This window comes from Nesoenas mayeri, assembly GCF_963082525.1.
Source record: "Nesoenas mayeri genome assembly, chromosome: 1".
Taxonomy (NCBI): Eukaryota; Metazoa; Chordata; class Aves; order Columbiformes; family Columbidae; genus Nesoenas; species Nesoenas mayeri.
The window spans coordinates 118,461,272-118,598,203 of record NC_137541.1 but is presented as its reverse complement, the minus strand read 5'-3'; the positions used below and the strand labels follow the sequence as shown (position 1 = coordinate 118,598,203).

Sequence of the window (136,932 nt, the reverse complement as noted above, 5' to 3'; positions counted from 1 at the left end):
TCCCCTAATACAAAAAGAAATCTAACTTACGGATTTATATAAAATTTCTTCAAATCTGAAGGTTACTACTAGAATATGCAGCAGGCTTTATTAGAGTAGAAAATCCTTGTGTGTCATTTAAAAACTAAGAGCTAGTGATGAAAATGTGCTTTTTTTGTGGTAACAGTTCATTTCTTTTTTTCCTAAAGTTTGGAGTCTATGTCTGTCTATCCATGAACACTTACTTTTGGAACTCTGTATTTCCCGCTGTTAAGTACAAATAACGGACTCCAAGAGTCTCGAGGTTTGATCAACATCCTCTTCTCCCCCTGTCCATTTGTCACAGTGTCGGGTTAGATCAAAGCCAGAACTTCCTCCTCATTTAGACCGTATCTAGTCATGTTTCTAACGTGACAAGGAAAAAGGTGTTAGCTTTTAGAATCCTTAGACATTGTATTTGAACAAAGCCCTTTGACAGATGCAAGTATTTAATGGAATACTTCATTTCTGCTTCGCAAAACACTCAGGCATGTGCTTAGGTCCTGTGGATTTCAGTAAGATTAACACATGTACTTTTTGACATGCTTAAATGATTGGACACTTGTCTTTAAAGATTGTCTTCCAAGGCAAGTATAAGGTGGTGTGAAGAGAAACTTCAGGAAGAAATCTCAGTAGCGTTGGCACACATACATGGAGAATAATACTAGTTTTCAGTTACTAGTAGCCATTTTGAAAAATTGGCGTTGCGTTTTACTCAACACGGGCAATGTTTCTGCTGTGGCTTTCACTTACTCTTGGCTGAGGATCTTGCTGCTTAGTTGCAATACTCTAATGATCTCTTCTGCTGGAGTGGTAATTTCTAAAGAATTTGTTTCCTTCTAACTTTTCTGCTTTGCCACTAATGTGTCATGTTTGTTAAAGACCACAGTAAATGAATAATGAAAGATTTTATTAGTAAGGCCTTGACGTGGTGTAACTATATCAAAGGCTATTGTCAAATCCAGTTAGAACCAAAAACTTTTAAAAAGACCGATATCATGTATAAATCATGCTCCTTTGGAAACATTCAACCTACTGCTCCTACAAAGGATACCTGAGATGACTAGAACAGAGAGACAGAGTCTGTCTTTTTCTTTGTAGTTGTTTTCAGTTTAACGCCATAAATGTTTTGTCACCCCCACAGTTTCTGTTACATAGCAGGTTATATTTGTCATTTTGTTTGGGGTTTTTATTCAGCTACCCTTACTCATACTTAATCCTTATACCTCTAATGCTTAGGCAGATGGAGACACTGAGTATGTACAGGCCTATGGACAAATATGGGCTTTTCCAAATCAGCCTTTGTTGGAGGAACAGGTTGTTTCTCACCATTTCCTTTCACTCTCTGACCAGGCGTTGCTGCCTCAGATCTACCAGCAGAGCTTTCCACAGCCCCCTTGGAGGTAGCTGGGGAAGCAGCTCAGCCGGCAGAGCTGTTGGGGTAGGTAGCAAGGAGCCGGCAGTGAAGGGAAGGGTAAATCAAAATAGGCAAAACTTCTATGGTTTGAAGATAATGTGGAAATGGCCATTTTCCCACACTTCAAAAACCAGGAGAACTGAGATATTAAAAAGAGGGTATTAAAACTCTGTAATATCTATACAGCTGGCTGGAAGGAGGTTCATTCAGGAACATGTAGTTTATGTGCCACTTGGAACTCAGTTGGAAACAACCAGGTGTCAGGGTTTGCAAGCTTCTGAAAGTTTATTTTTCAGAAAGAAACCATTATCTGGTTAGCTTTTTTATTCCCTGTACCTTATATGCACCAGAAGTTTTATTCTTCTGAAATATTTGTGACCTTGTCTTCAGCTCGTTTATCAATACTTGGAAAATGAAGCTGACAGAATATACTGTGAAGAGGGGAATGGTGGAATAGTTTTACTGTCAAATTAGAAACATAAAAACATAGGGACATGAATTCCTAAAACTGAAAAGGCTTTACCAATGTAATCAAAGCTATTGCTTAATATATGGAACTCAAACTGTCTTTTAATTCAGTGAGAATTCTGTAGTGGGTATGAACTGCACAGAAGTGCTTGTTCTTCTCACATTTTGGGGTTTTTTTGTGGTTTGTTTTTGGGGTTTTTTTTATTTGTTTGGTTGGTTGGTTTGTTTTTAAAAAAGAAATAATGTTCTTCCTATTTTGCTGTATAAGAAGGATTTCTGGTTTAAGCAAAACATGACTATTCAGGAAAGGTACGTGTTTACTTTTGTTTAAAAGCTCTTTACAGGGGACCTAACTTTAAACTCGTGTATAATTCACTCCTACTGCCAATCGAAGTCATATTCATATACAATAGAACTAATTTGTTTTTAAAATCAGCGTAATTCTTCTGCAGTTATGATTATTGAAACTTCTAATATTTTTTTCAACATAATCTAGCTCATTAACCCCAAACAGGGTTCTCAGTCCAATTTTTCCAAAATTTCTATAACAGGCAAGGCAATTTCCGGTTGTTTTTTACTAAAATGCAATGTTTCTAAAGTTAAATCAATTCCAAATTGATCAGGATATATTTTTAAATAACTGTTCTAAAGAAATAGTCATATTGGTGAACATGTAGAGCCAACAGGCTCTGGCTCTGCAGAGTTTCCTCGGTCTGGATATTGGGTCAAAGTGGAGCCTGCTGACCTCCTGGCACCTCTGTAAGGCTGCATGTCAGGCAGCGTTTACCTGCAAGAGAATCGGTTCCTTCTTCTGGTCCCTGATCACTATTAGGAACATTTTGCAAAGCCCCGCACCTTTACCTTGCCTGCATATCTAGATTTTCTTCTGGTGGAAAACCAGGCTATGGTTGAATGGCTTAGAAAGGCAGGAATTCTTGTTCTGGTGAGCACCACATCTCATTTTGATGTTCAAAACATGGCCAGAACGCAGACCTACACTGAGGAATTAGAGTTCCCGGTTCTTGTGCTTTAAAAGTAACATCAGGTTTATGGATAGTCTAGTGGAGTAAGGGCCACAAAGACTTAGTGCATGAACAACATCTATTTGTTTCTCTAATCACATGGAAAAACAAGGTAGTTCAGCTTCTTGACTGTATGAACTTGACAACCCAAATGAAGATACAAAGCCTTTCCAAGGGATGGTACGTTCATAAAACCATTAGACTTGTGGCACTTCAACATACAAACAAATAACACACCAAAACACCCTGGTAGTTTGAAAAACTGGAAGACATGCATTTAATTGTAATGAAAGTTGATTCAAGATTTATTTTCTGACGCTGAGTTGACTTGGGAGAAAAAAATGAATAAGCATTTGTCTATGCAAGACATAAGTGTCAAAAATGTGTGAATTACCCATTTTTAGGTGCTGTATTATTATTATCTGATTCCTGTTACATTGGTTAGTCTTTTAAACCTTACAGCCTTATATTCAGCTTAGTTTTTAGAGTTGAATAGGTAAAATGTAGTTTTGAAGTCCTGTTGGAAGTGTAACTAACATTCATTCCCTCATGAAAATCTTGCATGTTAAACAATGAAATGTTTCAGTTTCCTAATAATATATTGAAACTCTCACCACCTCCTAAAACCAGAGCATATCCATGAAAATGCTGATTTAATTGTAGTGTGCAAAGGATCAAATCATCAGCTTTGTGCTGAATACACTTTGCTCTTTACTGTTCATTGTAGCTGAATAGTAAAAGCAGATTGGTTTTGCCGAACTCAGTGTGGGTTCCTCCCCCATCCCACCCCTGACCTTTAAGTCCTGAATGAACTTGATCATCCAGTGTAAAGTGTAGTGAAATTGGCACTAATGTGCTTTTAAGTGGTTGCCCAGATCATGTTATTTGTTCATTCCTGTCACCTGGAAATAGAAAAATCTGTTCCTCTTCTGTGACTTCAGCTCTCTAGGACCTGCTGAGTGGTCACAGGTGTTTTTGCCAGAGGAAAGCAAGGTGTGAGAAAGCAGTGGAATGCCTCACCAGCCTTGGAGACTGACAGAAGTCGCCCATAAATGTTTCCATTAATTAGCAACGTTTGACTATACAGTTGACAATCTTTAAAATGTGAACCCTGTAACTTTTTTTTTCCTTGATTGTTAAGGGATTTTGAAGGAACTGATCTATCAAGGGATAAACTTAAAAATGAGAATATGCTTCATGGATGATTTATTTTTACACTACTGTTCTCTGTGAACTGAAAAAGCACATTTTTAAAGCAAAGCATTTGCGTTACTTTAACATTAAAAGTATTGTTTGGCTGAAAGAAAAATTTGTTTTCAACATGTCATGAGCACAGTTTCAAATGAGTTAAGCAGTTCTTGGCCAGGAACAATCCTTGGCCTTTTTGTTTGTTTGGGTTTTCTTATTTATGCAAATGAAGAAAAATGTTTACTAGTTCTTACCCGTATGGGGATTTTTATTACGCTTTTGTAATGCAGGAGCAGCTTCGATAAAAGAATTAGCAGGTAAATAGTCCATAATGTGTATGACTTTGGGGTTCTTTTTGTTGTTGTTTCGAAATTGTTAATTAAAATGGCATGGACATCAAACTTTCAATAATGGTTCCAAGCATACATGGTAGCAACTTATTTGAAAATACTTCCCCTTGTGCAAATCCCATGTATTAACTTGTTTAGTCAGATAGACAGTAATGCATTTCTAAGATTTCCATGTTCGGCCAGGTCAGAAACCTTCGGGAAATGAGCAGCCTTTTTATTACAAGATAGCGATTCCTCTCTAGCAAGAAACTCAAACTTGTTTCACCCAGCATGCATGAGTCTTACTCAGCAAAGATGAAGCTGGACACGGGTGCTCTGAAGATACGACGCACTTCTGCCCAGCACTGAAGCATCATTTATTCCTACTCCTGCTTCCTCGGGATCTGGCATGGTGACATCCAGGTGGGATCCCCAAAAAGTCCATCCCTGAGCCCCATACCCTCACCTGGAGGGGCTGTGTGAGACCCCACTGGCTGGGGCTGGTACAGCCTCCCGGTGCCGTGCCAAAGTTCAACAGCTTTTTACTTCCTCCAGAGCATGTCCCCAAGGGGTCTGACTCATATTTTGTTTTTAAAGAGTTAATCTGTGATTAACTGAGCAGTATGTGTTCTAGACACAGGAGTATTTGATTGTTTCTTTGCGCAACATTAAATGAGTGCCTGAGAATAACTCCTGGTGATAACGCTGGAAATAGGCTGGTGCTGCCGAGGAGCAAAGTTTTCCTTAATTTGAAGAGAATAAAAAAAACAATCAAAAATAAAAACTGCAAAGCAGATTGTTTCACCTGAGGTATGTCCAGTATAGTGTATTCCTAGACTTTTGTTTTGAAGTTCCCCTGAATGATAAATCCCCTTCTTTAAGAAGTTACAGGAACTGGAAGCATAGTCCTAAGTAAAAACCAAGCCTATTTGCTTCTGTGGAGCACCTGTTTACAAAACAGTAATCCTTTGGTATGCAACTTAAGGCTGTTTCTAAATAGCCTTCTTTGTAGAAAACCAGAGATGAAACAAAGGGAAATAAACTCTACATGCAGTGTAAAATGAGGATTCTGAAAAAAAATCACAGATAAGGCTGGAACACGTACTAGGTACTGTATTATGTATTTTAAATCTGTATTTAAATTCATGGCAGTTCAGAGTGTGCAAGGTATACTGGATTAAGGCTGTGGTATAAAATATATATATATATATATACACAAGCCACCATTGACGTACTGTGACTTTCACAGGTCAGGTTTGGTTTGTCCCCCTGATGCAACTAAGATGTGATCTGGAGTTTATGGAGTAATCAGGGAAAATCTCCTATGGATACTTATCATCTCTGGTCTTTGGATTTTTATGTCACAGCTGGTACAGAAGAAGATCAGGCCCATGGACCCACTCCTGGCTGTTCTTCACAGCATGCTTTTTTTAACATTGGTCACGGAATCCTAAATATTGACTGGTGAACTGTAATAAACTGTAATAAAATTTAATTTTGAGGCAGTTTTTAAGATCCAAGCATTTTAAAACTTAGTTTTTTAGTAGTTGTGAAAAATATGCAGATCATACTTAAGAAATTAGTGATTCACTTATGCCATTTTTGCTGTGCCTGCTCCCCTGCAGCCTTTCACTATGAGCTACAGAATGTAAAGACTCCTGAACGTCTACACATTTATCAAATTATATTTACTATGCATTTCTGCATAGCTCAGTTTATCACCTTGTTTGGTCTTTAAGATTTAGACCACTTACTTTCAGCAGAGGGTAGCACACAGAAAAGGCAAGGAGAGTTAATTATATGTGCAAATACATAAGCAAAATCAATTACTGCACAGGTGCTGGTTTTTCTAAGATACTTGGGAGTATATATGGCTCCATGGGTGACATCCAGATTAAGGCCAGGAAGGGAAAAGAGAAAGAGTATTTCTGCTACTGATGGCTTACTGTATTGTTATACTGGAACAAGAGGGTGATTTTTTATATATATATATATATATATATATACACACACACACAAAAGGACTACATTGCACGGCTGATTCTGACTAACTTTCTTAATTTAGTACTATGGCTGGATTAAGATCTGAAAGCTCTTGAAAAAATTCAAGGAGCATCGTCAAATGAAACACAGAATTGCAAAACCAGAGATTTTGAGGAACTGGGTTGGCGTTTGTTAGGTAATACCTGTGCTGCATTTTCAACTTTTCAAACGCTGGGGAAACGCTACTCCTGGCTCACTTGTAAATGCAATGACACTTTAAGCAGCTACAGAAATAATCATTTTCCTCCAAGATCTTTCATAGAACAATTTTTTTGTTGTTTCCCCTCCTTTCCCTTCTTTGAAAGCTGGTAACAATCCCTGATTATATACGCTACAATCTTTCTGTCTCTTGAGCTTTTCAACTCCGAGTAGTTGCTGAAGAGTGACTCTGCAGATGACTCCAAGACTCAAAGCCAGCTCTGCTGGAAAAAGCCCAACAGCTTTACAGAGCTGACTTGTGGATGCTGCTGTGAATGCAGCATTGGAATGATAACTAAAAATAAGCTGTTCCTTAGCATAGATGCACAACATTAAAAATAAATCGCTTTAGCTCTAAAACAATTTGTATGTTATTTTCCCACATGAATGTGTGCCATTTTTGTTACACAGATGCTTTTTTTTATGCTTGTGTTGCCCCAGTAAAAGGTCTTAGGCATAGAAATATGCATATTTTAGTACTCTGCAGCACAAAATATGCACTTGTTAGGGAAACATGGACAAAAAAAACCCTCCCTACAAAATAATGCAAATCCTTAAAGAAATTACACTTAATAAATGGTCAGAAAAACCCATTTCAGTTTCAAATTTCAGACATAAAATATACACTGCATCAAGTGTGCATATATTGAGTTTGCCCTGAAAATCATTACCAGCAAATCTCTCCTCTCACGCAGCCCCTTGCTCGCTGTTCTGTAATTTTGATTAAGATAACGCGAGTCTCGGCTCCTCTGCTCTTCCCAGAGGCTTCTGTTTTAAATGCCAGATCTGCATTTTTGGTCCCCCCTGCCCACCCACACAGAGGAAGGAAAGGCTGTTACTCTATAACACAGAGAACATCTGATCATTGGGACTTCTCTTAATACCGAGCAATATTGTTCGCAGTTTCTTTTCTAAAATGCCTCCATGATTTTTCACTGTGATACTGAACCAAAGGGATATGAGTTGACGTTGCATTTAAAAAAACAAAAAACAACTCTGTTTCAGCTCAATGTCCTGGTGTAGGTCAACTTTTATTTCATACTATTTTTATGTTGACCCAATCACATTTGTGTGTGTGAGTTTAGTTCTTGTCCCTGTGCTACTTTTACGTTAGTACGTTGCATCATTACCCCACCAGCAGACATGTCAGGGCAACCCTACACACTTAAAATTTCCTATAAGGAACAGATTCAAAAGATGGTGTCAAATTTTAAATAAAATTAATTTCTAAAGGGATGAAGTCAGCCCATTACCAACACTGGGTGGGTTCACTTTAGTTAAATTAGGGGATCCTCTAGGAAACTTCTGTCAAATTTGTCTCATCCTGACCAGAAATCACAAGTTCATAACCTACTTCAGGATCACAATTTCTGGTCATTTAAGAGCAGAATCACTAGACAAAATGTCAGGCAGCCATCCCCCTAAAGCTGGGCTTTACAGACGCAGGCTGGCAATGGGAGCAGCAGGGATTCTGGAGCTGTTTGGTGAAGCCCCCAGAAGGAATTCCCTTCTCCTGGCAGGGTATCAGGGAAGGTAGAAGGACTTGGGTGAACACACTGACTTCCTGGCGCTGGGTAGAGTTGTGCTGAAAGGACACCTCCTAATAGGCTTTCGTTAATTTTTTACCCTGCTATTTTACAGCCTCATGAGGCAGGAACCAAGAGGACGTGTTAAAAGGATAAATACCGAAAACATGGTTGTATTTAAATCAATGATTAAATTATTAATATAATGAAGAAAGGGCCCGTGAGTACCACAAATAACTAAGCAACAGGAATGATCTTTCACAAAGTTACGGGACAGCAAAGAACACAAACAACCCCACCCATCTTGATTATGCTACATGTAAAATGAGTTCTCTTTAGGACCTGCAAATTTCAGCTTTTGCTTCAATTTTAAGGGCTTTTTAGGGAGGCACAAGAGTTTGTATGCTGCTTTGCACTTAAGAAACATGTATGGCTCCTTACTTGCAAATGTGCCTGGCTGTGATGCAAAGTTACAGCAACCATGCGAACAAGTAGCCACAAAACTATGTTGATGTCCAGGCCATGGGGAAAATCTGAGCTGCAAGAATATAAAAAACAATACCAGCAATACTGTGTCCAAAAAGTAGACAAGCACACGGGTGATTAATATTGGAGAATCCAGGATAACACCCATTCAAATAAGGCATGCTAAAAACCAAGACATTAAACTTAAGTGAATAAATTCTAACAAACGGATGGTGCATTGTCTTTGAACGGTTTGTTTTGTTTTGTTTTTCTCGCTATGCTGGTACAGCTGTTCATAGAAAGAAGTAACATACCGTGGCTATTTATTTAAACATCGTGAAATGTGGACAGAGATCCTGTGAGACTTGTAGGCAGAAGCTAGAGATGCAAGCTTGTCCTCCAAGGTGGTGGAAGAGCAAAGAAACTGTTCACCACCTCAAAGGAGCTGGTGGGGACGCTTGAGCACAGATGTTTGAAAAATAACTCCTTGTTGTTCCCGTGCTGACCCTGTATAAAGAGCATTCACACAAACCCAATATTGTTCAGGGATTGCAGTCTGTCAGTCATTCTCTCGTGTTCAAAGGTTATCAGTCATACAAGGAGGGGGAAGCCGCTTGACAGATAAGGTGGGTGACAAAGAATAAACAGCCTCAGCAGACCACCACCCCCCCAGGCGACCAGGACTCTGCCCAAATCACTCGTGACTCCCCCACAACAATCACTTGCAAACCCAATCACTGCACTTGCAAATCCATCCTGATTTCCTTAAGTGCTTGGAAAACACAAATGAGAGATAAACCCAGGGACTAAAACACCCGCCCCTTGCAAGCTTGTATAGAACATGAAATCGTTCAGCTATCTGTAAATACCTGGATGACATTTAATTAAAGCCTGTAATGGGAGGAATTTCTAGTGCTGTGGGCTTCCGTGGCAGCACGGGATGTCTGGTGTCTGGTCTGTGAGGTGACAGTGAGCTTTAACCTTACTAAGATATTTTTTCATCCACATGGAGAAGAGCGGTGGGGGAAGAGTCACTAGGAACAGGGAGTGACGTACAGGAGCCCAGGGGCTCCTCTTGTGCCAGAGCTGGGGAGCTCTGACAGGCAGCTGCACCTGGAGCACACAGGGGCACAAGCACCCTCAGTGCTCAGGGATGGTGATTTCTGACCCCTACTCCACAGCTCAGCTGCAATAAAATCTGTGGTGGAAGAGATGTTGCTGCACATTCAATGCCTGCTTAGATCTGCAGTCACCACTACCTTCTCTAATAACCTTGTTGTCGCAAGCAATGAGTTTCTCAACTCTGAACTGCAAAGCAAGCGCTGCAGAAACTGCTGGGTGCCCGAAAATGACTCAACTTGGTGCCTCCTGTGGCTTTCCACACTGAGCAGGAGCACATGGTGACTTTTGGGGGGCTGTGCCACGCTTGGGTTTGCAGTGAGCACTTTTCCTCACCCAGATCAACCCTCAGGTTCACTGTGATTTTCTGTAAATCACACAAGCAGGAGGTGAAACTGCCAAGCACTTTGGTTCTGCAGGGGGGATGATGGCCACAAGAGTTCTCCTGCCAGCAGGGGTGGGACAGGGAGCTTGAGAAGTGCAGAGAAGGTACCTGGTGGTGGGGGGGGACATTTTGTTTTCCCTGTTAAAGGCATCCTCCTCCTCTTTTCCTGCTCCCTTGCTGCCCCGTCCTCGCAGCAGCCAGTCAGGACCAAGGCAAGGCGTAGCCTGGCTGCCCCAGCTCCACACCAAACACATCCACTTATGTCCCCAGCACATCCCCTTTAGGTGCTATTAAACTGCCTAGTGCAAGGCCCCAAACCAGTAAGGCCCAGTTAGTCCCTGAGAGCCCTCTACAGCCTCAGGGAAAGTCCATACCGGGGGTCCCAGCCCACAACGAGCCCAAGGCTGTCGGTGGGGCGGCCATGCGGAGATGAACAGTGAGGCCACCCGGGTGCCCTTATTCCCCAAGCCCAGCTTTGAGCTGCAGTGGTTTTCCAGATATGCTGAGTTGCCAGGTCTCTGGCCAAGGCTCACCAAAGCCCAGGGCAGGGTCAGCCCCTGATAGCCCAAATTGACAAGAGACCCTTGTTTCATCTTGAAAAGCAAATTTGCCTCTTTCTTCCAACTTTTCTCTAACCTGTAACCTGAATCTCATCCGCTCAATCTTCTTTTGCAGCCAACCAGCATCAGACAGAGCACTAGAGAGGAATATGCAAAGGAGCCAGGGGCACGTTTAATGTTTCCAGGTATAGCTGGGGCCAAAGGAGCTGAAGAGAGGCTCGTCTGGCTCAAGTAACACCAGCTAACACACGAGGAAAGTATATGTGTGCTTGTCAGTAAAGTTTTCCAAAGTTTATTGGTAAAATTGATTCTATGCAATGCCTTGAAGGATCACAATTAACACTTCTTAACTTCTCAGCCTGATGAAGCTGTGTTTTTTATTACAGTCTTCCTGTACATATATATGTGTATGTATTTATATATGCCAAAGCATTCAGAAGATGCAGTTCTGCCATATGCTATATCTCCAGCAGCAGTAAGAGGAGGGCGTCAGTGGGGAGGACACAGTTAGTGACACACAATTTGGGGTACTCCTGCTGAACTGGGACAGACAATGGGGCAGCCCTGGATATCTGCTTCATCGAGGTGGCTGTGAAGGATCGACCCTGGACTGCCAACATCTTTTATGCGCGTCTTCAAGGCTCTGCTCAGGAGGAGGGAGGCATGAGAGGGGTTTGCCTCCTCCTAAGAACACAGCCATGTGTTAACACACGTACTCCCCCAAGCTCAAAAAAGCCTGGAAATGGGAATGTCGGTCAGCCTTCTGATTTTGGTCCCACCACTTTGAATTTGATGGAATTACAGGAAGCGAAAACCTGGATCCTAGGAGGAAGTTTATCCAACAAGTTGACTTAAGGCTGTGCTGTCTATACACTCTATAAACATAAACACATAGAAAAGCACAAATCATCTTACAAATAAATAAATAACTGTGTTTGTTCCAGTTAGGTGCTAGCAACAAACAATCGAAGCTCTCATAGCCCACACCATGGAGCAAATTTTACAACAGAGAAAGCTCACCCCCTATAGACACTTTGCCCTGGCGTATAAATGACATACAATGCAGCACCTCTCCAGTGCTCTGTGGCATGGCCATGTTCATTGCCGGGTCCTCTGGGACAGTGTGAAGCATTTAACACTTCTCAGTAAGGATGCCCCAAGGTGCAGAAAGCCTTCTGCTGCCAGCAGGGCTCCCCTGTCCCCCTGCCCTCAGCCGGCAGAGGGGAGAGGTTCACTCCTGGCTCTCTCTGCACTGCAGCTGGCCCCCCTCAGGGGGACAGGTGCAAATCTGGGTGCCCCGGGTGGTGACGGTGCCAGCAGGCACCGCCATCTCCTCCTCATCATAGCAGACGCAGCGGGGGCAGCCGTCGGCCACAGGGCTGCCCACAGCCTGGCAGGTGGGGGGTACAGGGGAGCACTGAGGGGCACAGCTGATGTCCCCACTGGGGCCGCAGGTGCAGAGCTTGCGGGCAAAGTCGATGTAGAAGGAGCGGCCGGCGGGAACGCGGCCGCTGGTGAAGCCTTGAATCTCGCAGTCACTCTCCAGGTAGGGGGGACACGTGCAGGGCGGGGAGCAAGGGGGGCAGCAGCCTCCAGCAGCTGCAGTGGTCGGCCCCTCCAGGTCCTTCTCAGGGCATGGGGTGCAGGCGCTGGGGTTGCACGTGGGTTTTGGGGCAGCGCTGCAGAGCAGGAGGCAGGCGAGCGACAGGCGAAATGCACCAACGAGAGCCATGCTTCTGGGGAGAGAAAGGGAAGATACGTGCAGGTGTCGTGCCAGGAGTGGGTGTGCTGAGCCCCCAAGGTCTGAACCCCCCAGGTTTAAAGTGAGCAAGACACAGCTGCCTCTACCCAGTGTGCCCATTAGCCATAGTTTTGATCGTCGGCAGCTTGCTGGAACCGGGGTGGTTCACCTTAAAACACAAAGTCCCGTGCCCAGAAGTTCGTCCTGGCTCAACCAAGGACTCCTCCACCCATCAGCTCTTCAAGCCACTGCGGTGTGGGGTAGCAAAGTGCCACCTTATGGCATGCACCAAGCATTGGCACAGCTGCCCCAGCCAGAGGGTGACACTTGCTTGTCTCCATATTGATGGTGATAATTTACATTTAAGTGACTAATTGTTCCTGGGAGGCATTCAGGCTTGGACACATGAAGAGGTCAAAGAAGCACTTTGGGTGCCACTGCTGCAATCGGGACCCTGCTTCCCCAGGGAGGGAGTCTGGGTGTCAGCTCCCTCACGCCGTGCCACCTGCCACCTGGCAGCTCCCTGCCTGCCTTCTCCCTCCCTCCTTCCCTCACCGAGTCACCCAGTCCTTGTTTCAACTCATGAAGCCTCCACTCCATAGGGAGATGTTTCAGATGTCAGGCAATCATGTCTGACTCTGCTTTTTGCCTTTGACAGTTTTTTGACCAGTCTATTTTCAACCAGAGCGCTGATCCCCTCCCCGTGCCTGCTCCCTCCTCCCGGACTTGCACCTCCTAGGATGCACAGCACTGCCTGGCAACACTGCTGTCTCCCTTCTTTATTTTAATGCTGAGGATTTATTATTTTTTTTGGACTTGCAGCTTTTCAGGACACTGCATTTATTTAAGTGTGGCTTTCAGATCCCTCCCCACTACCTGAGTGACCTTATGTCCTGCTGTATTAAATACGTTTGCTTCCCTCCCGCACTAGGTCCTTCCAGGCTGAGTCCCTTCTCCAGCTGCCCAAATACCACCTTTGATTACAATTATAATTTCCTTTGTGATGCGTATTTGATGGCACAAATTTCCTACTTTTGCAAACATGCAACCACTTGCAAAAACAAAAAAAAATAATCCAAATTGCATAACTATGGAAAAAATTTGAAAGCATGAACTCTTGTCCAACTTGAAAAAAAAGAGAGATCACACCAAATAATCACCTTTAAAGTCTTCCTGTTTTTAGAGCAAACTCTTGCTTGTTTAACTTATTGGTAACTGTCCTTCATCCTTGCGATAAGTTACTGTCTGGCCCTTCATTTCATTCACACATTTTAAACTACCGGTTACTTTATCATTGTTGCCAGAAGAGTGATGACTGTACCAAGCAGCACAGACCCCAGACCCGCTCCCCATGGAAAGGCTGCTGCCCGGCAAGGATCAGCCTCCCCAGCCCCACGCCTCGGGCTGCGCCCACCCAGCTTCAGCCACCCGGTTCCCCCGGGCTTCACTCACGCACAGCGCAGGACACCATTCTCAGATACCATTAAGTCAAAGGCTCTGCACACCCTGCAGTCTCAGTTACCTCTGAAAACTCCCACCCCACCTAGCAATGAAATCGGGCTTCTGCAACACAGCCGATTTCCAACAAAACCACAACACTGAATTTATCATTGAGCAGCTGCAGAGGGAACAGCCTCCTGCTCCAGCCAGGCCACTTTTCCTGGTGAAAATGTTCATCCTCCCCCTAAGTTTTGGAACACCAGGCTGAGGCTGGTCAAGGTGCTCCCCTCCCAACCATGGCCACGGTGCTGGTTACCTGCAGGGTGTCCGGGACAGGTGCTGGAGTGCGCTGCAGGACCCTGAGCGACGCCTCTGGTCTTGGCCCTGTAGCCTGCCCGGGACCTCTATTTATGTGCCACTGGCGGTGGCTCCATGATGAAACACTGGTGGGGGAGGAGAAGAGGCCTCCGTAACACAAAAGGTGGCTGGGCAGGGCCAGCAAGATGCTTATCTTGCTTGTGATGTTGGTTTAGTCTGACTGCAGACTAATCCTGCGTCTCCCAGCCATCCGCAGGTCTTCCGCAGGTCTGTCCTCTCTCCCCACGCCTCTCTTTGCAGACTGCAGCCAGGCTTTCTGAAGCGTCAGCATTCCCCTGTGTTTCGCACGCTACCAGAGGCACAGATGCTGATGTCTAGAGGTAAAGCAAAACGATTTTAAAGCTTGAGACAACACTGGTGGAGGGCAGCCAGCTACAGGGTGATGCACCACACGATGCTCCTCCACAGGCACCTGAGATGGGCATGGATCTTCTTGGGGCACCCATTTTATCTCTGTCTCTACACACCTTAAGCCCTGCACAGCTGTTTTCCTCTGGATAAAGCTGTGAGAAGCCAAGACCATTCATCCAGTAGAGGAGGTTTGCATGGTTTTCATGTATGGGCATGACCCACATGCCCTGACTGGCCAGGCAGCCCAAGCTACCCTGGGGCCATTTGTTCCTTCTGATGTTTCCCAGAGAGGTGGCAGATGCCCCATCCCCGGAAACATTCAAGGCCAGGCTGGACGGGGCTCTGAGCAACCTGATCTCCCACCTCTCTGGGCAACCTGTGCCAGTATTTCACCAGCCTCATTGTAGAAAGTTTCTTCCTCAAATCTAGACTGAATCTATCCTCCTATAGTTTAAAACCATTGCGCCTTGTCTTATAGTAACAGGCCCTGCTAAAAAGTCTGTCCCCATCCTTCTTATAGGCCCCTTTTGAGTACTGAAAGGCCACAATAAGGTGTCCCTGCAGCTTTCTCTTCTCCAGGCTGAACAGCCCCAACTCTTTCAGCCTGTCCTCACAGCAGAGCTGTTCCAGCCCTCTGATCATATTGTGGCCTCCTCTGGCCCCTCTGCAACAGTCTTTGTGTACTGAGGGCCCCAGAGCTGGACACAATTCTCCAGGTGGGGTCTCACCAGAGCAGAGCAGAGGGGCAGAATGTGAGGCTGGCTCCAGCCCAGGTGGAGCAATCCTGAAACTCCTGGAGCTTGTGCCCAACTTTATTAACTCCCACAACTCACAGTTAACATACAGAAGCCGTTGTAAATATCCTTGGTTACTATTCAGCAGCCACCTCACCTTCACTGAAGTGGAGCTCCCTGTCCCATAGCCTGCCCACAGCTGACAGCCGCTGCCCCATGGCACTGCTGCTGCTGCTGCTGGGAGCACTGGGGTTCAGGCTAAACCACAGGGGACATGAGGACTGCAAAGAGGTCCAGGGTGGCAGAAGTCTGGGCCATTGTTCCATGTCATTAGATTGTCCTCTGGGTCTTCAGCTGGTTGTTGTTTCAAAACTGCCTCGTTTTGCAGGCCCAGGTGAGCACACAGCCCCACACTCTGCATGCTCAATGTGCCAGGCAGCAGCTGGCTCTGCAAGCAAACATCCAGTTCAAACGCGTCAAATATTTTATTTGTTTCTGTTCAAACTCACAGTAATTGTACGTCTTTTACGTAAACATGCAACTTCTGAGAGGACAGCCCATTAGCATGGATTGTCCCCTACAGCCTTGGTACTGCTAGACCAAAAGGAGAGCTGTCATAAGCCCTTGTTTGTACACACATGTATGCAGCAGCAGCCTGGAGCTCTCATTCCTGCTGCAAAGCTCTTGGGTGCAACCCAGGGACCCTAGAGATTCCCTGAACCCCCAGGAGAGACCTGCCCAGCATGCAGGGACTTGTTTCCGTGTGCACTTAGCGGGGTTTGTTTTGGGACAGGGTGTCAGCAGTCTCCAGGCACAGACAGGTCACTCCCTTGAAGGGGCCTGTGTCTCTGGAGCAGCCCAAGGAGTGGTCTCACACCTGCCCTCCGAACCCATGAGCTGCCTTTGGGTCAAGAACCGTTCCATTGGGGTGCTTGCAGAAGCGGTGGGGGAGCTGGGGCTTGGAGGGGAGGGTCCCAATCCCCAGTGAAGAGGAGGCTCCTGCAAAGAGAGGTGTGTCCCTTGCTGTGGGGTAGAGGCAAATCTCCCCTCCTCTTACAGCCAGGTCTACCACAGAGTAGAGCATGGATATTAGGAAAAACTTCTTCATGGAAAGGGTTGTCAGGTATTGGGACAGGCTGCCCAGGGAGGTGGTTGAGTCACCATCCCTGGGGGTGTTTAAAAGACACACAGATGAGATTCAGGCACATGGTTTAATGACAGTGTTAACATTGGACTTGATTATCTTGAAGGTCTTTTCCAATCTAAATGATTCTATATTACAGTTAGGGGCACCAGGAAGGGTCTGGCATGTCCCAGGCTTCAAAGTGGTCCAGATTCAGACTTAGTTCTGGGCTTCATGGCATTATGGGGCACTTAAAGACTTATTCATGTGAGTTTGGAATACGTTCATGGACAAATACCCTTCAGCTTGCGTCAGAGTTGCTAAAATAAATACAATACAATGAGGTCAAACTAATTAGTCTCTACTTTTTCTGGACAAATACGTTTGTTACTCAAGTGAAAACTCGCAGAAGATCTGCTATAGTTTGTGTCACTCAGGAAACAGAAGACAGTGGAGACACTCTTCCTAAATATAAATACTTCAGGATTCTATTATTTAATAGAAGTCTCAAACAAACTAGATTAGATTGAAAGTATGGACTAGGCACTTAGCAGCAACCCAAGATCAGAATTGGTTGTTGTCCCTTAGGGCAGTTCCCGAGACATATGGAAAGGCTGCAAACTTCTTAGTGTCTTTTGAGAGCAATTCCCCCAAACCAGTTTTCATTGGTGCTTAGTTTGGTATCACAGCCCTCCTTTCGTATTTGCTTTCATTTGTGCTTTTTTTTCACCCATGGCAAATGGCTCTTCTGATCTTCATTATCAGTTCTTGGAACACAACACTCAGACAGCAACCTTAAGATCAGCCTCTCCTTTGCCTCTGCCCCTTGATAACAAGCTCTCAGGATGCATGTTCGTGAGATAAGTGTTACAGGACACAGGGATGCAGCCATATCCCCTCTCTCAGATACTGTAGCATGAGAATGAGTCATCTTGAATGGGCTCTGTTCACTGCCACGTCCTGTGGGACAGTGCCCGAGACAACCGGTGCCACCAGCTCCCCCAGATGTGAGGAAAGAGCTTTCCAAAGGCCAGTTGCTGCTACAGGAGTGACCATTCCCTACCCGCCCAGCACCTCATCCCCCCTGCCTCTCACAGCCCTTGACTGTCCCTTCTCATCCCTCCTGTCCAGTTCCTCACCTTTCACATACTGAGGTGTCACATCCCACTGGTTCCCCCCTCCTCATCACTCCTCTGGGGCCCTCCATGGCCCGCAAACAGAACTGTGGGGGAGAGGAGAAGGAGGGTCTCCCAGGGGTGCCTGCAGCCCTCCTCATGGGGGTTGGAGAGGGGCAGAAGAGTGCAGCCATGATGTGGCTTGCCCCAGCCCTGGTTCTCTGGTGGTGGAGATGGGGTCCAGCCCCAGTGGGACCAGGGTGATTTGCAGCAGCTGCAACACTAACAGTGCACCGGTACCTACTGCTGGAAAACACACCAAAACCCCCCACCTGCTAAAATCTGGGTGATAACAACCATAGAATCATGGAGTGGTTTGGGTTGGAAGGGACCTTCAAAGCTCATCTAGTCCATCCCCCATGCCATGAGCAGGAACATCTTCAACTAGATCAGGTTGCTCAGAGCCCCGTCCAGCCTGGCCTGGAATGTCTCCGGGGATGGGGCATCTACCACCTCTCTGGGCAACCTGGGCCAGTGTTTCACCACCCTCATTGTATAAAATTTCTTCCCCATGTCTGGCCTGAATCTCCCTTCCTTCAGTTTAAAATGATTCCCCTTGTCCTCTCGCAACAGGCCCTGCTAAAAAGTCTGTCCCCATCTTTCTTATAAGTCCCTTTTAAGTAAAGTTCAATCATCCCTTTCCCATCCCCACCCTCCCCCTGTGTTACCTCTCCTGCACTGGGACGTTCCATGCAACAACACATGGCAATTTCTTTAGTTATCTTCTCTTTAGTGACATTTTGGGTGGCATTTAGCAGACAAATAGTTATTACATTACAATTTTCACCTAGTCATTTTGAGAAACAATCAGCTGCATGAGACCAGCAAGCACCCTCAGCCGGGTGTCTCAGGCTTGGGGCGGCATGCCTGGCCCTGCCAGAGGAGCAGAGTGGGGTGCAGCCAAGATGCTCTGCTACTTCTCGTTTCGGCTGATGAAGGTGAGGAGGTCTAACGCTGTGACCACACCAAACACCATCTGCTTCGTGAAGGAACTGCCATTTCCATTGACTGTGAGCACAGAAAATAGCAGTTTAGTGAAACAAAAACAAATAAAAAACAACCACCAAACAACCAAAAACAAACAAAAAACCCAAAACCAAACCAAAACCAAAATGAAACAAAAAGCCATATCAAAACAAGCAAACAAGCGCCCTCCTCACCCCCAGCTTTGCAGAGGCTGCTATTCATTTATTAAAATAAAACATTAATGGATACAGCAGCTGTCTCTGCTCTGCCTCAACAGAAATGACTGATGCAGCCTCAGCCTGGGATCACGTCAGGCAGGTTTTCGCTGCAAATAATGAACCCTTTACCAGAGCAGGAAACTTAATTTCCCAGTTGTTATTACTAAACTTCTGTTCCAGTCCTGTTTCTATCACCACAAAACTTTTCAAGTCAAGCTAATGACACTCCTTAAGAGCAGCAGGGACACACTTTCGTCTCTGTTCTCATAATGTCTTACACTTCCATTAATAAAACAGCACTGCAGCAATTGCTTTAACTATCTGATAAATGTTTTCTTAAATAAAAACTAAACTAGCCACCAGAGTCCAAACACAAGATAAAATGCATGCTCTGAAGGCCTGGGAAGAAAGTAATAAATAAAGGGTTAACCATGACAGCATTAAAACAGCAGCTCTGGAAAAGAAAACAGGTGTTGTTTGAAAACCAGAGCAAGAGGCACTGCATACAGCTGGCCGATATTTTTTGGTGAGTATCATTTAATTTGCAGATACCACTTAATTTATATAAAAAATGTGATACTAATTAGATTTCTGTTATCATATGTCAGCATAGCTGAGAGAGGAAATTCTGCCTGGCATTATTTTTGGTGGGGGAATTTGAAATTTGCATCAAAGGCAGTTTTGAATTACTGACTTTTGTTTGCAACATTTTGTGGGAACATGGCTGGACTTGCAAGCCAGCGTTAGAATCGATGGGGCTATGTGGCGGCTGACCACGGAGGTACAAGCAGAGGGGTTGGGATGTTTGCGCACAGTCGGTTTCGAGGTCCTGAGTTCAGCAAACAGCCCTTTGCTGGGAGTCGATACAGTGCAGTATCACATGCTGAGCACCATAGGAATGCTTTGCATGTTCAGTGTGTGTGTAATCCCATCAAATCACACCCTTTGGCTCTAATTTAGAAGACCTAAACATGGGTCATCTGACTGCTTTTTGATGTTGCTAACACTTTAAACAACGCAACTCCCTCAAGATAAGGCCAAATTTGTACTTGTAGAAGTTTTATGTTATAATTGTACTGCAAAGTTGCATTAGGTCAGATTTGCAGAACAGCATCTGTTACCACACCTGTTTCGGTCAGAGGAGCAACAAGGTGTGACCCCTGCTGCTATGGATGTGTCAGCAACCTAATGTGGTCCTACAGCACATGACTCTAGTGAGTCAATTTGCTTCACCAAGGAGAGGGTGGCTGTACAGTGTTTTGAGAATAAACCAAAGTTCCTGGTACAGCTGCTTTATAGGACTAGTCTAATGGTGCTTCTGAATTGGCAGAGCACCACTATGCCCAGCCGTGATCCAGGTATGGCTTATACACAGATGTCCCAGGCCACACACGAGTGTGTACTGTGGCTCCTGACTCACGTGCCCCACCACAGGGCTTGCCCACAGTCCCACACAGTTATCTTCAGCTTTCTTGACTCACCCTGGACCTCCAGGGTAGGTATCTGATAGCACCCAGCATGCAAGGCCCCTTAGCATATCAATTTACCAAGAACCCCTGGGGCACGCAGGCATGAGGACATCTCTTGGCTGCATCTCCAAGGGTAGCAAGAACAGTGGTGCTGAGAGAAGATGGCACAGCCTCTGGTCATGGACAGCATGAGGTCTTTAAGCAGTAGGATGCAGGCTGTGTAGTTTTTGCCTTTACACCTACATGTCTGAATTCCATCTAAGATTTATCTAACGTACCAGAGAGCTCTTTTCGACCTTGCCGTTGGGATACTGAATCTGTGGAGATCCCTCATGTCCCCCATGTTTCCTCTCTTGCCCACAACCAGCAAGGTCAAAAGACTAAACAAATACTAGAGTCCAGAACCTACATCTGTACAGTAAAGGCACTGTGCTCCAAGCTGCTGCCTGCAGTCCACTGCAGCTGTCAGAGGAGGGGACTAAATGAGATCCAATAATAAATACTTTTGCAACCTCAAAAGTGGGTTTCCATGGAAAGCTGTGAGATGAGAAGAGGGTATGGAGCTGTTGGGTGCTTCAGCATCACCCCTGCATGGGGGGACAATGTAGGTCCCATGGCCAGGATCTGGGAAGTGCTCCTGCAGGACACACATCCCGCAGTGTGCTGGTCCCAGGCTCCTGTGGTTAAGATTGCACCCTCTCAACCCTACGGTGTCAGGAAAGGAAATGGGCAAATAGTTGGCAGTTCCAGGGCTTTGCAGAGCCACAGGGCAGAAATCCTTCCTGCAGAGGCTCAGGGGCTGCACATGTGGAGGAGCTGTGCAAGCTCAGCTTGAGAATTTCCCTCTCCCCTCTCAAACATTTGTGCAAAGTCTGTACAGTGCTCCTGCAGATACCTACACTGGATTTGCTCATATACAACAATAGCAAAATGGTCATTTTCCAGGATGCAGGAAAGCTTCCCAAGGTTGTCCTCCAGGCCAATCTAAAAAGGACAAAAAAAAAAAAAAGCCATTCTACATTTCACTTCACATTGAAAGGACAGCATCAGGGATGCTGTCTCTGTCTGTAGCCCTGAATTCGCAGGGTGGCAGCCAGCTGGACCAGGATCAGACACACCTCACCCACCCACACTGTTCTGGAGAGATGGGAGGGGATGCAGGCAACCTGCAAACCTGCCTTTGCTGTAGCTGAATTACAGCGCTGTTTCCTCCCAGACCAAAGGGCCTCCATGGACCAGCATGGGGTAATGGCTCCCACTCCCCTAAAACACCATCCATTTACCTCACTCCATCTCTGGACGGCTGATGGCCATCCGACCAGCCATCACTCCCCTGCACACCCACAGGACCTGCCCTGTGTCCCATCAGAGCCCGGGCCTCTTGCCCCAGCCCTGCCGAGCCCTGGGAATGTCTGGGCTGTGCTTTCCGAGGGGGACGATCCCTGGCTGGATGAAATCCTCTGGCAATGTCAGAAAGGGGGTGGACATTCACACGCTTTGCCCCTGATGTGAAAGCTTCCACGTCTGAACCCCACAGGCCTGGCAGCATTTTTGCAGGTGCCTATACTTACTCTCATCTCCATGACATCCCCATTGCCTTCCCCATCTCTCTCTACCTTCACCTTTCTGTCTTTTCTCCTAGCTCCTCTCACACCTCAGGGTCATGGTGCAACTTTCCCCCTTCTCTGTCCCCAAAAAGCAGTTGACACCAGTTACAGCCTTAGTGGTACCTTTGAGAACTGGTCATAGATGACCTTCGTAACAGGGTCTGAGAACTGTGCGTTTCCACTCAGCACCGAGGTGAGGGTGTTGCTCAGGGTCACCATTCCCAAAATAAGTCTGCAAGGGAACAGGGAGTTTTCCAAAAGGTCAGACCTGAGGTAAGGCACACATTTAATGTAGGGGCTGAACTGCTCCCCTTGAAGTCAGTGACTAAATTGCTGCTGCCATCAGATTTTTGCTCATCTGAGCAGAACAAGATCCTTGTCCTCACCAAGCTGTTGGTTTAACAGCAGTTAAAGTCTTCTATTGCAGTCCAAGACCCAGCAGCTGCAAAAAGTATATCTTGTGGCCTCTCCAGCTGCTTATCTGAGTGGGTTTCCCACCCAGCCCTTATCTCTCCTCTGGCCTCCCTTTGCTTGTGCACTGAATCAACATCTGCTGAATCCAGTAGGTACTGGATTTGGCATTGACCTTAACTAGCTCACTTATAGGGAGCTTTCTTGATGAATCTTCACAAGGAGGCAGATGATAATATTTAAAAAATATGCATCACAAAATCTAACACAAGAGCCCCGTCACTGGATAAGTAAATGCAGCTTTCTCTTTAGCTTCATCGTGGCTGTTCTTCCCGTGGGAATGGCCATCTCAGTAATGAGTAAAAATAGTTACCCTGATTCAGCAACAACAGGAGCTTGGTCATATTCCTTCTCCTGGAGGATCTCAATTGCCTTTTGACAGCTGACTTCTGGGAGGAGAATGAGAGGGGCTGAGAGATTCAGTTTCTGCACCTTGATGTTCCACCACCTGTTGGAAGACAAATGGCAGTACCAAGCTGTTACCCTCTGCTGTGCAGCTGTGAGCCTTGTTCAGGGAGGCAAGGCTAGTAGAGGTGAGACCACCCACACAGAGATATTCTGTCTGCCTGCAAAGCTCACCCCATTCCTGTCCCCAAAAGCAGTAACACTACAGTTCCACCATGACCAGGTCTTGTTGAAGCCAAGCTTTCCCCACACCCAGTGTTCATACAACTTCAGAGTCAGAGGCACGGCTGAGGCGAGCAGTCAGCAAGTTGCTGAGCTGTCCTGAATCCAAGGAAGCTACTGAGGCATTCACTTCAAACTCATGAGTGGAGGAGGCCTGTCAGTTTCATTTCTTTAGTTTGCATCCTTGGTCCTCAAAAGGCAGCATTTGCAGCTTCTCCGGGAGAGAGCCTGGCAGAGATGTTCATGTGACTTATGAGGGACAAGCCATGCTTCTTTGCTGGGGACCACAAGCAGCTCCCAACTCAGCTCAGACATTTGTCTTTACAGAAAAGGCCAGGCAATGATAGAGGCCGGAAGGGCCAATAGCAATTCTAATTAGGCATGAGAGGCCTTGGAAATGTATTAAGTTTTTAAGAAATATTTTTCAATAATCTTTGGTTATAGTAACCCAAAGGAGCAGGTGACATCAATAAGGCCTGCTCTTTAACGTGGGACTAGATGCTTTCTAAACAACCAGCTTTTGCCCAGCCACATATCAACTGGCACCAGCAGTTTGTCTGTGATTCCATGACTTGAGGGGACTCTTTCCCCATGGTGTGCTGAGTTGGTAATCTTTTCTGTCCCACAGCTCTGGAAAATGAAAATGGATTGTTCCCTGCCTGAAAAAACCTCGAGAGCCGTTTGAAAGAGTGCTTGCTACAGGAGGGACCCATCTTCCCTCTGGCCCAATGTTCCTTTGAACATCAGTTGTAGAGTAAAGAGAGAAGGTTTTGAATGGGGCTAGATGTCCACCACAGCTGTTCTGCTCGGCAGGGTTTAGGTGGCCTGGACAATGATTGCCACATGGGAGTAGTTCAGCAACTTCAGGACAGAAGTGGCTCCTTTACAGACTTTGACTGGAGAACTTGGATATCTGACTACTCAAAAGAAGGGAGCTGACATTACAGCCTCCCCAGAGGCATCAGGACTTCAGTGCATTTTTTCTAAATACTAAAAGATTACATTTTCCTTTGAAGATAATTTACAGACTCAGAAAGCTGATTCCCTTATCACAGCTTATACCAAAGAAGTTGTCTTACCAAGGCTTGTGTTCCTGGACCTCATTTAGGAAACCGTTTTTTGTCATCCAATTATCATTCAAAAATTTGGACCTAGAAATCACCAACAAAGAGCAAGTCTGAGCCTTCCAGAAGAAGTCGTGCTTTGTTTCATGCACTAGACTGCAACACTGCCCCGGGGCTCCCATGATTTTTGCAGCTGGCTGCTCTTAGCGCCTTTTAAGGTCAACAGGAGCTGTAGGTGCTCAGTAACTCTTAGAAGCACGTCAGCTATTTATCTTCCTAACTTTAGGCATGCAAGTTCAAAAACTATAGCTTGACTGATTCCTGCTCCGTGCAGTAAGTCAGTGACAAGAGGAAATAAAACCAAAGTCCCCCAACACCCAGTTCCTGGTGCTTGCCATGGAGTAGTATGCTATTTCTCCCTGTTGTGCATTTTATTGTGGGTTGGTTTGTTTGTTTGTTTCCTGTGAGCTGCTCCGGGGAGATTCCCAGCTCTGGGCTCACTCCAAGTGCCATGCTATCAGAGCTAGAATCATAGAATCATAGATTCATAGAATAGTTTGGGTTAGAAGGGACCTTCAAAGCTCATCTGGTCCAACCCCCTCCCATAAGCAGGGACATCTTCAACTAGATCAGGTTGGTCAGAGCCCTGTCCAGCCTGGCCTGGAATGTCTCCAGGGATGGGGCATCTGCCACCTCTCTGGGCAACCTGGGCCAGGGTTTCACCACCCTTATTGTAAACAATTTCTTCCTCATGTCTGGCCTGAATTATTGGGGTGGTTCTCCAGCAGCCCACACCACCCGGGCTCAGCAGTGCTAAGCTCATGTCACTGAGGGGTCCCACGGCCCCAGCCCAGGCCATATGCAGAAAGTGTGGGAGGCAGCTGTGGGAGCTCCCACCCCAATGCTGGAAAGCAGGGGAGGAAGCCAGAAACTCACATGTAGTTCCTGACAGAGTCGGGCAGGATGACGACGCAGCGCTGACCTTCCTTCAGGTCCTTGGCAGCCCGCACAGCGACGGACATGGCACTACCCGAGCTGCCGCCTGGATGGGTACCGAGAAGAGAGAGATAAGAGCTGGAGCTGCCCAGGGAGCAGGGCCACAGTCCCAGTGTGGGGGGCACGGTACTGTCCCAGCTAATAGCGCGGTGGCACCCAGGCAAAGCAGTAGCAGAGGTGGCACCTTGTACACCAGGGCAGCTCAAGATGCTAGGAGTGGGAGGACAATCGGCCCCACAGCCTTGTAGGGTTTAGGGTTGGGAAGAGGCAAGGGACAGAAGGGATGTGGATATGGTGGCTCTTGGCCATGGGTTTTTGAGGCAGCATAAGAGTCACCTCAGGAACTTCACGAACCACTTCTTGTGATGATTCTGTGGGCAGTCCAAGGGCTGAAAGATTCAATATGGGGACATTCATACCACTGCTGCCCATGCCATAACCTTCATTTAGGTGAGGAGAAGACCATGCCAAATCTAGAGCTTCTTCCTGACATATTTGGCAATCAAAAATTTGCTTTAAATGCATTGTAAAGACTGAAAAAACCATAAACATTACATTCATGCTTGGAATACCAGGCCAACGTGATGAGAAGACTTAAACACTCCCTGTGTCTGTGTGCACGCATGTGGTTTGCAGCACGTAGGGAAAGCAGGTCCCTGCTTTACGGAGGCAATTCTTCCACTGGTAGTTTGAGTACTGGAAGTCAAACACATTCCACTGTGTGCCAATTACACACTGCATTCAAGGCAGCACGTATTTTACAGCAGGCTAATTAGCACTGGGTCACATTTTTCAAACAAATGAGGAACAGCCCTGAAAAATGCAGTTCAGAGAACATGAAGCTATTCACAAATTATAGTTAAGTTCAGCAAGTGGTTTCTGTTGAAACACAATGACTCTGTGCCTGCTAGGTTAAATCAACATTCATGTGTTTCATTACCAATGGCCTGAAGTTTTTCAAAACTCCCTGGATGTGAGCAGGCAGGACTTTTATCAGCTGTAACTACAAGCCTGCAAATTGTCTGGTCCTGGAGACAAATATATAGCTACCTGCTCAGTGGCAGGAAAAGCTGAAAAAAGGCTGATGCTGCGTTCAGGCTCTTAGGGTACAGGCAGGGTCTCTCTGAGGGCACCTGTTCATTTTGGAAAGCCAGTGGGATCACTTACAGCTTGTTGGCACAGGAAGAAATACTCAGTAAGAACATCTTACACTTTCTTTATTTTCAAACTTTCCTGGTCCAAACCTGGCACCTCTAGTGTGGCAACTGTTCAATGACAGAGTGCAGCCTTACAGAGCTGTTAGTGGAGTGACAGTTTTAGCCCACCTGTCCTGCCCCAAGTCCCATTAATCCTCTCTTCAGCGTGGGTAACACTACACCACACAGAGATGGGCCTGAAGATCCAGTTCCATGCGCAACAGTGCTTCAGTAAGAGGAGAGTTATTGCTTCTATAATTACTGCGGCCCATGAGTCAGATCCCAGACCATGGACTCACTGCCACACGTCTGAAGTCTACAGCAACCTAGCTCAGGGTCCGGCCACTCAGACCTTTAACCTACAGCAGATACAAAATGCAGAGAGCACCTACCCCAAAGCTGTTTGGTGTCAAAAGGATGGTGTTCATGAAGTTTGTTAAAAGAATCAATTGTTGTCATTGATGCTTACCACACAATAATCCCTCATCTCTGATCAGCCTGCGAGACATGAGGAACGAGTCTCTGTCGTTGCATTTATACCACTGATCAACCACCTGAAGAGAAAGCAAGAAGGTTGGGTCTTGGCAGTGTTATTTCAGGCTGTGCCAACCCTCTGAGGCATGCTATGCTATTGACACCTACAACATCTGGCAGCTTTGAGTTGCTTTCCACACTTGTTGAAAGCAAGTGCATTTGTCAAGGCATCCTTGGTTCAGAGGGCGTGACGTTGCTTGCGGGCACCCCTGCCAGCCTTTCCAGCCAGCACCCTTTCCTTGAAGAGCTGGGAATGTCTGACAGGCCCAAAGTTAGGACGCAGAAGAGGGAGTGGTGTGCATGATGTCCTGGGCTAGGCTACACTAATGGTCCAGATTTTACCAGGCAAAATCAGATCCAACTACAAAAACAGTGTTGGGTCATTACATGTCACAGCTCTAAAGCCATGCACCAATAGCAGAGATGTTGTTTACACAACATCAGAAAATAGAAAGAATCTGGGGTCTGTGGTTGTGGGGGACCTTTCTAAGAATGAGGCCAGGGAAGCACAGGCAGCTTGAGTCAGGGCTTTATATCCCTGTGCCTGGTGGCAACTGATAGAATGAAAAGAAGCTTGACAAGAAGCTGTACAACATTCACAATCTATTGTCTTACATGGCTTAGATCTTGTCTTCCAGCCCATAAATGGTGCAGGGTTTCTGCTGTGTGCATGTGGTGCTTACAACAGCAAAGGCTCAGGAAGCACTAACGTGATGAAGAGCAGCCTCAGACTGACCTCTTCTATGTGATCATAACACAAGAGGCATGCACTGAATATTGGTTAGGCTGAGCTGAAGTGGCTGATACAGTGGCATATTCCTCGTTTGCCACTGTGATTGACCTTTCCTCGTAGGTCAGTTATAGTCAGATTTACTCAGAGAGATGCTTTAGGGCTGAGGCCTCAGTTCGCACACAACATCTTGTTCTGCACTGGGAAGGCACACAAGTAGCCTTAGGGATGAGCCACGGCCAGGGGCCAGAGCTGGCTACCTCTGGACTTGGGATCAGCTTGGATGCAAAGCCAGAGATCAAATGGGGGCCTCTTATCACACAGCCACTTACTGATCTGTCAAGGACAGTAGGGATAAAGTCGTGCCCAATGCCCTCCACCTCGATGTTTGTCGTGTTCGTCCTGTTCAACTCACTGGGCAGAGCAACGATGGAGCCATCAGGATCTACACCAACGATCTTCGAGTGAAGGAAGAGGACACAAGGAATTCAGAAACTGTCAACCACACAGCTCAAAGGAAGACATTACTCATGCCCTTAACCACAATGTTTTCCTTCCCATTATATTCATATTCCTATCCACTGGCAGCATGGAGATCTTCCAGGACAGAAGGGTCTTGTTCCCCACTGGCTTTTTAAGAACATCCTAGGTAGAGTTCAGCTGCTGCAGAAGTGACTGGCAGCTTAAAATATTATCACTCTCAAGGTGTTTCTTTTAACCCCTTTGGCAGAGCCTGCTGCTTCCAAAGCTCAACTCTTAGGATAGTGTGAGTGCTCCTTAATCTGCCCCAGTGCAAAGCCAGCCAGCTAGCCCAGACCTGGGGAAACCCATGGCCACAAACATCCATTCTGCATATAGGTGTACTGGCTGATAGTGGCACCTCCCTGGCTGCTTATAGCTCAGTGTGTAGGCTGAGGTTGCCTCCCTCAGCATTCAGCTTGCGAAGGGATGGTGACACTGGTCCACATGCAGCTTCAAGCAGTCAGTGAGGTTATCTCCTGCCCAGGCTCCCCTGTGGCTGGGTCTACACCACGTCAATTTGCTTCTAGTGGACCAGGGATTGCGCACAAGCCTCCCATCTGCCTTGAAGCACAGATTCTGCAGAATGAGCACCTATGACTGATGTCAACCAGACAGCACAGAGTCTTTTGCAGGGGCAGATGAGAAGCACATGCACAGTCTGTGCCTCTCACAGAGGTGCCAGAGCAGGAACTTTCAGCAGCCAGGTTAACCATGAGCAGAAGCAGTATTGCTGTCAGCTGGGCCAGCCACTTCTGCAGGGGATATCTGACTGTCCTGCAAAGGGCAGGGTGAGATTAGTAATGGGGCCATGGAGCCTGTGACTTCTAAGGCACTCGGGTGGATCTAATTCAAGCAGCGCACAACATCAAATTGCTTCCACCAAAAACCAGGCTCGCTGTGAAAAAAACAAATAAGTGGAGACAACAAGTGCCAGTTCAGGTGAGCCATGGGGTTAGGCTTGATCAAAAGCACAGGCAGGAAAACCCAAGTGGGGCAGGACTCCCAGCGCGCAGCCCTGCCTCCCAGCTTACCTTGCATTCCGGGCACTTCTCCTTCAGCTTCCTGGCAACACCAGTGATGGTGCCTCCTGTGCCAGACCCCATCACCACCATGTGGACCTTGCCTGTCAGTTAGGGAAGAGAGAGGCGTGCAGGGACTCAGCATGGCCTCCAGCACAGTCTCCCCTTTATTTAGGGCCCTGCGCAGAGACAGACACTGTGCCCTGCAGCTGCTACAACCCTGTGTAGTTGTAAGTCATGCTAGTGGCCAAAGTGTTGTCCTGTTGAGAAGCTTAGATAAGCTTGCAGGATCTGAGCACAGCTAATATTGCCTCAGCACAGGGAGCTGAAGGTGACATCCAGATCTCCCACTGGTGTCCATGATTCCTGCATCTTTGGCATCTAGTGGCTTAAGCGGGAGGGAGGATCTCAGCACTTTCAAACCAAACCATGATGAAGCAAAGCATGCACGTGAGTAGCAGCACATGTCAATGACAGGCACAAGTTTTCAGCTAGCGTTAGCATCCACAGCGGAGAGATGGCAGAGCTCTGCCGTGGCACCAGTGTCGGTTAGATACAGCACCACTGGCATCAGTCATACTATCCTGAATTAGGACTGGTAGGAGCAGAATCAGAGTCAGTCCTTGAGAGAGATGTTGGGAAAGTTTGAGAGAGCTACATTGGGAAAAGGAAACTTGCAATTCACTGCTGGCAGCCAGTAGGAACAAATCCAAGTATTGTAGTGGAGGGAAGGCTGGGGCTTTCTTGTTCCTGTTGCTACCAAGCTGCTTTACTGTTATGATAACTTCTCTCCAGCTACAGCCCTTGAGTCCCGTTTACGTTTCGCAGTCCTCCCAGTACTGTCAATAAATTTCACTTCTATCTGCACAGACATGGACTGGGATAGTCCTTTAAACTCCCCTAGCTGCCACATCAAATGTCATTAGTCTGTGAAGTTTCAGTCTATTTTGATTTGCAAATGAGTGTGCTAGATCAGATGCAGCCTGTCATGCCCTGATGGACTTATATTCCTCAGTGAGGCCTCTTGGGCATTTTGTGTTCTCAGCTAACAGGTCACAGAGATGTTGTAGCCTCTGAGAAATGAGTTCTTCTTCCTTGGGTATAGCCCGAATTTGTTAAGCCTCTGGTCTCCTCCTTCAGGCTTTTGAAATGGGAGGCTGTAGCAGGGAAGTCTTGCAGGCTCAGGTGGATCTGGAGTGGATTATGTGAAGCTGCCACAGTCTGCGTATCAGTATTATCAAGGGTGCCTTCAACTACAGAGAATCTTTTGGCCATTTCTAGACATTTAGAACAATCAATGACGTAAACCAAGTCTCTCAGAGAGGGCTATAGCCCTCTGCACATCCTCAGCACATAGAAACAGCAGCGCAGACCGTACCTTCACACTGCTCCAGGATCTCCTCAGCTGTGGTGTCGTAATGAGCCAGGGGGTTGCTTGGATTTCGGTACTGTTTATTACAACAGAGAACAGCGTGAGTTACTGTCTGAAGCACAGGTCAGATACCAAACCAGCAATAGCTCCTGATGAGCTTTACCCAAAGCATGCAAAGGCTCCCCTCCCTCCCCCTCCTTGGCAAGAGGTAGACTGCAACCTGGCCAGGCCAGGTCACAAGTATTCCTCCCGGTTGTCACTTTGGGACAGGTTTCTAAGGATTTGTCCACATTGGAAGACGAAGTGTGCCCAAAACCACTCACTCTTTGGCAGTCGGTGACTATTAGTTAGGGAGTGGTGGGGCTGTCCCATACGCCACATCGCCAGGCTTTGTGAGATCTGGTGGTTTTGTTAAAGCGCTAGCTGCTGGAAGCAAGAGAGCTCCTGAGTGTTTTATCTGTTGCTTAAGTAGAAGCATTTTTAGCTTTTTCTGTTGCCCTGAAAAAACTGAAAACACAGTTCCACGATACTCCTAAAAGCTCGGGAAAAAAAAAAAATCCCTCCTAAAAAAAAATTAGAAAACTTCTTTCAAGTATTATTTATATATATATATATATATATACACGCACAATTTTGAGAACTGTTTTGTCATTTAGGGGCATTTGTGGCTGGCAGTGCAGCAAGTTAGGTGGCTGGGAACTGTGGGCCAGAGTAGTTGCCCTGCGTGTACCGAGGGATTTACTACAAGTGGGACACAAGTACAGCACTGAAATATGTGCGCCCCATGTTCACACCCGTAGAGCAGGCTGCTTCTGAAAAACATATTCAGATACTGAGCTCCCTTTTTCTTTAAAGGAGTGGACTTCCCTGACTTTTCTGCACTGTGGGGGCTCCCTACTCATTATAGGGATGCTCCTGCAGCAGGGTCAGACTGGAGGGAGAAGTGCCCTCCTGTATAGTCCCAGTGCTGCAGGAACTGCTGGTGTGAATCACTGGTGCTTGCCCTCTAGAGCATGAGGCTCATTTTTTAAGCAGAACAGAGACTGCTAGCCAGGCATAAAAAGTAGGGTTTTTTTTTTTTTTAGGTCAAAGTTAAATCTGAAGCAGTTTGAGGAGCCTTTGAAGTGTGCAAGAAAACCCAGCCTCGCCCACATCCAGGCTTTGGCAGAAGTATTACAAGTTTGGAAGTGTCCCTTATTGTGTTTCTGTCACACCGTGCTTTACAGAGGAGCGATTCAATTTCAAATACCATAAAACACTGATGAAATCTGCCTCTGTTGCTGGTTCAAATCAAGTCCCCAAACACAAGCACACTTGGAGCACACACTATAAACTGTGTTTTGAAAGAGAGTCAGGGAAGGAATGGTTTTTACCTGGTCCAGGATGTGAGAGTTTGGGATTTCACTTTTCAACTTCCAGGCAACACGAATGTTAGACTCTGGGGCATCAAAGCGCGCACATGGGGTCCTCACAATCTGAACACCCAGAGCCTTCAGAATATCGATCTTTGGGAGGGAAGAGAGTAGATGTTAACGCAAGTGATTCCACATACCGCTGGTAATCCGAACCTGCAGACTCATGGCAGCCTCAGATGCCAGAAGAGCTTTGCACATGGGAGACATTTAGCATTTGGAGACACAATGTCCGATTCTCAGTTATGCTATCTCTGACATCCTCCTGGCACCCAGGAACTTCTGCCTGAAACTGGCACAGGTATTCAAGCCTGGCCTTGTGCCCTGTCCTACTTGGGGGGCAGGAGGGGGGCACAGCAGAGGTAGGTAACACTGTGGTGCTCCTTGGTGCCTGGGGAAAGGGGCAGAGGGAACCAGGTAAGGGAGCAGCATCTCCTGGGTGGTGTGGTCTGAGCCCCTGCATGCAAAGAGGTCTTAAAGCTGTCTTTGCCCCAGCTCTCTTTGTCCCTTCTCTTCCCTCACAAAGAATGGGGAAAGAGCAACTACAAATCAGCCCAAGGGTATTAATTCACAGAGACATGTGGCTGTCGGGAGAAGAGGTAATCAAAAGAGAAGGGTGGGTGAGTGTCAGGGCACCTGGAGGTGAAGCCTATGGCAGCTGGAGGTGCCACCTGATCCAGACTGAGCTTAAGTGAGATTTAGGTTGAAATGAGGGTAGTGACTTGGAGAAGGGCTCAGCTTTTAGCCAAGTCAGGGTCCGGGTCTGCCTTCACTGGCATGCATTCAGCTGAGCAGTTGCCAGACTTTTGGCTCCCCGATGCAAAGGTTTCTGCCATCTCCAGGGCAGCAGTTTCACCCGATCATCAGCTCTCATGCAAATAATTTAACTGCCACACAAGAAAGCAGGCTCAGATAACCATAAGTGTCTCCAGGTTAAAGAAAACGGTAGAGACACAGAGAGACCAAGTGACACATCAGACATCAGAGGGGGAGTTAGCAGGACTGACAGCCGAGTCCCAGCGCCCTGCCTCCCTCTCCTCTGCTCCATCCAGCCCTTGCCCTTGCAGACAGCAAATATTGCTGTATTTCTCTGCAGCCACACACCATGTTTAGCTAATGTGTGACCCCAACTGCACTGCTGACACTAGATGATCAGCCAGGCCATCACAGCATGGGTTTTTTTTTCATCTAGATGAAATCTTAATAACTACAAAGCTATGTCAGTGTGTGCACCAAGGCTTGTTACCCTTTAAAAGAGAGGGCATTCTATCTCTAGAAAGGGTGAAGCAGAGAGAGACAGGGAAGGAGATGTTCCCCAGCTGCAGGGTAATACCATACAGAGCTCTGACCTTTTCCATGCTGATTTTCTCCGGCAAGACAGTGATGCAGCGGTAACCTTTCACTGCAGCCACCAGTGCCAGCCCGATTCCTGGTTGGTGGGGAGGAAAGGCAACTGGTCGACAACAGCATTTAACAAAGCTGACTGATGTATATTGCTTCCTATAGTACTCTTTCCAATGGTGAGCATAACCTATAAATGTTCACGAACGACCCACAGGTGAGGGCATCCTCTGTGAGCCTCTTGGCATGTGCCAGGAGTGCCAGGGAGAACAGAAGGATGTGCTATCAGACGAGCCGAGCTGTAGCATCCCTCGTGCTTGCAAGAGTCTATTAGCATGACACAGAGCAAACAGCAAGGCTGGGCACCACTTTCCTTCCCTCACCGAGGCTCAGGCCTCCTCCTTCGTTTTTCAAAACACAAGAAAGAGATTTTGCCTTCAGGAGTGCCTTCCCCTCCCCCTCAAATGCTCTCAGTTGGGAGGGGACACATGGAGCTGCACATGTCACCCTGTGGGCAACGGGGACCTCTGCTCCAGTTTCACTGTGGGTGATGGATGGAGCCAGCTGCTCCCCAGCCAGAGGGGGAAGGCAAGGTAGGAGCAGTGTGTTCCTGCAAGAGGGCACTGGGGGTTGCTGCAGGGAGCATGGTGACCCCCCGGAGAGCAGAAAGGCAGTGCAGTCCCCCAGGGGAACAATACCAGGGTCATACAGGTCCCCTCAGCCCCATGTCTCGGGAAAGAGCAGCTGACTCTGGGGTGCCTGTAGCAAACAGGCAGGTACAGAGCAAAATTCCTGGATATGAGCCCCATTTTCCATGGCTAGTGAGGGGGAGGCGGGGAGCACAGTGAGAGACATAGCCTCAGCTCTGTCTCGACAGCCTCCACCTTGCCTTCTCTCAGGAAAGCACACTGTGCACACGCACATCCCGACATGGTGGGGACACTGTTGCATGGACCAGCAAGGAGTTGTGGAAACTTGCACCAATGGTCCTGTGCAGGCTGCAAAAGAAAGGGGACGCTCTTCTGTTGTGCCCCCTCGTCTTGTACCCCATCATCATCTAGTGCCTGAACATGATGACAGTGACCAGGAATAAAAACAGATTATTTATGTTCCAGCCTGTCAGGGAAGCCCTCTCTGGAAACCTCTGAATATCCAAGAGCTTCCCAGCCTGAAAACGCCTGGGGTTGCCCCAGCTTCTCCAGCTCCCGAGGCTGTTTACCTTGCTGCAAGGTAACCTGGCACAGGCACAGGACCTTCACAGGCCCTCAGGAATTTCAGCCGTGAGGCATCTCAGAACCCCGGGCCACCTGCAGCCACCGGGAGGGAAGCCAAGGGGAGGATGGAAACAGAGCCATGGAGCCTCAAGCTGACCTTGTAATTGGCAGTGCAAGAGCTCCTGAGATCCCTAGCCCTCTTGCAGCGCATCAGAGATACCACCCTGCCCGGTACCCCAGTGAAGGGAGCATCCCTGCCCTTCCCACCTGTGTTTCCTGAAGTGGCTTCAATCAGTGTGTCTCCCGGTTTTATAATCCCGGCTCTCTCCGCATCTTCCACCATCCTCAGGCTCATGCGGTCCTTCACACTGCCCCCTGCATTGAAGTACTCGCATTTTGCCACTGGAAATGAAAGGTGAGGCTCTGTCATTGACCAGCTGCAGCTGGGAACATCAGCTCCCTGCTCCCCCAGCCCTCACTGTGGTCTTTGAGGACACCCATTCCTCCCCTGTGGGAGGGTCTTTTGCTGGAGGGAAGCACATCCACTGTCTGCTTACAGAGTGCCACAGCTTGTCATGGGATTACCCACAAGTGTACCTGCCCATAGTCCATCTTTCCCCCATGTTTCATCTACCTGAAGCACCCTGAAGGCAGCGGGCAGGCCTGTTAAGTCCAAGTTGTGTTTAAAATCAACGGGACATACAGTGGTTGCTAGGGGGAAGGTCCCACACCAGTACGATGTACCTTGCTGCCATGCCTTGAGGACTTTTCTCTGAGCAAGGTACTGTCAGAGTTGACAGCATAGTCTTATGGTCTTTCCTGGGCCATAACTGTTATCAACAGGTATCTAAAAAGGCACCCTTCTGTAGGGATGATCTGTAGTCCTGAATGTGGTGCCGTAAAGAAAAGCAAACAATAGAAAGGTCACTTTCAAGTGTCAGCCAAAATTATGCTTTCTTAGCTGAGCTACCAAGATCCAAGTAACAGAGACTTTTCAAGGCTCGCTCAAACTGTTACTAATCAGGCCCCCCCCACAGCTAGTGCTTGGGGGAGGACTCTTCATATCAAGGTTTTGATGAGCATATACATCTTAACTGATGGTACAAAGCTCTGTTTTAGGAGCAACAGGGAGAAATGGGTACTGTGGGCGTGTCACTCACTTCATCCCAGCAGAGACAGCTACTTCAGGCTGACAATCAACTCGATGATACCTGAGCAGCCAGAGCAACGGGGAAGAAAATCTTGTGCTCATCATTACATTCTACAATGCAAAACTACCAGCTACTCAGAGATCCCTGGTGGTAGAAAGATTACAAGGTTATTGTGTCCAACCACAACTGCTTCCTTGACACAGAACTGCTGCCGGCATTCCTGTGTTTGCTTGGTAAGAGGCTCTGTGCTGACCTGCAGCTCAGAGAGCACCGTGCAGCTGCTCTGCCTGTCCTGCTCTCCTTTCCCTCCTGCACCAGGGGAGGGAGACATCATCCCAGCAAAGTCTCCCTGGCTTCCTCACTGCTGTTTGCACCAAGTCCTCTCACTCCCGTTAGGTGCTTTCCACAGCAAGACGTTCTCCAAGGAATAGACTCCTTCAGAGGTGGACCAGACATTGCAGTCCTGCCCTCCCGCCTCTGTCACCTCTGCTCCACGGTCCCCTACCATTCCCTGAGGCCTCATTCTGCAAAGCAAGAGGTGGTGCAACACTGAGGCTGCAGGGTTAGCGGCCTGAGGATCCCAGATCCTGAGAAGGGATCTGATCAGAGGGCACAACATGTTCTGTGTGGCTGTTTGGCCGGGGCGCGCTGGCTGCCAGGTGGAATCCCTGCTGCCACACAGGATCGCAAGGTCCTGCTGTGCCCTTCTGCTGGGTGTGAGCGCTCACCAGGTCTCCTTCCTACACAGCTACATGACACTCATCAGTCTTACTGCCTGAATCTTACTGTCCTTCTGCCCAGTTTGGCTGACATTAATTAAATAGGGTTGAAAGTTAGAATGGTAGAATAATTTTGGTTGGGAGAAGCCCTCAAGATGATCAAGTCCAGCTGTTAACCTAACTCTGGCACCAAACCATGTCCCTAAGCACCACATCTATAAGTCTTTTAAACACGTCCAGGGATGGTGACTCCACCACTTCCCTGGGCAGCCTGTTCCAATGCTTGATAACCCTTTCAGGGAAGAAATTTTTCCACATATCCAGTCTAAACCCCCCCTGGTACAACTTGAGGCCTTTTCCTCTTGTCCTATCACTTGCTACTCAGGAGAAGAGACCAACACCTTCCATGCTACAACTTTCTTTTAGGTAGTTGTAGACAGTGAGAAGCTCTCCCCTCAGCCTCCTTTTCTCCATGCTGGACAGCCCCAGTTCCCTCAGCTGCTCCTCATCAGACTTGTGCTCCAGGCTCCTCACCAGCTTCATTGTCCTTTTCTGAACTCTCTTCAGCACTTCAATGTCTTTCCTGTAGTAAGGGGTCCAAAACTGAACACAGGATCCAAGGTGTGGCCTCACCAGTACTGAGTACTGGAGGACAACCAAAGTTACAGCAAAGGAGAATGAAAAGCCCATATATGCAGAGACAGCCTAATCACATCATCCTTATTTCCATAGGGGAGCAGGCTAAAAACAACCTTTACTTGAGACAGCACCAGCACTACACTAACATCCCCTCAGGGGGTTTGGGTTCTGCAGGAAAACCTGTCCCTGCAGCTAGCACCTTGGCCTGGCTTTTAGCACCAGAACCTAGTACCTGTGTGGCTGATAAACCCAGCTCTCTGCAGCTCCTTCTGCCTGGGCAGGCTGTGGGAAGGGTCCCACTGTGCCCCTCACCCTGTCCCAGCCACCACGTTTTGGGAAGGCTCAGCCAGTCTCTCCTGTCCACACCATGTGCTACCAGGCGTACTGCAGCATCCCTGCCCCTTGCCGTGTTGTCATCCACTCATTCCCAAATTCAGCCCAGCTCCACTCTGAGCTTGTGCTGCATTTATCTAGGGGTAGAGGTGCCTCCACTACCATTAGCTTCCTGCTCATTGCAGCTTGAAAGCACCCTGTTTCTTCTGATAAATTACTTGTAGTGTAACCCAATAAGCTTACCCAACACGTGCTGCATCTGGCCCTCCCCATCTCTGCTTGGTCTCCACAGAGCCTCTTCTGAAGCCCCCCTCCAACACTGCCCCTCACCCTCACCTCGTGGCATGGAAAAAAATGGTGGAAAGGGGACACTCACAGAGTTCACACTTGAGCCCATAGGATTTCCCAATCTTGTTGACTCGGACCATTGGGGTGCAGCCAATTTTCTTCAGGATGTTGGGCAGGATCTTTGTTTCTTCTGGCCTGAAATAATGCAGGAGTGAGGTTTCAGCAACTTTAGCAAGACCACTGAGATACACCACAACTCCAAGAGAAAAGGTCGTCATCAACAATTAATGGCAACAGGAGTTAGTTATAGTTTTCCATCACTCTAACAACGTTATTAATTCTTTTGCATAAAAAACAAACTAAGTAGTTTTCAGTGCTGTTCTGAAATGTCTCATTCTGCAAGACCCTCAGCCAGGCTTATAACTACTGAGGTGAGAAGAGCTGATAAGCCTTGGGATTTTATGTAGAGGGTGAGAAAGCCAGAAGGCCATGCACGGTACATGGGTCTTCCTCTTTCCTCCATCCTACCCAGCACCACCTCTGCATTTCATATTTTCAGCTCTCCTTGGGCCAACTACTGTTTGTCTGGCCAGGACTTCCAGACTTGCAAGGATGGCTCCAAGCCATCAGAAAGGCCCAGGCCACAGGAGACTCTGGAGGGTTTTTTGCAAATAATTAAACTGAGCTCTTGGATCAGTGTGATCCACCCTCCCTGTCTCAGCCAGGCTCTAGCAGAAGCCAAGAACCACGTCACAGCAATTGCAACCAGAATGGAAAAGACTTGTTTGCCCAGCATGCAACCAAATGCATCTTGCCACGCAGCCAGGAAAATTGTGTCCTTGAACTATTAAAAAGACATAGGGAAAAGATTGATGAAGGCTGAGTTTATTGGGGCCACAAACATAACGACCCTGGTTGAGCGCCAGCACGTCTCTCTGAGTGGGGTGACAAGGACCCACTCCCTCACTGCTCAGCTCTCCTTTGCACAGCTCTCGCCTACTATCATCCTTTGAACCTTGAACCCAAGTGATCCTTGTCTGCTATCACAGCCAGGCAGATGGCTGTCTGCTCACAGAAAGTCCATACGGAGCAGAGATGACATGCTGATTCATTTAAAGACACACACACACACACACACACACACACCTCCCTCCAGGTTTTGCAAGTGTGATATAAACACTTCTTGTTTTGCAGGAGTACAGGGTTAGTAGTTTTTTACTACTAGAAGGAGGCAGCCTCCTTCCATCTCAAGCCCAGAAATTATGGAGTATTACACATACAGTGTTGCTTCTGTCTCCATGGAAAGTGTCACTGCGCACACACTGCAACCTCTATTGAATACTGGTAAATGTAAGGCAATAACTCAATAAATGAGCTTCCCCACAGCTGCAGCATTTTTCCATCTGCTCTAAAATCCACCAAAATGCTCAGGGATTTCAGTGGGGCTGAGCCATGGCACCAGGAGGCTCCAGCTCCTTCAAGCAGTGTGCAACTAGAGCCTAACTTTCAAGAGAGTGACCTGTCTATTACATTACACATCTAGATTGCAGGAATTCAGCTCAAGAGAAGCAAGCAAAACCAGTTATTTACCATCAGCCAGTAATTGTGCCAAACAAGAGGATACCATGCCCTCTGAACGCCAGCAAGGTGTGATGTGGCGCAGAAACATGCTGTGCAGCTCCATGGTGTGCTGTACTGGAGCCTGGCAAGGGAACGGGGAAGGGGAAGGGGAACACGAGAAGAAGGGGAAGGGGAACAAGAGAAGAAGGGAAGAGGGGGAAGGGGAAGGGAAACGAGAGGGGAAGGGAATGGGAAAGGGGAAGGGGAACAAGAGACGAAGGGGAAGGGGAATAAGAGAAGAAGGGAAGAGGGGGAAGGGGAAGGGAAACAAGAGGGGAAGGGAATGGGAAAGGGGAAGGGGAACAAGAGACGAAGGGGAAGGGGAATAAGAGAAGAAGGGAAGAGGGGGAAGGGGAAGGGAAACAAGAGGGGAAGGGAATGGGAAAGGGGAAGGGGAACAAGAGACGAAGGGGAAGGGGAACAAGAGAAGAAGGGAAGAGGGGGAAGGAGAAGGGAAACAAGAGGAGAAGGGAATGGGAAAGGGGAAGAGGAACAAGAGAAGAAGGGGAAGGGAAAGGGGAAGGGGAAAGGGAAATGGAAGGGGAAGGAGAAGAGGAAATGGATAGGGAAGGAGAAAGGGAAAGGGAAAGGGAAAGGGAAAGGGAAAGGGAAAGGGAAAGGGAAAGGGAAGGGGAAGGGGAAAGAGAAAGCAACCTGTGCTGCCTTGCATGCCAAGGGGAGCCATGCGGGGAAGGAGAGGGTGGTAACCAGAAACAGGACTGCTTTTTTGCATTGCCACCAGCCATAGCGACTGTCCCTCTATAAAAATAGGCCTGGCAAACTAAGTGATTCTTGTTGATATTATAGTGGGTCAGAACTGCCTCAAGGACTATCAGAACCAATCCACCTCTGTATCTTTGGGAAGACAGAAATAATTAATGTTCTTAATTAAAATAGCATCTTGTCTTCTTGCCAGACCCCATCCTCTGTTTCTACCCCAAAACTCCTGGCTGGGTGTGGGAAGGACCTGGCACCTTCCCCGCCTTGCTGCCTGTGATGCTAAATTGCTAAAACCCAAGAACGTTATCCTGCTCAGCATGGTGACTGACCAAAACAAAATAAAACCCCCAAACTGAAAAGAGCTGATCCTGCCCTCAGATACTAGCTGCAGGGATCACAGTGGGTGAGTGCCTGGGTGCAGGTTTGCTGGATCAGCTCTGAGGCTGTGGAGCCCACTTGTCCTTCATGGGCCAGACCCATGGGCTGTTTGAGGCCTCGCACATGGTGATGGCTGCGATCTGGCTGTGTCCTGCCTGGTTTGTCATATGAAGCCCCCACAGCCAGCTCCCAGCTAGCAGGTGTCCACCAGGAGCAGTGCCGCACCTCCCACAGGCTCCAGTTCCTCACATGGTGGAGCTGAATTCATGTTTTACATCTTTGGCACAGCAGGGACATGTCTGCAGTTCTCCTGACATTTATAGGACAGCCTTATCTTTAATAGCTTGTCTGGGCCTGGTTCATCGGGCCATTAAAGCACCTTTCATCCAGTCTAGACTGGGCACTTTGACAGACTTACCTTGCCCTGGGAGGAAACCTACTACTGTGAGGGAAGAACTGCTCATAGCAAACACTTCACCTTGAACTGCGCTCTTGAGTCATTTACACACAGTGGCCAACCTCTGCATGGGCCATTTTCTGCTTATTTAAAAGTCCAGGCCCTGGTAATCCGTTTTCATGAAGGTCTCTTAGCCATCACTGAGGATTGCTAGTACTTAGAAACCTTCTTACACACAGCCTTGGACTGTTTGAATGAACAAGGGCAGCTGAGCTGCATGGCTGGTGACTGCATGGCTGCTACTGACTGTGCTGTACAACAGGATGGGTGCAAGAGCTTTGGGGTGTACACATGCATTACACTACAGCTGGGAGATCCATTACTGCAGATCCTCCAGTGCTCAGCAGCTGGGAGTGCCTCCACTTCTGCTGTATGGCACCAGATCCCACAGAGTCCACTTTGCACAAGTGTACAAGTCCCTGGTTAAAATCCACCTCTACAATATGTTCATCTTGACTCTAAAATGAGATGCCCCAGACTAGCAGACACTTTCATATATGTGCTGAAAAACACAGAGCTGAGTCTCGAGTCAGCCACATCTTTCTGCAGGATTAAAGGGAGTGAGAAAGTTCTTTCTGGACAAGAGGTACTAGGTGGGTTTTGCCTTCTGGAAAATAAACGATTATTAATGCAACACATTGTCAAGCTACTGACTTCTGGTCATGACCAGCCTGGTGTAACAGTTGTACTTCACCTTCAGAAAAAGACACTGAGCTGTCTGCACTCTTAAAAAAAAGAATGAAAGGAATACTTACAGGGGTATACAGGAGTGTGGAGACTTGGCGGCAGGCATTGAAGCTGTCCATGTGCACTTACTGGGCAAGTTGGGAAGAGTCCACGTGCTGTCAGCTTTGCTTTCCTGACTCCCCACACATCCACCGTTCATGAGCGGGCACACCTTGGTCGTCTCCTGTGTTGCGGAAATAGAGGCCCACAGTCACCCAGGAGGAAAAGAGGGCAGGCAGGCAAGTGGGCAATAATTTTTGAAAGCAAGAAATTACATTTGGGTGTGAAGACTGTAGCCAGGCTTCATGGGGCATCCCTGCTATGCCATTTCAGAAACCCAATTCTACAGATGCGTAAAGTCGCTCTTTTGGAGTGGCATACTAGATCATATACATGTTAAACCATATTCTGGCCACCATCTCCTATAAATCTTCCCCTGCTCTCATGTATATTGAAGCATCCCCTCCACTAAAAAAATTGGTGCTATGTATCTAATTATTTGGTCAAGAGCAGTATTTTTCAGTGTAGCAGTGAAGAAACTGCAGATAAGTCTACCCAGCAATAACTGAGAATACTTGTACAGTGGTAGTGGGCTCTCTACTCTGGCATCTGAGTGTTTTAAGAGTGAAAAAAAGATAACTGATAGAAACAAAACGTCAGGGAAGGGCAACACAGATGCTCAAGGTTACAGAGTAAAACTGCTGAAATAGCAGAGGATTCATCAAACTGGAAATGAGAACAGGCTGTAAATCCTGGAAGATCTGGAGAAGGTGACTGAAAAAACACTTTTTTGTTTCACAGCATCAAATAATAAGGCAAAATCAAATTATCAGGAACAACTACAGGAGCAGAGCAGCTAAAAGTGGAACAAGAAAAGAGCTAAACAAGTTTGAAAAGGTCTGGTTCATTAGTGGCTTTTAAAGACAGGGGCCCTAATGGTACCTGCACTGTGTGAACATGGTAATTTGCTGTGCTCATTTCTCTGTGTTGCTGATGCAGATATAGAGATAAGGAGGAATCTGGTTTTATAGTTTATTCTCAGCATCTGCTACTGACCAATAGTAGAAGCAAGGGTTACATGGAGCTTTGGTGTGACCCACTCTGCAATTCATCAGCCACCCTTTGTGCTAAGGAAACCAGCTGCATGGAGAAAAGACACAGGATTTTGGTACTTGGAAGTTTCTTTTCTGGCTTGTTAACAAAATGAATTTGCCTTGATTCAGCTTCTGTTGAATAAAGGGATCTTACAGCTCAGTAGGATCATGGTTGGAGACTTGTGTCTCAGCTGGATTGATGACGAAAGTTGATGTTAACCTGCTTGTTGCAGTAAAGCCTGCCCTATCTTCCTACACTACTGTGGTGGTACATTTTGCAATTAGAGCAAGTGTAATGCTCTCATTAGCTGTATCACAGCAGAAATTCTCAAGGGCATGATGTTGGACCTGCCTTCCACATTTTGCTTCAGATTGAGAGCAAAAATGTAATTTTGGGAATTTGATAGAACCAACCCAGCCCTCCAATGACAGAAAGAAGAAATACCCTATTTCCAAATGCCAAGGACTGCCTGTAGAAGGACCAGACCTGCCATCTGAAGGTGAAGGGATGCAGGAAATCCACAGTAACTACTGCCTGTCCTCCAGGAAGATAATTCAGGCTTCTGACAGGAGGACGCTGGAGCCAACACGAGCAGCATAGATAGCGGAAGACAAGGGGTGTGTGGAGTATCATCTTCAGCCCAGGCCATAAAGCCACTGCTCTGCCCCTCCTGGACACCGGGTCTGCCTGCAGTGCCTGCAAAGCCCAGCTGACTCACAAAGGCTGGGCAAGCAGCCAATACGCTGTTATGGCTGGGTCCTGATTATCTAATCAATTTGTGGCTTGACATGTGAGCTCACGGCCAGCCTTAATTACCATTTCTGCCATACTCCTGCTGTCTTGTTTGCTTCACTGAATTGGCAGTAGGTTCTTTGCAGCAGCTCGGCAGGACTGAGGTTCGTGCTGTGTTCTCCTGGTGTTTTCCCCGCTGGATGGGAGGATGGGGCTATGGGTTGCTCCCTGTGTGTTGGGCTGTCCCTGAAACACAGAAATACACCTCACTGTTATTCCAGCCATAGCAGAGGGCTGAAATGGCTTTTAGGGTGAGGCTGAGCTTTCTTCTCAGCCAGAGGTGTTAGGGCATCTCGAAGATGGAGGTCAGCAACCCAGCAAGCCTGGCCTCACAACTGAAGCTTGGAGAAGGGCAGTAGGCAGAGGACACTGGGCCACCTCCACACCAAGTGATGAGCCACCTTTCCTTCTCCAGAGACACCAGTTCCAACCTCTCAAAGCAGCGAGAGATTGCAGAGCAATCATGCCAAAACAATCTGGACCCCGCAGCCAGTCTGACAAAATCTCTCCCACCGAACTTTGCCTCCCAGTACTCCTCCCCATCACTGCCAAACCTGTTGCTTTTTAGGAGGGATTAAAGGCAAGAAAAAGAATGTTCATTTTCTCATAAGCCAAGATTTGTGTTGGCCTTGAGTGTATGTCCCCAGGCAAATCCTTATTTACCTAATGAATTAACTGGGAAGGAGCAAAAGTCACTTGTGTGTAAAGAAGAGATAAGTCACAGCATATCAGAGGTAGTTAACACGCTTTCACAACTGAGGTCAGTAGTTACCAACTAAAATATTAGCAAACAAGATTTTACAAGTTTTGGGGATTTTTTGGTTGTTTTTTTGGGGTTGTTTTTTTGTTTTTTTGGTTTTTTTTATAATGCCCATCTCTACCATTTTGTGGTGGGGTGGAAAGACAGGAGAGGCAGGAGGCTGAAATTATTAGGGCTGCTTTTGTGGGTCTTTTCCCTCTTTGCTACTATGCAGCTACCTACCCTGATGAGTGCTGGCCCCCCGGGAAGGCCAGCATCAGCTGTGGGACCCCACACAAGCACACTCTCCCCTCCAGCCCTGGCTGTGTGGATGCACCACACCTTTCTCCATGGACATCTGCGGGAGCGACATCAAGCTGTGAGGATAGCTGCAGAAGGCCTGGTGCCACCAGCCCCCCTCCAGGCAGGAGTTTGCACCCCCACTTCAGGGCAACAGCCCCAGAGCCACTTCACATTTCAGCTGAGCCAACACCATGTGTCCAGATGTGGGGACAGCGTCCTGCCAGGCCCCGCATCATAGAATCATAGAATAGTTTGGGTCGGAAAGGACCTTTGAAGCTCATCTAGTTCAACCCCCCTGCCATGATCAGGGACATCTTCAACTAGATCAGGTTGCTCAGAGCCCCGTCCAGCCTGGTCTTGAATGTGGGCAACCTCCCTGGAGACTAAGGAGCACCCAGAGCCCCTCGGGCACCAGTCTAGGAATGGCAGCATCTGAGTAGCTACCCCACCACTGCCAAGAAGGGCCACAGTCCCCAGTATCACCCCTGCCAGGAGCAGCCAAGCCAGCCCTAAAGCCAACTGTTGGAGGCAGCATGCTGTGCTGCTGCATGGAGACAAGACCACTACTGGCTTTCCACCTTCTAAAATAAAGTTGTATTCTACTTATTGTGTTCAGTTCCCTTAACATCTGATATCAGAAAACGGCAACAGTGGGGGTTTTCTTTTGTTTGCTCATCCAAAGTGGGTAAAGACACATTTTCTAGAGGCCCAGAGAACAAAGAAACAATACTTGCCCCTTGACTAGGTTAAAACCTACATTCCTCTCTGCTGGAGCATTTCTCAGGTATTTCCTCAAAGGCTGGTTAATTCCTGGTAGGGTGCTGCAGGTCTGCATAGATGTCAGTGTCCAGACATATGGATCCATCTCTGCAGAGCTGTGCCATAGGTTTGGATTCATATTTAAGTAATGTCAAAAACCCCTGGGGTTCTGAAGGTAACCTTAAACACTGGCTGAAGTGTAGGAACCCCAACAATACCTATGCAATATGGCCAACAACCTGAAATGGTACCAAAGGATGAGAAGAGTCTGACCTTCCCATCTTTTGGAGGCCTTGACACGACACCAGCGAGGCACTCCCCTGCTGATGGGTCAGCAGTCAAACCCCGTGACAATGCAGGCTGTGTGGAAAGTAAAGGTAGAAAGGGGCATGGCACCACTGTGGACAGTCTGACTGCAGCCAAGGATGGCTGAGAGAAGCAATGTGCAGTGCAAACATCTCCTCATGCTGCCTCCCAGTGCAGTTTCAAGTCACCTTAAAACACAAAGCAAAGATATGTCCTCTCTTGGTTACTGAAGATCTTACTGTTGTCCCAATACTGCTCTTAATCCCTGCCTGAGGCTTCAGCTATCATCTGCTCAGCCATCAAATACATCTGGCCTGTTGTAGGTGTCCTGTACTGGCCCCGTTACTCTCTTCTAAACAGAGAAGAATCTTGAGATAGTACAAGATGGGACAAAGGATAAATGGAAATATCCACTGGAGCTGGGATGCAAGCCAAGAAATGAGATGTGATAACACACAATTCTGCAGCTGCTGCCGCTTACTGCAAACACATGACGAAAAGCACAGGCTAATGTTTATAGAGTACTTTGCTGAAAGGTGATTGCAATTATTAGGTTATCAGGCTGCACTGATAACTTCAAAAGGATAAAATCAAGACGCTTATTAAGTAGACTGAAGGAAAATAAGATGAACTCAGCAAGGTCAAGAAAGTTACCTACGAGCTTGCCCCATTCAAAGTAAAATGCTATTTTCTTCCTTTATTGTAAAGAAGTGGTATTGCTGTTACCGAGCAAGACAAATGCAACATCGATTTAACAGAAACATGGAGTGACCCAGGCTGGAAGGGGCCTAAGGATGCCCCTAGTTCAGCCACCTGCTCAAAGCTGGGTCAGTGCTAAGTTCAGACCAGGTTGTTCAGGGCTTTGTCCTCTTGGTCCTGAAAACCTCCAAGGATGGAGACTGCACAAGCTCTCCAGGCAACCTGCTCCACCACCCAACCGACCTTGCATGTAAAGCCAGGACCTCCCCAGTTTTCACATTTATTCAGATCTTGCTGAAAGTGCAGACACTCCCCGGATCAGAGTCAACCTTTGAACAGGCTGAGAAGCAGCAGCTACCAGATTCCTCCTCTTTTTAAGCATCTCCACGACAGCAAAGTTACCTGGTTAGCAGGCACGGCTCCCATGCAGTCTGCCCAATAGAAAAAAGCTGTGTGTTTGGTGACAGATAAGCCATACTTACCACCTTCAGCGTATCAGCGGAGTGCCTTTGCCGTGCTCCAGCCCAGGGCTTATACGTGCCGGGTGGCTGGGGACACCAATGAGCAGCGGTGAGCGCTCTGTGCAGGGACGCTGATTGGGTCCTGCCCCACGCCTTATTATGCCCAGCACCTGATTGCTCTCTGAGCATAAATGATTGGGATATAAAGATATATATATATATAAAGTGATTTAGTGTCCATTTTAATTCACATTTATCTTCGGAAGTGCTCTCCACCCATCGCCCAGCAATTTTGTGATGGTTTTAGAATGGGGCTTCTGAGCTGATTTTGTGTTTCATACTGAACCTGCTGCTTCCACCTGTCTCGTCTGTGTCAGCATGTGCTTTGCTGAATCAGGCATAAGCAATGACAGAAATGGCATATTACATTAGGTGCTGTCTGATATGGACTCTCTGTGTCTTCTGGGAACATAGGGTTGGTCTCCACTCTGCCTCCAGCCCTAAACCTCTCTTTTCTTAAGCTCCTCATGCTACTGCTTTACTAGTAAATCAGCTGAGCACAGCGATCAGCTTGTGCACTGCGGTGATTCCCAAACGCCAGCAGGGCAATTAGGAAAATATCTGAATGCAGATTTACTGGAAGAGGAAGAGTCCATGGGAATTTCAGTCCCTTCTTTTTCCACTCCCTCCCAGCCACCAGGCCCAGGCTGGGGCCATGCTCCCCCAAAACACAGTCATGAAGGAAACTTCACCACTACTTAGATGATCAGGCGAAAATAAGGCTTATTGGAATGCTTATTTTGGAATTAAACCTTTCAAAGACACGACTGTTGTAGGTATTAGCACAGGAATGCCATTACCTTTGGTCTTTTTGCAATAAATGAACTCTCTGGAAAACATTGCCAGAGGTAATCCATTGTCAAAAAATCTTGTGGGCTATCTGATGTGACACAGAGCATGCAAGTCTCTCATAAAGAGGCCGCAAATAACCCTAACCCTAGCAAGAATTGTGCTTTCTGGGTATTGCAGTTACAGGATAACCCAGCCACCCCTTCCTGGCTACCTCCTGAAGCAGCGCCTGCTCCAAGTGAAGACACAGTGAAAAATAAGACCAAACGGCAAGAAACTGAGATCTTTTCACCTTAAAATGAAACAGAGATATGGATGGATGGGCATCTGGAGAGGCAGGAGATCATTTTGAAGTAAAACACTTGTTTTAATGAATTTTATGTTCGTGAATAATTTTCTTCAGAAAATATTTCGATGACAAGTTTGGGGACTTCGAAAAAAATTTCCCCATGCCCCTTCTCCTCCTCCCCCCCCCCCCCCTTTTTTTTTATTTTGAGCAAGGTAAAAGCTGTGAGCTAAATTTGCTCAAAATACTCAATAAACTTGCCCACAACCACCATCCCCAGAGCTGCTATGCACTCAGACTCAGCACCATGAGCTCTACCGGCACGCCACAGCCAGTTTTGCCCCCGGTAGGTGAGGACGGTGGGTGTTCTGACATGGATTTTCCTGCTTTGCCTGTGCCTGGGTTAAAAGCTGAGGAGGATCTGGTCTGCAGGGGGTGGCTGGGGTGTGCACTGGCACCCTTGTCACGCTTCCACTCCACACAGACACAGCAGGCACTTGCCCATGCACACTTGCACACCATGCGCAGCCCACGCACATAATAAAAACGTGGCCCGTGAGTACCCAACCTTACCTTGCCATTCTGCGGCGTTTGCGTTTAAGCGCTACTAAGTGGAAAAAACGCAGGAGAGCACATGGCACAGCTCACACTGCCCTGCCCTTTATCTGAACTCTTACCTTGAAGCTGCAGGATCCCACTTACCTTGATCCCTGCAGGATCCCGCTGACTTGACGGCAGCATCCTTAGCTTGGAAGCAGCAGCTGGAGAGAACCAGCCAGCGGGCCATAAAAGGAGAGGGATGCACAAGGGGTAATGGAGGTGACTGCGAGCACTGAGATGGCTCCTGGCTCTCAGAAGAAAGTGGGACAGGAGAGATCATGCCCATGCACAGAGGGAGGGCCGCTGCTTTTAAAGCATCACTGAAAAGACTCTTTGCAGAGGTAATTTCACAGTACTCATCTTGGCAGGGTCGGAATGGATACAGCACTCAGATTTTACTTCTGGGTGCTTGGAAGGAGAGATCTTTCATGACCATAGATCCACCCCTCTGTTGATTTTTTTCTCCCAGAGGAGACAATCTCATTTTAAAATGTTCCTGATTCTGCGGTACCAAGCAGGAAGAAATCCACGTTTTCCCCTCCCATGTAATTTAATAATCGAAATAGCTTCGTCAAAGCACTTGAAGCTCCATGGTAGGGCTTGATAGGCTGCCAGGAGAAGCGGGGTCAGTAATGTTCTGGGAAGGCCCAGCAGAGAATTCAGTGCCGAAGGCTTTCCTTGGCTCTTGGCTTATCTTTGGCCATCAGAGAAAAGGATCGAAAATGCTACTGGTCAAGCTGAATAGGACTGTGAGTTGGAATACTGATCATAACACCTGCTGAGTTACGTGGGTAAACTGGGAAAAAAAGGAGGATGTTACTTGCTGTTAAATATATTTTTCACCTGTTCAACACACTCGATGTAAAATCCTTATTTTAGTGCAGAGCTATTCCAGCTGAAACAGGACATGTGCCATCTGTCCAGAATATGGATTTTATTAAGCCCTCCTCCCTGTAGTTTAAGTCTTACCAAAAACAGTTAAAAATTGCCTGTGGCTAGATCCCACTGATGCTTCTGAGCAGTGCTGCATTTCATGACTAGCCTCCCCTCGGCAGGGATCTGTATGACGGAGTGATGTACTCAGTGTGAGGTGCATGAGCCCAAGCCTGCCACAGTCCAAGGCAGAAATGGGGTGGAAAATTTCCTTTTTTGTAACTGCATTCAAGAAGCCATTCACACCCACCCATTTCAGGAGAGGTCAGCATTTGCTTGTACAACTCACGCAGGTTTTCAGGGCATCTGATGTGCCTCCTTTGACGGTCTATCTATTGCTGGTGGCTGTAGGGAGAGCAATGCTCCTGAGACAGGTGGGGTAAGAGCAGACCTGCTAGCTTTTCTTAGGAGGACACTGGAAGGAACACAAGGCAGGAGCAGTTCCGAACACACTGAGTTTCCCACCCTTCACAGGTCAGAGCTGCTGTGCTTGCTCCATGGGTCTGGTAAGTACATTCCTGTATCTCGATGGGGCCAAAAGGCAGCGGACTCACTGCAAATCAGCACATTCCCTTCACTCCAGCTTCCTCATGGACATGAAGCATCTGTTACACACCATGCTACACAGGGAATACAGGGCCGTGCAGGCCACTTGCCCTGTTCGGGCACATAAATCCAGCTGGTTATGACTAGAAGAGGCAGCAATTTTTCAAAGCCTGAGAGTTGGCAAGTGTGAAAGAGGAAAGTACGTTTGTTTGAAGAAGCTACGGCATATTTTTGGCCATCGATTGAGTGGTGCAAGCTGCAGTGTAAACAGCACTTGCTTTTTTTCCCGAATACGGGTAGATTTTTCCTTAAGACTAAGGCAGGGCTGCACAGGTGGTGGCAGGTGAGCTGGCTGCTCTTCTTACTGCCACACCATGGGTCAGAGGTCCTGCAGGCCTTTCCCTCACTCACTGTCCTCCAGCACTACAGCCACCAAGCGACTCTCGGCATGGCTGGACATAGCTATAACAGGTGGCTCTCCTCCATCGTTCCCTCCCCTGGCCTTGAGTTAGGCAGGGGGCTGGTCCTGCTTTGCAGGAGCTCCTGTTTGATGCAGCAGGGGTGCCCAGCTGAGCACCCCTTGCCCCCAGTCCTCCTTCCTGCCCTCCTTCCAGCCATCCAGATCGTGTGTTGCCACGTCCACTAAGGACACCTAGAAAAACAAACCAGAAACCTGATTTCACTGATGAGGTAATGTGGTGTGGGGCCGGGGGAGGGTGGGGAGGCAGACAGCTGCATTTCAGCTGGATGTGGTTTGCAGTGCAGCTGACCATGCAGAGCTGAGGCAGCTTTGAAGCCAAGCCATGGCCCTGGAAGGCAGGATGGCAGCATGGGTGGCTGTGTGCAAGGCTGGGCAGGGGCATGGCTGCAGCACATCTTAGGCAGGAACTAAGGGAGAAGGTCCAAGCTCTGTGGAACCCACCCACACATAGAGCATTCCCGCTGTATGCGTTTAACCCTGTGGTGAGTGGAGCCAGCACCCTGGTGAAGGCTGGACTCCCTGTGCCCGGGCAGGGGCTGTGCCTGCGCACGTGTGTGCAGCCACCTCCCTCTGCTCCTGATACACCCGTACAGATAAAAAACGCCTGCAGGAATATTCCATGAGCAAAGCTCAAACACGTCTGCCTTTACCCAGCAGTAGCAAAAGGTAGTAGTGATTCCATCAGCAGCACAAGCATGAGTTGGTGTTCTTTTTTATTTTCCCAAATGGAATTTATTGCTTTTGTAAGGTACCTTTCTGGACTGAAGTCCTCCGTTTATCTCCAGAGCCAGTACAGTAGATTGTACCCAGTAATTTTCCTTGCATCTGTGACCTGTGAGGAGGGGCACCTCTGCAGCCAGAGCCCGCTCAGTTCCAGCAGTGCCATTAGGCAGCGCCTCAGCCCGCAGGAAACATCTTGCCTTCTCCTGCAATTATGAGGTGTACACTGTCCCCTTCACGCAACGTTTGAACCTGGGCACTGCTGCTAACGGGACGCCCTTGGGGCACACCCAGGAGCCCTGGATCTTTCTCTCAATAGCTGCACTGGCCAAAGCCACCCCTGATCTACCTTGCTTTTTTAAGTGGTTCAGCTTCCTGTTTGTGACCACAACCACATGCAGAGAAGAAGCAGAGGGCAGGGGCCAGGCCAGGTATGGCTTCAGCCTGCTGGCAGGTGGAACTTGATCCTCCTGCTCTCTGTGCCTGGTTAGCCTTTGGCCTTTCTGCTGAAACGCTTTTTCCTTGCTCAGGTGAGCATAGAAGCAACATTGGCCTTCTGCGTATCAGACTGTGATAGCAGGATACTTTTTGCCTCTGAGTGGACTGCCCGAAGGTAAAGGTGATCTGCAATTGCTGCCATCAATGACAGCATTTCAGCAGATCACATGAAAAGGATGTGTAAGGTAAAGAAAGTTTAGTGTACCATTTGCCTGCTGTGTCAGTCACCCCACGCTGCTGGAGGGCAAACTGGATCAGGAATGAGAAGATAAAACTGAGGACAGAGCACTCTATGTGTGAGGAGGTAGATGGACCATGCCCCTGTAAGAAAACCCAGCACACAGGCAAGCAAGCCAGCAAGGAGTTCACGCCACACACCCAGAGGACTGGCACCCGAGACAGGCAGAGGAAGCTCCCCCTGCACTTCTCCACCCACCAGCCTTCACCCATTGAGTCCCAGAGATGGGACCATGTCCCAGTGAGGCCTTAAGCCCACATGCTAAAACCAGGAGGTCTTGGGCAGCTAATAGAAATTTCTCAGAGTCTACAGTCGATTTCACTTTCCGCTTGAAATGCCATTAAAAAAAACCCAGAGTCACTCTGCAATCAAACAACTTTTATTGAACTTTTGTACTGTACATTTCTGAACATTTGTGCAATGCAGAACATAGTATTGATTTTTCCCAGCTCCTTAAAGCATAACAATACTTGCCTTTGTGCCATGGTAGTGTCTCGACACTACACAGCAAGACAGGCTGTTGGATGACAGGGACAACGCTAGACAACACCTAACAGTGAGCATATTGTGTGAAATTCTTAACAGCGCGCAGAAGTTTCCAGAAACCATTTAGTGACGAGCTTGGTGGGCAGATGAGACTGGTCTGGCTGCTTAGAGGAAACTCAGCTAGACAGAGTTCTGGAGTCAGCCACAGCTTGTGCAAGAAGCAGGAAATAACACTGGACATGACAACTTCAAAATGATCCTTAAGTCATTGCCTGATAACTGCTTGCAAAATATTATACAGAGTTTACTGGACAATTGTCTTCAGGTAAGAAAATTATTTTTGCAGAGCCAACATCAGACCAAAAGGATTGATATTCTCTTACAGTGACAAACAAATACAGCATAAATTGTTGATATAAACATCCATGTGCAAAACAGTTTTAAGGCATATGGTCAGCACTTGTTTAGCCAGCACAGGTAAACAGAAGACATCGGCACCTACTTTCGGAAAAAATACAGCTTTGATTGAGCTCTGGACATGAATTTCAGGTTAAAGACCAAACAAACTGCAATGTCTTTTTTGGTCCTCACAGTATTTGAAAGAGAGAGATGAATCCAGCAGTAATACAGCTACTGATACCACTAACCAGGACCAGGCTAGTAACAACATTCTCAGACATGCAGAAATATATCACACTCATAAGTTTTTGCATCAGAAAAACTTCAATTTTGCAGGATTCCTCCTCTCCTTCTCTTTGTCACCTTCATCCCTACTATGAGAAAGAGCTCTGGAAAGTTTTTCAGTCATTCAGCAACCCCATTTATTTCCCCAAATCCTCTGGTCAAACAGGGTTGCTACAGTCAAGTCAAGTGGCTGGTGGCTGTCGTTTCCTTCCTATGCCAGTGTAGAACCTGTTCCTGTGTCCTGACACAGCTCCTGCTCTTACCAAACTGCACAGGTGGAGTGGCACAGGCTGGTTTCTTTCGAGACTTTGACTTACTTGGATTGCTTTAGGCTTACATCCCCTCTTCCTTTTCAGCTCTAACCACCCCTCTTTCTGAGTCAGCAATACTACCTGTTTTTTAACACTACAGAGATTGATTTATGAAACTGAAAATGCAAAACACACTTCGAAAGATAATTTACTAGGCTCTGCCAAGCAGCAACAGCAGTAAGACAGAGCTGCTTAGCCTAGAAAAGCTAAGCCAACTTTGAAAAGTGTCTTTAACACACAGGTACACCCATCTGATACTCACTTTGTCCAGCTTTCCACTGCTCAGAGCACCCAAGCCAGGGTTGCTACTACAGTGAGGGAAAACAGTGAGAAAGGAATCACTGCACAGCATACAGGTAAAAAAAAACAAACCCAAAACTCAGCCATCCTTTAGAACCAATTATTATTGAAGTTGCACATTTTTTTACTTCATAGTAGTTTTTTTCCAGAGCCTTGGGAAAAGATGTCTTAAATCTTAAAGAAGCATATGAGTTTAATGGTTGAACCACAGTTTAAGGTAAGTATGGGTCATGTTACATCAGTAGTAGCCCTCATCTGAAGGGACAGCCACTATCTAAGGAAATAAACTGAACAAGGTCAGAATAAACGTAACATTTTAATGCCATACTGGTGAATGCTATCAGAAATCAGTCTGAGGCCTTTTACTATCACAATGAGTTTTTAACATTCACAAGTTTGAGAGTGATTCAGGTAGAAATCAAACGAGCCTGTGTCACTGCTGGCAGATGGACACTATTACTGGTGTCACTTCTTTGTTTCTGAGATCCTGCCTCCCTCCCCCAGGCCAGTATCACCCAAGGCACAACTGCAAACGCTCAGCCCAGATGGAACGAGGTGGCTTCCACCACCTCTCTCCTCTGACAATGTACTGCCAAAATGGAAAACAAATTCCACTGTCACAGGGAGGCCAGCAAGGTACAAATAAATCTATATACAGCAGGTATTATTTTTTATTTGTAACTAGTCCTTTTGTTTTCTCTTAGCTGACTCACAACTCCTGGCTTTCAGCTTCTAAAAGACTTTGTTATCCTACCCGCAATGGCCCCAGCCTAAATAGTATTTTTCTACTTCAGTAGAGAGACAAGCTAAGAAAAGTGTTGCTCTTGCTGATCAAAAACCTTATTATTGGCAAAAGGCCAGTCAGAAGGTGATTAGAGCAGTCTTTATAGAATCATAGAATAGTTTGGGTTGGAAGAGACACTCAAAGGTCATCTAGTCAAACCCCCCTGCCATGAGCAGGGGCATCTTCAACTAGATCAGGTTGCTCAGAGCCCCGTCCAGCCTGGCCTGGAATGTCTCCAGGGATGAGGCACCTACCATCTCTCTGGGCAACCTGGGCCAGGGTTTCACAACCCGCATTGTAAAAGAATTTCTTTCTTGTGTCTGGCCTGAATCTGCCCTCCTTTAGTTTGAAACCACCACCCCTCATCCTTTTGCAAGAAAACCTGCTAAAATGTCTGTCCCCATATTCCTTATAGACCCTTCTTTCTTATGAAGATGAAGAACAGCTGCTTTTCCGCTGTAACCACAGGGTGATGCCTCTTGTCATTGCCACCAGCTGCAGTCAGCAGCCCCAGCACAGCAGCATATAGATGGGGCTGTCAGTGCCAAACCTTCTCACAGCCACACAAGTCAAACACGACTGAAAAACACCTACTGCATATTGGTCTTGACAGTACCTGCTCACACCATGTTTTCCAGTTACTTCCAAACTTCACTACAGTGAATCCAATTAACAGTAGGGTTTTTCTCCTGGAATAAGGCACTACAGTGTAGGAGCACTTGAATAGGACTTGAAAGAGTTTACAGCTCTTGACACAATACCTTTGGTTCATCTAAAACAGGCATAAAAAGAAGCACTTTAAGATAAATAAGAGGGTGGGGAGGTAAGGGGAAGGTACTGGATGAAACAGCATGATTTTCAAAAACCTTCAGGCAAGAAGCTTGATCTTACCTTCTAATCTTTTCACTTGTGCTTACTTATCAGTGTACAACTGGAAAAAAGAGAAAGGCCTGCCTTTGCAGTGAAAGCTGGTGCACTGTGCAGAACAAAGTCACTAGTTTATGTGTGTCACTTCACTGGCAGGCTTCCACTCAAGTCCGTTTTTCCTGAGAGCAACTCATTGAAACAAGCCTCAAACCCAGCCCTCAGGATTTCCTCCTGTTTTACATTTATGTCACCAAAACGGAAACCCTCCTTTCTTCAATCCATGCCCCAATCCCATTTTTGTCTCCATACAGATATTACCTAACTTAACACTCTTGCACCAAAAAACCACCAAACAAATAAAAAGCCCACAACACCAAAACAAACTCAAAAAAACACACACAAATCACCCAACCCAAAACTTTCCAGAGCTCTCTTCGGTCTCTGCTTCAGTAACTCTATTTTATGAATCTGAAACAATGTTTTGGAAAGCCACACTTTAGATAAAACAAGTAAAGAACATAACAGTTAATTTAGGCAATATTTTTACATCTGTGTATAGGTTAAAAAAATGGTCTTGATAAGAATTACTGTGTAATCTGATGAAGAAAGAAGTCCACGAAAGCTGTGCAATACAGCAATGCACTGGCTGTGTAGCTGACACCAGGATAGATAACAAACAAGGATAGATAACAAACAAACAAGACACACTCTAAGGACAGACCATTCTACCTAAGAAATAAACCTGATTCTTTGTTGGAGATTGCAAAATGTTGTTGAAGAGGCTCCACGTTGCTACTTGACTTTAGTTGGGCTTTCTTTCCCGTTCTCGTGCAGTCACAAAGTTAAGCAGGTCGATGGCTGTAACGATGCCAAACACCATCTGCCGCTTACTGGAGGAACCATCAGTGTGATCTACACAGAAGGAAAAAAAAAAAAGTGGATTTTGGCTTTAGGAGCCACAAGAAGACCCCACCCTACTTGGTTTTAATGGCACTGTCTATAAAGATGGGTGCTCAAGCCAACCCAGCCTCACGTGTCAGGGCTTGCTGGTGGAGCTGGTCACCACTGATGACCCTTGTACATTGAGGGGGAACCCAAATGGCATCTTGACCAACAGTCACTGAGGAAGTGGCAAGGATTTTCATTTCAGAAAGGTTCCTCAACAAAAGGGGTATAGAAACTTAAATGTTATGAAGGAAGGATAAGGGTCCATCAGATTTATTTTTCTTTACATTTCAGTTCAAACCAAATCCTCTGTTATAAAGTGTATTATCCTCATACATTAGTTTCTGTGGCTCTACTTAAAAAACTGCAAGCTGATATTTTCCCATTGGAACCAGGGGCCACCAGAGGAGGACATGTGACACTCCTACCTTCCTATACCACTGTCAAATACAGAATTAGTATAAAACAAACAAAACACACACACAAGACAACATCTTGGCATTTATATCCAAAAATCATAACCACCTAATCACTGTTGCATTGGGAGCACAGATTCAAGTAATTTTTCATGGTGACCATAAGCCTTTGACCTGGGAACCAAGTGGCCAAGTGACCTCTGATCCTTTATTTATGGTCTAAGTTCCCTGTTCTAAAGTCTGGTTGTATTGAGATGTTTAGCCTACTTATATACTCAGTTTGGTCAGCCAGCTGGATTGTCCTGGACTTTTCATTTACTCAGTCTTTGTTCCCTTGCAAGCGTCCTGTGAGATTCCAGCTTTAGAAGTAGTCAGCAGAGTCAAGAGCACATACTTATGGAGGTTGACAGGAGCAAGCTCAAATTTTATAACTATTCTTCATTTACAGTTATAATGGAGATAGCTGTCAGATAAATTTATCTGGTGAGTCTTAATATCGTTTTTAGTCTAGTTTCTCAGTGTTTGTAATTTTGCAAGTTGCCTGCTATAAGTAAGATAAAACAGGAAAAATGTTATTCACATGTAACAGTGATACACCCTAGCTTTGAAGATTTATTTAGTCCTGTCCAGTTCATGAAGGAGAGAGTGTAAAGAATTTTGAGAAGGACGAAGAAAAGTAGAGTTTGGAGGAAAAACATCAAGAGTACGTTAGTTTAAATGAAATAAACAGGAAAAAGAAATAGCTGTCTTGAGACAATTCATGGCAGTGTTGACATCTAGATCTTATTAAATTTTATGAAGTTATAACAAGGGTTTTGTTTTAGAAAAGGAAGGAGTTGAAGTTTAGTTCACCTGGGACACTCCCTGTGATGGAACTGCTGGAAGTTGCATGGCAGGAGTAGGAAGAAGCAAAGATCAGCTGTGCTGCAAGAACTTATTCACTGTTCTACTGCTACTAACAAACCACTGCACAGTGGACTAGACTCTGGGATTTGATTCTGAGCAGTAACTTGCTCCAAAAGCAGGTGCATTATAGTATGTGTGGTTATTAATGGACTTAACATTTACTCCACAAGAATTACAGTGTTGGTGTTTTACTAAGTGTTAGTAACACATGGTTACATACACAGAAAGAGGATCTGGCTTTTTCAAAACTTGTTAACACACTCACACTTCTACTTGCTTCTTGTTACCACTCAAATATTACTTCTTACAAGGTGCAGGACATCATACTCACATTGAATTTGTTCATGAACCACTAGAGCAAAGTGGTCTATTTCCAGGATATGAGAGAGTTTCCCCAAGCTGTCTTTTGGGTTAATCTGAGGAGAGAGTTACAGAACTTGAATAAAACAGTCCTTTATATGTTTAGTGGTCGATAATCCTCATATACTTTGTGCAGTATTAAAAACAATACATCAGCATTTCTATACTGCCCCCATCTGAAGTACTGTAAAACACTAGCAAATCAAGGCCAGCTTAAAAGATCAGTTTTCTTTGTTTCTAATTTCCAAGAAAGTGGAACAAAAATGAAGCACTACATGAAGTTATTCATTCTGATTCTGTAACCATAATGAATATACTGAACATATGGAATATCTGAAGAATGGTAATGAAAAAGGTCAAATGTTCTCTGTGTCTAACAAAAGAAGTTACCATAAAACTAATTATACTTGGTGATTTTACTCTAGCAAGCCTGGGAAAAAGTTAATGAATCAGGTTGCAAATCACTGTAGAAGTGAATACAATCTGCAAAGGCAGCAAGCGAAGAGAAAATCCCAAACAAGCAAAAACCAAAACCATGGATGAAGACTGTCCAGCTAACACTGTGTTCAGGTACAAATCGAGGAACTGAGAATTAAGAAGTCATTTTTAGTGAAGTTCAGCTTTGCTTAGACTACAGAAGAAAGCACCTTGTGTTGACTCTGCAGAAATAATACAGAGCCTTCTGAAACACCTGATCACCTGCTGGAATCACTTGAAAGAACACATAGAAAAATTAATCCTACATGCTTTAACTTTAAGCAGTGGCAGCAATAGGTCTATTGCCCAGATTACTCTCCCAGGTAACTGCAGCACCCATCATCTGATATACTTTCATTAAAGGGGACTAAAGCAATTTATAGCAAAGTCAAGTCTTGGGCTACAGATTAAAAAAGCTGCAGCTGTCAGTCCCCACCAACAAGAAGTTTTGTGCAAATGTACATGCAAAGTCTAATTTTTGAACCTAAGTTCAAAGCTCACTGAAGGGGTAGAGCCCTTTGCCATATGATTGTGTATAACCAATCAACCAGTTTTCAGGGACTGGGCAGGCTAAAGATAACCAGGACAAGCAGCCCATAGGTAGCACTGAGACAATCAATGAAGACATAAACATGTTTTGAAATGCTTAATGGAAATTAAACAGAATTCCCACAAAGTTTTCACCTCTCTCACTACTGCTTGTTTGATCTCCCTAAAAATTTTGTCCATGAGTTCTGTCACTTTTAGGCACTTTTTAAAAAAAAAAAAAAAATGTATGTCCTGGGACAGTCATTTCAGTGACACAGATGATCCATTTTCCCAGTTTCACCAGCAAACCAACCAAATAAGCTTGATTGAAGTGGTAAGAAACACAAAATACACAATACTTCAAATGGAAAAATAACCAATGACTGATGCTTTTAGTTAGCATGTTATCAGTAGCACCACTTCTGTGTCACTCTCCTTCCAACCTCCACCAAGAAAAACGTCAGAACTAAAGAGAAAATAAATGGTTATGCTGTTCTTCACTGAAGAAGCGTGAGAAGCTTCAAGCTACACATGGAAGAAAGCCACAGCCTCAGAAGTGCAGAGAATTGGCTGCTGTAGCTAACACCAGCGTAGCCACAGAAATGGTCGCACACCACCAGCTCCAGAAACTCTGAAGGTGTCCAAGTGAGGGAGAACATGAACTAAGCAGTTTTCTTACACACTATATTTCCATCTGATGCTTGATTATTTGTCTGGGAAGGAAAAAATACATTTACATTTGTCCATAAAGAACTAGCATCCTTTCTCAGCCTCAGGAGGTTGGTAGTTTGTAGGCTGAATGGCAGCATTACACATACATGCAGAATACAGCATCTCGTATCCTATAAGATGGTGTTGAAACTAAAAGCCTGGTGGAAAGTAGGACAAGCATTCCATGTTAAAAACAAAATTCTTTTCCTGCAAGAGAAGCAAAGCAACAACGACATCACATATATTTTAGAAGAGCAGCCATACAGCTAGGAAGTTGTGGTATCTTGGCACACCACATTGGATTGACAGGAGAAAGTGGCTAAGATCAAAATCCACATATCTTGACAACATCAGCTTTCAGTAGTCATCCTCCTGTTTCAGCGAGGTATCTGATACAAAAGGCAAACAGTTGCTTTTTTGTAGCTAATATGAAAATTCACAAGCGTGATTTCAACATCTTCCTGTCTCTTCCCCTGGATTGTTACATTGCCCAGATTTGTGCTGAGGGGTTTTGGGAAGGAGGAAAGGACAAGCATGCTAGGAGAAAGCCTGCTGAAGAGCCACAACACAAACCTGGGAGCTACTGAGTGACCTAGGGCAGAGTTTAGAACACATCTGTGCTCAATAACAGCTGCTCTGTATGGTCCCAGCTAAACCTTACCAACCTGATGCCATTGTAGTGTTAGAACACCTACTGTAGTACTTTAAGCCAGAGAACTAGGAGTTGTACTATATATCTGCTTACCTGTTTAAATTGCTTGTAAATTACTTTGCTGACTTCATCAGAAGGCTGAACTTTTCCAGCAAGCAGCGAAGAAAGCATGTTACCCAGGGTAACCATGCCCAAAATCACCCTGGGGGAAGAGAGGGAGAAGATAGGGCTGAACAATCTTCCTTTAGATAAAAGCATCCACTCTCAGCCAGCCTGGAGAAGTCAGTTCAACTGCTTCATGGTATAAAGCAACATTATTGATGGTGTACTTGGATCCTGTGCCTCTGCAGGAGACAGAGTCCAGTTCTCAGAAGTTCTGGAGATTCACACAAGAAGCCAGGAGGTGCTGTGGTTGTCTGGCCCTTTTGAGCATCAGGCTCTTTGTATCTCTAGTTCTTGCAACTAGAGAGCTTCTTGCAATCTGAGGCCACTTTTGAAGAGGCCAACTTCATTGATTTATGCCCTCATCTGTCTGTTTGAAAAGTGTGACAGGGCCAGAGACATGCTTGCCTCAATTTTGCCCATTCCTCTTCTCCCTGCAAGGATGTTGGGATGACCTATAACAATTAATCCATTGAGTTAACTCTAACTGGAGAGTAATTGAGCAACTCTTCATTATTCAGCCCGTCCTGCAGGAGACCTACAGGGTACTAAGGCCAGCTTACTGGGGCACCCTCGTTTATAAGGGTCACTACAACATTGCACTATAATGCAGTGTTCTGAAGAAATTGGGTAAAAGCTGTGGTGGAGATGGGTAGGCTGTGGGTTGCTTGTTTTAATTCTTTTTTTTTTTGCTTTGTTAAATTAAATAGCTATTATTAAAAAGTGTAGTTATCCTGCAGAGACACACTAAGAAAGTATATCCCAACAATCATCAGAAGCTTATTATGTGAAGGGCAAGACAGTCCTGGCATGACAACATATTAAGTCCAGCAGTGGTGTGTCTCAGGTAACATTTCTGAACTGTGTTACTGTAACTGAAGAAAGATGAGTGAGAGGATATTATACTTTCAGTAAGCATTTAAAGTCATCCCTTGGGACCTGGTGAGAGAAGTGATACATATGGATGAATAGTGATATACGTGGACATACCCAGATTCATCAACAACTGGTACCTGGTCGAATCCCTTCTCCCGAAGAATTTCAATAGTCTTTGCACAGGTAACAGTTGGAAGCACAGTCAGGGGAGCAGAGAGGCTCAGTTCCTGAACACTGATGTTCCACCACCTGAGGATGAAATAAAAACCAAGGCCATGCAAGTCTTGTGGAGAGAATGGAACCAGTTGCTCATGTCCAGTAGCCTTCAACTCTATATGAATGACAAAAGGCTGCAAGGAAGAGTCAGGATGCAGCCAGAGTCAGTAAAGCTTCAAGGTGTTCAAGTTTTCTCTCCAATATCAAAAAGTCACTGAAGTTTGGGAAGGCTTTAAAACTGCAACTCTTTTCCTCATTTCATCTACTTTCCGGGATTACAGATAGTTAGTAGAGAGTACTAACCTCCATAGTTTCATTATTTATATCTTAGACAGAAAATTTGCGGCTCATACTGAAAGAGCTAGCCATATTTACAGTCATTACAGGTAGCAATTTAGGGAAGATTCTCCTCCACCTGTGTAGACTTGCAGTGCTTTGCACTCAAGAACTCTGATCTCAGAAGAGTTCTTTAGATACTACTTTGTCATTTCAGATATAAACCTTTTCACATCAAAAAAAAAGAATCATTAATTACCAAGTTTTCTTCTGCTGCTATGCGACTCAAAGAAGAAAAAAAAAAATCAACTAATTTAAGCAAATTTTATTTAATACCTGCAATTATACATCAACACAGTAGCATGAAAGATTAGCTAAGTCAAAAGTAGTAGTGCAACTTGAAATGAGTTTTAAATTAACACTGCCATAAAGACGATTGAATAGACTTACGAAATACCAAATGGTCTAACATGCTTACCAAGGTTTTTTTACAAGGTCGTCTTCTTCTTTCATGAACCCTTTCTGAATCATCCATTTGTCACTCAAGAACTTGGACCTGGAAAGCATCAGGAAGTGAAAAGTTCATTAGCAGGCTGAATGTCTGACAGCACACCTAATAGCAGATCAAGGCAACTGTTTACAGCTCACTACCACTAACAACTAAAGCATAATTGAAAATATACTGCCACTTGCCATCCAAGCTTACCAGCCAGGGACATTGAGAAGAAATACTCGTAGGAAGAAAAAGGAATCCCATGGAAAACCAAGCTTCAACTAAATCAGCCCCTTGCAACATGATAGAGAAACAGCCTGGAATGCAGAAGTGTCAAGGCAAGGTCTGTCTGCAGTTTCCAGTCATTTAGAATTGTGTTGGATGCAACAGAAGTCATGAAATACAGCTAAAAACATCTAGTTTTGGGTTATGTTTTAATGCAATAGGAGAGAAACTTATTTCTCAGCACAGCTCAAAGCACTTCTTTGCACTTCTACCTGTGATTTACCCCAACACTGGCTGCTGCTACAGCAGTGCTGTGTTCTGCTGCGGACACAGGCAGAGAGAACAGACAGCCTTACACAGACCCTTCAAGGAATTGGGTAATACCATGGTCTCCAATAAATATAACACTGAAAGTATGTCTTTTCCAGTGAAAGATGCTAACCAGTGATGGTTATATGCGGAAATCAGACAAAACATAGACTTCACCTTTCAGAGGGCTAAGCTCCTTTCTACACCACATCAGACCCTTACTAGATACCTCAGAAGTTGTGCCCCAAATATGTCCCTTGCTTTGGTAACTGGGTGCTATAAGAAATATGAATTCAACTCGCCACTGCTGTAAGGAGATCTGAGGGACTGCCTCACGCTTTTCCCAGGGAGAAAACAAGCAGGTTCTTACATGTAGTTCCTGACAGAGTCAGGGAGGATCACAACACAGCGCTGACCTTCCTTCAGCTCTTTGGCTGCCTTCACAGCTGCAGACATGGCACTGCCTGAGCTGCCACCTGCCAAAATGCAGATCAGATGCAAAACTCTCAAACCATAAGGGAAATAAGAATGAAAGAGGAAGAGAGACAAAAGAAGAGCCCAGTGTAAAAAAGACAGCTTCTGAAGCAGGAGGAGGTCTGCCTGACCTGCACAGCTGCCCACATATTATTCAGGGAAACCCAAAGGATTCATATTTGCTCTTACCGCACAGCAGTCCTTCCTCTCGGATCAGCATGCGAGCTAAAGCAAACGACTCCTCATCATTGCTCTTGTACCACTGATCCACTGCCTGGGAAGGGGCAGGAAGACAGAAACAAGGGTCTATTCAAATGAGGAGGGCTAAGGGAGCAACACAACTACTGTTAATTCAATCCACACTATTTCGGGTAACAGCTACCCTACTGAGCCACATGCCTGGGTTTCCATTCTCCAAATGCCAAGAGGTTTGTTTGTTTGTTTTTCCAAAGTAAGAAGATCACATTAGCACAACAGGCTCTTTATTGAAACCTTGCTGTGAGAACAGGCTGTTGTGAGACAGGTAGAGTGCATCAGTTTCCTCCCCTCTGGGAGGGCTTCCCCACAGGCTCTGGTCAGGATATAGTCATACCACTTGTGGCTGGGAAGGGTCAGGGTACCTTTTTTTTCTTTTTTTATTGGTTGCCTTTTTAAAAAATTATTATTAAAACAAACAAACAAAAGTACAGTGTTCTAGGAAAATGTTATCTGCTCACATCATTTCCACCTAACATTGTAAAACAAATGTGGCCAGTGCAAAAGCCTTCCAAGGACTGCTTTTGCTGATGGGAAGAAGAATAGTTCTGTTTGCTACCCCTTCCCTTTCAGCTGAAAGAAATACTTTCAAGTTTTTCCTCCACCTTTCACCTCACTTCTGCATCCCAACAAAGGGCAAAGGGTATTAAACCAAGAAGCATGACTTACAAATCTATCCAATACTGTGGGGACAAAATCGTATCCAATTCCTTCTACTTCATACATTGTCTTGTCAGTCTTGTTCAGTTCTTCTGGTGTAGCCAGGATGGAGCCTTCAGGATCGACACCTATAATCTGAAGAAGCAGTTCCCACTTTGGTTACCATGACATGTTGCTTTTGAGAACACAGCTATTGACTCTTGAGCACTGGTCTCATTACATCTGTTGGTGTCACATTGGCTGCACACACACAGCCAAGCCAACAGCTACCTAGTCTCCTATTCATTTCTTCTCGCCAACATTCACTCCCATCCCCACAAGCAAAATGCTTTACTGCTTCTGGCCCCTTGGCAACCCATCCTGTCCCCTCAGACCGTAGGCAGTGAGGCATACCACTTCTTATACACAGGTTTTGTTTTGTTTAAACAAAAGACAGGGTTTCCCTGAGACAAGATTGTCCTTATTCACATGTCAGGCATCATTACAGCCAAAACGTTTTGTGCCAAGTGTAAGCAGGTAAGTTTTCTTTTGTTTACCATTCCCTGCCTATATAGGAAAATATTCATGATTGAAACGATACCAACTTCAAACACAGCACACAGACAGGCACAGAGGTTGGTGTGTGCAGAGAAAATTTCCCTTGGTAAAACCTCAGCAGGTCCAGACAAGTTAGTGAAAGCACAGTCATTGAAGAAACAGAAGGCTCTAGCACACACTAGAGAAGGACATTTCTCAGAGACCCCATGAAGAGATCTGGGGACCAGTTTTCATCTGTTGAGTCAAACCTGAACTCTGGTCCCCCATTAAACCAGAGCATGATGAGAAAGGTCTGAAAACATAAGAACATCCAAGAGCTTCCCGCAGAGACCCAGGGCAAGCTGGCAAGAGATGGGATGTGCCAAGTGAGTCAGTTTGAGGTTCACCCCACTAAAGAGAAATGCTTTAGACTTGCCACTTACTTTGCAACCCGGACACTTCTCCTTCAGCTTTCTGGAGAGGCCAGTGATAGTACCTCCTGTGCCAGCTGTAGCTACCAGCATGTCTATTTTTCCTGTTTAAAGGTCAAGGATAGAAAGTGGTTGTGAAATCTCCCCCAGAATGACTGATTAAAAACCCACTTAAACTTAAGTATGGACTTTAAGAAAAGTGGGCAAGATAAGGCTCTTTGCTTCCCAAGAGTTGTGTTAGGAGACATACCTTCAGACTACCTTGCTCAATCCCCATTTACTTCAACAATGGTTTTGAAATGTCCACCCAGTGACCTGACAAGGCACCAATTTGTGGCACTTTGAACAGAACTGGAGGTAGCTCATAGAGCTGACACCCGTAGTTCTCCAGCTACTGTATTTGCTGATGTAGATAATTCATTCTTTAATTTAGACCGAGCAGCCCATTATATTAGTTAATTTACTGAATGAGCACTAACAGCATGGGACAGGTATCCATTGAGAGAACTGTTAACATGACTACTCTCTCATTTTCATGTGAAAAATACTATTTCAGTCATGAGCACTCTTTTGGGGGGAAAAAAAAAAAAATAAAAGATAACTTAAGCATCATTGCTTTCTCCACCTGGTCACAAGCAGAGGAATCTAAAAACCAAAGCACTTCTCTCTAATGCGGAAAAAACTCATTGCTATGACTACTGAAATAAAGTAATTCTCTAGTGACACACAGTATATGTAAAGGATTTGCTCTATCAAAATCCATGTGTTTTGCAGTCACTTCAGGTCCCATTCTCCAAAGACCTAACAGTAAGAGAAAACTAGGGACTCATTGAAAAGGGGGTTAGTAGTAGAGCAATTGTACCTTCACACTCCTGTATGATCTCTTCGGCTGTGGTGTCATAGTGCGCCAGGGGGTTGCTGGCATTACGGTACTATATTGAAAGATACAAGAGCCATTAAGTAGATTAGAAGAACAACAAAACCCACTCTGTGAGGCATTTCAAGAACATGACAAGCTTTCTCCAAGCCCCACAACAGGTACATATAGTCTTTCTAGACTGTTTCCTTGTTATCTTGACTTGGGCAGAATGACCAAGGGGACGTACAGCCTTCCTAACTGACCTAATTGAAGAGTAGTTCTAAGGTGCCAGCACTCTCCAATGCCAAGATCTGTCCTGTCTGTGGAACAATTTATTTTAAGAACACGATCCTTGTACCTGTTCTTCCACGCAGGACTGCCAATTCAGTTTCTCCAAACATGGGCTCGTTGCTGCCCTCTAGTGACTATAAAAGCTTGCTACCCTACAGCATGCTGATGGCCCAATATACAGCTTTTCCTCCAGAGAAACACTGAGGCTGTTTAGCAGTCAGCCAAGAACACTAGGGAACAAGGTTGCAATACCTCCTCCCATGCTACACCCACACTTCTCACACTTTAGTTCTTACCTGGTCTAGTATGTGCGCATTGGGGATTTCATTTTTCAGTCTCCATGCTACTCCCACGTGAGATTCAGGAGAATCGAATCTGGCAGTAGTTGGGGTCCTCACAATTTCAGCACCCAGAGCTCTCAGGACATCCACCTGTGGTAAAGAAAGGTGGTCACAATACCCAGAACTGCTCTCCCAGCAGTCCCACAGAGACTTCACTGAGATGCGGGGGAAAGAAAACATCTTCCCTTTTATCTGTTCTGCAATAGCCTCCTCAGCTGTTCTCCTACACCCCAGCCTCACAGCATCACTGAGCCATGGGTCCAAATCCTTGATGTAACTTGGTTTCAGCTAAGCTTTATTTGGGAGCTAGATGTCAAACTCCCATTTCTATTCTAGGCCTTCATGCCTGTAGGGACTATTGCTGCCTATGGAGAAGCCTCACCGAGGAAAAACACCATCTCCTTTCATGCCAGCCACATGTGCTTTGCACTCCAACAACGCTACAGCACAGTATTTTATGTTTAAGTGTAAATCATCTATATTTACCTGCTCCTTTGGACCCAAGTAGCAAAGGAGAACCTGCAGGGCCCTATGCACCACTCAACTTCTATGAGGGCAAGAAAGTGTGACACTGAGCCAAAACAATGTCTGTCTTCAGAGGGGAGGCCATTGGTGCTGTGTGGCAGACAGCAATCGCTGTGTGATACCTCTCCCTCCAGAGCAGGTAAGCACAATCAATGGGTATAGGCCTTCTGGGGATGTCCTCATTTGTGCCGCTGCCTTTCAGCGCAAACACTGGAAAGGTTTGAGCTAAGTGGTTTTGCTGACAGTGATTTGCTGCCTAAACTGTGAAAACACAGAGGATTGCTCCTCTTTTTTTGGCTGTAGGTGCAGCACCACCCTAGTGGAGCACAGGACAGGGCTTTCTCTAGAGCTGGATGCTCTGTGCTTTCCATAGTGAAGGTAACGGGACATTACCCAGGTGGCTTTTCCCTCCCCTCTGTTGCTGTGGTGACACAATGCAGATGCTTGCCAGTATGCCCAAGCCTAACCTGAGGAGCTCAGCAGGCTCCCTCATGGCCTCACTCAGCAGAAAACAAAAACATCCAGAGATTCAGCATTGCCTTACATCATCCTCCTTTGCCCAGTGAGCGACAGCTAACCCAGAGGCAGGTAGTTACTTCAACATGCTAGATAAGTCTCAAATGCCCTTGAAATTTGTATTTAAAACGGTTATGACCATTTTCCAAGTGAAAATGCTGTGAGGATGTGTCTTAAACATATTTCTGTCCATGTCTAGCCAGCCTGGATTTCTCCTGGCACTGGCAACAGGCCCTCAGCAGAGTTCTGCCTGGCCAACCACTTGGAGGCCAAGAGCCTACACCTTGGTTGCTAAAGCCACAGCACTCATCTACAGCAGGAACTCTGCAAGCGCAAACATGCTTATTTTTTAATTCTTGAAAATAAAAGCAGATCTGACCTTCTCCATGCTCATTTTCTCTGGCATCACAATGATACAGCGGTAACCCTTCACTGCTGCAGCCAAGGCCAGCCCAATTCCTGAAAGCAAGCAAAGACAAGTAGAACATGCAGTGAGGAGCAACAAAGAACAAACCCCACAATGCTAGCTTTGACATGCCCAGCTTTAATCAGAGTTTCAGAGGCTTCTGTACAGTGTCTTGGAGGGGTGGCAAAAGGAACATTTCTGGCTACTGAGGAGAACTGATACTGCTAGTTCTTTGAGGATCACAGGTAACAGAAAGTTTAGCCAAGGGTGGGAAAACTTGCCACATGCTAACTGCTAGCTTTATCACATGCACATCACCTTCCCTCGTCTCATCCACTTCGTTTTTACAGAAGTAATTTGGGAATGAGCTTTAAGCTAAAGAGGACTAGAGCAATTATTTTGATACTGTCAGAAGAGCATTAGAGCCTCTATTGACTCACTTCTGCATTAAAACCCTAGTTTGCAGTGTGCTGAAACTAAGTCCTTTTTAGAAAGACACAATTAAATGCTGTTTGTGACTGAGGTTCCAATGCACTATGTCCAGCTGCTACCACAGTGATGTAGCTCAACTGTTAGAGACAGATTCCATTTCTACTTTAAAAATGTGCACCTCTAGCCCAATTTCTGCCTTCCAGCTTGTCACTGTCTGCCTGCCTGAAGAGCTAAGTTCAGAAGTGCATTCCCCACAGAAGCTTACACCTGTTATCACATCACCTCTCTGTTGAATAAGCTACACAGATCAAGTTAATTGATATGTGTCTGAGGTCAAGGCTGCATGGCACACCCCACCCCGGCTCTTCAGGATACCAGGAACAGTACCAACACATGCTCATGACAAAGCCTCACAGGCAGTTTACCCTACACAGAGACTTGCTTGTTCAAAGCTGGTTCTGTTTCTACATGGTGCAGGATTGCGTAGGGGTGTGGAAAAAAAACCTGTTCCTGTAACAGAAGCATAACTCACACCTCAATTAATTCAAGTAGTGCTTAAATATTTGGAAGGGAAAACCCAATTTTTTCCCAGTGTATTACAGATAAATATGGATGCCCATATGAAAAAAAAAAAAGAAGAAAGACAGCAAAGGCCTCGCTCTCACTAAGGCCAAAGACTGAAGAGAAACCATCCAGCACTTTCCTTTACAGTCTGTGATGAAAGCATTTTGAGACCTGAACTCTGACATTTTGTACTTTCTGCTACCGACCTGAAAACGCAAACATCAAAACAGGACTTTGGCTGAGGGAGAAGTGGGATGCAGAGAAGACAACAATATAACGCATTATGTCTCACATTTAACATATTCAGTAGTTCTGAGCAGTAGCCTAGAGCAAAAGACAGTTCTCTCAGGTTACTGTCTACCATGGTCTTTGCTTTTATACAAAAAGAAACAGCTTTCTGAAGTAATTGCCTGTATCTCATTCAGTTCTGCCTTCTTTCTATCTTTTAGATTCTGTGGCAAGGAGAACCACTTATGAGGTACTGACCCAGAAAGCAGGATGTCGTAGTATGATCACAGATACTGAAGGAATGCAATATATATGGATATTTTCCACTACATGCCATTGTTCAGGCAAAAGGTGTAGCTACAGTTACAAGGGCTTCAGTTGCACTGCACCCTCCCCACAGAGCAGCTGCTGAGCAAACAGCATCAAATATGAGTTCCCAGTTTTCTGCAGAGGAACTGGTCACAGATCAGCTCATCATCCCAGTCCCTCCATTAACAAACGCTGGACTAGATCAAAAGAACAAAAGGAAGATCTGCCTGGCCTGTGGCTATCCAAAGGCAACAGTGGATGCCCAGGAAAGAGTTTAAGAACAGGACAAGACACCTCTCCAGAGCACATCAGGCAGGAGAGTAGCTTGTAGCTCAGCTCAGGAACCTCCTCAGAGGAGGCAGTACATTTTATATTTAACTAGCTCAAAGGGGGAGAATTCCACGTATAGTTAGTCCCCACCAGCAGAGCAGCTTAACGAAAGTACATTGTGCTTTTATGAAGGAGCTTAGACTTAACTCCAGTCCGTTCACATCATCTGATGCTCTGCCCTGGCCCTTGACTAGCAGGACTTTCCTTCCTCCAGGCCTCCGAGGAAGAGACACTGACCCAAGTGTAATCTGTTGAAAATCCAGGTGTGCAAGGGCTATGGCAACAGACAGTGCTGTGTGGATGCAACTCATCTGCCATCCCAGCTGCAACAACATGGGAAAGGCTGTTTCTCAAACCAGGCCCATCTCACCTAACAAAGAGACCACAGGATTTCCCCTAACAGAATGGGAAGATCGATACACACCAGTCTTTTGGTGCCTCTTTTTCCTCACAATAATTTCAGTCAGACTTTAATTACCTAATAAGACCTAAAGACTCTAGTGAATCTGGCCTCACATTTATTTTAAAGCAAAGGGCCCCTGCAAATTTAGCAAACGTCCTTCCCAGCTGCTCTGGTCAGCACAGGACACCGCAGAATTGTTCCCTGTGCAAGATGGAAGAGGCACTGTTTCCTACACCATGCAGACTGGAAGGGAACCCCTTTCTCCTTGCACAGGCAGCCTTCATGATCCAATCTCACATCTGTGTCTCCCAGGAGAACCACCTCAGCACTCTTCCCCCACACTTTGTTAGGATCTCTTCATTCCCTACCTGTGTTTCCAGAGGTTGGCTCTATGATAGTGTCCCCAGGCTTCAAGATCCCAGCTTTTTCAGCATCCTCTACCATCCTCAGGCTGATGCGGTCCTTCACACTGCCCCCAGCATTGAAGAATTCACATTTTGCCACTGGAAACAAAGAAACCAAGCAGAGTTCTTAAAACAGCAATCATTTGCTAAACAGGCTGCTGATCCCCAACATACCTGCAAGAGCAGCTCTGTTAACACATCTGCTCAATTGACCTCCCCATTTTACAATACCACAGACAGGGTTTCAGTTTATAGAATCACAGAATGTCCTGAGTTGGAAGGGACCCACAAGGATCATGGAGTCCAACTTCTGTCCCTGCACAGGACAACCCCATAGTTCACACCATGTGTCTGAGGGCTTGTCCAGTCTCTTCTTGAACACTGTCAGGCTTGGGGCTGTGACACCTCCCTGGGGAGCCTGTTCCAGTGCTCCACCACCCTCTGGGGGAAGAACCTTTTCCTAATGTCCAACCTAAACCTCCCCTGGCACATCTTCCTGACATTCCCTCAGGTTCTGTCACTGGTCACCAGAGAGAAGAGATCAGCATCTGCCCCTCCTCCTCCCCTTGTGAGGAAGCTGTAGCTGCCATGAGGTTTCCCCTTGGTCTCCTCTTCTCCAGGCTGAACAAACCAAGTGACTTCAGTTGCTCCTCATATGGCTTCCCCTCCAAACCCTTCACCAACTTTGTAGTCCTCTTCTGGAAACTCTCCAGTAGCTTTATATCTTTATCACAGCATCTCCACTGTTATGGGTCACAACAACAAAGCAAGTTTGGTACTTGATGCTGGCCACAGAAGCCAGTAACCTGTACTGTCAGTCTCCTCAAAATATGACTCCTCCTTTCATCCTCGCTCATTATTACAACCTCCTCATTAGGATAAAAAGCACCAGGGCTCTTCCAGTGCAATACCATGGGGGAAGAGAACTCTACCAACATGCCTTGCTCTTTCCCTGCTACATTCTCCAGCCAAAGAGGGTTTCTGATCAAACTGGAAGTTTCTCCTCTTGTTCAGCCTACACTTTCACTTCAGCACTAATCCCTTCGATGGTATTAAACACCACCTTTCAGGACTCTGATCAGAGCCTCCAGGTATCTCGAGTACAGTGGGTTTAAAGCAATCAAAACCATCCACTGACAGTTTAATTCCTTTCATTATTTTCAATTAGCTCTAGTGGTAACTGCAGATCTGCATTTTACACACACTGATGAATACGAGAAGCAGTCAAAAACTTCATACAAATTATTTAAAATTAAAAAAATATTTTCTATGAAAAAGTTTTACTTTTTCTACAAAATTGGAAAGGCTGCAGGAAATATCCTTATGAAGTACAAAGTGAAAGATGTTTTAGATGACCAAATACTAAAAACCTGAAATTCTGCCAAAGAAAAAGAAGAAATTTTCTCACCATTTTCTGAAGGGTACCTGCACTTCTCCTACACCCATGTTACATGAAACTACTAACCAGGATCACCCAAGTTTCTGAAACAGTATTTCTTATTTCGATTTTCTGCCTGCAGCAGTACTCACAGAGTTCACACTTGAGCCCATACTGCTTCCCAATCTTGTTGATTCGCACCAAGGGAGTACTGCCAATTTTATTCAAGATGCTTGGCAGGATTTTCAGAGGTTCTGGCCTGGTACACATACAAACAAAGTCAGTGCATTCACAGTAGGGGCCACAGGCAGGTCACACAAAAGTAATGAAGCATTTCCAATGCTTTTTATTTCAACTAGCTTTCTTCCACCCCTTTATCAGGCTAGTTATTCTAGATACTTTAGTTTAAAAGAATGCCCATTGGGTACAAATTCACAAAACATCAGGTCCTTGATCCAGAACAAGGATTAATCAGACACCAAAGCAAGTGCTGACACAAGAATGAAGTGTTCTGCACTTCCTCCCAGCATGAAATAGCTTAGCACTGCTCAGAGTCAGCTATTTTACAAGCAAAAGGCATTAACAGTGCAATCTTTCATCTAGTCAGGGAACTGCTTGCCAGGTTACTTAAAATAAGTTAGTTCCAGTCCATGTAGTTTCAGATCTTTGGTGCAAGGCCCCTTGTATGCATAGTCTGGGTTCCTAGCTTTGCTTATATGTGGAAATTAAGAAGTACCAGCATATCTACATGCTAAACTACATCAATTTAAATCAGTAATCTTTCATTAAACCCACATGGCTCTGAGGGGACTTGGATTAGTGCTATACACAAAGCTCAGCAAATAAAAGTAATACTTACAGAGTAGTATGGCGATGAGGGGAGGCAGAGAGGGGTTTCCCAAGCTTCCACGTGCATTTGCTAGGTGCATCAGGGCGGATCCACACTCTTTCCTTCTCATTAGCCTTGCAGTTCTCATCGTCCATCCCATCAGGGAGAAAATGTTTCCCAGGTACGTGAGGACATGAGTTTGTATTTGGCTTCTCCTGGGAAAGAAGCATAGGCATTTCATGCTTGGGAGAGGGGGAAAACGGAAAGAGAAAGAAGATAAGGGGAAAAGAACAACACAAGAAACTCCACCCAAAAGAAAAAAAAAAGGAAAAAAAAAAAAAAAGAGAGAGAGAGAGCAATTAGCATGCCGTGCAGTAATGAGCTCAAAGCATCTTTTGAGACTATCAAAGTTATTTAAGTTACGCATCATGGGAAACCACATAAGTATCCTCCCTACTACAGCTAAAAATTGTGCTACTACTAAGTCCTTATTTTTGTCTCTGTCCCTTCACCAACGCATCTATTTCCAAATGTAGTGTTTCAGTACACAGTTTTTCTGAGGGAAACCTGAACAGAGAGAGCAGTATTTCCTATAAGCCAGACGGGGCAATGGCAACAAGTAGCTTTTAACACCCAAGAACAGGTTCTGCCACCAAATACAAGAGATCCTATCACTGTATCTATGACCCAGGTACCAGAGGAGAGACCACAGTACCTCTCAGATTAATCCCATCCTCAAGTGTCCCAGTCTTTTTCCCTTAAATGAAAAATGTCACAACAAATGGGTATTTTAATGGTCAGTTGGTATTTCCACAGCACTGTGAAGCTGGAAAACCATTTCAGCACAATCTTGTTTTGCCAAATCCTTATCACCAAAACAAGAATTTTGCACTGTAATGCTGAGTGCACAAGTGAAGATAGCTTAAACACACTGAATAAATACCTTCCATAAATATCAAGAAAACAGGACTAATCTCATGGGAAACAACCATCCCACACCAAAAAACAGCTCTCTAAAATAAAACTCTGCATTGCTACTTTTGGTCATGACGGAAAACTCTTCCAGAAAGGCCGCTGGCTTCAATAGCACCTACCTCTACAGCATTCCAGCTAAAAATCTAGAAATCCCTCTGAAAACAGACAGGGTTCTCCCAATTTCTGGTGACAGAAAGACAGGTACACAGTATTCCCCAAAGAACAATGGGTACCTTAGACACAGAAACAGGCCTTTCTGATATCACATTCTCCATGTCCTTTGGTGAAGGCGATGGCACAGTAGACCAGACTTTCTTCAGAAGACTGAGTACTGCTGGTCACAAGTCTGGAATTCTCTTCAAAGCTGCAAATCACACAAGTTAGGAAAAAAAAAACAAAACACAAAACCACTTATCAGGAAACAGTCTCTCATAGGGGTAAAACACAAGTCCCGCTGTCACAGGGAAAAAAGAAGCTGCAAAACAAAGTGAAGATGACTTGTATGAAGCAGATTTAAAAAACAACAGTAACAACAAAAAGTTATGCAGCAGTGGTATTGTGCAAGACCAATGGAGGGTCTCCTGACCCTGGTCTTCCTGCGTTACCTGGTCTTCCCTCTGCCCTGGCCTCCCCAGCTCAGATCTAGTAAAGTCAGCAGAAAACACTCTATTGGACTGTCAGCAACTCCCTAAGCTTGACAATCAAAGTAAGATACTTCTAGAGACACCAAGGGTGAAAGGACTTCATGGAGCTATCACCAAAAGATGCTGTATACAACTTAGGAAAAGGCTCTGTATACAAGCACTTGCAAGGGCCTCTCTACGCTTATGATTATCTAAATCTCACTAGTTCCTCCCAAGACTGAATCAGCGTTGAATGCACAATTACAGCGATGTTGGATTCAACACATACAGCAAACATTTCAAACACAAGGAATCCTTCCATCAGGCTTTCCATTTCAGAAATTGGCAAATATAAAACAGAAGCAGTAAGTTCATTTCTCTTACTCCAGTCAGTTGTTCAGAGCCTGCATGCTCCTACAGCTAGCTGTCCTTCCTTCAATTGAAAGAAAAAAATCTGGCTGAAGTCTTGGAAAGCATGGTTTGTTTCCCCTTCCCCCCTAACATTTGTTTATCGCATCACCATTTTGCAGGAGGATTCATGGCTATTTCCATTACTGAACTGTGGTAGGCCTGGAAAGGGTCTCTGGCCTCATCCTCCTTCTTCTGACAAATGTACACAAAACAGACACAAGTTTAGATCAGGCAGAGTTGATGACCTGATCATCAACATTTTATGGTGTCTGAAGACACCATAAAAATGAGTGATCGCTATTCTACATCTATTCTGACGAAGAACTATGACAAATTAATTCTTTTCCCAACTTCTTCCTCCCTCTTCTATCTACCTGAGGTACAACGAGGATATGTCAGCCGCAGAAGTGTGGAAAGCAAATGAGAACTGTTATGTCTTGAGCAGACTAATTGAAAACTGGAATAGCTGGAAATTTCATTTTGAAGAGCGATTTTGGTCTTGTCAAGACTGAAAGCAAGATTTTTTTCTGGTTCATTTGGAAGCTTCCAGTGCTTGCTGGAGTGAATCCTTTGGCAGTCATGCTTTATAGCATGAGCAACAGTGACGGTTTTCCACCTTTCCCTTACACATTCTTAGGATCTGATCTACCCTCCACCTCAACCTTTTGTCCTATCCTTGTATTGCAACCTGAGAATGAAAGTACATGGATTTTCAATGACTGTCCCCTGAAAATATTCCCAAGAGCAGATTACTTCTCTACATATAGCTGCACTTGCAATGTAAATCTTAACGTAACAGTTGCTCATAGGGTGCATAATACACTGTAATTCAGTAACTTAAGATTTCAGAAGGCAGAGGACAGCACAGACTGGGTCAAATGGATTTCTGATATCACACAAATTTGAACTCAGTGAAGTTTACTGGGGATTAATATTACGCATTACTATTATTATGTGTAAAAATACTTTCATTACTTAGTTAAATGATGATAGTTTTTTACCAATAATTCCACTTTTGTCAAGCAGAATGCCATTAAAAATACTCTATCATTTAGTAATATCACGTCATAATATTAACCAACCTAATTTTCCCACATAGACACTTAACACAGTTTTTGTATGCCTTTCTTCACTTAAGAGTCTTCTTCTAAATAGTTTTTAACACACCTACCTCAGCTCTAGCTACTCTCTTTTGTAGCAGGAAAAATCCCAACAGCTATTAAACCTTATCTTCTCATTCATACCTGGCTTGGCCTGCCCTTAACCTTTTATTATCACGCTCTAACACTATTATTATACCTTATTGCTCTCTACAACTACCTGAAAGGAGGTTGGACTGAGGAGAAGTCAGTCTCTTCTCCCAGGTAACGAGGGACAGAATGAGAGGAAATGGCCTCAAGTTGTGCCAAGGGAGGTTTAAGTTGGATATTGGGAACAATGTCTTCCCAGAAAGGGTTGTCAGACACTGGAACAGGCTGTCCAGGGAAGTGGTGGAGCCACCATCCCTGAAGGTGTTGAACAGACATGGAGATGAGGCTCTTAAGCACGTGGGTTAAGCAACAGGGTTGGACTCAATGATTTTGAGGGTCTCTTCTAACCAAAATGATTCTATGATTCTATCTGATGACACATTGGGAAAAAAGTCTGAACCACAGGATCAGTGAACTTCAGCATTTGATCCTGCAAGTCAGCATGCACCACTAACCACTACCGCCTTATGCACACCAGTTCCTTTCTTTCACGCTGATTTGAAGAAAATGTCTAAGGCATTTAAACTGCCCTCCTTTAGGAAAAAAAAAAAAAAGCCTCAGAATGTGCCAACTTTACAGACTAAAGCTTGAAATAATTCTTCTGGATGTAAAGACTCCCATGACACCAAAAAGATATCATTCTACTTTATTTAGGTTAATAGATGCCCAAGAGCCAAGATGGGCTGCATCCTGTTCCGGATGACTGACCAGGACTAGACTGAGAGACCAGTCCAAGAAAGCTAATAATCCCATAAATACACACAATCTAACACTAACCAGTCTTTCTTACCAGAAACGAGCTTACTTCTAGTTCCAGAGTGAAACCCAGCCCTCATCTCTACTTCTAGAAGGTGCTTGATTCACAGTTCAGAATATCAGCAGGTTTTTTTAGTGAAGAAAAAACACTGGGGAAGTTTCAGTTCTTTCTGTGATCCACATCCACATGCTCCTTCATACAGCTGGTGTGCAATACTGGACATAGACAACAACTGCTTCTGCCCACAGGTAACACTGACAATACTGACAAGCCCATCAAATAAAGGTACCTTGCTGCAAAAGGATCAAACTATTCCAACGTCCAGGAAGAAAAAGTGCAAGGAGTTATAGAGAGGAAACAGCAGATTTTGTTCATCTTCTAGGTTTTCATAAAATAGGAGTGCAAAACCTTTAAAAGGTTTAAATCACCAATCCCCAGTGTCCTTCAAAAGGTTCCAAATTTGGTAGAAAGGGAGATAAATTTATTGCAGTAAAAGTTTAAGAGGTTTCAACAAGTAAGTACTTGTTCTTCGTATTGATGACAGGAAAGAAATAAACATGTCTCTCTTCAAAAGCTGCCTTTTGGAGTGGTCCCTCTGAATGAGGCAAGACAACACCATCTCATTTCTTCTATGGCAAGACAAAAATATCCACAATTCACTGCAACACCCATCCCCTCTTGAACTAGAAACAGCAGAAGGAGAAAAAGCTGTATTTATTGCCTGCAACTAAGCTATAAAATTCTGTCATGTGTTTAAAGGAATGGCAATACTTTGATGTTTGATCAAAGCCTCAATAATGGGGCTAGAACTTTGAAGAAAAATGAGAGAGAGAAAAAGCTAACCACAAGCATTGACAACAAAAATCCTGACATCACATTCTAACCCTATACGACATCATTTATTGGAAAAAACACAAGTTCCTGTTCAATATACCGCTTCAAATAATTTTATCAGTCATTATTTTTAAATACCCTCACACCCATACAGCCCAAAGTATGCCTACATACATTTATAAAGTCAAATTCTAATCATGCTGGTAGAGAATCCATCTCAGCTATAGTCAACCTACTATCTTAGGGTTTTGAAGGACAAAATCTTAGGGAAGACTTGATTGCTCTCCACAGAGAATTCTTACTACAGCACTCAGTGGAGACATAAAAGCACATGCAATGGCTTACAGTTCTACCTAAGAAACAGGTCAAGAGCTCAAGAGTGACTTGTCATGTTTTGAACCAACAGGAAGACCTCAGATCTTTGAGCTCCTTCAGTGCTACTGATGAGCTTCTTGACACACCACCCAAAACATCCAGCCCTAGATGATGCAACTTCATCAAAACAGGAGGCAGAGGTGGTTGGTCTAGGACATCCAGATTCCCACCATGATCCTGCCTACAGGCCTAGATCAGGCCATAGGGAGCTGGTGCATCTTTTTAGTGGGGAGATCTTTAGGTAACAAAGGACAAGGGGCGAGTAGAAATCACCAAAACAGAGGACAGAAACTCCTTTGCTAGTCTGACCCTCTTCTCTGTCTTTCTTCTGGTAATGCAGGCTGGGGAGACCAGACAAGAGAATGGCAACTCTGCTTCTCTAAGTGCAACTGAACACTGCTCAGAAGAGTCTGAGGAAGATAAGCTGCAGGAAAAGATGCCCATCTTCAGGAAAGAAATTCTGTCAGCCTAAATTTAAGTTTGCTGTAAAAGGGAATACTCCTGTAACTAGCTGGGGGTGTGGGCAGAGTCTAACTAGAAAAGCCTGACTAACTTCTGCCATTATACCTGCATAACCCCTGAGGCAGAAAAAATCAGAAAGACAATTTACAAAGGCACTTAAACCTAAGGGATTGGGACACAGGCCAAGGTATGAGATCCAGAAAGCCTCACAGACAAGGCTCACATCTCCAGATCCATCTCCTCAGGGAACCCAAGACCTGAGCTATTTCTCAATGCCTGCAGAACAGGATTGATGGCCAGTGAGTGAAATCAATCCCTAGACTGAACTGAACTCACTCCATAGATAAAGAGCTACAGTTTCTAAGGCTCTTTACATTATACAATGTCAGCACTAATGCAGACATTTAAAGAGTACCGTGTATGTGAGAACCTAATTAACTTGAGTCTTGTCTGAAGCTGAAATGAAGCTGTCTAAAAGGCAGGTGTAAGAGATGGATGAGATGCCCCAAGGGCTGACTACTCAGCAAGTGATGAGATACAGAGTTGCATCATGCTGTGGCCTGAGAATGGGAAACTTGGACGTTAACCAGGTACTTTACTCTGTGAACAAGCAAACCACTACAAAACAGTTGTTCTGCTCATTCTGAGTATCACGGGGTCTTAGAGAGCTTTAGGATCTTTACAGGTTAACAGATGTAGCAGTACCCATCCAGGCTTTGGAAGATGTTTGGAAACACCACAGCTACAAGAGATTCAGGAGACAGTGAAACATCTATTTTTTTAATTATTATTATTATTATTATTTAGTTTAGTCGTTTTTACTTCCCTCCACCCTGCTACTTCCTCAGTAGCAGGCAACCATCACTTCTATGTCAGGAGATATCAAGTGACTTGAAGCTACTGGAGTATGAATTAACAACACCATGGCTCTAGGAGGAAATACTGAGAATTGACTCTTATCTGTTTCCGTCTACAGAGCAGATGAGCACACGTGTGTTCTCTCAATGATCACCCTTCCTTTCAAGAATGGACTAGCATGCTTCTAAGCCTCCTGGTAGGAAATGAGTAGCTCTTTAATGCCTCTGTAACACTGCAAAGATGGTAAAACTTCAACAGCAAAGCAACTACCATTGCCAGGACAACTGTTATGCTGGAGATCAGCCAGTGAAAACATGAAAGTGTTCATCCTGCCTTTCCCCCACAGAAGGGAAGCTGCACATGCAGCTGTAACACAGGTGTCTTGTGACATCTGCATTTCCTGACTTCACTCCAACCTTGTCTGAACTTACCTGGTAAGTCTTCTCAGTGAAGAATGATATCTTCCGGGAGCACGACAGCATTAAAGACTGGATGACAACTTACTGCATTTTCACCTGCTGCAGTCAGAAACTTTCATTATCTCTTTCTCTGCTTCTAGTTCTCTTTCCTAAGTCAGCACACAAAAGTTGGACCAACACTACAACCTGAACCCCACTCTTCATCTGTCCAAACTCGCCTAGTCCAGGGAGGGAAGCATTCCATGCAAGACAACAGAAGCAAGTTGGCCAGCATGACAAAAGGAGTTGAAGCTCTGCTCTCAATTTCTGACCAGGTCTGTAAAACAAGTAGACACATAGCTTCCCTCTCCTGGCGTTATCAAATGCCCTCCCCAAGGCATCCTATCTTTTGTTAGCACAGGGACCTGTGATAAAGGTTGGCAGAGAAACACTGGTCACCACTGCCTGGGGTAGAAGCCAGCTTTTTTGCTCATGCATGTTTAGTCGGAAAGATGAACCACAGCCCACTTTGGCTACATCTGTAGAGCTTTTGGCAGGCACCCACAAGCACCATACACACTGCCACCTGCCTAGTTCCTATTGATCTCACATGCAGACAGCCAACAGCTGCCAACAGCCAGAGGCCATCCCATCCCAGCCGTCCTGGCAGCCAGCTGTGCCACCAGCGCCAGGTCGGTGACGTACCTGAGCCAGCACACACGTTCCAAGCACATGGGCCCCCATGACCCTTGCTACCAACCACAAGTTTCAGAAATACTGTTCTGGCTTCAGAAAAGCAGGCTGGTTATTTCACAGAGGGTCACAATGGGATATTAGAGCCACCAACTAATATCAAAAAGGATGACCTGCCCAAATTCCCCAAGTACTGGACCTAACCAAGCACCTAAACTGTACTTCATCAGTAGTGATCTCGCTACAGCCATGCTCCTACTGATAAATACCAGGTCCTGAACAGGTCTCTGATTTCCAGGAGATACATTTCCTCCTCTGACATAAAATCCCCAGGTTTCACCTATATCCAGGCTCTTGAGCTTTCCTTCATTTCTGCAGCACAAGTGTTGCAGAACACTGAACTCTCATGCCTCACATCAGCAAACAGACTCATTGAAGGGGTAAACAGCCTGAGCAACTTTGCTGGAAGAGGGCCCAGCAATCCAAAACCTCCATGGTCAAAGACTTTAGGATTAAAAAAAAAAAATTAATTAAAATACACAAACAAGAATGGAAGAGGAATTGCTTGTCTTTCAAGCAATGGCTGGTTCAGCAGCATGCCAGCAGCACTACTAACATTGCTACTGAAGTGGGTCTCACAGGTCTCAGCCAAGTTCAGTCCCTTCCTAATACGGCAAGTGCAATGCATACAGTAAAGTATAAGACAAGAAGCTTCTTGGTCCACAGTGTTAATCAGACTTGACAAAAAACATGGGCAAGATCCCACCGCGGTACCCGTGAGAACAATGAACAGGCCAAGAACGGCTGTAGAGCTGATGGGAACGCCGGAGATGAAAACAAAAGGTACAGCGTTATCTTGCAAGGCTGCAGAAGCTGCAAAAAGGCTCCTGCCGCTCCCTCCCTCCCTCCCGGCGGCGGCCGCCCGGAGCATCCCCAGCAGCGGGCACCCCCCGCGGGCACGCCAGCCACGAAGGGGAACTGCCCATTCCTATCTCTTAATTACAAAATGGTAAGAAAAACCCATCCGCATGACACAACCACAATCACCCCCCAGCCCGCAGCCCTCCATCCTTCCCTGCGGCCCGAGGGGAGCGTTCCCCAGGCACTCCCCGCCGTGCCGCACCGCCGCCCCGCCTCTCCTCCCCCAACCATCGCGGATGATGCAACGACCAGCAAGCGGGATGCAGCCGCCCCTGCCTCGTTGCCTCCCGCCCCGGCTACGGCCGGCACCTCACCCAGGTGAGCCGGGCGCTGCCCAGGCCCCGCCGCCGCGGCGCACACCGGCGAGGAGAGGAGAGAGGGGAGGGGATGGGATGCGATGGAATGGGACGGAGGGACGCGACCACGACCAACCGAGCACGGGGGTTAAAAGGAGCCCGCGAGCCCCGTGGCCCCGCCCCGCCTGACGCCGGCCCCGCCCCGCCTGGTGCGGGCCCCGCCCACCTCCTTCCGAGAGGACCGAGCGGGAGCGCGCACGGCGATTGGCCGCCACGGAGGCGTTGGCGAGGTAGCAGCCAATGGGGAGGCGGCGCGCGGCTACGGGGCACTGCGGCCTGCAGCCCTGTGGTGTGTGGGCGGCCGTGTGGCGTCGGGCCGCGGGTGGCCGGCGCTGCCGCTCGGGGGTCGGGGGGTGGCAAAACCATCGGGCTTCTCCCAGTGGCCCCGACGGAGGCTGGCGCGAAGTCTCTGGCGGGGTTGCGGCATCGAGGGGACGTGCCCAGGCCCGGCCTTTGGAAGCAGTACTAAGAATCATTTCATTTGGAAGAGATCCTCAAGATCTAGCATAACCATCAGCCTAGCTCTGGCACTAAACCATGTCCCTCAGAACCTCGCCTAAACGCCTTTTAAGCACTTCCAGGGATGGTGACTCCACCACATCCCTGGGCAGCCTGTTCCAATGCCTGACAACCCTTTCTGTGAAAAGCTGGTTCCTAATGTCCAATCTGAACCTCCCCTGGTGCAACCTGAGGCCATTTCCTCTTGTCCTGTTACTTGGGAGAAGAGACCAACCCCCTCCATGCTACAACCTCCTTCCAGGCAGTTGTAGACAGTGATCAGGTCTCTCCTCAGCCTCCTTTTCTCCAGACTAAACAGCCCCAGTTCCCTCAGCTGCTCCTCATCAGACTTGTGCTCCAGACCCCTCACCAGCTTCATTGCCTCCTCTGAACTCTCTCCAGCACCTCAATGTCTGTCTTGTAGTGAGGGGCCCAACACTCAACATAGGGTTCAAGGTGCAGTCTCACCAGTGCGATGTGGCTGTAGGCACCAGCTGTAGGGAGGACCTGGCACACAGACTGCCTGTAACACCTGAGCGCTGCAAGTGTTAGTGGCTGTTTTAGAAAAACACCCACTGCATCTGAGGGGGCTGCTGTGAGGGGAGTCTGATGGTTGGGGCTGCAGCCAGATGTTCCCCCCGACACCTGAGCCCCCTGGAAAGGCCTCGGGGTTGTGCTGCATCAGGGCACCCAGCCTTGTGCCGCTCATTGCAGACGTGTCAACGCTTGTTCACATCTGCATCAGGGGAGAAAGAGGGCCCAGCATCTCTGGGTCTCATGTCAAAGCCTGGAAATACCCAGCCCCACGCAGGGAGGACCTGGTGAATCCCCCAGCTGGGAGCTGCGGGCTGGAAGTGGTGCTACAGAAAACAACTGCTGAAACAAACCCACACCACTCCTTTCACTAGTGGTAGCTGTGCCACAGATCAGGAACTCAGTTTATCCCAAAAGGTGCCAAGACCTCAATATGCCTCTGAGAAAAACCTAAACACTTTCTCTGCCATCTTGAACCTTTTGTGAGGCTGTGTTCCAGCCAAATTCACTTCATCTCTGTGAGTCCTTATGGCACCAATGCAATGGATAGTTATTGTACTCTGATGTAATTATTACACTTCTGGTGGTGCCAAGGAAGTCAGAGTCACAATGGTTGCAACCGCATTGCCCTGAATGGAGCTTTATGATGTACAACGCAGGGCACAGATGAATTTAAGGCATTCAATACAAACTGTCTCAGAGTAACTTGACAGCCACAAGGTGCTGCTTTCAGCTCATTCAGAAAGTTAAAAAGCAAAACAGAAATCCTTGCATGAAAACATGAGATACCAAAAAGGCTTACCAGAGTGAAATGTCTTGAGAATGTAGCTTGTTGCTGTAGAAAGTCCAAGCAGCTATTTCTTCTGTATCTATAAAAAACACCAATAAAGAGAAAAGCAATTCAAGGTAGCTTTATTTTAGAATATGACTCACCCTGAAGTGTTCCACATGTTTTAGGTAATCAAAGAAGTAGAGACAACTGTATGTGTCCATCTGTACATATAGATCGTATAGCTATTTGGAGAGTATTGCATCCTGTACGAAAATAAAAAGGAACAGAATGTCTTAATCAAGTGGTAAAAATGACAGAAGAGACTTTACAAATGGATGTGACTGGTATGAAGCTAAATGACCAGTCTTAAGGTTACAGTGAGTCAAGGGTCTCTGGTAAGAAAATGGACCATGACTAGAACATAGGGTGAAATCTATGAAAATAAAACACAGGAAAAACACCGAGCCATTATAAACAAATCAAGAAGAAATCCAGGTACTTTATATCAGCCTTAAATAAACAGCAACACTAAGGCAGCTGTTTCATTGCACATGCTAAAAATCCACAGTCAAATTATACAGAAAAATCCATGTTGATGAGAAATTCCATTATTTTTTACCTGCCCCTTTCTGGATCAAAGTAGATGTAAACCTACTTTCAATTCCATATTGTTATTCTCATTTTCCTAAAGAAAGATTTATTAGAAAATACTGCTGTTAAACAGGACAATTATTTAAATCGCAGTTTGCCTAGGTAGTTATATCTGAAATATACATGTAAAGTGAGGTTCGCACAGGCAACCATTAGCCCCTCTGGCAAAACACCGATTGGAAAAGCATATGGAATCAGATTCTGGCTTGCATTTCGTGCAGCTAAATTAGAGAATGGCACAACAGGAATACAGAGTGTGAACATGGTGACATTATGAATGCCTGGCCCTTGGAATGGGTGTCAGACAAACCAGAGATTTACAGAGACACCAGGCCACACATGAAGCTCCGCCGCAAAGCGCAGCAAAGAAAAATCCATTAATATTTAGAACAGAATGGGTGCAAGTGTTTGAAAACTGAAGTTGTACCCACAGAGGGTAGCCAAGGAGGGGTAACCGTACCTCTAACGCCTTTCAGGAGGGACTGAGGGAAGAGGCACCGGTCAGCTATTCTGTGAAAAAGTGCCAGCCTCACAGCTACCACTGCAGCTTCAGGCAGATGGGCATCAAGATACGAAATCGGCAGCACAGATGGATTTGCCAGATCCTGTAAAATGTAAACCAGATACCTCACAGCAGACTTGTAAGCCCAAGTGATTAGGCTTGTTGGAAACTATTTAAACATAATATGTGAGGCTAGTGAGAGGGATTCGTAATTGCACCACAGCTCTCTGCATTCAAAATTCTATCTCCTTTACTGTGGCAGCAGCCAGGTGGAGGTAAACTGGCAACACTTAAAAGAAAATGGGAATTTTGACTTAAAAACCATTGACTTAAACCCCCATGACTTAAAAGATATCCACAGCAACACCAACCCACATTGTACCATTGGCATTAGTGGCATTAAAATCAGATGTGGTAGCTGGGAATGAGTACAGAAAGCTTTTCTCTGCCCCACTGCCTGCTAATTTGACCCACTATGGCTGAGCCCAGTCAGTGGGACACTTAAATTACGCTTCGACGCAGCCTTGCAAATAACTCCTATAAATCAGCAGGTCACTGTCAATTTCATAAGTGGAGCCACTTAAGCTATTTCCTGAGACCTGACAACGCTTAAGACTATTTTTCTCCTTCAGGCATGCTGAAGACTGAAAGGTCAAGGAGAGAGATCCTTTGGACAACTGCAATCAGTCATCAAAGAGAGGGGAAAAAGGTAAAAGCAGTTGTGGTAGGATCACTGAAGGAGAAAGATCAGGTGAAGAAGGCTTTTTATGAGCAACTAACGAAGTCACCCAAAGCATCAACAGTGCTTTAGTGGTACCTAGAGCCCTTTTGGGAAGGAAGAGCACAAGGTTATCGCACAAGCTCATGGAAATGTTTTTATACAAATGGAGGGCAAAGTAGTCCAAGAAGAGCTACTCCATATTTTAACTACATGGCAGAGGCTGCAAACGATTTGGAGGACAGAATGATAGTTCAAAGTGATCTCTGACAGACTGGAGAAATTAGATGAGAAAGTAAAATAGGAAGTTGGCCAATAAGGACAAATGCAAAATTTTGCAGCTAGGTGTGAGCAATATCGTCTTCTCGAGTAGCCACTATCTGGACAGCATTTGTGTAGGGTGGAAGATATGGCTATAGTGCCCTGCAAACTCTACGTGAGTCAACAGGGCCCTGCTGTTGTGAAAAAAACAAAACCAAACATCACACAGGGTTAAGCAAACAAGAATATGGTCTGTAGGACATATGGCACTCTCAGCACTGGTGCGCTTTGTTGAGGCACCATGTCCTATCTGGAATGCTGCATTTTAAAAAAGATATGGCCCATGTGGGACATGGCCTGAGGAGTACAAGAAGGTGTGGAGAGAAACATAGCCCAGAAGTAGAGACTGAAAGGAGTTGTACAGAGAGAACTGGGGGAAAAAAAAAAAGCAGAACTACCTTCATTGAGCTAAAGGGCAATGAGGAAGGGGGCAAACTATTTTTCATGTTCTTTCAGAGTAGGAGAAAGTGGAAAATGTTAAAGTCACAGCAAGAAGGATTTGGGCAGAACATCAGAACCACAGCACTGGTCAGGCTGGGAGGCACGTCGGGACATCTGTGGTCCAGCCTACTGCTCAAAGTAGGGTCCATCCAGAGAGCAAGGCAGGTTGCTCAGGCCTTGTCCACTCAGGTCTTGAAGGCTTCCCAGGACAGAGACAGTGCCTGACTGTCCTCAAAGGGAAAATGTTTTCCCTACAGCCAGCTGGAACCTCCCCTCTGTCAGTGTATGACTTCAGTAAAGATCCTGCCTTTTCCTCTTGCTCACCTCCCCATAGGCACAGGGAGGTGGCTGTCAGGTTCCTCCACAGTCACCCCTGCCGCAGGCTAAGCAAGCCCTGCTCACCTGGGCTGTCCTCACAGGGCCACCACTCCAGCCCCTGACTGCCTTGGAGGCCCTGGACTCACTTCAGCTTACTGGTATCTTTTCCATGCTGGAGGCCCAAACCAACAGACAGTTTTGAGTGTGGTCTAACTCGTGATGAGTAGAGGGGCATAATCACTTCCCTCAGTCTATCGCTTGTCCCTGTCCATCCCACCAAGGATGCAGCTGGCCCTCTTTGCTCCCAGGACACACCATGACCTCACATCCAGCTTGCTGCCCACTGTGGCCCCAGGGCTTTACCTGCAGAGCTGCTCCCCTCCCAAGCAGTCCCCAGCCTGTGGCCTACCAAGGGTTGGCCCACCCAAGGGTAGGACTTTGTCCTTGCTGAGCTTCATGAGGTTCCTGCTGGCCCATCCTCCTAGCCTGTCCAGGTCCTTGTGGATGACTGTCTTACCATCTTGTGTCTCAGGTGTGAGTCCACTCTTGTGTCCCAGTCTGGTGTCATCCACAAACCCCATGAGGATGCACTCATTTTCTTCTCTAAGTCAGTGACAAAAATATTAAAACAGGACAGATACCAGCACAGACCCATATGGAACTGGTCTCCAGGGAAGGTATGAGCTGTTCATCACCACCCTCTAAACCAAATGACCCAGCTAGTTTCTCTGTCATCTGGCAAGACACTTATGCAGACTGCAATAATCCAGCTTGGATACCAGGGTGGAGTGAGAGACTGTCAGAAACCTTGCCCAAGTACTACGAAGAGGACATAATCTGCTGCTCTCTTTTCACCTGCAGATCTATTCCCTTTGCTGAAGATGGTCTTTCTGTAAAGTGTTAACAGCTACCACCATGTGTGCTTGAGAATCAAAGAGTTGTCCAAAGGACCAAAGGCTTCCCTCCTTGGAAGCTGAGCAAGAAGGGCAATTAAATGTCTCTCTGTTGTGGTTAACAGGGTCACATGAAACAGTCAAAAAATCATGAGTCAAACCACTCCGGAATGAAAAGACTGGCCCAGACATTAATGAGACTATTACTTGGTCAGATTTTGGACTGTCATTGGCATTTCCCTTGCCCATCCCCAGTCCAGCAATGCAACAATTAATGTTGCATGCAATCCCAAAGTCTGTCAGGCTGCCTGCTCACTTTTCACTTGTCCTGTGTCCAGAAAACAGTTCTTCATGTCCTGCCTCAGAGTTCCTTCGTCAAGTCTCCTGCAGCTCCAGGACCTTTTTGTCCACCAACACAAGAAGAAGCAGAGAGGAAACATCTTCCATGTTCACTAGAGAGGAGGGAAGAGGACATGGTGGAAGATGCAGGACTGTTAGGATCCATGAAGCTTGCTCTCATCTTTCTCTTGGACATGAGCATTATTAGTTCTCAAGGGAAATGGGTGGGTAGAAGAAGGAGAAGCAGTCACTCCCCTCCCCGCCCCCATCTCTTCCCACAGCCCTCAGGCCCAGGAAGCAAGATGGCACACAGGCTGCAGGGCAGCAGCTCCCTCCCTCCCTCTGCCTGGCCGGAATCCCAGACAGCTCCAAGAAGAAAGCAAGAAGGATCTGAAACACATCCAATATTCAGCTGCATAGGTAGCAAGACCTGAAATCAAGCCAAGTGCTGGCAAACGCACAGCAGGCCTAAGCCTGCTAGACTAAAGGCTTTTCTGTGAAAACAAAGAGGCACGGAGACCAGCCTGATCGCTGTCTGCTGCCTGTCTCCCCATGTTGTCTCGGGGCTTTCTGAAACCAGAGCAGAAATGGTGTTTTTTTTTTTTCCTCCCAATCTAACTAAATGTGCAGTTTTGGAAACTGAAAGCTGGAAGCAGCCTACAGCACATGGATGTCACAGTGCTCTGCGTATGTCAAAAACGCATGGGTTTGACCCAAAGGAATAACTGAATCATAGTAATTTTATCTTCCTGGAGGGAACAGCTTGCAGAGCTCTCAATATTTTTAAGGTACTTGGATCAAAGGGGCAACCACGCTCACATGAGCTGCTACAGGGCTCCAGCTCCCCCGAGAAGCTGCTGCCCCCAGCCTTGCTCGCATTCCACCACTTCACGAGAAATTACCACCTTTCTGCTCTGATGATGTACGAATGCATACAACTTGCCTTTGGTTCTGTCAAACCAATCTAGTTAGAACGCAAACAACCACAACAGAAATTATGAAAAAGTACTGAACCTTATGGTTATCAAAGAACTGCTAAGAACCAGAGATTTGTGTCTTAACAGTTACAGATAAGCACACTCACCCCCCTCCCACTTTGTGCATGTTGGAGTGAAGCCACTGGCTACCAGAGCTGCCTGTTGGCAGCAGATCTGGTTTCAAACCCATTCAACCCCATCCCACAAATCAAATTTACAATTGCAACTTCAGAACAATTAAATTAACACCTTTTCGGGCAGTAAGCTCCAGCAGGAAAACAGGCACCTTCTAAAGCAGTTCTGACGCTGCTGCTGAGGTACTATGGGACTGCAGTATAGGACAGCAGTGTCCTTTCATTAGTGGTTCTTTTTGCTGAAGGTTACGGTTTCATAAGAAATAAAACATGATATGCATAAACAGGGGGTTGGATGTTTATGACTGATGAGCACATTGCTGACAAAGAAGGTTTGTCCACATAGTTCAGGAGACATGCTTCATTTTCTGTAGGTGTGGATTTAACAAAACCAATACTGCGATAAAAGTAACATTGGCTAAACAGATTAATTCAGAAATACTTGTGCATTGTTTTAGAATGCATCAGCTATCAATTCAACATGAAGATACCTTGATTTGTTCTACATTTGGCTGTAATTTCAACTTTTTTCAAAACTGAAATTCATGCACTCTAAGGTAAAATTGCACTCTGCAGTAATACAGCTTGGCTTCATCCTTGCAATAAATGGCAGATACAGCTGCAAACATGCTCTCCTATGATGGCCTTCCCAACTAGGCATCACTTCCCTAGCAGCTGAAATGACTGCACACCAAGTCGGTTCCATTTTTTAGCCTCGACTTTTCCTGAACAGGACTGTTTTTGGGGGGCACTCATCAGTGCAGCAGCAGCAGCAGTTCCAAACATCTGGAGAAGACATCAGTTAACATCCCCATCCTTGCCCCAACTGCTATGAAAGCAGTTTCTAACGTATTAAAGACAGTAGATGCAGTTTAAGGTGCTGTTGTACAACAGTGACAATAAACATAGCCGTTAACACCCAAAGTTTTGCAGCTTGAGCAATGTAACACTAGGAAAAATCATCTGTAACAAGCCATGACCCCTTTCAAGTACTCATTTCTTCAAGTGAACATGCTCCTTCTGTCAAAAATGAGCCACCTTGTTCTCTACAGACCACCAGAACAGAAACTTGCAGGATCTTTCAACCAGAACCCTTACCAATTTTAAAAAAACACAAGCAAAACCCAACTCCTAACCCCAAGTTGCATTCTTTTGATACTTCATCAAATAAATATGGAGAGTTTTGGTTTTTTAAGTTGAAGACATGCTCCACCAGCTATAAAAAAAAAAAAAAAACAGAAAGCAAAAAACCATCACTCAATAACTCACAAGCTAAGAATTTGAAACTTGTAGTCTATAAGCTCATTAGTAGTTTAAAGAGTAGCATCCCATCTAAAGGAAAGGGATAATTTTTGTCAGATTCTTATAAAAAAAAGGCTTTATTTTGAACAAGTTTTCTCCATTTGGTTTTACACTCTCAACATACATATTCATGGACAAGCAGCATTTTCACAGAGTAAGAGCCAAATACAAAGAGGAAGCCACTTGGGATTAACAGTTTCAACCTAATTGATTCAGACTTCAGAAAATACTGTATGCTGTCACTTATTTGAGGTAAAGGAACTCCATAAATTAAGATCCACTGTTTAACAGAAGAGTCAACAATGAACTATTTGTGAGAAGTAGGTGCCTTTGGGAAGGAGGGAAAACCCCCCAAATTTACTCTAAAACACTGTGAGCAACAATAGAAGGGGGAGGGAGGATTTCCACTTGATTTGTATTGGTAAACCAATACAGTTTGGACTAATGTGTTTAACCAAATTTATGCATATTCAATTTCCAAGTTCAATTGATTTTACTGGTAGTATAGCCTTAAAAGATGACCCTAACTGAAGATACATCATGAGCTTAGTTTACATGCTGAATGCTATCACAAGGTAATAATTTCAGGATCAGGTAACGACCAGTGCACAAGTTTTTTTTCTCTTCGGGTATCCAGTAAAATCCAATGCTTCCAATGCCCATTATGACATATTCCAGTTGCACTGTTAATTTTTGGGTGGCTGTGCAATCAGGCCATAAAAATGATGCATTTTGTGGAATTCAAGAGTGCTTTAAGAAAAATTGTATTGAGGGGAGAGGGAGAATTCAACCTTCTGCTATCTGTTCATGCAAAAGTATACCTTCAATTTAACAAGGTTTAGATAAACAGTTGAAAGCCATTACATTGACCCATTTATACTAGTTTAAAACTAACTTGTTTATAAAGCAGATCAGCTTGTGTCATTAACCTGTGTAGAAACAATCTTAAACCTTTTAAAATAGTATCCACATTATACTAGACACTGTTTTAAAAGAGAAAGACTATCCTCACCTTTTAGAGCTCAAGATTTAAATTAGCTCACTAATAATCCTAAATATCTCTGAGGAGGAAATGGAACTGGATTCATATCCTGTAACTACAAGAATCAATGTTAAATTCCTAGTGCCTAGCAGAAATACCACAGGCTTCAGTTCCACCATTTATTGCCAGGCACTGCTCAGTTTCTTCCAGTGAATTAAAGCGTAATTTATGTACTTGCAACAAAACAAACAATGAAGCCATCTTCACATAGTGATACACTTCTTTAAAAAAGTTACTGGCAAAATAAATTCTACAATCCAGTTGGCCAAACCATCCAGTGCAAACAAAAATTGAAATTGAATTGATGGAAGAATTTAGTTGTAGGAGGCAAAGCAGAATTATTTAGAAAAGCTCATATTTCAATATTATTTTGTTTGCCAGCTCCAAGTTCCAGTGAGCAAAATGGTTTTATACTTATGTTGGAGGCAGGTAGAAGCTGCTTTGTTAATCTGGCTATGTAATGCTTCCATACCCTTTCTATTGCTGGGAAAGCTATATTGTATTACATAGCTTCATGTCCATAAAGTCATATCTTGCAGAAATATTATCAGTGATGAAAATTTCTTACTATCTTATACATCAAATAAAAGCAAACATGAATTAAATTAAATTGCAAGTCAGCCACTGTACAAATGGTCTCTCGAGATGTTCCAGCAACATTTTAATTAGACTTTTAAATCCTTAAGAGTTGCACAACCTCTGATACATGGCTATTGTGAAATTAAAACGTGGACAGAAAGATGGCTTATTTGTGAATAAACTGTCATCTATCCATTAGCTTTTATCTCACTTCAGACTATCCAGAAGCACATAAAGGTAGAAAAAAAAAAAATTCCACTAGCATCCAATTAGTTTCCTATGACATTGAATGCTAACAAAATGTTTTTCATTAAATGACAGCTAAGAGAACAGAGTAAGAAAAAAAATAAACAGTCTATTAAGAAATTTGATCCTTGTATTTAGGACCTTGCATTTCCTTCAATAAATCCCATGTATCACATTGCATGGAGCATGAGTTTTTAAAAAAACCCTTACCTGCCTATTGTGAATCATTGCAATTTTTGGTTGTGTGGTTTTTTTTTTTTTTCCAAACTGCACTAGACAACTTTATTTCCAGCCAAAGACAAGGAATTTAGTCAAGAATCCAAAAAAGATTGAACTATGAATTCTGGCACAGCCAGGAGTAGCAACTCAACTACTCCAGAGTGCTTAGGAAATAGGCTTTAGATTTTACACCAAGAAATTTGATTTATTGTAAATGCCACAGTCACATTGATAGACAGAGCACAGACTTCTGGTAACAAACAAACATACATTTTCGTAACTAAGCATTTCTACTTGGTAAATAAATGCATTTCGTACAGCCTTCCTTTTAAATGTGCCTAAACTAACCTAAATAAGCAGACAGCATAGCAGAAAAGGGAAACTTATGTAACTGTTTCTTAAGCAGTATAATATTTTTACTATGTATATAATATTTTATATTATATACACACACATTTTCATCAACAGTTCAAATTATACCCAAATAATAATAATTAAAAAAAGAAAAAAAACCAAACCCAAACAAAACCAAAACTGGCGCTCCTCCAATACATTTACCACCTTTCCCTCAGGCATAGTTAATCCAGGTATTTGTCAAGATAGAGGAATGACAGTTAAAAAGACTCCCCCCACAAGAAACAAGTTACACAAAGAATACTGTATCACTACAAATTTTTTATTCAGAAGCCCATCTTTAAAAAAAATCTCATTATGAACTTGTTTGGTCAAACTACAACACTTTCTAGCAGACATACAGTAAAAATGGCATGGCTCAGAATCGACCAGATCTTTCACGATCTCTTGACCGCCTTCTATCACGTTCACGTCCTCCTCCTCCTCCTCCACCACCTCCACGACCACGATCTCTGGATCTAGACCGACGTTCACGGGACCTCGATCTGGATCTATGCCTTCAAAGAAAGTTTGAATATTTTACTGTGTCATCACATTCAGCAACTTACTTGCAGTACCACACAGTGGAACACTTAAGGATGTAAGTAATGAGGGAAGACAACATGGCATTAGAAGGATTTGTAAACTGGCCCTCAGGCTGCAAAATCATGCATTTACAAACCAAACAAACTTAACACTGAGGAGTCAACACATACTGTTAAAAGACTCAACTGTTCACTGCCAGTCATCCATCATAATGGGTGTACAAAACTTTAACGAAAGGCATGTAGAGGAACCAAATGCACTGTTGCACAGCTGTTAATTAAAGAAGCAAGAGAAAGGGATACCGGCTTTTGCAGTTATGAATAGCTCTTAACAAGGCACTGTAAAAGCCTACAGCTCTTTTAAGTTAAATCAACTGCATTAATTACCAATTACAGCTCAGTTCTCTTTTTTTTAATTCCAGCCCCCTCTCTCTCATTAACCTGTGACAGCTTTAGCTACACAATGAATTTAAATAGGGCCACCAAGAAAAAAAAAAATGTATGGAGAATTCAGCTATTTTGTTTGTTTTACCACAGACTGAAATTGGGCTATCAGTAAAACAATCATATTGCAAAGCCAAACACTCAAGCCCAATCTTTCTTGCAATACAAGGTGATACCTTTTAATTAGCCTTACTAAGTCAGAGATTCAGATTCACAGAAGTGACCAAAAGACTAATACAAGAGCACACTTAATGTTTTCCATAAATCATTCAAGCATCTTAAAAGTTCACATTTACATTTAAATTCATATTAATTGGAATATTTTTGAAAATTATTTAGGCACAAATACATGTGTCTAAACAACATAATCTACATTTTCCAAAGTTAAATTCATTCTCACAAATTCTAAGACATTGCCTATTAAAGACATTTATAGGAAAAAACATGTTCATAATCCCAGGCTCCTTCTGTGATTAAAAGAAACCTACAAAACTGTGCTCTACATAAAAGGAAGCCAAACAATTTTACATGCCTATCCCAAATAACAAGGTCCTAAAAGCGAGTAGATTGAATACAGCTCTAAGTGAGCCATCCACAAGACAGGTATGATAGTAACAGCAGAGGTATACGCCTTTCTACAAGGTATCTTAATAAATAAATAAATATTATTATTAAAATGTGTTTATCGCCATTTTTTGCCATTAATCAAAATCAGTATTCCTTTGCCCTACTGAGAATTCCTTTCATGAAGGATAAATCACACTGTGAGGTCAGCATTAACAAAAAGTGAGCTCAATGCAGTGACTTTGTTACTAACAGTAAGGAATGCATACAGGCTAGAAAAGATAGCCATTCACTATGAAAAATAAATAAGGTGGGGTCCTGAATATAATCTACAGATATGCTCGATTGTGCATGATGCTGAAAGTGGCCAATCTGATCCTGCCAAAATGCCTACTAGCCAAGTAGCTTGCTTCTAACAGAGCCCAGAAGCAAATACCTTTAGACAAGAATAAAATAAAGAGGCATAAAGCAATACTTCTCCCAAATAATGTCCACCTGTAACACTTTTGTGGTTCGGAGATGTGAATCACAGGTAGGTCCTATGTACTTAGTAACTCAGTGAATATCCTTCTCCTTGAACCCTGCCTTCTCTTAATGCCACATCAACCTTCAGCATCCACAGCACCACATTCTTTTTTAAACAAAGACCTATGCCTTTGTTCTACACGGGCTACTTGCTAGCTTTACTCGATGCCTTTCACTGGCATGTGTTAGAACTGCGTTAGGAAAACAAACAAACAAAGGACAGAAGTTTAAAGATTTGCCTTCAGAATGTTCAGCATCTGATCCTTAATTTTCCTGTTTTCATGTTGTTTAAAAGCAAACTTACTTTTTACGTCGCCGCCCATACAACTCGCGTCTTAACTCTCGAGAAATTGGCTTCAAATGCATAAAGTTGCAGAAACCTCCTCGTGTACACTCTCTGAAATGGAGTTAAAGAGACATAGTTAAAATTCCCAGCTCTACACAGTATCTGATTGCCTTAAGCCCTATCTAGCCATCTAAAAGCTAATTACTCCTAACACTAAAACCAGTAAATCACAAATACAGTTTACTGGCACCGACTCATTTCTAGCTCAAAGTCCTAAGAAGATGGCAAAATTCAGGAGACTGGCTTCAGGTGCTCCATATTAACATTACCTGAAGTGTTTTTCTTCCTACACTAAGCTACACATAAAAGCCACACCCATGCAACCACCTTGTGTGTGCAAGCGTTTCAAAGATACTGTCATAGGCAAACAGGAAGTCAGTCGCTTTTTACCCCATTTCATATTGACGGCAACAGGCCTCTCTGAAGTCAGTCACAGGGGAGAGCTCAGCATGAATGGGCTGTCCATTAAACCAGCGGTTGTTCAGGTCAATCACAGCCTTTTCCGCATCTTCTTCACGGCGAAACTAAAAGCAAAGTTAACATTTTTCTCATGTTATAGAGAAGCAACGGAAGTAGATCAAACATTCCTATCAAATCAGTTATGCAATATCTGAGGCTTAAGACTAGTAACCAAACTAGAAGCTAGTTCAGAGTTCCTGGGACAGTCCATCAAATCAAGGGTAAAGATGCTAGCTTTTCATCAATCAGGACTCAAAGCTGATCACGACACTGACATTTTCTCTTAATTATCTTCTATTTGGTCTTTCAAGTTTAGAAGCTTTACAAAAATCTGATCCTGTTTTAAAATTAACATAAAACTTCAATTCCTTTTCACAGCTAACCACTTGCAAACTTTTAAAACTAACTTTTACTTCTGATAATGACCTACACAGCTGAGAAATTTAGGCTTGAAAATATTTTCCAGTTAAGGGAAGGTGCAGCAAAAATATTAAAAAAACCACTCTCAGACACTCCCAACACTGTGTATACACAATAAAATTTCTGCAGGTGATAATTTTGTACTGATTATTCAAGAGATACCAATGATTTTTAAGAGCTAAACATAAGTGCTTCAGTCTGCACCTTAGACCACCCAGCTACTGCCAAATGTAACTTGGTTACAAGATGTTTTGTTTAATTGGGAAGTTAGAAAATAAATGCATCTGTTGAAAGTAAACACACCTGTTGCGAATAACCTCTGCTCATAATGAAGTGCTTAAAAGGCAGTGTGATGGGAAGACAGACCCCAAATTATTCCTGGCAAACTAAACAGTCCAGCAGTGGTGACTGTGTTTGTAACAAAGTAAAAAAAAAAAGCGTTAATCTTTATGAAAACAGCACAGATTTTGACTATCAAGAAAGCGTCTCATCATCTCTTAAAATTTCTTTCAGATTCCATTCACATTTTCACTCTTTCTACTTTATATTGTAAAACTGGAGAGAAGCTTATATCCTGAGGAGCTACTCTCACAAAATCTACATGCATACAGTAACTTTTAAAATTATAGATCAATAAATATCACCCTATCGATTATGTAAACATGTATCTCTTTATCCTACCTTTACATATACATTTCCAACTAGATGATCTCCAAGGTTATCACAAACGTTCATCTCCTCAACTTCACCGTATTTTTCTTCCATTTCTGTGAAGACCTCCTAAGCACAAAGCAAACAATTAAAAGTTTGCAGCACATCAGTTGTAGAGTACAGAAGCATTGCATTTAGCTATTAATGTGTATAAAAGAAGTCCTTTCCTAAAAAAGGCGAACCAAAATAACTTTTTTTTTACATTTCAGATTTTAAAATTAGTACTTTCTTGGCCTGTACTGTATCCACCTGTAAGTACAACACTGACAGGATACAATAAAAAGCTATAAAAACAGTAGGCATACAGTATTTACACAATACATAAGATGCACTGAAAACACAATATAAACCTTGATGCTATAGCTTTACCTAATTTGCTTCTATGCAAATAATTAAGTATATTTTAAATTTATAGGAAAGAACGGGATTATGAGATAAAAATGCGAAATCCCTTAAGTTGCTGATTCTTGTACTTCCTGGCGAATTTGACACAAACACCTGAGGAAACAAACACTTCTGTCTGAATCCATCTAATTGTGCCATACACTGAGTCTATCTAGCCCATTTGTGTTCACAAATCCATGAACACTTTAATGCATTCTCACATCTCTTACATACCTCAAAGAATTCATCGTAATGTTCCTGCATCTCAACATCGCTCACAGCACCTGTAAAAATCAAGAGTCATACTGATTAGAGCCTATACACAAAGAGGGAAAGATTTTGATCACACTACAGAACAATCTAGAAAGGTCATCTGGAGCATAAAAGACACCATATAGCATGGAGCTAACTAACAGGAATATTAAAAATAAGTACGTGTGAAGAGCTTTGAGTTCTCAAGATAATATGTCAAAACATTACATTGACATGATCAAATCAAACAAGTTTAAATCAGAAACAAACTTGTATGCCACAAATTTAAAGGAAGGGGAAAGGAATTACTTTGAAATACCACTAAAATTTAATGTACAGTCCTCCTCTCTATCTACCAACAACTTTAACTAAACAGAAGGCAAGTGCTTTGTCACATTTCCATATTTTAAAGCACGATTAACAATTTAGTGTTCCTCTTCCTAAAGGCAGAAATTCATTTTAACATGTCTGCCTCTCCAGCATATTCACTAGAATCTGATTTCACAAAATACGACACAGCCCAGAATTTTTTTTTAATTTGATAAGAAGTTCTTAAAATTACATACTTTTCTCAGTGCCCTCAAAGAAGGGTACCAAAATGCCTTGTGATAGAGAGCAATTTTCTAATTTAATTGTGAATATCACTACTTTTTTCTCCTGTAGTCCTGCAGAACACCTTTTAGTGCAGGACAAGCCAGTCATATATTCAGATTAGATTTTCATGATCCAAGCTGGACTTCACAAATGAACATTGCTTGCCTGCTGCTATAAAAAACAACATAAGTTTGGCTGATTTTTCAAAGTATTAAGAATATAAAAATGAATTTTGTTTATTTCTTCCAGTCTACAGAATTTTAAACTACATTAAGCTGTATCCATTAAAGCCTCAAGTATTAGCTTTTCAGCAGTTAAATGGTTTACTATGACTAAGTGGAACAGTCTTAAAATGAACCCTGCATTTTATGCTAGAAAAATATTCTAGCCTTTAAATTGTAAGCATTACTGTTTTAGTTCACAGAATGTGGAAGACAAGAAACTGAGCCAACAAAGCTGAGTTTATTCACTTTGCGCTGCTATGAAAAAAAGAGATGTTCTGGGCTCACTTTTGTCTTATCTTACCATTTGGACGAACTTTACGTTTTTCTTCAAAGGCTCTAATACTAACCAGCCACACTTTCTGGACTCTAATTACTTCTACCCAGCTCATCTCCTGAAGAAGGCTAGGGGGTGAGTGTTATATATAGTTTAAGCTAACGATGTTTCTGCATTTGAAACATGTTTGCTCTTAAGAACTTCCTTCTTCCCCACTGCTTCTCCATGGTTATACAGCAAATTAAGGAAATATCAAACATTAAACCAGTATTTCTAGACAGCTTAATACTTAACTATATTCTCAAGGTTCTGCCAACACCACTGATAACAGCTTACTTATAGCTAAAGATATATTTTTTTAAAAGATATCGGACAGAGGCCTCATGAGCCATGTTGGGAATAACTACTTTTTAGCAGATGGACAATTGCTAAAAACTTGTAAGTAGATTCCATTGTCAAATTAGGAGATCATAAGCAAAAGTTAGTTAATGGCTACTTCAATATCCTTCTAAAGAGGGAAGCATTCATGTGCAACAAGCTTTACAAACATTCATATTCCAGGGCCACTGGTATCTGAACCTTGAGAAGCCCAATTACTAATTAAAATACTCAGGAAAACTATTGTTTCAAAATCTAGGGTTAATTCTCTACGACGGCAATAGAAAGGAAGACAGTTAAGCAACAACAACAGAAGCATTAAATAGCTACCCAAGTTATCCATTTAAAATACATGCAGAACGTAAGTAGGGACAAATACCAAAAAAAACAGGGAGCCAGGAGTTTCAGCAAACCTACTAGTCACAGAGCTCCAGCTCTACCACAGAAGGTACAGTTGGGCTCTGGTAAGTATCTACCCACTTGCCAAGACCAACTGGATACCAGCACTGAGAATGCTAGAGAATCCATTCAAGACTCTTGCAGCTGCACAATCTAAACAGCTCCACAGACCAAAATGCTGTAACTCTGTGCAAATTAGTTACCAGCGCATAGAGAATTTAGGGACAGAGTGGAAATACCCAACTGCACATTTTTTGGTTTACCAGAACATCATTAACTACTAAACATCTGCAACAAGAAAGCCTGCAAACCAACAGAACTGTTTAAGTGTCTAGACAAACTTACATAGGTCATTACTTATCTAGCTTGGTTGTATAACACACACAAAAAAATCAAGTTACTTAATTTGGCCAAAATTACTTTTAAAAGCAGAAGAGACAGTGTTGACTTTTGTGTTAGTGGTTCATTTCATAAAGCACATCTAATCAAATGCTGGTAACTAATCTGAACTAGTCTATAATCCAACAGTCAAAAAAAGGAATAGCCAAACAAAGCTTTATTACCACACAGTCAATATTCACTTCAACAAGAAACATTAGTTAGAAAATAACACCAATCCTTTTTGGTCCTATTTTTTTTTTTTTTAATCTTATTCTAGTATGGATAATTCAATCACAATCATGTATCAGTAATCGCAGATCAACAATCCTGGTCATTTAACTTCTGCCAGTCTCACAGTAGGTATGTTTTCTTATGCCCGTTTCTACTTAATGAGGAGTCATTATTCATGACCATACCCAAATGCCTTCCCCTCCTCAAAAGTACTTTTACAGATGTCTTTTCCCATGTAAATATACAACTTGGTTTTGGAATTTCAATTTTAAAAGCTTGGAAGGAATTTTAAGCATGCACCTATCCCAAAAAGGACAGCTGCCACAAGGGAAACATTTCTCAGTCAAAGCGTATTCTTCCAAAGTAGACTCTAAATGGAAGCTGCATTAACCTAGGGCAAATTTCTGCATGCAGTCTTAACAGTTTCAAATTGAAGTTCTCTTAACATTTACAGAGCAGGAAATTTGTTCTGGATGAAGCCAACGTGTCAACATCCTGCTCTTTTAGACAGTGGAACCTAGTGGATAGCATAAAAAGATATAGAAAAGCATTTCTAGGATGCAGGCAACTGGCAGGGAAAAAGCTGGAGGGAAGAAAGCAGTGTAACCAAGCCTGCTTCACAGGGCAAGTAAGATTTCAACCCTTTTTGATTTAATACATGGTATTCAGATTCCCCTCTTATTTTTGGGAGTAGGAAAGGTCAATGGGACAACATAAATGTTTTTTAGGGGTCTTTTTTGGTGTGGGTTTTTTTTTTTTGGACACATTTAACGAAACGTGGTCAGTTTGATCTGTTAAACTAAAATGGTAGACCAGCTTAAGTCGACACTGAGCTCTGACAATCAAGCCCAGGGAACCAGTGAAGGAACTTGTATGAACTTACAGCGCAAACCGTCAGCAGACTGGGAAGAGTTTTGAGGGTTACGGTAAATGTTCAAGAGGGCAATGGTCTGAAATACAAAACGCAACAACTTTATATTATGGAAAATAATTTTAACAAGAAACCGGTTTCCTTTAGGGTCGCTTTTGCCGAGTCTGTGCTGAAAAAGAGGCGGTTATTCTCTACCAAGGAGAACTTTCACTTAGCTGGTGACCTTTCTGAATCAACCTAACACTGTAAAGTAACAGAGATCTCATGATACTGCATTATTGTATTTTATTTTGTTCACTAATATTACTATAGAGGGGCTTTGCATGATTTCAGGCAGATAAATAATAGATGGTGGCCAAACACAGTATTCAAAGTACTAGCATAATAATTTGTTTGAATTCGATTTTACTGATTTTTTTTTTTAGTAGCAAAACCCCAGGAAAGGAAGTAATACAATAATTACAGCATAACATGAAATCTCCATTTTCCTAAAAAAGTTAAGATGAAAGAAAATCCACAGTTTTGGGAAACTTACCGTACATCACATATATACCTATTATTTTTGTTTGTTTTTGTTAAATCAAGAATTTGAGAAATGTCTGCAGGTTAACCCTTTAAAAAGAATGCAGTGTTACTAAGCGCTCAAGTTGCACTTTGCAGTACAAAAGAGATCTGCATCAAGTCCAATTTATGCAGTCAACTCCGCATTCTGAATTGCACACATTTGACAAGTTCTTGATCTATGCGCAAGAAGAGTTCCATCACTTGTCCTGTTTGCAACAGCTTTATGTCAGCAGCTCAGAAGCCAACATTATTTTCTCATAATTAGGAGTGGGCTCTTTAACACCATTGTTTAAAAAAATTTCTCCAACTGTGGGACTTACAGTGTGAGCCGTCAGCCGTCTGTGCACTGTTTTGGGGGTTACGATAGATGTTTTGAATCAAGATGGTCTGCGGGGAAAAAAAATAAAAAGGGGAATTCTACTGGCTGCTGTGCATATAATAGACAATTGCAAAGAGACAACTTGTTTGCAAACAGCTAAAAGTAATATTTTATTCTTAAGACTTCCTTTTGTATTTGCAGAATATCTTCCAAAATTGCATCCAGACCATCATATTATGAAAACAGTTTTAATTAACCACCAAGAAAGAGCTGCATTTGTCTCAACAGCTATCCTCAATATGGGAAGAGTGAGGCACTGTACCCTAAAACACCCTACCACATGACATTATGGAAATGCCTAGCTTTTGAGACCAGATTCATTATTGTATGTCTAGGGGAAAAAAAAAAAATAGTGTTATGTGCACAGCATATGATACAAAATGCCAGAGTCTAAAATGTTACACCAGACAGTAAGGTTTTTAGGCAAGAGCTGCATCTCATTTTGTGCATCAGGAATTTCTTGGTGGAATTTCTGTTTCAATAATATAATAGCAACATAGGTTCACATGTTTCCGATCCTTCAAATAAGGACAATATCCTTTTAGCCCTTCTGCTTTTTACTTGAAGAATTAGCCCAGGCAGACTTGAAACCTTACATTTGTACCGTTCTTCTTAAAATCAAGTTGTCTGAAAAAACAAACCATGTTTAAGTTAGTAAACTAATATTACAAAAAAAAATCCAAACGTCCATATCACTGTAAGCAGCTCAAAAATTGAAATTTGATTACTTACAATACAAGCTCAATGTTAGTTAATATGAATTGCAATCCCCAAATAATTTTAGCTTACACATTATTATTAGTCACAGAAATCAGAGCTTAAAGAAGTCATAGACCAGCAATGCCATACATAAATATGCTGCCCACTTAACACATTAAAAAAAAAAAAATATCTGTAACATGACATTTAAAAAAAAAAAAAAATCACACACTTGTTTTTTAATGGGTGTGGTCATACCAACCAAAGCTTTGTGTATCCGTGGCCCAGGTTTAAAATAACTATGTTTTATCCTACAATTGGAGAGAGCCAGAAACATGCATACAGTTACAGTGTTTCTGCTGATTGCTGGTAATTTGATCACCGTGAATTGCATGACCTTTCCTAACACAGCTATTCTATGACGAAGCTGCACCAGCAACACGAGAGAAAAATATTGTGCTGGTAACTTCCCATTAGTAAGATACCCATTCTTCTATTTTCTACCACAGCTGATTATCAATCTGCATACAAATAAAGGTTTCTAGTGAACTCTACACATCTGCCAGGTACATTTGAGATGTTACAATACAGAACATCTGTCAGGTGATGCTTTAGTGGTCCCAGATGTCACTGGATGAACCTGCCCCACCCTGCTGACCTACCTCAGCTGGTATTGCTAACTGCAGTTTCTAATGTAAAGCTAAAACTGTACTGACAGAGGAAACTGTTGTTGCACATAAAGTGTTGTTTGTTTGTTTGTTTTTTTTTAAATGTAGTTTGGGGTTTTGTTGCTTGATTCACATTTTTAATGACAACTACGGTTGAAGTTGTCTAATTTAGAAAAATTTCGTAGCAGCCAATGACCTAAATTCATGTCTCCAAACAACCAATCACATCTCCGCATGCTCTCCATGTAGGTCAGCAACATGGAATCATTTTGAAAATAGGCAATATTCTTTTTGAGATACAATATGTACATTAAAAAATTATTAAATTCTCAGATGTGGAAAACTTTTTTTGTAGATGGAAGTACCAGCAGTGGTTCCTATCAATCAGGAACCCAGTCAGTGCCTCCTAGAACTGCCCCTTGCCTAACCACAAAGCTTAACTTCATGAGCACCATCACTCTGAACTCCAGTCATACGGACAGTATTTGCCTCCCTAATTCTCTCCAAACCAACATTAGTCCACCATTCTCATCAATCCTGGTCCACATCAGCTAAAATGAACTTGCAGAGGACTCCACTGCTATGTGAAATTTACCTTTGTAAGTAGAACTGCTGATAATGCAACAGCTTTCATAGGCACTGCTTGTCATATACAATACTCCCCAAGAATCTATTTATCTGTATACCTTGACAATCAGCAGTGATAGAAAGAGGCAAAGCATACAGTTGTCCAGGAATGTAATTTCTGAAAACTATAGAGCTCATAATAACAAAAACCCTATCACCCACTTGCCTTTTTTTTTTTTTGCCAGACATGCAGCTACACATCATGTCTTTAACAATATTCACATAGCCAAAGATTAAATTATCTGTGAAGTCAACTGACATATACACCCTCAGCAACCAGGCAAGTTGTTTTCGAGAAACAACTATTTCAAATTCAAAGGAGTATGTAAGTTACATTTGAAAGTTAAGAGCCTGGGTCAAAGAGCAAATCTAACTACAGATGAGTTGTTCTTACTTATTAACTAGTCTTCTTCCATTAAATGCATAAAAGACAAGTTCATGCCTCTTAAATAGGCAGAACATGCTGTCATCGTTTGTGATTAAAAAAAATCTGGGATGGTTTAAGTGCCTAAACACCACTGAGAAGGCACACTCACCTGAAAGTTAGCACTGGTTGGTCTCTACTACAGGCAAGCTTACAACAGCATCGCTTCCTGCAGCCATTAAGGGTGACAGGAGATAATTAGAAATGCTGGGAGAAGTAAATGGAATACCCCCAAAAAAGCAAAAACCCATATAAACTGGGGCCAAAAGTGAACTACTTAATCTGGAGCTCTGTAACTACTCACTTGTATCTGAGAATCTACGCTTTAAAGAAGCAAGAATATACTGCCACAAGAAGAGAAAACAAAAGGATAACAAACCTGGCTAAATGTCGGTTTGTTGTGCAACCGAGAACATCTGTCTCCATGACGACAAGCTCCAATTTTGAAATAAAATGAACAGTTGACTCTGTGAGTGAAAAAAACCACAAAGTATTTTCAATATTAGAACAGAAAAACATTAACATGCAATTCCTATAAAACATATGCCCTTAACTACCTTTATATTGATGTAAAGAAGTACTATAGAAAAACTAAACAAAACCAGTATAGGCAAGCATTACAGCAAACCTGTTCATGTTCATTCCTCTTTACTCTTAATTTACAGCAAGTCATCTAACCAATTTCACCCACTGCTCAAACCCAAAAGTGCATTTGTGACACCACAATGGACAGAAGCAATCACCCCTGTTTTACCCTTCCAGTTCTCTATTCTTGTCTTTCTATCAGTTTCACTGGGTGATGGGATGTGAAATAATGTAAAAAACAGTCTGAAAAGTTGCACTATGGGCTACATGGTTGTGTCTTAGTTCATGGAACTCCTAGTCTGGGCAACATAACCTGCTTTAAAGCTGATTCAGCTGCACCTACCTAATGTGTTGTAAAACACCTCTTTTAAAGTTTTAGTCAAAGGTAACTCAGAGTGCTGCCAACATAGTATTTAAAGGAATTCAGATAAGAGAAAAATCATGTTACAGAGAGAATACACATAAGCAAAATAAAATCATTTAATAAGTCATCTCCATGAATGTAGCTAATAACTCTAAAAGGAAGCTTTTTAAAAATTTTAAACCACAAGCTTTTCTCAATTAACCATCACCTAATGTCAAGTTCAAAACTATGCTGGTCTAAGAATCCCACTAGAACTCTCATGTTTAAGCATAATCCACATGGAATGATAACAGAACACCATACAGAGTTTAGTTACCTTCACTGCGAAAACTGAATGCAAAATTCTGAAGGGCAAGAAAACTATTATGGGCTATGTATGTATAAATGAAATTTAAGAATTCTCCTGGAAGATTATTATTACCATGCTCATAGTTATCACCAATTCTTTCCACAATCCTGTGTAACCAACATCAAATCATGGAAAGGGAAAATAAAGTATTAAAGCATATCTGATTTTTAGCAAAACATTTTACTGTAAAATGTCACCACGCTTACTCTTCATTTTTACATTTCTGAAAATACATACTTAGCATTACAATATACTTACTGTCTTTTCTGAACTCTACCCTGAAACAAAAAAATGATCTAACTATAAAATTACCAATAGTGCCTCCAACTTCAACACTTTCTGGAGAGTTCTGCTTGCTTTTTGATTAGAAAATAAGGAATTTCATGGCTGCTGTATCAGCATACACTCATACTGTTAAACTTTAATGCACTGTATCAGGAAGGAGGCCACAGTAACAGAGCTCAAGAGAAGCTGCAGATACTGCTTTTTCTGATAGATGAGCGAATTGAAACTGGCATGTTGCACTACAAAGTAGAAGGCAAATAGAAGCCTCACGGCCAGAGGCTGACAAGAGTAATTTAGTCCAGTAGCACATCGATGCCCCCTTTCATTTTTACAAGTGGAAAAACACGTTGGTTTGGTCAGGCTGACGGTGACCAAATTTTCGTTAGGAGGGTTTTGCAAGTACGCTTCCAACAACCAGAGAACCTAGAGACGTTCCCGACGCGTGGAAGGCTGCAGGCAGAAGCCTGAGGATCAGGATGCAGCAGTCGGGGAAATCCTCCGCACCCTGGGGAGGGGGGAGAAATAACCAGTCGCTGTCCTTGCAGCAGAGCGGAAGCTCTCGGGCTGCTGCGAGGCGCAGAGACGCGAACAAAAGGGGAAGAGGCGGCCCATTTCCGGCAGGAGGCGGCGGGAAGCTCGGCACCCAGCGGCCCCGACCGCTCCCGCCCGCCGCCAGAGGAGCGCAGCCGTCGGGGGGGAGGGCGGGGAGGAAGGGGTGGGGGGGTGCGGCAGCGCGCCACGAGGCGCGGGCACACCCGCATGGCGGCCGCAGGAAGGGGAGAGGGAGAGCGGGAGGAGGAGGAGGAGGAGGAGGGACTCCCCGAGGGGAACAGACCCAGCCCGGCCCGGGAGGGGAGAAAGAAGCGCAAGGGGCGGGGCCAGCGGCGCGGACACGCGCAGGCCCCACGCGGCGAGGGGGTGGGGGGGTGGGGCGCGCGCGCGCGCGCGCCCTCTCCCTCCACCCCTCCCCGTCCTTGGCGGCGCGCGCACGCGCTCTCCGGCCGAGGGGGGAGGGGAGGAGGGGCCGCCGCGCCGCGCGCCTGAGGGACGGGGTGGGGGGAAGGGAGGGAGCGCGCCCGCCTCGCTTCCTCTTCTCTCCGCGGCCGCGCGCCGCCACGTTCCCCCGCGCGGCCGTGGCTGGGGAGGGGGAGGGGGGAAGAACGCCCGAGCGCGCGCCCCAGTCCCGGGGGTTCCGTTGGCCCCCGAGGCGGGAGTGGAAGAAAGGGGCCGGGACCCCCGCGGGAGACGGGGCTGGGGGGGGGGGGGGGGGGTTATCGCCACGACCCGTACAGGCCGCCCGGGCGGGCGCTGCGCGTAACCGTGCCCCGCGCGCCCCGCCACCAGCCGCCGGCCTCCCTCGAGCTCCCCGCGAAGCGCCTAAGCCGCGGGAGAGGCGCGGAGCGGCGCGGGAAGGAGGGATGGGCCACTCACTTGTCCTTCTCTGTTCCGAAGATGGAGGCCAGATACTCCGCCATCTCCCACCGCCCGCCCGCCGGACAGCCCGGCGCCCACCGTGCACGTCACTGCCGCCGCGCCGGAAACACTTCTACGGAGCCCCGCGCGGGGAGGGGAGGGGCGGGGAGGGCGCGGCTCCTTGCGCATGCGCGCGGGGCCGCCAGCCCCCTCATTGGGTGCGTGGTGGGGACCGGTTCTCCCTGCAGCGCCGAGGGCAGGGCGCGCGGGGCCCGCGGGCGGCACCCGCGGCTGCGCATGCGCTGGATGGGGCAGGGGGCAGCGGGGCGTTCTGGCCGCATCCCCGGGACGGTGCCTGGCGGCTCCCGCTAAGTCTATGGCTCTGCCATCGCCAGAGCAGAGGGGAGAGCTGAGCTCTTCGCCGCAGGAGTCCGGGAGGTGGTGCCTCGGGGAGGGGCCCGCCGTGGGGTGAGCGGCCAGTGGTGGAACGGGAAGCGTCCCGTGGGCAGCTGGGGCGTCTCTTGTGGCCTGAAAGATCCGAGTGTGTCTTGCCCGGAGTGTTTGCATCAGTCTTAAAGCACCTTATGCGATCACGGTGATTCAGCTGGGGGAACTACTGAAGCGTGGTGTGCCTCCATGTCCAGATTTCCTGATTACAGCCCCGTCCCGTTCTGCAGCGTAGTGTGTGGCTAAAACTTCCAAAGCAGCCTGAGTTTTGCCAGGAGGAAGCTCTGAGCTGAAAAAAGACAGCTTAGCCAGTGCTTCAAGGAAACTGAGGAGCCTCTGACAGATACTGAAGCATGTGGCTAAAGGGCCTGACAACTGAGAATCACAGAATGTTGGGGATTGGAAGTGACCTCAAAAGATCATCCAGTCCAATCCCCCTGCCAGAGCAGGAACACCTAGATGAGGTTACACAGGAAGGTGTCCAGGCGGGTTTTGAATGTCTCCAGAGAAGGAGACTCCACAACCCTCCTGGGCAGCCTGTTCCAGTGTTCTGTCACACTTGCCGTTAAGAAGTTTCTTCTCATATTTAAGTGGAATCTCCTGTGTTTGCGTTTATACCCATTGCCCCTTGTCTTATCATTGGTTGTCACCGAGAAGAGCCTGGCTGCATTCTCATGACACTCACCCTTTACATATTTATAAACATTAATGAGGTCACCCCTCAGTCTCCTCTTCTCCAAGCTAAAGAGACCCAGCTCCCTCAGCCTTTCCTCATAAGGGAGATGCTCCACTCCCTTAATCATCTTCGTTGCCCTGTGCTGGACCCTCTCCAGCAGTTTCCTGTCCTTCTTAAACTGAGGGGCCCAGAACTGGACACAATATTCCAGATGTGGTCTCACCAGGGCAGAGTGGAGGGGAAGGAGAACCTCTCTGGACCTACTAATCACCCCTCTTCTAATACACCCCAGGATGCCATTGGCCTTCCTGGCCACAAGGGCACAGTGCTGGCTCATGGTCATCCTGCTGTCCACCAGGACCCTCAGGTCCTGCCCCAGGAAGAAAGCAGACATGAAAGAAGGGCTTGCTGGAGCACAGCATCAGAAGTTTATATGACTGTAGAGAAGATAAGGATACTGCTTAGATGCTAGAGGGTGTTCCTGCAATTAGTCATCTGTACAAAGGACACTGACAAGAAACCCAAGTTAGACCTTTTTAGCATGTTTTCAAGTGCTGGAATAAAGTAGTGGCTCAAAGGCAGGAAAGTGCAGGTTCTGAAGGAGTTTAAATAAAAGTCGGATGAGCTGCAAATAAAAATATGCATTTCATTTAAAAGCAGAATGGAGGGCAGGACCAAATTCTTTCTGGTTGTTCTGGGAAGTTTCAAGGAATTATGGGCCAATAGGTGCAAATTTGAACCAAGTGAATTGATATTTTTGAAATGGAATAGTAATGTGCGTGGAAGACTGTGATGCTGTACAACCTGATCAGCATTTGCAACAGAAGTGATGTTGCAGTCTGAAAATCATTGCAAGAAAGTGAACTTACTCATTTTGTTGATGCAGAAAACAAAAGACTGAGCACTTGCTGTGTTGCAAGTAAAATTAGTCCCTTAGATAATTTTGAAGTCCCTGAAACATTTACAAATACGCTTTATTTCACATAATGTTCACAGCCCCAGTTGTGGTCCATAGAGCTATTTGCAAGCACAAATGCTTGCTGTGTTGTGCCAGACACAATATGATTGAAACTTAACAGCAAGTCCAGTTCTGAGGAAGTAAGCTGAATGTTGGTTTGAGCTGATTCAAAGATGCCATGACCCGTCACAGGACAAGGACAGTCCTCTTGGCACTGCTGTATGTCCTGTCATGTTCTTTCTGTGTGTGCTCTTTTGGGAGGTAAAGTTCACCTGCTCTCCGCTGCTCCTTACTGAGATGACAGAAGGTTTCTGCTACAACTTCTGCCACATCCAGACAGATTTACTCCCCTTTGCTCCTTCTGCACTCCCCTACTTCCCTTCAAATTCACAATTGTGATCCAGATGTTGGAAGCAGAAATCCCTGTCAAAGTCTGAGAAGATATCGTTACCAGACAACAACAGGTGCTGCTGCTTGGCCTTGCCTTGCAGTGTGTGTGTCAGAGGACACACTTTCTTTGCCTCAGTTGCTCACTATTGTTCTGGGCTTGCCACTGCAGTTTAAACTCACTAAACCAGCAGAAGCCAAACCCTGCAAATAAAAGAGTGATTTCCTGAACTGAACTGGCTCACTGAGCACTTCAATGGGTGGCTGAGCTAGCATGAGGGCAGATCAGGACTGCTGTAGCTGTAGCTTGGAGCAAGGGTGATGAAGGAGTGAGACAGCCCCTTTCAATAGCAGTATGCTGCTAGATCAGCTTTGTCGCTTGGTGGGAACCTGCTGAGTCTTGGCCTAGCCCAAGTTGTCAAGGGAACTACAGGGTGTTTCAAAAAGATGGACCCAATTTGAAACCACTGCCTCTTTGAAATTGTACAACTGCAGCAGCCTGCAATGAGCTCTGACAAAGCAGAAGTTCCTGGTGATTTTCATTCATCACTGGGAGCAGCCTGTAATGTGCATCCACAGAGCATATGCTTTACATACTAAGCAGAACAAAATTGCATTGATTTTTGGTTTAATGTTTCTCTTAAAGCCTTCAGCTAAAATATGTTGAAATATGTTTTTCCTGAGGAATTAAAATCTGTTTTTGTTGGATTCTCAGCCCTTATCTTGTAATGACCCCATTCACTCTAGATTTCCCTTTCCTCTAGCTCTCATGGTGTACTGCTGAGACTAAGAAACATTTTCTACAGTGCAGCTTTCACTTAGACACTCTGTAAGTCGTTGTTGTGCAGAAGTTTGCTCCATGTTTCACAAACAAGTAGCTTGACCTGGAGATGCTATTGGAGAACAAAGCAAAACAGCTGCTTCCATGTTGGAAATATGCCTTTGTACATGACAAGCATAAATCTTATGGTGCCTCTAGCAAAAGTAGGTGCCTAAAGTAACTCATTAGTAGTACAAACTGAAAGAGAAAATTGCACAGAGTTCTGCTTTGTGGCTTGTTGAATTGGTACAGCACTGGTAATGGTTGCCAGGGTAGAGTGCACTTGATGAATATATCTTCTCAGTTTTGTGGGACAGTAGTCCTAGGACCAGGACTATGCCTTATGGGTCATGGAACTATTGAAAAAATAAACCCACTTGTAAACTTGCTCTTCATTTTTTCAGCAGTCCTCAGGACCATGGGTGCCGCTTGTACTGGGGATACCAGAGTCCAGAACTTTATAACCCTCTGCCTCTTTCCTCATCCCCTTTCCCTCCAGTGCCAAGCCTGCCCATGCAGGTGCCAGCAACAAGACATCTGCATTAGAGGCGTTAGTAATATTGCAACTGATTATGTGAGAAGTGGGATATTTTCCCTTTGTGTCAATGTAGCCCAGCCATTGCTGGAAGAAAGAGACACTCCAGTGCATCTGCCTAATGGAAGGGCAGCAATGTGGACAGAGCCTACAGACACTGGAGGCAACATTGCACAGACATATCACAGTGAGGATAAAAGGCTCCTTCTTAGCAAGTGTGTTACTCAGCCTCCTCAAGTGGCTTCGCCAGGTGTAAAGGGCCACACTTAGAAGAAAGAAGGGGACCTAGGGCAGAAACCAGGGAGTGTAAGAAGAGAGGAAGAGGGGAGAAGACCCTTTGAAGTTAATGTTGACAGCACAGCTAGAAAGGTGGGAGGGAAGACAGGAGCCAGCAAAGTAAAGGAAACATGAAGGAACAGGTCTCCAGAGAAAAGCAGGAATCAAAGGCAGAATTCCATGTAACTACTCATTATTGCATATTTTATTTTGCCCAAATCTAAATGAGGATGCTTGCAGGACTTGGGAAACACAGCTTGGATGCCTTCCCTGCTTTTACACATGCTTTCCACTGCTACAGGGTTGTCCACGTTAGTGACTAACTCCAGGTTACTCCCCTGCCCAAACTTGCTTAGATCTATTGGGTTAAATGTTGCCACAAACCCTCCTCTGTTTTGGTCTGTCTTCTGAGACCCAGTGTCATCACTTGATACCAACTAACACATGGTGAGGAGAAAATGGTGCCACCCAGATTTGGTTTGGAGATATGCAAGATTAAAAATAAGGTGGTAGGGAAGCAGCCAGTTTTAAGAGAGGCAGAGCAAGGAGGAAAGGGGAAGAAAAACTAGTTCTGAAACAAAAGACAGCGATGCTTGGATGTAGAAAAAAGAGATGAGAACAAACACAGAAACATATCCTGGGGGTCAGTACATAGACTAGTTAAGGCATTCGCATTCACTGGAAAACAGCACCTTCTTGTTGCAGGTGCTCAGAGCTCTCTGTTAATTAAAGAGGTACCTTGGAGTTCCAGGCCAGTGCACAGGACTTGTTTTTTCAGGTTGAAGGCATTTCGCTAGCAGTGCGTGTGCAGGGATAATTAGTAACCTAGGGCCAGCAAGCCCTTTGAACAATTGTACCAGCTCTCTGCTTGACACCTCTTGGAACAAAGCATAACCATGAGGGAAGAGAATCAATTTAAACTGTAACGTCAAAAAAATAATCAGAGAAGGCAACTCCTGTACACTAGAACAGAGCTGTAGCTAGTAATCTCATCTAATCTACTTCCATGCCTATACTTCACTAATCACCATGGTTATATAAGCAGATCTTGTCAAAGATCCTTAATTATAGCAGCCCCAGTAAATACTATGCAGCACAGCAGAGAGAAGGGTGAGGTTTGTGTAGCCATAGTTGCTGTCTGGGGCTGTGGGAGGACCGTGTCTGTTGCAAACTGGCTGTGGCTTTGTTTCATGTGTCGGGGTAACACACACGGGCATGAAGGACCGTGCTCCTGAGCACATGGGGACAGACAGACCCTCTCTTGAGGTCTCCGGGTCACTCACAGCTGAGTGCTGATCACCGTCAGTGGTGTAACTGTACTGCTTTGATGCTATGGGTGGAGGTGAATTCAACTAGCCTGGTGTGAGGGGGAGTCAGTGGGGTAGGGTGAAAGGTGAGGAAGAGGAGAGGAAATGCTGAGTTGAAGAGCAGTGTTGGAGAAGCAGCAGCTGTGAGACTGCAGAGCATGGCTGAGAAATATGGGTGTCTTGTGGAAACTTTTCCTTGGAGAGTTTTTGATATCCAACCCCTGATTAGGAGCACTGCTGATTTGTTAACTGGTGCTATTAGAGAGTGCCTTACAATTGAAAAACAGGAAAATTAAAGCTGCAGGACTTTTAAGTTCAACACATTATTTGATGTTGTGTTTATTAGCGCTTTGGTCTGGCAAGCTTCTGTGAGATCCAGGGTCAAGAGCCTCATTACTCTGCTTCCTTTGTATAAAGGGCCATCGCTCCCTGCCCAGAGGAGCTTACAAACTAGACAAAAATGCCACCCCCCCTCCCTTTACAGAGGAGGCATGGAAATCGGGTGATTTTCCCAACAGCAAGATAGACAGGAGATGTTCAGAGTCAGGATAAGAATTTAGGAACAGCCATGGCTGTTCAGATGAAGCGCTTATGAGGCGCAGGCTCACAGGAAGGGAGATCTTACATCCAGCCCCTGCACCTCCAAACAACGCTATGTAGGCACCTCTCCACACTCAGGCTGCACTTGCCCCATGTCCTCACTCGCACATGAAGTGGTGGGAGCTCCAGCTGGTGGTGAGAGTGAAGCACGCCGGTGAGGGACACAGACCTGGTCCACAGCCCAGGGGGCAGAAGCCGGAACGTTCTGCACACAACTGTGAGCATTGGTGTGTTTGTGGCCTCCTCTCCTTCAAGCCAAGGGGGAGACTGGCATATCCAGTGCCCAAGGATGCAGCTTCACTTCTGGCTCCTCCAGAAGCACTTCTTGAAGCTTTTTTTTTTGCACCCCATTGTGTGAATCGCTTGATTTCTCCGTGTTTTATTTTGCAATAGCACTCCTTGCTAGGCAGGATTCAAGTTTTGTTCAGGATGTGTGCTAGCCTGACCCTGAAGAGAAGTCAGTAGAGACAGTCGTGTTACTGACCTGGCAGGAGAGCGCTAAGACCAGGAAGGTGGTTTTCCCAGGGTGAGCCTCATCCTTTGCCCTCTGGCTGTGCCAGCCCCTGCACTTTCCCCAAATGTGGGCAAATCAGCAGCATCACTGTGCTGTGGCTGTGTGAGGATGGCATCCGTGTTGTTCCCCAGGAAAATAAGGAGAAAAGCCTTTTTTCTTCCGCTCTCTGTGGCTGTCCCTGTGGGTGTAGTCCTGGCTCTCCTGCCTCAGGTCTCTGTTCCTGGCCTTGAGAAGTGCTGCCCCAGGGCTGCCTGTAATCCACTTTGACCCCGTTGCACACCCCAAGGGCCAAAAGCATTGACTGGTAAGTAATTAAAGTCCATCTAACAAATAAATCCAGCTGCTCCTTTGAGGGAAATTCCTCTCTATGCTGTGCCAAGCAGGTTGGATGGAACATTTTGTGGGAAAAGCTCATCTCTTTGGACGCTTCTGAGTACTCGTGGAAAACTTCTCCAGGTATTTCTTGAAGAGGACAGGCAGTGAAAGGAGAGTTTGGTGGAAACTTTGCCAAATTTGGAGGGAGCTTCATCAGTCACACTGCTCTGTTCTGTGGTGGGGAACCCATCACAACAGCTGCCTGATCTGGCCTTGGCTGGAGCACCAAGGGCCCTCCCAGCTGCCTACCTGTTGGAAGCAGTCCCCTGGGGAGAGGTGCTGGGTGTGCAGCAGGAGCTTGCTGATAAGGGTACGAGGACTGATTCATACACGTTCAGAGGCTGCTACCAACTCAGCACAGGTGACTGTGTGCATGGAGGTGCCCGCAGCAGTGACACAACATCTGCAGGTCCTCCTGCCAGCAGCTGCAGCAGCGGGGTGGTGGAACATAGGCTGGTGCAGGCTCTTTCATGGCTGCATGGTTATCAGGAGGGATGGGTCAGTTTGCATTGAAAATGCTGAGAATCCTCTTCCTATCTGCAGGAGAACATGCTGCCTTCTGGGAGGAAGCAGCAGATCGCTAATGGGTGTGTGTGAGCCTGGTGAAGGACAAGAGATAACTCTCAGATAGAGGAGGAGCAGGCTGTGCATGAGCTGCGCTGTCTTCCCAGGTATGTTCCCAGCGTCCAACTTTTTTCAGCTCAGGGAACCTCCTGAGCCTTCTCCTCCAAGGACCTGTCTAGTGTCCCTTGAGCCCACACAAGCTCTTTGTATACACTGTCCTCCAGAAAGGAGCTTGCAGATCTGCTGTCCCTATTGCATCATTTTGTTTGTTTTCAGCTTGGCTCCAGCTGGCTTCATTTGCTTATGGTTTCCTGATACAGCAGGAGCTTAGCTAACATTAGCTCAGCCACAGTGTAAGGGGCAGGTTTCCCTCCAGCCCTCCCAGTGCTTATTTTTTCCCATCTCTCATACTTGCCTGACTGCATGGTAAGCAGATTGAACTTGCTCAAATGGCTGGGTTAATAAGCTGAATCATTTTATCTAGCAATCAGAATTGGCAAAGGGAAATGAGGTTGCACTGCACAGATGGAAGCAAGACAGGAGGGAGAGAAAGTAAGCATAGGGTAGAAGTAGAAAGAGTGTAAGGCTTCTCCCTTTCTGTGTCAGCAAACTTGCTCAGCTCAAGCTCATCATGGGACTGTACCCTCACAGCGAGTTTTTCTATCAGCAAATATTAGACCTAGAAACAGCAAGTATTTCTGCCAGTGAAGTAGAACAGGAATATCAGAGCAAGCTGTTGTAGGTGGGGGGGAACCTCCTGCTTATTTCCTTTGCTCTGTGCAGTTGAACTCCACTCACAGCTCCATATTCACAAAAAGAAGGAGCGTGCCAGATTTATCTTGAATTACATTTACAAAAGACGTTTTGTTTAGGAGAAGAGCCCAGACATAACAGCCTGCAGAAAGGCAACAAACTTCTTCGTACTTCCCTTCCTCAGACAAACCTCTCACCAAGTGTGGTGGAAGTTCTCCTTGGGCCAGATGTGGGTAAGAAGCACAGGTGAACAGGCAGTTCTCATTAACCACATGGCACATGTTCTAGAGCTTTCCTGCATCACCACACCCTGTGCCCTAGTACAGAAGCAGCCTGATGTGCAGCAATGGACACCTCATAACAGCAGGCATGCTGTTCTCCATTTGCTTTCCATGATCCACTCCAAAATAACCCTGACTCTGAAAGGCCTGTGGATGACCAGATGAAAGCCACTGCTCTAAATGATGGATGCAGACACGCCCATGAGCCTTCATTTGCTTTGCTGGGGCTCCCTCCGCTGGCCTTCAACTAGAAGGGCTCACCCAACGCAGCACCGCAAATCCGCGGCAGAAATTGAGCAGGATGTAATCTAGGGCAGCGATTCCCACTGTGACCAGTCTGACGTGTGAGGTGATCGGGATGGGGCTTGAGGGCATGTCAGAGCTCATCACATGGACCAGCACAGGGTGACGAGTGACCCCTGAGCTGGGGGTCCGGAAGCAGGAAGGTCATTTCAACGTGGTGGTGGGCCCAGTCCCACCCCCCCGCCATAAGCCCCAGCAGCTTGTGCAGGAGACCTGGACTGCCCCGATATTTGCACATTGAGCATGCAATTTGCTCTTTGGGAGTCTGCTTCTCCCTTTTCTGCAGTGTGACCTCTCCCAGATGTGGCTTCAACATGGATGCTGCTGCCCCCGTCCTCCCTGAGCAGGAGGGAGACCCCAACAATGCATGGTGCATGGGGCAGCCTGTGCTCCTGGCTGTCTGCTGGTGTGTGAAACAAGGCGTGTGAAACGAGGTTGCGCCGCCTGCGTTCACTTGAGTACACAGATGTTGGGTCATGCTGGGGGAGACTCATTTGGGTGATGCGGAGATCTTGATGGGACAGAAGATGCCTGTGAGGGGACTCAAATGTGGGATCCGCTTTGGGGGAGGGAAGGATAACTTGGGAAATGCTGGCTGACCCTCTACTGGCAAGGGAGTGCTTAGGAAAAGTGTTACCAGATAAGCTGGAGTTGTGAGGTGAGGTCTCTGGGGACACTTCTGGTGCAGAGATAGGAGCAGGATGGTTGCAGAGAGGCCCTGAGAGGGGATGGGAATGTGGCACCTCAGGAGCTCATGGGAGGAAAACAGGACGCCTTTGCCCTGTGCAGTGTGCCTGGCCTAAAGGGGCTGTAGTGTGCGAGGTCTGTTTTCCCATCTCTCTGCAGAGTCCTCTGGCATCAGGCAGCCCCTCTGGAAGCAAATGAGCTACAATGGAGCCTGCTTGCAACCTTGCTTCCCCAGGGAGCCAGAGCTGGGCAGGGGAGGATGTGGTTATGCTGTGGGGTTTTGCTCAGCTCCCAGAGGTTCACTCTGCCCTATACAACTGCACCATCTGTGCTGTGGTGTGCTTGTCCTGCCTTGACACAAATCACTCCCTGACATCAGCAAGAGATGGGGGACAGCCCTGGTCAGGCTGTCCCTGTCTGATGTGAATGTGCAGGTATATAATGTGGATGGCAGAAAAACCTGCATGTGGGGCTGTGTTTGTGGCCTTTGTCAGAGAGCCTTAGCTACCACAGATAAAGAGGCAGAGTAGGAGAGAACTCACTGCAAAAGCAACTGCAGTGGCAATCTGCCACAAAGCAGGTTCAAAGGGGCAGCATGAAGTGGAGCCCAAGGTATCATTTCTCCACTGCCACCATTGCCCTTCAGAGGCCAGGTAAGCTGCTATGGGTCTGATGACCTGTGCTGAAATCAGGATCTGGTCTCTGCATCACATAGGTGGCTTGGAAAATTTTACTCCAAGCCAAGCTGCTTATTTTCAAAGCAAGACACTGTAATCCTGTGAAAATATTATTTTCCAATTATGACTTGAGGAATGGCTGATGCAGATCTAATCGATCTCTTTAGTCAGTCCTGTGAAAGCACAAGCATCAAAGCTGTTGGCTTTGACGCAGCTGAGGAGCTGTGTTGCCTCATGTGAATTCATCTTGTTGTTTTAGCCCTTAATTTCAGGGCAGTAACTGCAACAATAGACTTCTCTGCTACCACCTGGCCAAGGAACCGATGAGGCTTATCAAAAAAAAAAAGGTCAGTATTGTTAATGCTAAGCTATATGCCGTCTTAAAGCATTTCCCTGGAGCTTAGCAAGAAATAAATGTTCACAACATGCAGCAGAACTGTTTTTTGGTTTGTTTTTTTTTCCACAGCAGGGGCCAAGATCAATAGTAAGTAAAGTAGCTCTAGCTGACATAACACTAGCTCAGTAAGTGACACTAGGGGTGTAAATCTGCTGCAGGAAACCTGTGCAACACTGAATAGCTGTTGAAATGTCTTTTGGGCATAGCACAACCAGGGTCCTGGAAAAGACCTACCTTCATCGTGTGGAATAGCAAAAGACAAAGGGAGTTCCCAGGAGCCCAGCTTTAGAGTAAGTTTTCAGAGCTAAGCAATACTGAATGCTAGAGTAACACTAGACAACTGTTTTCCCACAAGATTAAAATCTATTTAGAACAACCACGTCAGGAGCGTTATTTTCTGCTAACTCTGTTGGTACAAGGTAGTGAAAGAGCTGGAAGGTGACAGTGTCAGGAGGAGGGAATCTGGGCTCTGCTAGGACAGGGCAGCTGGAGCTGCAGCACAGCTCGATACCTCAGCAACTGGCACAAGGCTATTCAGGCATTTAGCTGATCCTAAATTAAAGAGGCTCCCGTGCCCCTTCACTGAGGTTGCTGAAAGGATTTTTTTACCATTTCTTCTCCTGTCACTTGGAACAGCTTTCCCGTAGCCCCTGGCACTCATTAGGCCCGAATGTACTCTGCTGATTTCAGTTCTCCAGACCATATTGCCTCTGGTTGCATTGAATGGCTCAGAGCCTCCCTGTGGACTCAATGAGAGAGCCCAGGCAGCTGCTGGCAGCAGGCTGGCAGCTGCGAGGGGACTTGGGGTCCCTGGTCTCAGCCGCCCACACCTCGCTCCCTCCCAGCAAACACCCCTCAGCCTGATCGCAGGGAGGCTGCAAGGCTGGGCCGGGACCACACTGCAGCAGTCAGGAAAACATGCAAGCGTTGTCACATGAAATTACTTGAAAAAGTCTGAATTGTTGGCCCAAGAAGTGCACTTTCTTGCTACAGTTTTTGAAATAACAGTGTGAAAAAGAAAACTGTTTTGAAGACAGTGGTGTTTGTGATGTGCAATCAGGGTGTTCATCCCTTTGATGGGCATGTTGAAGGAGGCATCTCCATGAGATGAAGAGGGATTGCTGGTCTGCCTTTGTAACAGCCATTAAACTGGGCTGCTTTCTTTGCAATGGCTGGACGGCAGCAGACACCCGTCCAAGCCCACTTCTGTGCCCTTTTCCACGCATGCTCACTCTGCCCTTTATCTGTCTCAACAAATCAGCAGCTACAATGAGCACCCTAGGGCAAGATACATGGCACTTTAATCAGTATGCCAATGCCTACAAAAGAGCCTGCTTGTTTTTTACCCCATATAAACTGCTTTCCTCAGCAGTTGTCTTCACTGGAATGTCATGGGAATTTTGCTGTACTGTATTTCTAGACCAGAAGTGGTTTTTAAAGTCACAGCTGCAAAAAACGTCCTATTAGTGGTGCTTGGTTATTGAGGAGGTATGTTGATGCAGGCTCGTTAACAGCTGCTGTTGACTTACACATTCTACTGAATAGCTGGATTAACAAGGTCAAATCATGCAGCTGTCATTTTTCACTCTGTTTTGATGTGGTAGATACTGTGTGTCTGGTCCTGGGCACTCCTACAGTCCAGCTAAAGCTTGGGGAAGAAAAATTGCTGCTCAGTTCATCTTTCCTTGTGGTTCCCCATCCTCAGTCTATCGCTGACTGTGACCAGTTGAGCACAGAGTGCCAACTCCAGCACGTATCACTGGGTGGGAGTGGAGCAGTCTAGCAAATATGGCTCTCTGACTAGGGGGCTGATGGTGTCTCAGTCCCTCTTCCAGCACCCAGTCCCTGGGGCATTGCCCTAAAGCGCACCCCTCGCCTGCAGACAGTACATGTCCCTGCAGCAACGAAGAGCTTATGGGCTGCAGTGAGGTTCCTTCCTGTCTGTGCCCCCTCCATGCAAAGGCATGATGCTGGATGCATTGTGGTGCGCATGTGCCACTTCTGGGCTATGGAGGACTTGCTGCAAAGGTCAGGAGATGCCACGTGCAGGAGAACAGGGGCCTTCCCAGCCGTGGATGCAGCAGCCATGCTTAGAGAGCTGATGGGAGCTCAAGCTACACAATTTGGATCTGACTTTTGTACAACGTAGGGCCTTTAGACTGAGGGTCACATAACATGGCTTCGCTCTGGAGGCAAGCTTCCCTGTGCAGCTGGGCCAGGGAAAAGCACTGAGCTTGAGCAGTAAGCACGCAGGGGTGAGTTAAAACTGGTGCTTACCTCAAAAGACTACTATTGTCTGGCAGATAGTAAGCTAAAGAGGTGCTAAAATTAGCAGCAGCATCTGTGAAGCTTCAGCTTTTTCCTTTGCACCTTCTTTTATTCGGCTGATAACACCACTTCCCTCCTTTTGCCTACCTATGCCCTAGGCCAGGTATTAGAAGAATATCGCACATTGGTGAGGGGCTGCTTGGGAAAATCTAGTTGACTGTGGCCCAGAATGAGCAGAAAGATGAACACTTTAAAAATCAGACCTTGGTTTAAGGGTGAAAGTGAAAGCTAAACTTGTTTGAAAATGAGCACCTGTGTCTGTCCTTTAAGTAGAGAGTAATGTTGACAGATCAAGCGGATGGGATGGATGAGATTCCTGACAAGCTAACTCAGGTCATCTTGTAGGCAGTTTGGGTGTTGGTGATTTCAGAGGTTCAAAAAAGCCTGCTATGTGTGACTGTGAAGGGTAACAACAACGCCGCTGAACCCCTTCCAGAGCTGCACGAATTTTCAGAACCTAGAGTGTGTTTTGCCTGAGTGCTTTGTAAAGGAATAGCCAACTCTGCAGTGTGGCAACCTATGGGAATAGATGCTAAATGGATGTAGAACATATTGTGATCTCAACCGAAGATTGCACATTGCTTCTGATATGATGTGAACACACTGGAAAAATTGCCTGCGCTACAGTTTATGGAGATAAAAAGCGCTTGCCAACTGCAGTAAGCCGTGGAGTACCCATGTCAAAACCCTTGCAATAACATTCACTGAAGAAGGGCAGTTTTTTTCAGGGCAATGTCTCTTCTGCTTTGTATGAAGGTATTTATTACATAGCATTACAAGGGCTGCACTTTTACTTACATGGCCTGAAATTCTCACTCTCTGGGACTCCCAAAGGGAGGGGAGCAATTTGCAGGAAGGCTGTCCTCATTTTCTCAAAGACACATGCCAGTCCCTTTTCATACTTTTATTGATTACAGCAGGTATTCTCTTTGATGATTATTTACTTTGTCGGCCAAGATGGATCCTGACAGGTCAAGGTAACCCAGCCCCCTGGATCAGGGCAGGGGTTTGTAATGAAGCGGCAGAGCCTCAGCGGTGCATAGTGGCTGAAGGACTGAGCCATTCACAGTTGCAGTCTCTTGAAACTCTTGTCTTCAGATAAAAAGAAACCCCCAAACTCCAGAAGAAGGTGGCATAAGAGAGGGGGAGCAGAGTGCACAGGGCTGGTGTTGGCAGTGTGGGCTGGAAGAGCAGGGTTGTATGCCAGGCTGAGCTGTGAGGCTCTTGGGAATGCCTTTCCCATCAGGAAAGATCTCTTTTCTCTCTGTGGAAGCTTTCTTTACACTCCTTCTGGGGGGAGCGCAACTCCAGTACTGTAGCCAACGTGGTTGTGCCTGGTTCTCCTTTTTCCCTTTCCAGGGTAATTAGTACCAATGTCTGAGTGTCTCCTTGCAGGTGAGACCTTCCCAGCTGGGAAATACTGCCTATCTTAGAGAGGTGCAGAGCTGATGAAGACCCCAGGACATTTTGTCACCACACGGAAGATTTAGTGTCTGCCCTCTTATCCCTTGGGTCACCCCTGGGGCAGGACCCAGTTTCCATCATAGACTGGGACACTGAGAAAGAATGGCCACAACAGAGTCATAAAAGCAGTCAAATCTTCATGCCCTTCACTGGGTGGTGGCCTGCTTTTTGCTGGGGTGTTGTGAAGAGCAAGCAGCTCTTAGGAAGTAACACCTTTTTTAGGTACCCTGGGACAGCATTGTAAAGAAACACAGATCCAGAGGAAGATTGAACAGCATTGACAGCAGGTTTTAATCACTTAGCAGCACAGAAATACATGGAGGTGTCCCAGTGAATAAAATCGAGGAGTCAAAGGGGAGAGCTGGACGAGACTTTGGAGTGAGAAAGGAAGGTCAGACACAGTCAGACACACAGTCAGTCAGTGGCAAAGCAGCACGTAGCACTAGAAGAGAGTCACTTCTCAGGTAGCTCAGTGAGGCTGTAGAGCATTCCTCTTGTCATGCAGTAGGTGGAGAAAGAACACCAAGTGTTGGGCAACATTACTTAGAGCAAATTTTTATTTGGTCATCTGCCCAAATGCTGTCAGAAGACTCCAAAATAACTCTCCTATGTCCACAGCTGCTTGTAAAGTGCATTACTTAAACCTTTATAAGTGAGAGGATCCTCACTGGGTCACTGAAAAGCTCCTCTGTGATCTACAGGTCATTGTGTCACCCTTGTGAGAAAAGTTATGCAAGGGCTTTTGTGCTTGCATGTTGTTTGTTTAGATTTGGGGGCCTGCATTTAAAAATGATTGCTCTAAATTTCCCCCCTATTATTGCAGCCACAGCTGCAACTCCCCTCCTCTGCATCACTCTTCCCAGCTGTAACATACAAAATTCCATTATTTCTTTCACTCAACAGCTGCAGTGTGATTTTTCTGTTTGCTTGTTTTCTGTCAGTGTATTTGGTCCCCCAGCTATGACCTTTTGACAAAATGCATAAAGCATCTGGGGAGAAAAGGAAAAAAAAAAAGGAAAAGAGCCGCAGATTTAGACTGGAGATGCTATGACAGTCTTTATCATTTGACCTTAATTATACCCAGCACAGCTGCGGTCATTGGTGTTGCATCGATGATCTGAAGTCTCATCCCATCTGCTGTGCCTGAGCATAACATTTTCCTATGGGTTAAAGCCTGGGAAATGTGATGCTCTTTAGATTGATTATTCCTTAGTTTATGGTCTTTTCCACAGGAGCGTGCTCCACTCCCCAGCGCTCTATTTACATTGTAAGATCATAAGAGACATCAAGAGGATCGCTGGCTCAAACCAACTCCTTTCCCTCCTCTGCTCATGCAAAGCAGCCATAAACCTACGGTGCAAGAAGAGCTGCTGAGAGCGGGCCTTGGCGTTGTCAGTGCGTGCACACAGTGACGCATGCAGAGCCCGTCTCAGCATTTTGTTCTCCAGCTCGTCACGCTAATCTCTGTGCCTTTAACCTCCACCACCCTCACACTAATGCTCATCCTCACATGGGTGCACATAAATCCAGCAAGAGGATTTGGGAGCAGCTTAGACAAACGGTTCATTAGGGTCTTTCTCTGCCAAGTGATGTTTTTTTTCTAAGGTTCCCATCACCCAGCTACTGTAAAAATAAATTCTCCAAGTCATCAGACAGCTGCCACCGTAACAGACTCGTCTGGCATCCAGGCATAAGGGACGGAGATCGTTATCCCATCAAGAACCAGCTTTTTTGCTCTTGGCTAGGCTGCTGGATGGACAGAGTGAATCCCTTTGAGCCAGATGAAAGCTGTTATTATTTTGTGTTTCTCTTTAGCATAGGGAGATTTGCAGGTCCTGTGGTGCTGTACAGGTACTTCCGACCCCAGGGGAGGTTCAGAGAGCTTCTCTCCTCTGGTTGCCTGCTAAAGGACGTGCTCCCTGCTGTAGCACCTGGATGCTGTTTGTATTGTGCAATAGCAGTAGGTTATCTAGTTTCACTTTAAATAACCTTATTATACAGATAGCCTGTGTACGCACAGCACCTGGTGGAGAATCGTCTTGATTTCAGCCTCTGTAGGACCAAGGACCTCTGTCAATGCCTCTCTCTCTCTCTACCATGAATCAGTAATACAACCTGCCTACCCACACGCCGTTTCATCAGTGTCCCTTTTGTATTTGACACTGCCTTCCTGCCCTGTCCATCCCCTATCTTCTTTGTGAGTCAATCTCCACAGTCCCTCTTGCACTGACAAGCAGCTCAATTCTCAGTGCCAGGTTGCACCTGAGCACTAGACAATTACTCTCAGACTTGCTATTGAGGAGTTTGCAGCAGCATGACCTGCAATGAGTCAATTTCTGGAGCTTTCCTGGGTGGTTTAACAATGCATGCAATAGCATCTACCTTTGGTTTCTATTATTTTTCCTCCAATCCAAGCCCTGCTCAGTCAATGAGAGGCAGACTTAAGCCAGGACTGTGTGGTTCACTGCAGGATTACCAAGTGGCTGCAGGATTTGCAGAATACCCTTTACGGAGCTGCTTAGACTGCTCGGGCCACCCTCCTTCCATGATATCATCACTTCCATCCTTCTTCCAGTGGTCCTCCAGACCTCCTCCTCCTGCCTCTCCTTCCCCATTATGTCAGCTCCACTTGCTCCTTTTCCCTCTTTCACTGAACCAGCAGACAAAGCCACTTTCTTCATGGGTAAGCCCTCTTGCAATCCCACCTACCTCCCTCTCCAGACACTGCCCTTCATTTCACTGGGCTGCAAAAGACATGCCAAGGGGACCATGGCACTGCACCCACATTGCTCCTTTCACACCTTTCTACCCTGGGCCACCCATGCTGCTGTGGACCTCCGTCCAAGGACCAAGCCATTACAGTTAAGGTTAGCTCCTCTTGACATGCCTTTTGCAGCCCCAGTGTCCCCGGAGCTGTAGGTTTTGTGGGTCTCGGAACGCTAACCCTAATAGTAACTGCAGTGACCACTTGGTCCTTGGACTGAAGGAAAGGGGCCACGGGAAGCTCACAGAGTTGAGATCTGGTTGCAAGTCAGAGGCAACTATCAGCAGCAAGCTCTATGGAGTTGCAAGAGAGGTGAGTTTATTCACAGAAAAGTCTAGGGGGTTGAAAAGGACTCAAATTGCACCTCTGCCTTGCTGGATGAGAAGTGATTTTACTTGTTGTTCTCAGGCACCATGATGATACTTACCTCCTCTGGAAAATCCTGTGAGATCTACAGATGGGGACGAGCATCATTGCTCAGCAGCTGTGCATTTTCAAACCTGCTGCTGTTCCAGTTCTCCTGCTCTCTGGACGTGCTGGGTGATCTCTTCATATCTCCCACTCTCTGGATGAGCTGCTGCAGGCTGGGAAGCAAAGAGCATCTCTCATTCCCTATGCAAATCCATTGATGAAAACATAAAATGCATTATGCTGCTAAAACTTGCTGAGTTTGTTTGAATAAATGCCAAGGATTAACAGCACGTAAATTCACCATTGATTTGACAACAATGATGTTATGTGCCCTAAACACTGATGGGATTTGTTCAGTGTTTAGGATGTGGGCTCTGAGGTGGAAAAAAGGGATTGCTAGTAATTTTTTAAGCCTCTTTGGCTGCACCAAGGCAGACTGTTGGTATTATATAAATTCTTTAGATAAAATAAATATCAGTCTTTGTATTAGGAGAGTGAATATTTAACTTTTCCAGTGTACAGCTGAATAGTAAATCTGACTGCGAACTGCTATAAGCCAGGAAATAAAAATTGTCCCATCCCTCTAAAACAGGGAGGAAGGAGGTGTTGAAGAGGAAATCAAATCCCAAAGGCCAGCAATAAATCAGAGGATTGTGCCTTAAAAACTATGGGACAAATATTTCTTTTTAAGTAGAAAACTAGGAATGTCAGCTCCACAACTTGTCCCCTCTTTGATCACTCTCTCTCTCAGGCCCCAGTGTTCAACAACTTTGCAACCACAGTCCCTGTGGGACAAAAAACTGTTGTGAGCGAGAGCGGGGACCACCTGGGACAAAACTCTGGTAGAGGGGTTGACTATTCATCAAGCAAGTCACGCGGAGAGGAGGAAAGTGAGAGCTATGATGACTTATACCAGGACAGGCTTAGTCCCTGGCTCTTTCTGCCAAGCTGCTGGAGTGCAGGGGGTTGCTCACCTGCTCCCAGCCAGGCAGCTGACGGCTGTTTGGGAGGCATGGGAATGTGCAGAGTTCTCTAGGACACCCTGATCTCTCTTTAAAAGAAAAGCAAGCCAAGTTTGCTTCTTTTATTCTTCTTCCCTTCTTCTTCTTTTCTTCTTATTTTTTTTCTACCTTTTTTTTTTTTTTTTTTTTTCCCCAATACATTTGCTGAAAGTTAGGGTCCTAGATCTATATTTAAACATCTTAATACATGGCCTGGTTTTCAAAGATGCTTAGCAGGTAGCAACCCTCCCACTTAACTGGCTCCTTTCTTGCTATGAACTATCCTCAAAGAGGGTTTTTAAAGTGTTCTCTTTGCTTTTAACAAGAAACACTTATTCATCTAATATATATATATATATTTATTTATATATAATCTGCCTTCTCTCATGTCAGCCCTCCCATTGTGTTAGCCCTGCAGCCCTAACCACAGTTAAGCATGATGTGCAAATTGTACTGATAATGTGGCCTCACCTTCTTCCATCCATTATAAACTTCAGCAAGATATCAACAGCATTCAACACTCGGCAGAAATCACTACTTTAGTGCTTTCCATGGTATTTGGTGGGGGTTCAGTGCAGAGGAAAATGAGTTTACTGCAGCTATAATCCTCCTTCCTCCATCAGCATCCCAGGTCAGATGCGGTAGAAAGATTTGGAGCTCCTGACTGTGGTATTGCCCTGGGTGGCATGTATGTGTTTGAGGAACAGGAAGTGAGTCTTCTGAAGAAAGGACTTTTCCCTTAAAAATGAAGAAATAAATGCTCTGTGTTCATTTCTAGGGAGAGCCTTTAGTAAGTGCTTAGCAGCTCATGAGCCAAAACTGATAATGCTGACTCCCTGGTGACCCTGCCATCTTAGCTTGATGTCTTGCATACTGACTTGTGTGGACTTCTTGCATTCCTTCCAAGCTAGGTTTATGTCAGATTAAGAAAAGGACGGTCACTTTTTCCCAATCAGCAGAAGAAAATCAGCAGCTCCTTCCCATGCATTATGTAGTACTTTCTATCACAGGAAGACGGGTAGGAAGAAAAGTTGCAACGAAATCACATTATTACCTGCCATAGCTCCGTATGGCTATCATGAACTCCTTTTTGTACCTCGCAGAAGTGTTCCTCCAAAGGGAAAACTTAGTTTGATTAGCATGCCGCAACAATTTTATCATTAAATATTGGCAGAGACTATTCACTCCCTTATGTTGTTGCTAAGCAGCTTACACCTAAATGCAGAGGACCATCTAAATGAGTACAGACATACTTTTTATTTTGTTTGATATGTCTATTTTAAAGTAAAAGCACTGGAACTCATTCCTGTTTTCTATAAGAACCATCTGAAGACTTGCACCATCTACAGGTTAACAGAGACCACTTAGCCCGAGAGGACATGCGGATCAGAGCAGAGGTTGCCTTTCTCAGCTCTCCTGGGGCTGCAACATGCCAGCTGGAAAGACTAATCCAAATTATATAAGCACTTCAGAATTGCATACAAATCTCCCATAGTAACATCCGACCAGTCACTCCCCCACTTAAACTCTTGCTTTTATCTTCGTGTTGGGCTTGTACAGAGTTTGTCACGGGGGTTGGAAGCAGTGCTGGGCTCACCTAGAAATCAGGAGGTGAGAGTCAGTCTCATAGACAAACTAATAGCGGCTAAATCCAGACAAAGGCTGTACTTGATCACCGACTCCTGCTATACTCAGAAACGTGATCTAGGATTTCTGCAGCTTGTGCCGGGCAACATCCTTTACAAAATGTCTCATGGGCTGGCAATTATGCATGATCATTTAGGAAGGGATTCTTTCAAAGGTAAGCTAGACAGCAGGTATTCCTACTGGAATACCTTTTGAGTTGGACTGATATTCCAAATTTGCAATGAGGCTTTGGGAAAACCTGCCTTTGATGCGTTGCTTTTGGGTGTGCTTGTGAGCATATGCACTAGTTTTTCTTCTTTTTTTAGGAAGGCCAACAGATCTCGGTGCTTTTGCTCAGTTGGTGACGGTGATGCACAAATGTTGTGCATCCTGTGAGAAGTTTAGTCCCCTGAACTGGTGCAAAGTAGTTGCTTTTTCCTCTCATACCAAACTCTTTATTTAATCCAGTATCAGTGGAGTTAATAAATGCCATTTCCCTCTTGGCATTCCCAGATGTAGTTTCCTTCTGAGAGGAGGCACAAATCCCACTGGATGGGATTAATCTCTGCAGCTCTGCTTGTCCAGAAGGAGGTCAGCATCAGAATTGCCTCCCCTAAGGCAGCTGTCCAGGCTCCTTCCTTAGTCAGTTCAGATGCAGGCACTGCTGAAAGGTGTCTCATTTCACCTTTTCTATCCACCTACATTATCATGTGAGCCATCTGGAGACATTTGACACTCTCCACTGACTGGACAGGGAGCCTGGACAACTCATTTGGACTGGACACCTAAGTTTCAGGCTGTTGGAAGTCAGATGTGATGAGTCTCAGGAGACTGCTTGTTGCTCAGAGGCACGTAGGCAGTGCGATGACTGTATCAGAAAAAACTTCTGTAAATGACATTTACATTTCAGTGAAATATTTTCCCCATAAAAGACAAAAATGTCCATCAAAGACAAAATGGATATGATTAATTCTAGGGAGAGCCATGAAAATGTGAGTCCAGTAGAAACTAAAGATGTAAAACTGTAAAGTCAGCTGTCACTTTTCAAGTATTTGAATGTATGGTAATATACCTAATTTTAGACAAAATTTAGATGAAGATATATTTGTTGTTTTTCTCTCAACAGCCCGTTCCCATCATACCACTCAACATAAGGGATGCTCTGATCACATGTTGGATACACACATGCTCTGATCCTGGAGCAGGCTTCAGGCTATGGATGGATGATGGATTTTGTTGGGCTTCACTGTGAGATAAGCAGCGGTGTGTAGGCAAACAGCTGCTTTCCTGGTGCCTAAGAGCATGGATGTGCTGCTGGTTGGTGCTGGTGAGAGGGGTAGAGCCCGCCTAGGTTCCCTTCTTCCTTCCCGCCACAATAATCCGCCTTTACCACTGTGCTGGTTTGACTGAAAATGGGTTAATTTTCTTCATGCAGTTAGAAACCTTTCTTTTTCATAGCTAGCATGCTCATTATTTGGACTCAGAACAAGAAGATAACACCCCAGGACAGAGTTAATGTTTTTAATTGCTTCTTTCATTCTGCATATGTCAGGGCACTACTTCTATCTGTTTAAATACAAGTTAGCAGGTTTCTAGTACTGGTTGGCTGAGGAGAGATTTTCTTTTCTCCTGGAACAAAGAACCAAACTTAATACAGGTCCTGAAGAAAAATCTTGGAAGTGCTTTATGATTTTTGTTTGATTTTCCTCCATTTTCTCAAGCAAAGTGACAGATTTGGGACAATGGGACTAAAGGGGGGCAAGGTCTGCCTGTTGTGCTTTTTCCCTCTGTGTCTTGAGGAGGGATTGATCTCATTTTCACACCTGATTTTAGAAAAGCCTTCATGCCCAAGAGCCATGGCCAGACCACAGGGTCTTTTCTTGCTGGAACTTAAACTTCAACTGAGGTTGAACTTAAACTCTTGTCTCTCTTCTTAGCAGTCCCTACTGCCTTGTTGGGTGTTTTTCTGTTCAACTTTTTGTTTTCCATGAAGGAAAGCCTCTGTAACAGGATCTTTTGCTTCCTGCTTTTCCTCACCTGCCTCCATGCACTTCATGGGGAAGGGTCATGAGCGGGAGTCACAGCCAAGGGCTTTCCAAGACCACAGGGCTCCTCAATGCCAGGTGATGTTTAACTGAATGTCACTTTGCCTCAATATTTTTCTGAATTTAGCTCCTCTGGCCCGGATTGATCCCGTTTCTCCAGAAGCATGGATGCCAGGATCTCAGCCACCCTTGGTTTCCTTAGACCCTGGCTCCACGAGAAGATAATTCAGCCCCTCAGCTCTGAAGTGTCTTTCGGAGGTGCCCTCTCCTCTCTCTCCCTCGCTCTCTGTGACTGCAAAAGGTGCTGAGACGCGCAAGACTCCTGACGTAGGTGCTCCTGCTGTCGAGAAGGCCCCTGGGATGCAGTCCCTGCATTGCTGTCGCCGGGGCCTCGTGCTGAGCCCTTTAGCTGCCTTTTCGCTCCTCTCTGGCAGAGCCTGCTGCTCCGGTAGTGGACTGTCCACGTGTCCCTTCCCTGGTTCCTCCAGGATGGCGGATGACCCCTTAAACACAACTTTAAGGGAAACAGAAATGCAAACCAGATGTAACCAGAAATGCGTGTTAGGCAGGATCTGTGCTGTGACACCGGGAGAGAAATGGATCTCCCATAACACTCCTAAATTAAAACAAGGATGCTCTCAAGAGCAGCTTTGGGACTGCTGTTACGGTCAGTGACCAAACTTATTTTTCCTTTCTTTTGGCAAAGTATTTGTTTGTTAAAAGTTTCTGTTTTGTCAAACCCATGTTCATGCTCTGCATCATGCATTAGTCCTGCTTCCCTGCCAGCTCCATCATGATCTCTGCGCCAGGGGTGACAGAGCCCTCTCAAGTGGCGGAGACACTTTATAGCATGTCACAAAAAAGTTTTGCTTTCTTCTATCTGAACCAAACCCCTTTTCCACGCTTGGAAGAAAGCTGTTTCATTTGTTTGGTAGAGACTTTGTGTCTCTCTTTCAAGGAGGGGCAGAAACAGAACCAAAATAACAAAAAGCCAAGGGCGGGTTATAAAGACCCGCAGATCAGACCTCCTTCACAAGCATCCTTGAGACACCCACTGGGGTGTCCCGTTTAGCCTGTTTGATCCCGTAGAGGACCTGTCAGTACCCCTGGGCACCCCGTGTGTTTCAGCGTGCTGCCTGGCATCATCCCTCTGGGAGACCTGGCAACCATTCCAACCAGACTGTTGTTTCCAGGTCAGTCTCCGCATTTCTGCTGACCACGTTGCCTCCGTCATGAGATCATGTCTTTCCAGAGAAATCCCTCTAATGCCTTCATTCTCCGAGACCAGTATATATAGGGGGAGCTTCCCTGGGGCTGCACTGCGCAGTCCAGCCAAGGCATCACTGCCTCTCCAGGAGCTTCACTGCCCCTGCCATTTTCCCCTTGCAGCCACAGGTCGCAGCAGCAGCCAGAATGGACATTACCATCCAGCACCCCTGGTTCAAGCGTGCTCTGGGACCCCTCATTCCAAGCCGTTTGTTCGACCAGTTTTTCGGAGAGGGCCTCCTCGAGTACGATCTCCTGCCTTGGTTCTCTTCCACTATCAGCCCCTACTACAGGCAGTCCCTCTTCCGCAGTGTGCTGGAGTCGGGCATTTCAGAGGTAAGGGCCCTTCGGCTTCCTCTCCTTTTCCTTCCCCTCCCTCCTTACACCTCTGCCCGCTCCTCCCCACTCTCACCTTACTGGCGGGGTTTGGCGACTGTAGCCCTGTGCTGGGGTGTTAGGGGGTAAGAAGGACCTCCAGCCCACCGCCAAGCACAGTGAGCCCCCCTTCTTGGGCACGGAGGGAAACCCTCACTGGGGAGAAGGCTTCCCTACAAGAAACAGAGATCATTTTGGCTCCTGACGATTGTTTTTGACATGGAAAAGGCTGCCTTTGCTGCCCTCATGTCAGACGGCCATATGAGGAGGGAAGAGCTAGGCTGCTCCCAGAGTAAGCGCCCACGAGGGCAGCTCAGCATGGGAGAGGACCCTGGCATGCGGGAGCTTCCTCTGGCCCCCTCCTCTGCTTCAGGAGCTTGGTGGGCTTTGCAAACTCACGCTGGAGGACCCAGGAGCAGTCATCTGTAGGCAATGTGTAGGATGAGCACGTAGCAGTGCAGGCTGTAGTGTGAAGCTCAGGGACCAGTACTTTCTCTAGCCCACTCTTACTGGTTTCCTCCCAGAGCTGAGACCCCAAAGAAACTATAAATCACTGAAAGGACAAAACCTTTGGTATCAGAGAATATTGCACTGGTTTCCATCCCCCCTTGCTGCTGAGCTCTGGTGCATCTGGCAGATCACTGAGTGCAAAGGGGTCCCCGCACAGGAAGAGTGGCGAGAGGTGATACCTCTCCCCAGAGCAGTAGCAATGGCGCAGACACCTGCCGCAGCCTCCCAGTGTCCCTGTGTCCCCACCAAGGGATAGAAGACCCCCGCTGAGGCCCATAGTCCCAGACAGGGAAGCCGTGCTGCTGCCAGACCCCCCCCTTCTCTGGCTTTTAAGCTGTCTTGACACTTCCCTCCGCACTCAGAGCTCATGTCTTACTGTCTGACAATGTTCATTTCAGGTGAGGTCTGACCGGGAAAAGTTTACAATCATGCTGGATGTAAAACACTTCTCTCCCGAAGACCTGAGTGTGAAGATTATTGATGACTTTGTGGAAATCCATGGCAAGCACAGTGAAAGACAGGTAAGGGCAACTGGGGAGTCAAGCTCTGTTTACTTTCTTACCAATCGTCCTCAGCTAAATGGGAAAAAAATAATATATCATAAGAAGGAGTTATTTATCTATTGACGTTATTGGCATGGCCCATTCTCATAGAGCCCCAACCTGGTATCTGACAATAACAAGCTAATCCACTCCTCTTTTGTTTATTTTCAATTATCACCATGTCCATTGTTCACTAATAACCCTGCACCAGACAAAGCACATCATCTGGCGCTGCCAAAGCATGGCTGAGTTTTCATAAACCAGAATTGTTAGTGAAAACGGAGCATTCATATGCTGATTTGGGAGAGAAAAGCAAGAGTAAACAAAACAAAAGAAAAACAACTGAGTGAGTGCCGCAGGCTTGGAAACTTTTAACACATATGTCATGGAAATGTCTGTGGGGGTCGAAAAGTGAATTACACCAGCAGGGGTTTAATTCTTCTCATACATTTTTTGGCCAGACAAAGCTCTAGCCTGGAAACAGTCTGTACTTTTAGTATAGTTATTTTTTTCCAGAGGAAGAGAGCAGCCATATTCATGGCTGAGTTTTAAAAATATTGCATTTATCATGTTTTTGGCCCCCCAAAAGGGGGGATGGGATCGTGTGCTTTGACTGACACAATATTGCTGCCTAGTAAGGAAATACATGAGTCCACACATGCGCATTGCTTTTACCTTCGCAGAACCCCACACTTTGTCTCCAAGCATCCTTTAAAATTGGACGCTGTGGCAGTGCCCCCATCCAGATCAGATCCTTACCTCTACTATAGCCAAAATCACACCCTGCTGCACTGTTCAGCTCTTGCAGCTCCAAGGTCACAACAGGGGGACACCTGCCCCTACAAACCTGCAAAATAGAATAAAAAGTAAATAAGCAGCCAGCGATGCAGGCAATACAGTGTCATGATAAATCAGGGCGAATTTGGACCCCACCTCTGATGGAGTTGTGGGGTTGAGGGGTTTCTGACGGACCTTCCCCGCTTTCCCCACTGCCTCTCAGGACGACCACGGCTACATCTCCCGCGAATTCCACCGCCGGTACCGCCTGCCCGCCAACGTGGACCAGGCTGCCATCACCTGCTCCCTGTCCAACGACGGCATGCTGACCTTCTCGGGCCCCAAGGTCCCCGCCAACATGGACGCCAGCCACGGCGAGAGGCCCATCCCCGTGTCCCGGGAGGAGAAGCCCACCTCCGCGCCTTCCTCCTAAGCCTGCCTGCTGCTGCAGTGCGCAGGCTGCCGCCGTCTGCGGGTCTCATTCCCAGAGCCATTGCGTAGATACCAGTGAATACCTAGAGGGGTTTATTTTGTTGGTTCCTCCCTCCTCCTTTGTTTCTCTTTCTTTTTTTTTTTTCCCCTTGGATGGGATGAGGGGCTGGGTGAGTGGCTGGTGGACTTTGAAGCTTAAACCTGCGAGCTGTGCTGTGGGGATGCTATGGATGGTGCGTGCTGCCACGCTGTTGTACTTGCTGAAAGGGTCTTCATCCGGTGCTGTAGTCCATAACCACCATCAGGCAGGAGGGAGTGCACAAGTAACACTGGCTCTTGGGGCACTCACCAAGTCTCGAAATGAGAGGAAAAGCCCTGCAGACATGCAGAGTTAAACGGGTTACCCTTAAAAGAGAAGCAACAGAGCCAAACCCCACGCCTGAGATCCTGCGTACATACAATGAACATGCCATGGGTTCCTTGCAACTTTAGGAGAAATAACAGTGTCTTACCTTCGGGGGTTGCAACGGATATCTTTTTTTCAGCCAAGTGTCTAAGTGTATCTGTTCACACCACTACCCTGTCATTTCCCTTAGGGACAACTGACACGAGGACAAGCACGTCTTTCCACTGTCTTAGTAAGGCCCCTGAGGGAGAAAGGGGGGCTCAGTGCTGTGCAGAGGCTTCCCATCCCCAGCCAGCTCTCCCCAGCCTGTGCATAACATGCCATCTCCCTTGCTCTGGCTGTAATTCTAGGGTAGCTCCACCTCTTCCACTGGTATCTCGCACTCGACCTGAGAATGTGGTCAGTGGCGGTCAATAAAGAGATATAGGAAACACGCAATTGGCTTTGGGTGTTTCATTTGTTCCTTTCTAAGGCTTTTGAAGTCGAAAGGTTAGCGCGGTGCCTAATGCCGCGTGGAGGGTGTGCTTTCCTCCACTGGAAGTACGTTTTGTGATAATGACTTGCCCTTTCTTTTGTGTTCCTGTTATCATTCATACAAGCAAAACAAAAGGATTAAAAAAAAAAAAGAACAAAATTCAACAGCTCAACAACCATTCCACTTCTTAAATTCGTTGTGCCAGTGAAACGGCAATGCAGACCTCATCTGTGTGACATGATGTGAAGGGTTTCATCTGAAATGAATGATTAAAGCTGTTTGATGGTGGGGATGGTCAAGTGTAGGTACTTGTTCTCCCTGCGATTGCCGCACATGAAATCTATGGCTCCCAAGCCTGCATAGGTGAGAGTGCTCAAGACTGCAGGTTTCAGCACTCAAATAACTTTCCATGCAGCTGGAAATCTGGGGTGTTTAAGAAAAGCATAGCATCACTGATAAACTTGCATCCCCATAATTAAGCTCATAGACAAAATCAGGTTGGATACTGAGTGCTTTTCCTCTTGGTAGAGATCTTCACATCCAAGACCTGCAGTGTGAGATAGAGCTTCTGAGGTCCACCTTGATACTTAAGTAGAGAAGGTCATTGCTTCTCCAGAAGCAGACATAAATTTGTCTCAATTGACATGTCTCTGGGGGCTTCTGGATCACACCTACAAAACAAGGTAGAGTGACAATGAAACAAGTGCATCCATCCCAGGAAAGAGTACAGGTCCATGTCCTTGGAGAGAGGTCAGGAGAGATGGAGAAAGTGTTTGCTCTGCCAGACAGGCAAGCCCACCAGCCTTCTCCCCTTGGATATGGATCAGCTGTGAAAAGAGAGAAAAGATGTGCAGAGTTTCTTTTCTCATGGTGTGGGTTTAAGTAATAACATGAGCCATAAACATAGAAGCTCTGGGTCTGTTTAAAATTAAAAAGCACTTTCTTCTGCCACATCTAGGCCAAAACCCAGGAAGGGCTGGGAATCAGGAGTGGGGACATTGCCCCTTATCCAGAGAACGAGTGACTCCCAGGGCTCAGCCCTGTCCCCTGCCTGAACCACTTTGAGGCTGGGGGTGCTGGGACTGTTAATGGGACCAAAGGCACAGTTCTGTGCCATCTTCTCCCACAACATCCATGTCCAGAACCTGCTGGGTAGGGGTGGCTGGAGGAGAGCCAGGGAGAGGGGCAAGGCTGCAGGAGGGGGGAAGCGCCGCAGGAGCAGGGATGAGAGGGACAGGAGAGAGATTACTGTCTGATAATTAGAAAGCAAGCAATCCCCACGGCATCTAACACTATTTTAAACCTATTTTGTTGCTGCAATTAATTATTGGGCAATCCCAAAGCTTTCTACTGAAAAAATGTGCAGCCTATTGCATTTTCGTCTCCAGGGGAAGACGTGAATGAGCACTTTTGGGAGAAAGGGCAATTTCATACCAGGAGGGAGCCGTTACCCCAGGCAGGGAAAGGGCATTTTAACAGAAGCTGCCTCTCACTGCTTTGCTTGGAGCTAACGCACCCCTGGCCTCTGCTCCTTTCCTCTTGGAGCCTCCACGCTATCAGGTAACATCTCTGTCCTTCCTAACACAAACTCAGCAAAGGTAGGAGGAAAAAAACCAAACAAACCTCAGCCCCAAACATTCAGACCTCTCAGAGACGTTAATATAGGCGTGAGAAATGCAGTTGTGATTCATGCTAAGATGTTGAATGTTTACAGATATAACCAAATGAGGCACGGGCTCTGAACCTGGAAAAAAGGAAAAGGTAGTTAAGTTCTATGTAAAAAGTTATGAAGCTTGTTTATGAAGTTATATTCATAGAGGGAACTAAAATTTTAAGGGTTAAGCAACTACATAATAAGGGCCTACTAACAAACTAACACTTTGACCACATAATGAATATCTAGTTTAGAGCTGTACATAACCAATTGTGCTAAGAAAAAAGCAGGACTTCATCGAATGCCGAGATAAGAAATTTTACAGCACCAGCTGCAACCTTGAAGAGACAAGATAGCCAAGATTTACAGCAAAAGGGGGCGCCAGTCTGGTTTCGGTCAACTTGGCAGCTTGGGTTCCAGCCAATTCATCATAATGAGCCAAAGGTAAAAAGTTCACTGTGATGAAGCTAAAGGAGCCTTCATCCAAAGACCCCCAAAGACCCCTCCTCAAATTCACCAAGTAGCACTGCACAGGTGCAACAGGGGAGGGTCAAGGAGACTATGGAAATGGTTATCTGAGACTCATTTTAATAAGAAGTGGGGAAAGGTTATGAATATGTATAGGCATTCCTGGGGTTATTATGAATATGTAATACTGTACTGTATTTAAGCACACTTCTTATTGTTAGAAGGTGTGCGTGTTGGGCGGAGCGAATCCCTCGCGCACCCAGCGCTGTTTTGCTTATGCTCTAATGAACACATGTTTAAGGAATACAATTAAGGAATTGGATTAAACGTTGTTTATCCATAGAAAAAGCGTAAGTTATTTATTTCATAGGGGAAACATATTTTGAGCATGGTCTGTGTGCAGATGTTATCTGCAGGTGTTTGAGCAACATGTGTGTCTGTCCCATGAAATTACATTTGAACAATTTTTGAGCTCTGTTTTCTGTCTGGATGGCAGAAAGCGAGAGCTTTGATGACAGGAAATCATGGCACGTTTGGGTCAAGGTAAGCGCCATGCAGAGGGGGCAGCGGCTCTTGCAGCAGCTCTGGTTCTGCAATGCAGTGGGTGCTGAAGGACCTGTGCAGCCCCTCGCTTTTGGGATAAATCCTGGGCACAACAGACCTCAACTGTCTGCTGCTCTGGGAAGGGCTGATTTTACAGCCCTTTGCAATCCATAAGCTAATTAAAAACATGACTGGCCACTAAAAAAATGCCTCTGTGCCAGAATATGC

At 45.5% G+C, this 136,932-nt stretch overlaps 4 protein-coding genes across 13 annotated transcripts; 1 reads left to right on the top strand and 3 right to left on the bottom strand.

The window, feature by feature from the left end:
- Positions 1 to 18,593: 18,593 nt before the first annotated feature.
- LOC308045953 (cystathionine beta-synthase-like) lies at positions 18,594 to 50,297 on the bottom strand (the record flags this gene model as incomplete). Its single annotated transcript, XM_080353519.1, has 17 exons — positions 18,594 to 18,688; positions 21,233 to 21,317; positions 22,064 to 22,172; positions 22,725 to 22,859; positions 24,118 to 24,189; positions 25,039 to 25,144; positions 26,764 to 26,848; positions 27,891 to 28,016; positions 29,112 to 29,203; positions 30,478 to 30,547; positions 31,845 to 31,976; positions 33,233 to 33,312; positions 34,706 to 34,840; positions 37,657 to 37,763; positions 41,499 to 41,653; positions 48,461 to 48,519; positions 50,249 to 50,297. The coding sequence occupies 17 exons, from the start codon at positions 50,295 to 50,297 to the stop codon at positions 18,594 to 18,596; spliced, it is 1,692 nt and encodes a 563-aa protein (XP_080209645.1).
- Positions 50,298 to 52,142: 1,845 nt separating this feature from the next.
- Positions 52,143 to 81,900, bottom strand: LOC308047190 (cystathionine beta-synthase-like). Of its 5 annotated transcripts, none has more exons than XM_080355497.1 (17): positions 81,781 to 81,900; positions 74,118 to 74,248; positions 72,940 to 73,124; positions 72,233 to 72,339; positions 70,667 to 70,801; positions 68,006 to 68,085; positions 66,541 to 66,675; positions 65,957 to 66,026; positions 65,107 to 65,198; positions 64,157 to 64,282; positions 63,422 to 63,506; positions 63,129 to 63,234; positions 62,210 to 62,287; positions 61,354 to 61,488; positions 60,295 to 60,403; positions 57,805 to 57,889; positions 52,143 to 56,118 (listed from the first exon to the last, which is right to left on the bottom strand). In XM_080355497.1, exons 2-17 carry the CDS (start codon positions 74,157 to 74,159, stop codon positions 56,009 to 56,011), a joined length of 1,680 nt encoding a protein of 559 aa, XP_080211623.1. In that variant the 5' UTR covers positions 74,160 to 74,248; positions 81,781 to 81,900; the 3' UTR covers positions 52,143 to 56,008. The 5 variants fall into 5 exon arrangements, with proteins under 5 accessions (XP_080211623.1, XP_080211625.1, XP_080211624.1 ...); XM_080355499.1 differs by lacking the exon at positions 81,781 to 81,900 and adding an exon at positions 79,886 to 80,017; XM_080355498.1 differs by lacking the exon at positions 81,781 to 81,900 and having other exon boundaries at positions 74,118 to 74,545.
- An 8,049-nt stretch (positions 81,901 to 89,949) lies between these two features.
- Positions 89,950 to 107,215, bottom strand: U2AF1 (U2 small nuclear RNA auxiliary factor 1). Of its 6 annotated transcripts, XM_080356375.1 has the most exons (10): positions 107,079 to 107,197; positions 105,675 to 106,152; positions 104,444 to 104,531; positions 102,243 to 102,273; positions 101,588 to 101,654; positions 97,334 to 97,383; positions 96,686 to 96,784; positions 95,516 to 95,649; positions 95,084 to 95,176; positions 89,951 to 93,219 (listed from the first exon to the last, which is right to left on the bottom strand). In XM_080356375.1, the coding sequence occupies exons 3-10, from the start codon at positions 104,488 to 104,490 to the stop codon at positions 93,081 to 93,083; spliced, it is 660 nt and encodes a 219-aa protein (XP_080212501.1). In that variant the 5' UTR covers positions 104,491 to 104,531; positions 105,675 to 106,152; positions 107,079 to 107,197; the 3' UTR covers positions 89,951 to 93,080. The 6 variants fall into 6 exon arrangements, with proteins under 6 accessions (XP_080212500.1, XP_080212504.1, XP_080212501.1 ...); XM_080356374.1 differs by lacking the exons at positions 102,243 to 102,273; positions 105,675 to 106,152 and having other exon boundaries at positions 89,950 to 93,219; positions 107,079 to 107,215; XM_080356373.1 differs by lacking the exons at positions 101,588 to 101,654; positions 102,243 to 102,273; positions 105,675 to 106,152 and adding an exon at positions 100,716 to 100,782 and having other exon boundaries at positions 107,079 to 107,215.
- A 23,445-nt stretch (positions 107,216 to 130,660) lies between these two features.
- CRYAA (crystallin alpha A) lies at positions 130,661 to 133,859 on the top strand. The gene is made up of 3 exons (XM_080363068.1): positions 130,661 to 130,858; positions 131,806 to 131,928; positions 132,950 to 133,859. Exons 1-3 carry the CDS (start codon positions 130,670 to 130,672, stop codon positions 133,157 to 133,159), a joined length of 522 nt encoding a protein of 173 aa, XP_080219194.1. The 5' UTR covers positions 130,661 to 130,669; the 3' UTR covers positions 133,160 to 133,859.
- The last annotated feature ends 3,073 nt before the right edge of the window (positions 133,860 to 136,932 follow it).

Excerpts from the sequence above, each read along its gene's own strand:
- LOC308047190 (XM_080355497.1), bottom strand. The coding sequence starts at position 74,159 with ATGGAGAATGTGATATCAGAAAGGCCTGTTTCTGTGTCTAAG. Across the intron at positions 62,288-63,128 it reads GACTCTGTCAGGAACTACAT|GTCCAAGTTCTTGAGTGACA; the intron begins GTAAGAACCTGC and ends GATGCTTTCCAG. Across the intron at positions 56,119-57,804 it reads GGTTCATGAACAAATTCAAT|ATCACACTGATGGTTCCTCC; the intron begins GTGAGTATGATG and ends CCTTCTGTGTAG.
- U2AF1 (XM_080356374.1), bottom strand. The coding sequence starts at position 107,122 with ATGGCGGAGTATCTGGCCTCCATCTTCGGAACAGAGAAGGACAA. Across the intron at positions 101,655-104,443 it reads ACAAACCGACATTTAGCCAG|ACCATCTTGATTCAAAACAT; the intron begins GTTTGTTATCCT and ends TTTTCCCCGCAG. Across the intron at positions 93,220-95,083 it reads TATGGGCGGCGACGTAAAAA|GCATAGATCCAGATCGAGGT; the intron begins GTAAGTTTGCTT and ends CTTTCTTTGAAG.
- CRYAA (XM_080363068.1), top strand. The coding sequence starts at position 130,670 with ATGGACATTACCATCCAGCACCCCTGGTTCAAGCGTGCTCTGGGACCC. Across the intron at positions 130,859-131,805 it reads TGGAGTCGGGCATTTCAGAG|GTGAGGTCTGACCGGGAAAA; the intron begins GTAAGGGCCCTT and ends TGTTCATTTCAG. Across the intron at positions 131,929-132,949 it reads GCAAGCACAGTGAAAGACAG|GACGACCACGGCTACATCTC; the intron begins GTAAGGGCAACT and ends ACTGCCTCTCAG.